This window comes from Kogia breviceps, chromosome 14 (genome assembly GCF_026419965.1).
Source record: "Kogia breviceps isolate mKogBre1 chromosome 14, mKogBre1 haplotype 1, whole genome shotgun sequence".
Classification (NCBI taxonomy): Eukaryota; Metazoa; Chordata; class Mammalia; order Artiodactyla; family Physeteridae; genus Kogia; species Kogia breviceps.
Genome location: NC_081323.1, coordinates 84,323,494 through 84,452,222, shown reverse-complemented (window position 1 = coordinate 84,452,222; position 128,729 = coordinate 84,323,494). Strand labels below are relative to the sequence as shown.

General features: G+C 44.9%; 5 protein-coding genes across 13 annotated transcripts; 3 read left to right on the top strand and 2 right to left on the bottom strand.

Moving 5' to 3' along the window:
* Positions 1-10,761: 10,761 nt before the first annotated feature.
* PVRIG (PVR related immunoglobulin domain containing) lies at positions 10,762-12,453 on the top strand. The gene is made up of 5 exons (XM_059036874.2): positions 10,762-10,939; positions 11,028-11,378; positions 11,470-11,593; positions 11,680-11,740; positions 11,834-12,453. The coding sequence occupies exons 1-5, from the start codon at positions 10,879-10,881 to the stop codon at positions 12,128-12,130; spliced, it is 894 nt and encodes a 297-aa protein (XP_058892857.1). The 5' UTR covers positions 10,762-10,878; the 3' UTR covers positions 12,131-12,453.
* A 41,640-nt stretch (positions 12,454-54,093) lies between these two features.
* ZCWPW1 (zinc finger CW-type and PWWP domain containing 1) lies at positions 54,094-111,775 on the bottom strand. Of its 8 annotated transcripts, XM_067012549.1 has the most exons (18): positions 111,597-111,775; positions 108,467-108,573; positions 104,745-104,804; positions 103,696-103,949; positions 103,137-103,215; positions 101,910-102,000; positions 101,455-101,612; positions 101,122-101,244; positions 94,348-94,464; positions 93,494-93,614; positions 92,794-92,869; positions 92,285-92,389; positions 91,273-91,356; positions 90,607-90,673; positions 90,097-90,194; positions 81,785-81,845; positions 81,226-81,360; positions 80,157-80,666 (listed from the first exon to the last, which is right to left on the bottom strand). In XM_067012549.1, exons 3-18 carry the CDS (start codon positions 104,770-104,772, stop codon positions 80,347-80,349), a joined length of 1,917 nt encoding a protein of 638 aa, XP_066868650.1. In that variant the 5' UTR covers positions 104,773-104,804; positions 108,467-108,573; positions 111,597-111,775; the 3' UTR covers positions 80,157-80,346. The 8 variants fall into 8 exon arrangements, with proteins under 8 accessions (XP_066868652.1, XP_066868650.1, XP_058893377.1 ...); XM_067012551.1 differs by lacking the exons at positions 80,157-80,666; positions 111,597-111,775 and adding an exon at positions 54,094-54,150 and having other exon boundaries at positions 81,226-81,378; XM_059037394.2 differs by lacking the exon at positions 111,597-111,775 and having other exon boundaries at positions 81,226-81,378.
* LOC131740620 (paired immunoglobulin-like type 2 receptor alpha) lies at positions 60,883-79,628 on the top strand. The gene is made up of 7 exons (XM_059036622.2): positions 60,883-61,098; positions 61,374-61,763; positions 75,045-75,242; positions 77,754-77,784; positions 78,819-78,868; positions 79,097-79,128; positions 79,299-79,628. Exons 1-7 carry the CDS (start codon positions 61,044-61,046, stop codon positions 79,419-79,421), a joined length of 879 nt encoding a protein of 292 aa, XP_058892605.1. The 5' UTR covers positions 60,883-61,043; the 3' UTR covers positions 79,422-79,628.
* Positions 111,776-112,894: 1,119 nt separating the features above from the next.
* On the top strand, positions 112,895-117,695 carry MEPCE (methylphosphate capping enzyme). 2 transcript variants are annotated; one of them, XM_059037389.2, is made up of 4 exons: positions 112,895-115,238; positions 116,455-116,673; positions 116,851-116,977; positions 117,096-117,695. In XM_059037389.2, the coding sequence occupies exons 1-4, from the start codon at positions 113,562-113,564 to the stop codon at positions 117,146-117,148; spliced, it is 2,076 nt and encodes a 691-aa protein (XP_058893372.1). In that variant the 5' UTR covers positions 112,895-113,561; the 3' UTR covers positions 117,149-117,695. The 2 variants fall into 2 exon arrangements, with proteins under 2 accessions (XP_058893372.1, XP_066868613.1); XM_067012512.1 differs by having other exon boundaries at positions 112,990-115,238; positions 117,252-117,695.
* Positions 117,696-118,186: 491 nt separating this feature from the next.
* Positions 118,187-119,411, bottom strand: PPP1R35 (protein phosphatase 1 regulatory subunit 35). Its single transcript, XM_059037399.2, has 4 exons — positions 119,058-119,411; positions 118,764-118,977; positions 118,547-118,683; positions 118,187-118,435 (listed from the first exon to the last, which is right to left on the bottom strand). Exons 1-4 carry the CDS (start codon positions 119,298-119,300, stop codon positions 118,262-118,264), a joined length of 768 nt encoding a protein of 255 aa, XP_058893382.1. The 5' UTR covers positions 119,301-119,411; the 3' UTR covers positions 118,187-118,261.
* Between the last annotated feature and the right edge of the window lie 9,318 nt (positions 119,412-128,729).

The following is a 128,729-nucleotide window of genomic DNA, read 5'->3' as shown; positions in this document are numbered from 1 at the left end:
TGGGAGAAGCAGCTCAGCATGGTTGTTAATAGTGTGGGTTCCGGAGCTACAATTTTTGTTCACCTGTGTACTGCTAACCTTGTGATGCTGGACAAAGTGTTTCCTCTTAAGGTGACTGTTGTGAGTGATTCACATATATTAGCTTCATAGTTACAAATTTAGCATGTAGTGTATACTCAGACATTATCTTTTATTTATATTGTTTTGATGCAGGAATTCAAGTGGCCTATTACACACATTTAAAATAGATGTAAAAATAAATGAGTTGAATGCTACAAACTCAAATGAGGAATGTCTCATATAAAAGAATGGTCACCAGGATTCACTGAGAGAGGGCTTGAGCCAGCCATGAGCAGAGTGCTGCACCTATGCTAAAATCCCCTCAGTTACATTCAAGCAGAGTGTGGTCCCCTGTTGGGCTATTCCTGCTTTACCTAATCTTGAAGAGCTGTGAAATTCTGGCACCAGTTCAGACCCTCAAGGGCCTAATTATAGAGACTGACCACAAGGGCTATTCTCTCTGCAGCAGGATTTGGGCTGTGGCTGCAGGGATTTCACCAAGAAATGTTAGAGCAGGAGGTGGCCATTAACCAGACCTGTGTTGTCTAACCTGTACCTCCAGGCAAAAGAGGAAAGAGAGGCCAACAGTGATGAATACAGGGCTCATGTAGTTAGAGTTAATGACCTTTTGTGTCTCCAGAGCTCAACATTCTGGATACTGTTCAGGAATAGCCAAGAAAATTCTGAGAAATGATTAGTACCTTCAATACCAAAACATACAAGCATTCTACTTAGGACCATTTGATAGTGACGCAGGAATAATCAAATAAATCAATGGGTAGATTAGGAAGGAGAATCCAGAAGTAGACCCATTTGTGAAAATTTATGATTAAGACACCAAGAGACTGAGGGAATTTGACCAAGATGGAGTAGGAAGACGCTGACTTCACCTCCTCTCATGGGCACACCAACATTACAACTATTTACAGAACAATTGTTGGTGAAAAGGACTGGAATCTACCAGAAAAGGTCTTCTACAACTAAAGATATTAAAAAGGAACCACAAGATGGGTAAGAGGGGCAGAGTTGGGGTATAGTCAAGACCCGTACCGCCGGAGCAGGCAACCCTCAAACACGAAAGTAATTACAGTTGCAGAGGTTGTCCCCAAGGAGCAAGGGCTCAGAGGCCCACATCAGGCTCCCCAGCCATTGGGAAAATGAGCCCCCCAGAATGGCTTGGAAGGCTGGTGGGGCTTACTCTGGGGAGAGCCAGAGGGCTGTGGAAAAGAGAGACTCCACTCTTAAGGGGTACACCCAAAATCCACACGCTCAGGGACTCAGGGCAGAAGCAGTAATTTGAAAGGAGCCTGAGCCAGAGCCATCTGCGATCTTGGAGAGTCTCCCGGAGAGGCAGGGGGCAGCGCAACTGGAGTTCACCCTGGGGACAAAGACAGTGGCAGCAGCCATTTTGGGGAGCTTGCTCTGCCACAAGGATGCTGGTGTTGGTAAGTACCATTTTGGAATCCTCCCTCCAGTTTGTTAGCCTTGGGACCTAGCCCCACCACTGCTTCTCACACCCAACAGCCTATAGGGACCAGTTCGGGGATGTCTCAGGCCAAGCAACTAGCCAGGGCTCAGGGGGTCCAGGGGCTGGTACCCGTCTGCTGCTGGTATGTTGGCTGGTTCCTGACATAGCAAACTGCTGGGCTGCGGTGGTCCTGGGGTTGGTGTCTGCCCACTGGTGGGCCGAATTGGGGTCCAGGGCAGCCCCACCCACCAGCAGGCAGGCTGCCTTAAGACCCTCTGAGCTCACAGCCAGTGTTTGCTGGAGGGCACGGGACCTGACTTCACCTCACACACTAAACCCAGGACTCAGCTCCATCCACCAGTTGGCAAGCACCAGTCCCAAGACACCCTGGGCCCTGGGTCCCCATACTAGTGAGCTGGCACTAGGCTGAGGACCAACCTCACACCAGTGAGCAGGCACTAGCCCCACCCACCAGCAGGTAGATATTAGCCGCAGACCACAGCATGCCATGGCAGGACCTAGGCCACCCATCAGCAGGCAAGTAGGCACCAGCCCTAGCATCCCCCAGGCCCTGGCCCTGCCCACAAGCAGGTCAACTTCAGCTCTGGGACACCTTGGGCCTCTTAACCAGAGAACCCAGGATCTAGCACCACCCAGCTAGCCGGCTGACACCAACATCAGGATTCCTGGGGCCCCCTGGGGTTCTGCAATGAGCTGCCTGTGACCCGGCCCCAACTAGTTGATGGTGGGCTCTGCACAAGGCAGGGTCTAGAAGCCAACTGGACTGGGGGCCAGCTCTGCCTACCAGACTGCTCATGGTAATTAGCTAGCCACAACAGCCCACATAGGGGGCACCCCTAGAGCACATAGCCCTGGTGACCAGAGAGGAGTGCACTGCTGGGATGTATAGGACGTCTCCTACAAAACGCCACTTTTCCAAGGTCAGGAAATGTAACCAATCTAGCAGTTACATAGAAATAAAAACAGCAAATCAGGCAGAATGAGGTGACAGAGGAACATGTCTTAAATGAAGGAAAAAGATGAAGCCCCAGAAGAAGAACTAAGTGAAGTGGAGGTGACAGGCAATTTGTTCAATAAAAAGTTGAAGGTAACAACTGTAAAGATGATCAAAGAAATTCAGAGAAGAATGGATGAACAGAGTGAGGAGTTCGAAGTTTTTAAGAAAGAGTATACAAAGAGGAAGGAAATAGAAATGAAGAATTTAGGGCTTCCCTGGTGGCGCAGTGGTTGAGAGTCCACCTGCCGATGCAGGGGACACGGGTTTGTGCCCTGGTCTAGGAAGATCCCACATGCTGTGGAGCAGCTGGGCCCGTGAGCCATGGCCGCTGAGCCCGTGCATCTGGAGCCTGTGCTCCGCAACGGGAGAGGCCACAACAGTGAGAGGCCCGTGTACCGCAAAAAGAAAAAAAAGATGAAGGATTTAATAACTGAAATGAAAAATACACCAGAAAGAACAATAGATTAAAGTGATACAGAGGAATGGATCAGTGAGCTGGAAGACAGTAGTGGCAATTGCTGCAGAATAAAAAGAAGTGAGGACAGTACAACTGGAGCACACTAACACTCACAGTATAGAGGTCCCAGAACAGAAGGAGAAGAAAGAGAGAAAGGGGCAGGAAACATATTTGAAAAGATAATGGTGGAAAACTTGCATAATCTGGGAAAGAAAACAGACATTCAGGTCCAGAAAGCACAGAGTCCCAAACAGGATCAACCCAAAGAGGATTACACCAAGACACATTGTAATTAAAATGGCAAAACAGAGAATGTTAAAAGCAGTAAGGGAAAAGGAACAAGGTACATACAAGGGAACTCCCATAAGGCTATCAGCTGACTTTTCAGCAGAAACTGCAGGCCAGAAGGGAGTGGCATGATATGGTGATGAAAGGAAAAAACCTACAACCAAGAATACCCGGCAAGGTTTGCATTCAGATTTGATGGAGAGATCAGAAGTTTTATACACAAGCAAAAGCTGAAAGAGTTCAGCACCACTAAACCAACATTACAAGAAATGTTAAAGGGACTTGCCTAAGCAAAAAAAAAAAAAAAAAAAAAAAAAAAGACCACTATTAGAGACATGAAAATTACAAAAAGAAAAAGCTCATTGGTAAAGGCAAATACACAGGAAAGGTAGTAAGTTAACCACATATAAGCTATTAGGAAGGTTAAAAGGCAAAAGTAGTACAATCATCTATGCTCACAATAAATAGTTAAAGGGTACACAACAGAAAGATATTAAAATGCATTTGAAATCGAGATCAGCAACTTAACATATATAGATTGCTATATGTAAACCTCATGGTAATAAACCAAAAATCTGTAATAGATACACAAAAAAATAGAAAGGAGTTCAAATGTAACACTAAAGATAGTCATCAATTCACAAAGGAATAGGACAAAAGAAGAAGAAAGGAACAAAAGAACTACAAAAACAACCAGAAAACGATTAAGAAAGTGGAAATAATTGCATACCTATAAGTACTTTAAATGGACTAAATGCTCTAATCAAAAGACAGACAGTGGCTGAATGGATACAAAAATAATACCCGTATATATGCTGCCTATAAGAGACTCACTTCAGATCTAAAGACACACAAGTGAGGGAATGGAAAAAAGTATTCCATGCAAATGAAAATCAGAAGAAAGCTGGGGTAGCAATACTTGTATCAGACAAAACAGGCTTTACAACAAAGGCTGAACAAGAGACAAGAACATTACATAATGATCAAGGGATCAATCCAAGAACAATGAATAAAAATATATATGCACACAACATAGAACATCTAAATCCATAAAGCAAATATTAACAGACATAAAGGAGAAAATTGACAGTAACAGTAGTAGTATGGGACTTTAACACTCCACTTATATCAATGGACAGACCATCTAGAGAGAAAATCAAAGAATCACTGAACCAAATGGACTTTATATATATATATTACATTCCATCCAAAAGCAGGAGAATACACATTCTTTTCAAGTGCACATGGAACATTCACCTGGTTAGATCACATGCTAGGCCACAAGACAAGTCTCAGCAAATTTTTGAAATCTGAAGTCATATCAAGTATTTTTTCCAACCACAATGCTGTGAGACTAGAAATCAACTATAGGAAAAAAAACCTGGAAAAAGCACAAACACATGGAGGCTAAACAAATGCTACTAAATAACCAATAGGTCAATGAAAAAAAAATCAAAGAGAAAATTTAAAAGTACCTGGAGACAAATGGAAATGAAAACACAACAATCCAAAATCTATGGGACATGGCAAAAGCAGTTCTTAGTGGGAAGTTTATAGTGATGTAAGCCTATCTCAGGAAACAAATATCAAACAACCTGACCTAACACCTAAAACTACAAAAAGAAGAATAAACAAAACCCAAAGTTGGTAGAAGGAAAGAAATCATAAAGAGCAGAAATAAATGAAATAGAGATTTAAAAAGCAATAGAAAAGATCAGTGAAGTTAAAACCTGGTTCTTTGAAAAGATAAAATTGATAAACCTTTAGCCTGACTCATCAAGGAAAAAAGAGGGCTCAAATCAAAATCAGAAACAAAAATGGAAAAGTTACAACCAATACCACAGAAGTACAAAGGATTATAAAAAGTTACTAGACAGCTATATGCCAGTAAAATGTACAACCTAGAAGAAATGGACAAGTTCCTAGAAATGTACAATCTCTGAAGACTGAACCAGGAAGAAATAGAACATATGAACAGACCAATGATCACTAATGAAATTGAATCAGTAATTTAAAAAACTCCCAACAAACAAATGACCAGGACCAGGTGACTTCACAGGTGACTTCTACCAAACATTTAGAGAAGATGTAACACCTGTCCTTCTCAAACTATTCCCAAAAAAACTGCAGAGAAAGCAATGCTTCTGAACTCATTCTATGAAGCCAGCATCACCCTGATACCAAAAGCAAAGATATCACAAAAAAGAAAGAAAATTATAGGCCAGTATCACTGATGAACATAGATGCAAAGATCCTCAACAAAATACTAGCAAATCAAATCCAACAATACATTAAAAGGATTATACACCATGATCAAATGGGGTTTATCCCAGGGATGCAAGGATGGGTCAGTATCTACAAATCAATGTGTTACACCACATTAACAAATTGAAGCATAAAAATCATATAATCATCTTAATAGATGCAGAAAAAGCTTCTGACAAAATTCAACATCCATTTATGATAAAAACTCTCCACAGTGGGTATAAGAATATACTTTGATATAATGCCATATATGGTAAGCCCACAAATAACATCATAGTCAACAGTGAAAAGCTGAAAGCACTTCCTCTAAGATCAGAAACAAGACAAGGATGCCCACTGTCACCACTCTTATTCAACAATAGTATTGGAAGTCCTTGCCACAATAATCAGAAAAGAAAAATAAATAAAAACACCAAAATTGGAAAGGAAGAAGTAAAACTGTCACTGTTTGAAGATGGCATGATAAATGATTTTCTATATGTAGAAAATCCTACAGATACCACCAAAAAACTACTAGAACTCGTCAATAAATTCAGTAAAGTTGCAGGATACAAAATTAAAATAGAGAAATCTGCATTTCTCTACACTAACAACAAACAGAAAGAGAAATTAAGGAAATAATCCCATTTGTAATCATATCAAAAGAATAAAATTCCTAGGAATAAACCTACCTAAGGAGATAAAAAAACCTGTACTTAGAAAACTAAGACAGTGCTGAAAGAAATTGAAGACAACACAAACAGATGGAAAGATATACCATGTTCATGGGTTGGAAGAATACTGTTAAAATGATCATACTACCCAAGGCAATCTATAAGGTCAGTGCAATCCCAATCAAAATACTAATGGCATTTTTTTTCACAGAACTAGAACTAATAATCTAAAATCTGTGTGGAAACACAAAGACCCCAAATAGCCAAAACAATCTTGAGAAAGAAGAACAAAGCTGGATGTATCACGCTCTGTGACTTCAGACTCTACTACAAAGCTACAGTAATCAAAACAGTATGGTACTGGCACAAAACCAGACACATTGATCAATAGAAAAGAAGAGAGAGCTCAGAAATAGACCCATGCATTTACAGTCAATTAATCGATGACAAAGGAAGCAAGAATATACAGTGGGGAAAAAACAGTCTCTTCAATAAGTGGTTCTGGTAAAACTGGACAGCTATATGTAAAAGAATGAAATTAGACCACTTTCTCACACTGTACAAAAATAAACTCAAAATGGATTAAAGATCTAAACATAAGATCGGAAACCATAAAGCTCCTAGAAGGAAACATAGAACACTCTTTGATTTAAATCATAGCAATGTATTTTTTAAATCTTTTGCCAAGGGCCAAGGAAGTAAAAGTAAAAATAAACAAGTTGGACTTATTTAAATTTAAAAGCTTTTGCACAGCAAAAAATACCACTGACAAAACAGAAAAACAACTCACTGAATGGGAGAAAATATTTGCAAATGATATGATTGATAAGGGGTTAATATCCAAAATTTATAAACAGCTTGTATAACTCAATACTTTTTTAAAAATTTATTTATTTATTTGGCTAGGCCAGGTCTCAGTTGCAGCACATGGGATCTTCATTGCCATGTACAAGATCTTCGTTGTGGCATGCAGAATCTTTCAGTTGGAGCATCCGGGATCTAGTTCCCTAACCAGGAATCGAACCCAGACCCCCTGCATTGGGAGCATGGAGTCTTAACCACTGGACCACTAGGGAAGTCCCATAACTCAATATCTTTAAAAAAAAAAACCATTAAAAAATGAGAAGACAGGGCTTCCCTGGTGGCGCAGTGGTTGAGAGTCCGCCTGCCGATGCAGGGGATGCAGGTTCGTGCCCCGGTCCGGGAAGATCCCACATGACGCGGAGCGGCTGGGCCCGTGAGCCATGGCCACTGAGCCTACGCGTCCGGAGCCTGTACTCTGCAACGGGAGAGGCCACAACAGTGAGAGGCCCGCGTACAGCAAAAAAAAAAAAAAAGAGAAGACCTGAATAGACATTTTTCCAAAGAAGACAAATATTGGCCAACAGGCACATGAAGAGATGCTCAACGTCACTAATCATCAGAGAAATTTAAATAAAAACCACGATGAGTTATCACCTCACACTTTTCAGAATGGCTAGCATCAAGAAGACCACAAATAACAAATGTTGGTGAGGAGGTGGAGAAAAGGGAACCATTGTACACTGTTGTTGGGAAAGTAAATTAGTGCAGCCAATTGGTGGAAACAGTGTGGAGGTTCCTCAAAAAACTGAAAATAAAACCACCATATGATCCATAGATTGCACTCCTGGGCATATATCCAAAGAAAATGAAACACTAATTTGAAAAGACACAAGCGCCCCAATGTTCATAGCAGCATTATTTACAATAGCCAAGATATGGAAGCAACCTAAGTGTCCATCAACAGATGAATGGATAAAGAAGTGTGGTGTACATATATACAATGGAAAACTACTCAGCCATAAAAAAGAATGAAATTTTGCCATTTGCAACAGCGTGGATGGACCTGGAGGGTATTATGTTTAGTGAAATAAGTCAGACGGACTTCTCTGCTGGCACAGTGGTTAAGAATCCGCGTGCCAGTGCAGGGGACATGGGTTCAAGCCCTGGTCCGGGAAGATCCCAGATGCTGTGGAGCAACTAAGCCCATGCGCCACAACTACTAAGCCGGCACTTTGGACCCCGTGAGCCACAACTACTGAGCCCACACACCACAACTACTGAAGCCCTCGCGCCTAGAGCCTGTGCTCCCAACAAGAGAAGCCACCGCAATGAGAAACCCGCAAACCCCAACGAAGAGTAGCCCCTGCTCGCTGCAACTAGAAAAAGCCCGTGCACAGCAACGAAGACCCAACACAGCCAAAAATAAACAAAGAGAAAGACAAATACTCTGTTATTACTTATATGTGGAGTCTAAAAAATACAACTAGTGAATATAATAGAAAAGAAGCACTCACAGATACAGAGAACAAACTAGTGGTTCCAAGTGGGAGAGGGAAGTGTGGAGGGGCAAGATAGGGGTGGGGGATTAAGAGGTACAAAGTACTATGTATAAAATAAATAAGCCACAACAATCTAGTATGTAATACAGGGAATATAGCCAATATTTTATAATAATTATAAAAGGAATATAACCTGTAAAATTGTGAATCACTGTGTTGTACATCTGAAACTTGTATAATTTTGTACCTTAATTATACCTCAGTTTAAAAAAAGAATAAGCCTACCAGGATTGTACAGTACAGGGAATATAGCCAATATTTTATAATTTTAAGTGGAGTATAATCTACTTAAAAACTTGAATCACTATGTTGTACACCTGAAACTAGTAACTCAACTATACATAAATAATAAATTAAAAAGATGGCAAGTGACTATTCAACAAGTGGTTTGAAGGCATCTGGCTGTCCACCTAAATTGTAAAATAACGCCACCTCCAAATTAAAATTATTCATGGGCTAAAAATAAACCCTTATAAGAGTTAAGCATAAAAAGAAAACTATAAAGTTATTTTTATAATTGGCCCTCCTAAGCAATACACAAAATCTAGAAACAATGAAAGATTGATAGTTTTAGCCTTATTGAAAATTAAAATGGGGAGGGAAAAGGGAATGGGCAGGCTGGTGAAGACAGTAATGTTTTCTACTCAGTGTTTTTTGAATCTTATACAATGAGAACTTACTGGGGACAACGTGGCTTACAAGACTGAAAAAAATGGAAAATTTTGTGAGTAGTTAACTTCGTGCCATGGCTTTTCATTCATCCATTGATCACCCAGTACTGAGCTCCTGTACGCGTACTTGGACCGTGTGGAGGTTAATAAAAGAGCCACCACCTAGGGCCCGCTATCTGTGCAATGGTTGCCCAAGAAGGAAAAGCTCACTCAGTTCAGCTTCCTGGAGTGGGTGGGATTTGATCTGGCCCTTGCAAACTGGGGAGAAGATAAGGGTCTTCCAGGCTAGGGAGACCGAGGTCGGCAGCCCTGCGTGCCCAGCTGCTCGGCACCCACGCTGGGCTGGGCCTCCCTGAAGTGGCTGAGTTTTGCACAGGCCTCCCCTGTGTCGGGAACAGTAGTGGAGGAAGTGGTGAGAGTGGGTCAGAGTCAGGTTTGGAGATTGGCACACCGAGCCTGAGAGAAGTTCAAAGGGTTGAGAGAATGAATGCTACCTGGGCTGGGAGCAGTGAAGTGACTGGCCTGGAGGCCCTGCTTATCCAGCCTCTCAGGTGTGGATGGGGTGGTGGAGTTTACGTACGAGGCTGACTGGCTAACACCACGGGATTAGAAGAGATGCTGAGTCAGGGGCATGTGTGCAGGGCAGGCCTCAGGGGACCACAGCCCTGAGGTGGGGCCACCGCTCAGTTCTCACCACGCCCTGGACAGGAGCCCCCAGCACAAAGCCAGCCGTGGCTCCAAGCTGGAGCTCACCAAGCTACTCTCACTCCAGATGCAAGCTCAGCACAGGGTAAGACAGGACACAAAGCCTGCTGATCACTTGCCGCTGCTTACAGCGGCCTGCTGGCCCATTTTCATTCTGTAAACGAGCATACGCAGGAAAGCAATTTACCGCGACAGTCTGTGGGGAAAGACGGCTTGTGTCCGAGAGGTGGGGGTGGTAAGAAGAGGTCAGGTGGCCGGGATGGGAAGCCTTCAGAATTTCCTGATGGGCTGGAGATGCGTGAAGAGTCACAGGTGACTATACGCGTTTGGCCTTCGCGGCTGGAAACCAGTTGCCCGCAGCTGTGGGGAGGAAGGCTGCAGATGGGGCAGAGTTCTGCAGGCAAAGCCACCGGCCAAGCTCTGCCTGCCTCTTAGGTAGCTGCCCTGCTGGTTCTCCTGCTTACAGGTCTTCCTCTTCCCAAGTTCCACCACTACCCTACCCCTTAGCTGGGGTGAGGGGGGTGTCAGAGCCTTCTTTCTAAGGAGAACCCGGGGGGGGCCTCCCTCCCACGGGAAGGACATCTCAGGTCCCCCTGTGCCGTCTCTTCCTTTCCCCAGAGCCTGCCCAGGGTTGGTACCCACAGGCAGGGCTGGGAAGGGAACCTGAGCCACCGGCCTGCTCACACTCAAGCACAGCCCGGGGACCGGGAAAGCCTTGTCACTGTCACTTTAAGTCTCCCGAGGGAGGGGGTCCTCGACCCTGGACTCGCCACCCTGAGAAGACAGAGAAGGAAGTGGGGCAGGTTTGCGGACAGCGCCAAGCGGCGCTCCTAGGGCCCGCTCACACGTAAAAACTTCCTGTGATGAGACCGGAAACACAGGTGCTGTCCCCACCACGGCAGCCCCCAGAGCCTGGGCCAGAGGGGAGCCATGAATGGGCCCCGGGCCCTGGGCCTGCTCTTGGCGCTGCTGACTCTCTGCATCACTGCTGGTGAGTGGGGACCAGAGAGATGCAGAGGCCACGGGGACGGGGCAGAGAGCCAGGCCCGGGCCCTAGCTCCTGTGCCTGTATCCCACAGGGACTCCCGAGGTGTGGGTGCAGGTTCAGATGGAGGCCACCGAGACCCCGTCCTTCACTGTCCGCTGTGGATTCCTGGGGTCTGGTTCTATCTCCCTGGTGACTGTGAGCCACGGGGGCCCCGATGGTGCTGGAGGGACCACACTGGCTGTGTTGCACCCAAAGTTCGGCACCCAGCACTGGAACCCTGCCTGCCGGGCCCACTGGGAAACCAGAACCAGCATCTCCCTCACCTTGGAAGGGTCCGAGGGGAGAAGCTCCAGTCCCAACACCACCTTCTGCTGCAAGTTTACCTCCTTCCCTGAGGGCTCCCAGGAGGCCTGTGGGAACGTCTCCCTCAGCCCAGACCAAGGTGGGGCTGCTGAGGAGAGGGGGCCCCGGGAGGACAGGGAGGGACTCGGGGGTGCCAGGCACCTAGCCCGTATGTCTCTCTCTGTGCACAGGGCTCCCTGCTCCTACTCCAGCCACCATGCTGCGAGCTGACCTGGCTGGGATCTTGGGGTTCTCAGGGGTCCTTCTCTTTGGCTGCGTCTACCTCCTCTACCTCCTGCGTCGGCAAAGGCACTGGTGAGACCCAGCCCCTGCTGATCCAAATCCCCACGGCGCTGGGCCAGCCACGTGCTTTGCCTCTGACCCTCCTAACTCTCTCCCAGGTCTGTCATGAAGCTTCAGCCACCCAGACACAGCAGCCCCCAGACACAGAGGAGAGCAAGTGTGAGGATCGGGGGGTGGCTTTGTGGAGGGGAATGGAGGGGGCTGGAGGTGGGGGGCCACGAGGTTGAGCCTCCTTCCCCGTCTCCCCTGCAGGCAGCTGGCCAAGCCTCCCTGACCTCTCTCCACATCCCCTATGCCACCATCAACACCAGCTACTTCAACCCGGCAACTCTGCACCGGGTCCTCCCACCCCAGCCCCTGTCCAGGTGGGCACCGCTCCCCAGCCAGAGTCCTGTCCCCTGGGCACCCCTGCCGGCCTCCGCTCGCAGCAGCTTCATCTCTGTCGAGAACCGGCTCTACGCTCAAGCAGAGAAGGGGCCTCTCCACGCCGGCACCGACCTCACCCCGTTCCCGGACTGTCTGGGGCGCAGAGCCATGGAGGGACGTTAGGAGTTCGATGAGAGGGACCCCAAGTCCACTCTGCCTTTCTCCTCTCCTGGGCCCCTGGAACCCCCTTCTGTTGGGTGTGTGTCCTGGTGGCCCACTGTCTTTGCACAGCTTGTTTTATTCTCAGGCTTCCAGTAAGTGTCTCCACACATACCCCTCCAGGGCCCACTTGCTGTGGATGCGGTCAGCACGTGTGCCTGTGTGGGCGCACGTGTATGTATGTGAAGTGACAAAACCCCATCCCAGGTCGTTTCCTGTTTTCAAGTCCCCAACCCTCCCAGATGAGGTTGATAGCTAAACCAACAAGAATGGTTTCTCTGACCTGGGCTTTGGCTGGGCCTTTTCTTCTTTGGTGGGGGGGTTAAGATGTTAGAGGGGTTTCAACCCCCTGGGAGGCAGGGGCCAGGTTCGACCCGGAGGGGGAGGGGGCCTCAGCGTGGGGATATCTCCTCTGCCTGGCAGGGGACAGGGGGGTTCCTGGCCCTGCAGACCTTGCTGAGGGATGCCAGGTGGGAAGACAGGATTGGGGGGTCTGGTGGCCTCCAGACAGGATGGCCCATATTCAGATCCCACTATGTCCTAGGACAGCAGCGAGGGCTTCTGGAGCTTCAACCCAGAAAAGTCCCTGGGACAGGGGCTCCCTGAGATGGGCTGGGGGTGGGGCCCTGACGCCCTCCCTCCACAGAGTGGACATTCAGAGGCAGGGGACCCACCTCAGATCTGCCCACAGTGGCTTCCTCGGGCTCCTCTCCTGTTACTAGGGCACCAGGACTACTCCCCACCGGCCAGTCGGGGAGGCAGGGGCCCGCGCAGCCCCGGGGACTGAGCCCCCGCCCCCCGCCCCCTCACCTGCCCATCCGGAGCAGCCCTCCTTCTGCAAACAGGGCCAGCAGCCTGGGCCTCGGCGCACATTTGCCACATGAGACAACGTGGTGAGAGAGCTCTGTAAGCTGTAAGGCTCCACAGAACGTGATGGGTTCCGGTGACAGGGGGAAGCCTGGGCCTGGAACCAGGCTAAGGCAGCACCCAACCAGGGTGAATGCTGGGGGGTGGGGGGTGTCGCGGGAGACAGCTGTCGCTCAGCCCCTTCCTTGGTCCTGCATGCGGAAAGTCCCAGGCAGTGCCACCTGCTATCCCAGGAACCATTCCTTCTGCCTGGCTCAGGGAGGGCCTGCCCAGAGGCTATGTTCAACCACAGAATCTTCCAGAAACCCAGCTTACTATTGCAGGCATTGTTCAGACACGGTGCTCCCAGAACCCATCCCCATCAAGCCACCAGCTCTACACCACGCAGGGGAGAGGAGGGTGAGCCAGACAGGGCGAGGGGGTGGCTAAGGGTCATCAGGCCTGCCTTCCTCAGCCCGTGGGCATCGTCATCTTCTGAGGAGCCCTCAGCACTGGCCTGGGCAGCTCCGTGGTCCCTGCAGGGCTAGGGGTTCAAGGGAGAGAGGCGGGGCTGCTGCGGAAGTGCCCGAGGAAGGTAGAGAGATGTAAGGGAGGGGGTAGCTCAGGACCACATCAAGACCAAGCACAGGGGTGTGTGGGCAACGGGGCTCAGGGGAGGCCTTGGAGGAAGCCTCACTTCCCTAGAAAGAGACTATTCGTGTTCCGGGGGTGGGGGGGCGGCTCTAGGGCTCCCAGGCCCTCAGCCTGGCCACTTGCCCATCAGAGCATCAGGGGAGAGGCCCCACTCCATCCTCCCCCAGCCCCGGCCTGAGCCCACCTTCCACAAGCTCAGGAGGCCACAGCCCAGCCTGGTCCTGCACTGCATGAAACCAAAATCCTCGGGACCCGGGAAGTCTCCGCAGCTGGCCTGTCCCCCACTGCCCAGTCCCGAGTGCCAGACCCAGCAGCAGTGAAGGGACCGGCTGAGAGAGCCGAGTTGTGGCCCCGCACCTGGAGGTGTGGCTGCCCACGGCCCCCAAGAGCAGCATCCGGGCCCCACCTCAGGACCCAGTCATGGAGGTCACGCTCTGCTAGTCCTTCACAACACATGGGGAAACCGAGGCCCAAGGGGACAGGACTGAACCAGCCCCAGCACCTCCACCAGGCATCCAGGACACGCCCTCAGCCAGCATCCCTCAAAAGCCTTGTGCTCTGAGCTGACCGGCTTGGCATCCCAGGGGCCACTCCCCGGCTGTGGGACCCGCGTGGTTTACTGAGTCTCTAAGAGGCTCACTTCGCTCTTCAAGTAGGGAGGGGTTAGGCCTGAGGGGAGTGTGGAGATTGTAAACCAGGACCAGGTACTAAGCAGCTTGGCGCGAAGTATCTTATTTACTACTTTGAAAACACCTACCACTTCGGCGTGTTATAAGCCCGTTTAGCAGAGCCCAAGGTCACGCAGCTGGGAGGCAGAGATGTTTTTAGTGGGGAGGAGGGGAGGCGTGGCGCCACCAACCCGCCCCCCCCACCCCCTCTAAAGGGTCCCACCGCAGCTGGCCCAGGAGCCCAGCCCGGAGCCCGGGACCCGAGCTCAACGCTCCCCAGACCACCCTCAGGCCCCTCCCTCCCCGTGACTAGACCCCAGTCCCGCTCAGCTGCTCCTCCCCCTCCCCACCCCACCGCGGGTCGGCAGCGGGTCCCTGGGAACGCGCCCATCCCAGTCTTCTGCCCCCCTGCGGCCCCGGAGCCCTCCTCCTTCTGCAGTCCAGCCCGCACCCACCCTCGGGCGCGCCCCCTGGCCCCACCCTGGCACAGTCCCCACGCCCAGCCCGCCGGAGCCCCCCGCCCCACCCGGGTCCCGCCGCCTGTGAAGCTCCCCATCTGCGCCCCCGCCGGGCCTCCGCAGACCAGCGCCTGCTCCCACGGTAGCCCGCGACGGTCGGCTTTTCTACGCTTAGGCCTCTCGGCTGCCACTGCCCAGCCGTGAGGCGCGCCCACACGGAGTGCGGGGCCCTGGGCATCACGACCACCCGCCGCCTGTGCGTCCGGGGCGCCTCACCCCCTTGCTGCGTTGGCTGCAGAGGCGGGGCAACGTCACGGCCTCGCCCCCGGTCGGGGCGCCCGCCAGCTGGGGCTGACCTTAACGGTGAACCGAGGCGCCTGGGGCCTAGGGAGAAGAAATCGGTCCCAGGGGTGTCTGAGGGCTCCGCCGGCGGGACGCAGAAGGAAGGGCTGGGCGGGATGAGCTGGGGGCTGGAAGGGGCCAGAGTTGAGGAGCCAGGAGAGCCTCTTGCCTCCCTTCCCAACACAGGGACGCAAAAAGCCCAGGACGCTACGTCTGTCGGCCCAGCCATGGGCAGGAGCTCTCGCCCTCAGGTTCCACTCAAACCCTGGTGGGGCTGGGGGAGCAGTGACACCTCGAATTTCCATAACTGGGCCCTCAAACAGCTTCATTTCAGCAGCCATGAAGTGGGTCAGAAAGCTATTTGGATAAAAGTAAATAAACAGGCATTACAGACTCTAAAAGATCAGGGCGCTCTGAGGAGTAGTAGGCCTCTGTGAGATGACCTTTTTTTCCCCAATTTTTTTTTTTACTGTGGCAAAATACACATAAAAATGGTTAAGGTGGTAAATTTTAAGGGACAAAAATTGAAATACAGTTGAACAATATTATGGTAATTCCAGGTGTACTGCATAGTGATGTGACATTTGCGTACATTATGAAATGACCACCATGATTAAGTCTAGTAACCATCCGTCTCCAAAGTTCTTACGTATTATTGACCCTATTCCTTATGCTGTGTATTACATTCCAAGACTTATTTTATAACTGGAGGTTTGTACCTCTTAATCCCCTTCACCTATTTTGCCCCCACCTTCCCCTTCTGGTAATCACCCATTTGTTCTCTATCTATGAATCTGTTTTCTTTCTTTTTTAAGATTCCCCATATAAAGGGGATCATACAGTATTTGACTTTTTCTGACTTATTTCACTTAGCATAATACCATCTAGATCCACCCGTTTGTCACAAATAGAAAATTTTCATTTTTTTGAAATGGCTGAGTAATATTCCATTGTGTGTGTATATATATATATATATATATATATATATCATATCTTCCTTATCCATTCATTTATTGATGAGCATTTAGGTTGCTTCCAGATCTTGGCTACTGTAAATAATGCTACAGTGAACATTGGGGTGGGTATATTTTTTCAAATTAATGTTTTTACTTTCTTTGGGTAAATACGAAGAAGGAAAAAATTTCCTGTATCATATGGCAGTTATAGTTTTATGCTTTTGAGGAACCTCCATAATGTTTCCACAGTGGCTGCACCGATTTACATGTCTACCAACAGTGCACAAGTGTTCCCTTTTCCCCACATCTTTAACAATACTTGTTACTTGTCTTTTTGGTGACAGTCATTTGGACAGGCGTAAGGTGGTATCTCATCGTGGTTTTGATTTGCTAGATGACAGTTAAAATAAAACCTGAACACAAGTGGGAGTTCTCTAGGCAAAGATTGTGGGAAGACCATTCCAGACAGGAAAAGATATGTACAAAGCCCCCAACGTTAAAAAGAGCTTGGTGGGGCTTCCCTGGTGGCACAGTGGTTGAGAGTCCGCCTGCCGATGCAGGGGACACAGGTTCGTGCCCCGGTCTGGGAAGATCCCACGTGCCGCGGAGCGGCTGGGCCCGTGAGCCGTGGCCGCCGAGCCTGCGCGTCCGGAGCCTGTGCTCCGCAACGGGAGAGGCCACAGCAGTGAGAGGCCCGCGTACAGCAAAAAAAAATAATAAAATAAAGAGCTTGGTGTTGGCAAGGCCCGAGGAAGGTCATGAAACAAGGTGAGTGAGAGCAGTAGGCAAAGCCCATAAAAAGGGACTGGGGTTTATGGTAAGGGTCGCAGTCACCCTTGTTGGGTTTTAAGCAGAGCAGTAAGATGATCGGATTTACATTATAAAACCATCAGTCTGGTTCTGGGTAGAGAACACTTGCATGAGAGGGAGGGAGTAAGAGTAGAAGTAAGAACAATTAGGGAGCTACTGCCTAATCCAGGAGGGAGATGGGGTGTCTGAGTCAAGAATGGTAAAATGTAGATGGAAAGAAGCAGATGGACTGAAAATGTGTTCTGGAGGCAGAGTTGTTTCTGGCTGTGGGGAGATGGGATCAGGATGGTGTCAGTGGCGAAGCCCAGTTCTCCAGCTTGAACAACTAAGTAGGGGGATATGCCATTCACTGAGATGGAAGATTGACAGCAGCATGTTCCAAGGAAAGGGTGACAAGGGCCAATAAAAGCTTAAGTTGAGGGCTTCCCTGGTGGCGCAGCGGTTGAGAATCCGCCTGCCGATGCAGGGGACACGGGTTCGTGCCCCGGTCCGGGAGGATCCCGCGTGCTGCAGAGCGGCTGGGCCCGTGAGCCATGGCCGCTGAGCCTGCGCGTCCGGAGCCTGTGCTCCGCAGCGGGAGAGGCCACAACAGTGAGAGGCCCGCGTACCACACACACAAAAAAGCTTAAGTTGAGATGCCTGAGAACAAACGAGGTTCAGGCATGTCAGTGCCTCCTTAGAGCCCAGGCAGCACCTTAGAAAGGGACAGGAACTATATGCAAAACATCGAAAAGAGAAATCAAAGTTCTAAGTAAATGGAGAGATATACTATGTTTATAGATCAGAAAGCTCATTGTTGAGAGAGTAATTCTACCAAATGGATCAAAAGAATCAAAGCATTCTTAACTGATATGCCAGCAGGCTGCATTGTAGAAACTGCCCAGCTGATTTTAAGACTTATATGGAAAAACAAAAGTACTTGGAAAAGCCAAAACAATTTTGAAAAAGAACAAAGTTGGAGACTTATACTACTGAATTCAGAACTTATATAAAGCTAAAGTAATCAAGCCAGTGAGGTATAGGGGTGAAGAATAGATGTAGATCAATGGAAAACAATAGAGCCCCACACATGTGTGTGTGTACACACCCACACACACACACACACACACACACAAACATACAGCCGGCCCTCTGCATCTGCAGATTCAACTAACCGTGAATCAAAGATACTTGGAAAAAAATTTTCAGAAAATTCCAAAAAGCAAAAGTTGAATTAGCTACATGCCGGCAACTATTTATATAGCTTTTACATTGTATGAGGTATTATAAGTAATCTAGAGATGATTTAAAGTACACAGGGGGGTTTGTTATTGCTGGTCTTTTCCTTCTCTTCTGTTTCCCGCCTAGAGAAGTTCCTTTAGCATTTGTTGTAAAGCTGGTTTGGTGGTGCTGAATTCTCTTAGCTTTTGCTGGTCTCTAAAGGTTTTAATTTCTCCATTGAATCTGAATGAGATCCTTGCTGGGTAAAGTAATCTTGGTTGTAGATTTTTCCCTTTCATCACTTTAAATATGTCCTGCCACTCCCTTCTGGCTTGCAGAGTTTCTGCTGAAAGATCAGCTGTTAACCTTATGGTGATTCCTTTGTATGTTATTTGTTATTTTTCCCTTGCTGCTTTTAATATTTTTTCTTTGTATTTAATTTTTGATAGCTTGATTAATATGTGTCTTGGCGTGTTTCTCCTTGGATTTATCCTGTATGGGATTCCCTGCGCTTCCTGGACTTGATTAACAATTTCCTTTCTCATATTAGGGAAGTTTTCGACTATGACCTCTTCAAATATTTTCTCAGTCCCTTTCTTTTTCTCTTCTTCTTCTGGGACCCCTATAATTAGAATGTTGGTGCATTTAATGTTGTTCCTTAAAAAACTAAAAATAGAACTACCATATGACCCAGCAATCCCACTACTGGGCATATACTCTGAGGAAACCATAATTCAAAAAGAGTCATGTACCACAATGTTCATTGCAGCTCTATTTACGATAGCCAGGACATGGAAGCAACCTAAGTGTCCATCGACAGATGAATGGATAAAGAAGATGTGGCACATACATACAATGGAATATTACTCAGCCATAAAAGGAAATGAAACTGAGTTATTTGTAGTGAGGTGGATGGACCTAGAGTTTGTCATACACAGTGAAGTAAGTCAGAAAGAGAAAAACAAATACCATATGCTAACACATATATACGGAATCTGAAAAAAAAATGTCATGAAGAACCTAGGGGCAGGACGGGAATAAAGACACAGACCTACTAGAGCATGGACTTGAGGACACGGTGAGGGGGAAGGGTAAGCTGTGACGAAGTGAGAGAGTGGCATGGACATATATACACTACCAAACGTAAAACCGATAGCTAGTGGGAAGCAGCCGCATAGCACAGGGAGATCAGCTCGGTGCTTTGTGACCACCTAGAGGGGTGGGATAGGGAGGGTGGGAGGGAGGGAGATGCAAGAGGGAAGAGATATGGGGCTATATGTATATGTATAGCTGATTCACTTTGTTATAAAGCAGAAACTAACACACCACTGTAAAGCAATTATACTCCAAAAAAGATGTTAAAAAAATGTATATGCGGGGAGGTGGCCAAGACAGTGGAGAAGGAAGACCCTGAACTCACCTCTTCCCACAAATACACCGACATTAAAGGTACCTACCGAGCCACTATCTACGAGAACGACCTGAAGGCTAGCAGAAAAGATTTCCCACAACTAAAGACAAAGAAGGAACCACATGGGATGGAGGGGCAGACACGCAGTAAAGTCGGGACCCACTCCCCCAGGTTGGCAACCCACAACCAGGAGGAATATCACAAGCCTAGATCCACAATTCTCTCCAAGGAGTAAGAGGTCCAAGCCCCACATCAAGCTTCCCAATCCCAGAGGTCCTGCACTGGGAAGACCAGAGCCCAGAACATCTGGCTTTGAAAACCAGTGGGGCTTCTGTTCAGCAGAGCAAGAGGGCTAGAGGAAACAGGCTCCACTATTAGAGGGCAAATGCAAAGCCTCACACACCCTGAGTCCCATCAGAGAGGCAGCAGCTTGAGAGGAACCTGGGTCGGTCTCACTTGCTGATACTGGAGAGCAGCCTGCAGAGGCAGAAGGCAACTGGGACTGCCCCTGGGGACAGAGATGCTGGCAACAGCCATTTGTGGAGCTCATCCTGCCATGATAACACCTGCGCTGGCAAGCACCCTTTGGGAATCCTCCCTCTGGCCGAGCAGCACTGGGAACAAGGCCCTGCCCGCCAACAGGAATAGGCCAGCAGCAGCCTCATGCCCCACCCCAGGCCGCACAGCCAACCAGAGTGGAAGTCTACCCCACCTTCCCGTGGGCCCACAGCCACCACACAGGACATGGCCTTGTAGCCAACTGGGCCAGGGGCCAACCCCACCTACCAGCACACCCACAGTAGGCAGTCCTGCTGTAGTGGCAGTGCCCACGCAGCACACGCATACGGCTCTGGTGACCAGAGGGGAGCACGCTGCTCGGCCCCACAGAACATCTCCCACATAGGGCCACTTCTCCAAGATTGGGAAAGGTAACTGACTTACCTAATACACAGAAATAAACACAGAGAATTGGGCAAAATGAGGAGATAAAGTGTTACAAATGAAGGAACAAGACTTAACCTCAGAAGAAGAACTAAATGAAGTGGAGATAAGCAATCCACCTGAAAGCATTCCTGGTAATGATCATAAAGATGTTTACCGAACTTGGGAGAAGAATGGATGAACACCATGAGAATTTCAACAAGAGCTAGAAAATATAAAGAACCAAACGGGGCTTCCCTGGTGGCCTAGTGGTTAAGAATCCGCCTGCCAATGTGGGGGACATGGGTTCGATCCCTGGTCTGGGAAGATCCCACATGCCGCGGAGCAACTAAGCCCATGCACCACAGCTACTGAGCCTGAGCTCTAGAGCCCGCGAGCCACAACTACTGAGCCTGTAAGCCACAACTACTGAAGCCCCAGTGCCTAGAGCCCATGCTCCGCAACAAGAGAAGCCACCACAATGAAAACCCCACGCATCACAAGGGAGAGTAGCCCCCACTCGCCACAACTAGAGAAAACCCGCACGCAACATGAAGACCCAATGCAGCCAAAAATAAAATAAAATATATTTTTTAAAAAAAAAGAACCGAACAGAGCTGAAGAATACAATAACTGAAATATAGAATACACTAGAAGGAATCAATAGATTTGATGATACAGAGGAATGAGTCAGCAATCTAGAAGACAGAGTAGTGGAAATCACCCAAGATGAACAAAAAAGACAAGGAAGAAAATCTCTCTCTCTCTCTGTCTCTCTCTCTCTGCAGTGGAAGTGTGGAATTCTAACACTGGATTGCCAGGGAATTCCCAGAAAAAAACGTTTTAAATGAAGACAGTTTAAGAGACCTCTAGGACAATGTCAAGTACACTACCATTCCCATTACAGGGGGTCCCAGGAGAAGAGAGAGATATCAGGGCAGAGAACATGGCGCAGTGGTTAAGAATCCGCCTGCCAGTGCAGGGGACATGGGTCCAAGCCCTGGTCTCGGAAGATCCCACGTGCCACGGAGCAACTAAGCCTGTGCACCACAACTACTGAGCCTGTGCTCTGGAGCCCGCGAGCCACAACTGCTGAAGGCCGCGCACCTAGAGCCCATGCTCTGCAACAAGAGAAGCCACCACAATGAGAAGCCCACACACCACAATGAAGAGTAGCCCCTGCTCGCCGCAACTAGAGAAAGCCCGCATGCAGGAATGAAGACCCAAGCAGCCAAAAATAAGTAAGTAAAATAAATAAATTTATTTTAAAAAAAAAAGAATGGCAAGAGAAAAGCAGCTAGTAACATACAAAGGAACTCTCATAAGGCTATCAGCTGACTTTTCAGCAGAAACTTTGCAGGCCAGAAGGGAGTGACATGATACATTCAAAAGGATGAAAGGAAAAAATCTACAACCAAGAATACTCTACCCAGCAAGGTTATCATTCAGATTTGAAGGAGAGATAAGAGTCTTACAGACAAGCAAAAGCTATTGATAAAAGAGTTCAGCACCATGAAACCAACTTTACCAATGTTAAAAGGGACTTCTCTAAGCAAAAAAAGAAAGAGAAAAAAAGAAAAAAAGAAAAAAATCACAATTAGAAAGATGAAAATTATAATATCTTACTGGTAAAAGCAAACATACAGTAAAGGAGGTAGGTAAACCACTTACAAAGCTACAAGGAAGGTTAAAAACAGAAGTAGTAAAATCATTTATATCCACAGTAAGTAGTTAAGGGATATACAAAAAGTGTAAGATATGATGTCAACAATATTAAACATTGAGGGAGGGAGTAAAAAAATGCAGGATTGTTAGAATACACTCAAACTTAAGAGATCAACTTAAAATAAATCATACATACATATGTTGTTATATATGAACCTCAAGATAACCACAAACCAAAAATAAATAATAGATAACACACACAAAAAGATAACGGAATCCAAACATAAACACTAGAGAGAGTCATAAAATCACAAGGGAAGAGAGCAAAAGAAGAAAGGAACAAAAAACTATAAAAATATCCAGAAAACAATTTAAAAATGGCAATAAGTGCATACCTATCAATATTTACTTTAAATGTCAATGTACTAAATGCTCTAATCAAGAGTGGCTGAGGGCTTCCCTGGTGGCGCAGTGGTTGAGAGTCCGCCTGCCGATGCAGGGGACACGAGTTCGTGCCCCGGTCCAGGAGGATCCCGCGTGCCGCGGAGCGGCTGGGCCCGTGAAAAAAAAAAAGAGTGGCTGAATGGATAAAAGCCAAGACCCCTATATATGTCACCTACAAGAGACGCACTTCAGATCTAAAGACACAAACAGATTGAAAGTAAGGGGATGGAAAAAGGTATTCCATGCCAATGGAAACAAAAAGAAAGCTAGGGTAGCAATACTTGTACCAGGCAAAATAAACTTTAAAACAAAAACTGTAACAAGAGATAATATTACATCATGATAAAGGGATCAATCCAACAAGAATATATAACAGTTGTACATACATATACACCCAACACAGAAGCATCTAAATACATAAAGCAAACATCAGGAAACATAAAAGGGAAGACTAGGATCGAGATGGTGGAGTAGGATGCAGAACTCACCTTCCACATTCACGTCAAAACTACATCTGTGTGGGGAGAAATTCTCACCGAAAACTAACTGGAGAGTGGCAGAAAGACTCTTATCTCACCAAAGCTGTGAGAAGCATCCACACAGAATTGGGTAGGAAGGGAAGAGAAGCTATCAGGTCGGAACCTGTGTCCCTGGGAGCGGACACAAAACAGGAGGGGGATCCACGCAGGGGAGTGAATGGTTCAAGCCTCATTTTGGGCACCCCAGCCCTGGGGACCCACACTGGGAAGGCAGGTCCTCTTAGCTACTTAGAAAATCCGTGTGACTACAGGAGGGCTGTGGGAAACTTAGACCCCCCTTGTGAAGAATGCATACACACTTGCTTGCTCCCAAAACAAGGCCGAGGAAGCACACTGAGACTATCAACACATGGGACTCTAGCCAGTCTCCCACGGCCACCCCAGAGTGGGCTCCAGCCTGCGGTGGATGTCTGCACCAGTCCTGCTCGCTACATGGCACAGCTCCACACTAGAGTGAAGGCTGCAGTGGCCGAGGGGACTGCTCAGTGGTGAGAGGCAGAGCCAAGCCAGAACCGGGACAGCATCTGAACGGGTCAAGGGCAGCCATTACTGGGGCTTACAGAAGCAGCACATCAGAATCAGTCTGGGACTGTGACTGGGGCCAGGGTTGCCACAGCCCATGCCCAGCTCCATTCTGAGCACCTGCTCTGGGCCCTCTCGTTCCAGTACTGCCACGCTCTGGGCAAGGGTGCTAGTGCCGGGAGGAGAGAGAGCACACACTTAGAGGGAACAGGGCCAGCTCGTACCAACCCTCAGGGCTCCTGCTCCTAATAGGGTGGTGTTGGACAATGAGCAGAAAAGAAGCCCTGGCTCACATCTGGATCAGGCTCTAACCCCTCTATCTTCAGCCCCACTTTCTACCAAGGTGATAGTTGCAAGCACACCCTGGTGAAAATGTGACTCATGCTCGTGTCAGATGCAGCTCTCCCACCAAAGCCACGGGGTACACGCAGACCGTATAGGAATATTCCAACACAAGGACACTCCTTCAAGATTGCAATGGATAACCGTTTCAAGCAAGTTCATAGAGACAGAGAAAGTTAAGCAAAATAAGACAGAGGAATTTGTTTCAATTAAAAAAGAGAGAGAGGGCTTCCCTGGTGGCACAGCGGTTGAGAGTCTGCCTGCCGATGCAGGGGACGCGGGTTCGTACCCCGGTCCAGGAAGATCCCACATGCCGTGGAGCAGCTGGGCCTGTAAGCCATGGTCACTGAGCCTGCACATCCAGAGCCTGTGCTCCGCAGCGGGAGAGGCCACAACAGTGAGAGGCCCCATGTACAGCAAAAAAAAAAAAAAAAAAAAAAAAAAAAAAAAAAAAAAAAAAAAAAAAAAAAGAGAGAGAGAGAGAGAGAGAAAAACCCTGAAAAGACAACTAATGAAACACTTTACCAGATAGAGTTCAAAGCATTATTAATAAGAATGCTAACTGAATTAGGGAAAAGAATAGATGAAAACAGTAAGAATTTTAACAAGGAACTACAAAATATAAAAAAGAACCAGTCACAATTGAGGAATAATTGAAATGAAAAACACACTAGAAGGAATTAACACATATTAGGTGATACAGAAGAACACATAAGTGACCTGGAAGATAGAATAATGGAAACCACCCAATCAGAACAGCAAAAAGGAAAACAAAATAAAAAAATGAGAACAGTTAAAGGACCTATGGGGACAACAACAAGTGTACCAACATTCACATTATAGGGCTCCCAGAAGAAGAGAGAAAGAGGTCAAAAATATATTTGATGAAATTATGGCTGAAAACTTCCCAAATTTGAAGAAGGAAATAGAGAACAAGGTACAGGAAGAACAAACGGTCCCAAACAAGATGAACCCAAACAGACCCATACCAAGATATATCATAATTAAAATGGCAAAATTAAAGAGAGAACTCTAAAGGCAGCAAGAGGAAAAACAAAGAATAAAATACAAGGAATCCCCATAAGGCTATCCGCTGATTTTTCTGCAGACATTTTGCAGGCTAGAAGGAAGTAGCATGATATGTTTAAAGTGCTGAAAGGAAAAAACCTGCTAACTAGGATACTCTATACAGAGAGATTATCATTTAGAATTGAAGGAGAGATTTTAGAAAATGTCTCAGACAGCAAAAAACTAAGAGTTCATTGATAGTAAACCTACCGTAAAAGAAATGTTAAAGGATCTTCTCTAAGTGGAAAAGAAAAGGCTATAACAAGAAGTATCTATAGAAACGGAAAAATCTAGCTAGTAAAGGCTGAGGATCAATCACTTACATAAGCTAGTACAAAGATTAAAGGAAAAAACATTGTAAAATCAACTATAAGTACAATGAACAGTAAAGGGTTAAACATGAAGATATAAAATATGACACCAAAAACAAAATGCAGGTGGGAGGATTTTTTAAATGTAGATCTTTTAGAATTCATTTGAATTTAAATGACTACCAGTTTAAAACAAGTAAATATAGTTATAGGTCAACATATATGAACCCTGCAGTAACCACAAGTCAAAAATCTACAATTGATCTATAAAACTAGAGAGAAAGTAACACAACTACACCACTAAAGAAAACCAAACCAAAGGGGGAAGAAACGAAAAGAAGAACAGAGAAGAACTACGAAAACAACCAGAAAACAAGTAACAAATGGCAATAAGTACATACATATCAAAAATCACTTTAAATATCAATGGACTAAATGCTCCAATCAAAAGACAGAGTGGCTGATTAGATTTAAAAAGACTCATCGGGCTTCCCTGGTGGCGCAGTGGTTGAGAGTCCGCCTGCCGATGCAGGGTACGTGGGTTCGTGTCCCGGTCTGGGAGGATCCCGCATGCCACGGAGCGGCTGGGACCATGGGCCATGGCCGCTGGGCCTGCGCGTCCGGACCCCGTGCTCCGCAATGGGAGGGGCCGCAACAGTGAGAGGCCCGCGTACCACAAAAAAAAATTTAAATTTAAATTAAAAAAAAAAAGACTCATCTATATGCTCTTTACAAGAGACACACTTCAAAGCTGAAAACACACAGACTGAGAGTGAGGAAATGGAAAAAGTATATTTCAAGCAAATGGAAATGACATGAAGGTAGGGTAGCAATACTCATATCAGACAAAATAAATTTTAAAATAAAATCTCTAACAAAAGACAAGGGAATTATATAGTGATAAAGGGATCAATACAAGAGACTATAACATTCATTAACATATATCCACATAATACAAGAGCACCTAATTATATAATACAAATATTAACAAACATAAGGGGAGAAATTGTAAATACAATAATAGTAGGAGACTTTAACACCTCACATCAATGGACATTCTGTCCAAACAGAAAAATCAATAAGGAAACAATGGTCTTAAATGACACCTTACACCAGTTAGACTTCATAAATATCTATAGGACATTCCATCCCCAAACAGCAGAATACACATTCTTTTCAAGGGCACATGAAACATTCTCCAGGGTAGATCACACTCTAGGCCACATAAAAGTGTCAACAAATTTAGGAGGATAGAAATAACATCAAGCATTTTTTCCAACCACAAAGGTATGAAACTAGAAAACAACTACAGGAAGAAAAATAGAAATAGCAAAACACATGGAGACTAACCAACATGCCACAAAACAAAACAAACAAAAAAAATGGGTTGATGAAGAAATCAAAGGGGAAATCAGAAAATACCTTCAGACAAATGAAAAGGGAAACACAACTTTCCATAATCTATGGGTTGCAGAAAAAGCAGTTCTAAAAGGGAAGTTTATAGCTCTGCAGGCCTACCTCAAGAAACAAGCAAACTCTCAAACAACCTAACTTACCATCCAAAGGAATTATAATAAGAACAAACATAGCTCAAAGTCAGCAGAAAGAAGGAAATAAAGACCAGAGAGGAAATAGAGACCAGAAAAAAAAAAGATGGAACCAAGAGCTGTTATTTTTGAAAGACAAACAAAATTGATAAGCCTTTACCCAGGCTCATCAAGAAAAAGAGAGGACCTAATAAACAAAATAAGAAATGAAAGAGGAGAAATAACAACCAATATCACAGAGATACAAAAAAAACTGTAAGTGAATACTATGAACAGTTATATGCCCACAAATTGGACAATCTAGAAGAAATGGACAAATTTCTAGAAACATACAACCTCCCAAGACTGAATCAGGAAGAAATAGACAATCTGAACAGAACAATCACTAGTAATGAAATTGAGTTTGTAGTGAAATTGAGTTTGTAATTTTTAAAAAATCCCATCAAACAAAAGTCCAGGACCAGATGGCTTCACAGGGAAATTCTACCAGACATATAAAGAAGAGGTAATTCTTATCCTTCTCAAACTATTCTCAAAAACTGAAGAGGAGGGAACACTCCCAAATTCATTCTATGCGGCCACTATTTCCCTGATACCAAAATCAGAAAAAGACACTACAAAAGAAAATTACAGGACAATATCTCGATTGATATAGGTGCAAAATCATCAACAAAATATTAGCAAACCGAATTCAACAATATATAAAAAGGATACACCATGATCAAGTGGGATTTATGCCAGGGATGCAAGGGTGGCTCAATACCCACAAAAACTCAATGTGATACATTACATTATTTAAAGAAAATAAAAGGGAAGGATAAAAATTACATGATCATCTTCATCTCAATAGATGATGAAAAAAATTTTCACAAAATTCAACATCCATGCATATAAAAGCTCTCAAAGTTGGTATAGAGGGAACATATCTCAACATGATAAAGGCCATTTATGAGAAAACTACAGCTAACATCCTACTCAGTGGTAAAAAACTAAAAGCTTTTCTTTTGAAATTAAGAAAAGAGGACGATGCTCACACTTGCCACTTATATTTAACATAATGTTGGAAATCCTAGCCATAGTAATCAGACAACAAAAAGAAAAGGCATCCACAACTAGAGATTATCATACTAAGTGAAGTAAATCAGAAAGAGAAAGACAAATACCATATGATATCACTTATATGTGGAATCTAAAATATGACACAAATGAACCTATTTATGAAACAGAAATAGAATCAGGGACATAGAGAATAGACTGGTAGTTGCCAAGGGGTAGGAAAGGGTTGGATTGGCAGTTTGGAATTAGCAGATGCAAACTGGTATATATAGAATGGGTAAACAAGGTCCTACTGTATAGCACAGGGAACTATATTCACTATCCTCTGATAAACCATAATGGAAAAAACATGAAAAAGAATGTATATATATATGTGTATATATATATATATATATATATATATATATAACTGAGTCACTTTGCTATACAGCAGTAATTAACACAACACTGAAATTCAACTATACTTCAATTAAAAAAATTTTTTAAGGCATCCAAATTGCAAGGGAAGAAATAAAACTGTCACTTATTTGCATATGACATGATACTAAATATAGAAAACCCCAAAGTCTCCAAAAAACTATTAGAACTAATAAATAAATTCAATAAGGTTGTGGAACACAAAATTAATATTCAGAAATCTGTTGCTTTCCTATACACTGATAATGAACTATCAGAAAGAGAAAGCAAGAAAACAAGTCTGTTTAAAATTACATCAAAAAGAATAGGTGGAATAAAATTAACTAAGGAGGTGAAAGACTTATACTCTGAAAACTATAAAACACTGATAAAGGATATAGAAGGTGATACAAAGAAATGGGAAGATATCCCATGTTCACATACTGGAAGAATATTGTTAATATGTCCATACTAGCAAGGTAATCTACAGATTTAATGCAATCCCTATCAAAATACCCATGACATTTTCCACAGAACTAGAAAAAAAAATCCTAAAATTTTTATGGAACCACAAAAGACCCCAAATTGCTAAAGCAATCTTGAAAAGAAGAAAGCTGGATGTATCACACCCTCTGACTTCAGACTATACTTCAAAGCTAAAGTAGTCAAAACAGCATGGTACTGGCCCAAAAACATATACATTGATCAGTGGAACAGAATAGAGAGCCCATAAGTAAACCCATGCAATTATGGTCAAATAATCTATGACAAAGGAGGCAAGAATATACAATGGAGAAAAGACAGTCTGTTCAATAAGTTGTACTGGGAAAACTGGACAACTGCACACAAAAGAATAAAACTAGAACAATTTATCATACCATTTACAAAAGTAAACTCAAAATGGACTAGAGACCTATATGTAAGACCTGAAACTATAAAACTCCTAGAAGAAAACATAGGTAGGACACTTTTTGACATAAATTGTAGCAATATTTTTTGGATCAGTCTCCTGAGGCAAAGGAAATAAAAACAAAAATAAACAAATGGGACTAATTAAATTTAAAAGCTTTTGCATACTAAAGGAAACCACCATCAACAAAAAAAGACAGCTTACTGAATGGGAGAAAATATTTGCAAATGGCATGACTGATAAGGGGTTAATATCTAAAATATATCAACAGCTCATACAACTCAGTATCAAAAAAACAAGCAACCTGGCCAGAAGGTTGTTTGCTAAATAATGGGCAGAAGACCTGAACAGACATATTTCCAAAGAAGACATACACTGGCCAATAGGAATATGAAAAGATGCTCAACGTAGCTAATCAGAGAAATGCAATAAAAACCACAATGAGATATCACCTCACGGCTATCATCAAAACGTCTATCATCAAAAAGTCTACATATAACAAACATTGGCGAGGATGTGGAGAAAAGAAAACCCTCCTACACTGGTAGTGGGAATGTAAATTGGTGTGGCCACTATGGAAAACAGTATGGAGATTCCTCAAAAAACAAAAACAGAACTGTCATATGATCCAGCAATTCCACCCCTGGGTATATATCCAAAGAAAATGAAAACACTAGTTTGAAGAGATATATGTATCCCAATGTTGATAGCAGCATTATTAACAACAGCCAAGATATTGAAGCAACTTAAGTGTCCATTAACTGATGAATGAATAAAGATGTGGTGTATATATATATACCACAGAATATTACTCATCCATAAAAAAGAATGAAATTCTGCCATTTGCAACAACGTGGATGGAAATAGAGGGTATTATGCTTAGTGAAATAAGTCAGACAGAGAAAGACAAATACTGTATGTTAGCATTTATATGAGGAATCTAAAAAAATAAAACAAATAAATATAACAAAACAGAAATAGGCTCACAGATATAGAGAACAAACTAGTGGTTACCAGTGGGGAGGGGGAAGGGGAATGCAAGATAGGACTAAGGGATTAAAAGATACAAACTACTATGTATAAAATAAATGAGCAAAAAGGATATTATACAGTACAGGGAAGTATAACCATTATTTTGTAATAACCTTAAATGGAGTATAATCTATAAAATACTGAATCACTGTTATATGACTGAAGCTAATATAACTTTATAAATCAACTTCAATTTAAAAGCTTTAATAAAAATATAAACAAACATATGGTACTTCCATGGTGGTCCAGTGGTTAAGACTCCACGCTTCCACTGCAGGGGGCACAGGTTCGATACCTGGTGGGGGAACTAAGATCCCACATGCTGCATGGTGCAGCCAAAAGATTAAAAAATAAAAAAACAAAAAAATTTCTATATAAACAAACATAAAGGGAGAAACTGACAGTAACATAAAAATAGTAGGGGACTTTAACATTACACTTACATCAATGGACTGATCATCCAGACAGAAAATCAAGAAGCCAACACTGGCCTTAAAGGACACAGATTTTAGATGGAATTAATTCATACAGAACATTTCATCCAAAGCAGCAGAATACACATTTTTTTAAAGTGCACATGGAACATTCTCCAGGATATATAGGCCACAAAAGAAGTCTCAATAAATTTAAGAAGATTGAAATCATATCAAGCATCTTTCCTGAACACAAGGGTATGAAACTAGAAATCAACTATAAGAAAAAAACTAGAAAACAAATACATGGAGGGTAAACAATAGGTTACAAAAGAGTAGGTCACTGATGATATCAAAGAGTAATCACAAAATACCTGGAGACCAATAAAAATGGAAACACAGCAATCCAAAATACACAGGACACAGCAAAAGCACTTCTAAGAGGGAAGTTTATAGCAATACAAGCCTACCTCAGAAAACAAGAAAAAGCTCAAATAAACAATTTAACCTTACATCTAAAGAAACTAAAAAAAGAAGAACATCAAAACTCAAAGTTAGTAGAATAAAAGAAATGAAGATCAGAGCAGAAGTAAATGAAATTGAGACTTTAAAAAAACGAAAAGGAACCAAAAAGAGCTAATTTTTTGAAAACATAAAAAGTAGATAAGCCATTAGCCAGCCTCATTACGGAAAAAAGAGGGCCCAAATAAATAAAATCATAAATAAAAGAGAAGTTACAACTGACACCATAAAAGAGATTACTATGAACAAATTATGTCAATAAAATGGACTACCTAGAGGAAATGGATACAATCCTAGAAAGTAAATCAGGAAGAAATAGAAAACACGAATAGATTACCAGTAATGAAATTGAATAAGTAATAAAAGCAAAAACACCCTCCCAACAAACACAAGTTCAGGACTAGATGGCTTCATAAGTGGATTCTGCCAAACATTTAGGAAGAGTTAAACCTATCTTTCTCAAATTATTCCCAAAAATTGAAGAGGAAGAAATGCTTCTGAACTCATTCTAGAAGCCCAGCATCACCCTGATACCAAAACCAGACAAATGAACCACAAAAAAGAAAATTCTAGAGCAATATCCCTGATGAACATAGATGCAAAGTCCTCAAAATATTAGCAAACCAAACACAATGATACATTAAAAGGATCATACACAAAAATCAAGTGGGATTTATTCCAGAGATGTAAGGATGATTCAATATCAGCAAATTAATGTGTAATACCACATTAACAAATTGAAGAATAAAAATCATATGCTCACCTCAATAGATGCAGGAAAATCTTGACAAAATTCAACACTCATGTATGATAAAAAGTCTCCAGAGTGAGTTATAGAGGGAATATACCTCAACATAATAAAGGCCATATATGACAAACCCACAGCCAATTTTTTCACTCAGTGGTGAAAAGCTAAAAGCATTTCCTCTAAGATCAGAAATGACAAGTATGCCCACTCTTACCACTTTTTTTCAACATAGTATTGGGTTGGCCAAAAAGTTCGTTCAGAATTTTCCATTAGATGTTATAAAAACCTGAGCGGACTTTTTGGCCAACCCAATATATTGGAAATCCTGGCCACAGGAGCCAGTAGAGAAAAACAAAAAATCCAAATTGGAAAGAAAATAGTAAAACAGTCACTGTTTTCAGATTATATGATACTATATAAAGAAAATCCCAAAGATGATAGCAAAAAAACCTACTAGAATAAATGAATTCAGTGAAGTGCAGTATACCAAATTAATATAAAGAAATATAGCATTTCTATATACTAAAAATGAACTAACAGAAAAATACATTAAAACAATCCCATTTACAATTGCATTAAAAAGAATAACGTACCTAGGAATAAATTTAACTAAAGAGGTAAAAGACTTGTACTCTGAAAACTCTAAGACACTGATGAAAGAAATTTAAGATGACACAAATATAAAGATATGCTGTGCTCATGGAATGGAAGAATTAATACTGTTAAAATGACCATACTACCCAAGGCAATCTACAGATTCAGTGCAATCCCTATCAAAATACCCAGGACACTTTTCACAGAACTAGAACAAATAACTTTAAAATTTGTATGGAAACACAACACCCCTCGAATAGCCAAAGCAATCTTGAGTAAGAACAAAGCTGGAGGTATCACACTTCCTGATTTCAAACTGTAATACAAAGCACAGTAACCAAAACAGTATGGTACTGGCACAAAAGCAGATACCTAGATCAGCAGAAGAGAATAGAGATCAAAATGAACCCACACTTATATGGGCAATAAATCTATAACAAAGGAGGCAAGACTATATAATGGGGAAAAGACAGCCTTTTCAATAAATGGTAATGGGAAAACTGGTCAGCAGCATGCTAAAGAATCAAACTGGACTACTTCCTCACACCATATACAAAAATAAACACAAAGCGGATTACAGACTTAAATGAAAGACCTGAAACCATAAAACTTCTAGAAAAAAACATGGACATTAGACTCTTTGACATCAGTCTTAGCAATATTTTTTTGTTTTTTGGATCTGTCTCCTCAGGCAAAAGAAACAAAAGCAAAAATAAACAAATGGGACTACATTGAACTAAAAAGCTTTTTCACAGTGAAGGAAACTATCAATAAAACAAAAAGATCTACTGAATGGGGAGAAGATAATTGCAAATGATACATCTGATAAGGGGTTAATATCCAAATACACAAAGAACTCATGCAACTCAACATAAAAAAAAATCAAGGGCTTCCCTGGTGGCGCAGTGGTTGAGAGTCCGCCTGCCGATGCAGGGGACACGGGTTCGTGCCCCGGTCCGGGAGGATCCCACATGCCGCGGAGCGCCTGGGCCCGTGAGCCATGGCCGCTGAGCCTGCGCATCCGGAGCCTGTGCTCCGCAACGGGAGAGGTCACAACAGTGAGAGGCCCGCGTACCACAAAAAAAAAAAAAAAAAAAAAAATCAAACAACCCAATTAAAAAATATATTTTAATGGGCAGGAGACCTGAATAAACATTTTTCCAAAAAAGACCTATAGATGGCCACCAGACACATGAAAAACTGCTTAGCATCACTAATAATCAGGGAAATGCAAGTCAAAACCACAATGAAATAACACGTAACATCTGCCAGAATGGCTGTCATCAAGAAGACAAAAAAAAAAAGTGTTGGGGAGGACATGGAGAAAAGGGAACTCTTGTGCACTGTTGGTGAGAATGTAAACTGGTGCAGCCACTGTGAAAAACAGTGTGAAGGTTCCTCAAAATATTAAAAATAGAACTGGATATGATACAGCAATTTCACTTCTGGGTATTTATCTGAGGAAAACAAAAACACGAATTGGAAACAATATCTGCACCCCCATATCCTCTGCAGCATTATTTATAGTAGCCAAGATACGGAAGCAACCTAAGTGCCCATCAATAGATGAATGAATAAAGAAGATGTGGTATATTTAAACAATGGAATGTTACTCTGCCATAACAAAATGAAACCTTGCCCTTTTTGGCAATATGGATGTATGAAGAGGGTATTATGCTAAGTGAAATATGTCAGACAGAGAAAGACTAATACCATATGAACTCACTTGTATGTGGAATCTAAAAAACAACAAAATGAAAGACTCATCGATACAAAAAACAAATTGGTGGTTACCAGAGAAGAGAAGGTTGGGAGTGGGGGCAAAATAGGTGAAGGGGATTAAGAGGTACAAACCTCCACTTATAAAATAAATAAGTCATGGGCATGTAATATACAGCATAAGGAATATGTCAATAATATTGTAATAATTTTGCATGGAGATAAATGGTTACTAGACGTATGGTGATCATTTCATAATGTCTGCAAATGTCAAACCATTATGCAGTACACCTGAAACTAATATTGTATGTCAGTTATGTTTCAATAAAAGATAAATAGTTAAAAATTAAATTGTATAAGAAGGTTGTGTAGCTTATATGCAAATACTATGCCATTTTATATAAGGGACTTGAGCATCCTGGGATTTCTGTATTCACAGCGGGTCCTGGAACCAATCCCCTTCACAGACACCAAGGGACTGTATATTCAGTTGATTTTCCACAAAGGAGCCAAGGTAACTAAATAAGTTAAGAATAATCTTTTTAACAAGTGGTGCTAAAACAATTGGGTATCCATGTGCAAAAACGTAAAAATGAACCTTGACCCATAGTTTCCATTATATATTTTAAAAACTTAAGATAGATTATACACAATGTAAAAACTTAAGACTATTAAACTTTTAGAGGGAAAAATAGAAAATCTTTGTGCCCTTCAGTTAGGCAAAGATTTCTTAGATTCAACATCAAAACTATGATCCATAAAAGAAAAACAATGACAAACTGGACTTTATCAAAATTAACTTCTGCTTCTCAAAAGGAATTATTAAGAAAATAAAAAGATCACCTACAGACTGGAGAAAACACTTGTAAAACACACATCCGATAAAGAACTTGCAACGCAACATGTAAAGACTTCTCAATACTCAATAGCAAAAATCCCAAGTTTTAAAAATCGGAAAAAGATTTGAACAGATATTTCATCAAAGAAGAGACACAGATGACAAAGAATCACATGAAACGAAGTTCAAAATTATTAGTCATTAGGAAAATGCAGATTAAAACCACAGTGAGATGCCACTACAATACCAAGAATTCGTGAGGATGCAGAGGAAGTAAACCTCTCACACTTCACTGATGGGGATGAAAAATGGCATAACCAGTTTGAAAAACATTTTGAAAATTTCTTATAAATGTAAATACATATGTACCATATGACCCAACAATCCCACGGCTAGGTATTTACCCCAGGAAATGAAAACATGTTCTCACGCATATCTGTACACCAGTGTTCATAGCAACTTTATTCATAATCATCCAAAACGGAGGGAAGAAACTGTCCATCATCTAATCAACTGGTGAGCGGGTCAAGTCATGGTACATCCATACAATGAATACGACTCAGCAGTAAAAAGGAATCAACTACCAATACACATAATGATGTGGACAAACCTCAAAAATATCTTGCTAAGTGAAAGAAGCCAAACTAAGGCTACATACTGTATGATTCCATTTATAAGACGTTCTGGAAAAAGCAGAAGTATAGGGACAGAATTCAGAGCAGTGATTGCCAAAGGCTAGAAATGAGAGGAAAGGATTGACTATAAAGGGACATGAAGGAACTCGGGGTAGTGGAATACTGTGTCTTGATTGTGATGGTGGCTACAGAACCTTATACCTTTTAAAAACTCGTTGAGCTGTAATACCTAAAAAAAGATAAATTCTGCTGTATGTAAATCATACCGCAATAGACCTGAATTAATTAAAGTACAATTATCTAACAAAACAAGCAATATGCTAATAGGGAATAAATGAATAAATCTAACAAAAGATATGTAAGACCTTGAAAAATTTGTATAACTTTTGAAATTTATTTAATTTTACACCATGGTCATGGATAGAGACTTAATATCATAAATATGTCAATTCTCCTCAAAATAGTCCATGAATGCATACCGTTCCAATAAAAATCCCAACAGGTTTTGTCATGGAAATGGGCAAGCAGATTCTAAAATGCAAATGGAGGAGAAAAACACCTAGACTGAATGAGATTTTGGAGAACCAAAATTAGATGAGGGTTTCACATACCAGGTCTCTCACATACTGATACTAATTTAAAAGTTACTGAAATTAAGAAAATGTGGCTTTGGCACAAATAGAGCAATGAGAAGAGAGCCTAGGAATGGAAACTTTATATATTAAGAGAGATGGCATTATAATTCAGTGGGGAAGGATGGCAAGGACAAGTGGCTATCCATCCGGAAAAAGTTAAATTCCAACTTTACACCTTACACAAAAACCAGTTCTAACTGGATGAAAAACTTAAATATGAAAAGCAAACTTTTAGTTTTTAACATAAAATACAGGAGGCTGTCTTTATGACCTTAAGAGTAGGACAGGGGCTTCCCTGGTGGCGCAGTGGTTAGGAATCCGCCTGCCAATGCAGGGGACGGGTTCAAGCCCTTGTCCGGGAAGATCCCACATGCCGCAGAGCAACTAAACCCGTGCGCCGCAACTACTGAGCCTGCGCTCTAGAGCCCGCGAGCCACAACTACGGAAGCCCGCGCACCTAGAGCCCGTGCTCCGCAACAAGAGAAGCCACCCCAATGAGAAGCCCTCGCACCGCAACAAAGAGTAGCCCCCGCTCGCCGCAACTAGAGAAAGCCCGCGCGCAGCAATGACGACCCAACGCAGCCAAAAATAATAAATAAATTAAATAAATAAATATATTTTTTAAAAGAGTAGGACAGGATTTCTTAAAAAAACACAAAGTTTGATGAATCTGAGATCAGATTTAAATTTCTATAGTTCAAAAATAAAGGGAAATAAACCACTGACAGAAAGAGGACGTTTGTAACATATATGATTTACAAAGAATTCGAATTTCAAATATCGAATGAATGGCAAACCAATTTAGAAATAGGAAACTATGTTACCAAACCTGGTTCATTCGCTGGACAGGCAACAGGCCAAACACTGAGACGCCGAAGTATGCAGCAGAGAAAAACTGTTTTCACGAGCCGGCCAAGCCAGGAGACGGGAGAATGGATCTCAAATCTGTCTCCTGGGGGCTTCCCTGGTGGCGCAGTGGTTGAGAGTCCGCCTGCCGATGCAGGGGACGCGGGTTTGTACCCCGGTCCGAGAGGGTCCCACACGCCGCGGAGCAGCTGGGCCTGTGAGCCATGGCTGCTGCGCCTGCGCGTCCGGAGCCTGTGCTCCGCAACGCGAGAGGCCGCAGCAGTGAGAAGCCCGCGTGCCGGAAAAAAAAAAACAAAAAAACACAAAACTGTCTCCCGGAAGGGGAGGGGCACAGGATATCGATGGGATAAAGCTGAGGCATGGAGGGCACGGGGAAAAGTGACAAGGTGATCGGAGAAAACTAAAAGTGAGGCAATTGTCCTTCTGCACAGGTGCAACTAAGCTGTGGCTTATTCATGGGACACATGTTCAGAAAATGATGGTGTTACCATGCTCTGATGGTGGAGTTTTGGGCCCTCTGGCATCTAAAGGTCCCTGAGTGGGTGGACACTCACACATGCCCTGTTGGAGGGTCAGTAGTCTTAGTCTCATCTGGCTCAAGCTCGAACTGGACACAGCTGACTTCAAGTTACTAAAAAAACAACTTGGGCAAATATCTTTATTATTTAGGCTGCATGAAGCTTGGAAGACATGCAAACCTTCTGCAGCAACAGTTAAAGCGAGCTTGATCAGTGAGCGCAGGTTACAGGTGTAATGGATCTAACTAATGATTACCCGTGGTTTCCAACAGTCACAAGATAAATACAAAGAGGCAGTTCACAGAAGAGAAAGCCAAAATGGGCGAAACATGAGACATGCTCTTCTCTCTAGCAATCAAGGACACGTCCATGAAAATAGTCATTTTCACACACATCAGATTGGTAAAAATGTAAATGCTGGAGGCAAAGTGAACAGTGGCGGGAGCGTGTCTCGGTACTGCTTGGAGAACAATTAAATATAGTCTCCACAATTTCAAAGTGCACATAATCTGTGATCCAGAAATTCCACTTTTAGGTATATACTCTAGAGAAACTCTTGCACACGTACCCAAAGAAACATGGGGGAAAATGTTTATTACAGCATTATTTACAATACTCAAAGACTGAGAATAACGCAAATGTCCATCAATAGGAGAATGAATAAGTGGATCGTGGTAAACATTCACACTGAAATATTTAACAGCACTTAAAAATGAATGAACTCCAGGTCATCTATCAACACTGGATAAACCTCTCAAAATCATGGTGTAAAGTTAAAAACGGTTCTGACCCCAGGTCCAATGAGTGTGATTGATGTGAGGGTTTTCCCCACACACCAAGCAATGCTCAGACACCAGCTGAGAATAACTCAATTCTGACACGATCTACTTCGAGACAGGGTCAGGTTCCACAGGGTAAGCACTCAGTTCTGCAAGACTACGCCTCCCGCCATACCACCACTTCAGACGCCAATCACAAGTTCAGGTTGTCACCTGGGCTCCTGACCCATCAGCTATAGATCAGAGGCGCCAATATCCTCAGGTTTGATTAATTTGCTAGATCGGCTCACAGAACTCAGAGAAACATTTTGCTTCCTAGATCACCAGTTTATTACAGAAGGATATATAACTCAGGAATGGCCAGATGGAGAAGATGCTAGGGCAAGGTAGGGGAAAGGGCAGGTATCTCCCATGCTCTCTTGGTGCACTCTCCCATCCACCTCCACCTGTTCACCAACCCAGAAGCCCTACAAACCCCATCCTTTGGGGGTTTTATGGAGCATTCGTTACATAGGTATGATTGATCAAATTTTGGTTATTGGTGATTAATTCAACCTCCAACCCCTCTGCTCGCCACAGAAATCAGGGGGTGAGGTCATGGTTCATTCCCCATGGCAACCAGCCCCCATCCTGTGGTGCTTTCTAAAAGTCACCTCATTAATAGAAACTCAGCTGTGGTGAAAAGGGGCTTGTTATGAATAACAAGATGCCCATTTCACCTTCATGGCTCTGAAGCAATTTCAAGAACTGAGGATAAGAGACCAAATATTATAACAAAAGGTGCTCCTATTGCCCTTATGGCTCAGGAATTTCCAAGCGTTTTGGGAGCTGCGAGTCAGGAACTGTGGAGGAAAACCACATATATATGAGAAATATGTTCTGGTCATCCGAATCACCAAATATATATATATTTCCTATCAATCACAATATCGCAAGAATAAGAGGCAAGTTGCAAATGAATGTATCCTGGAAGATACCTTGCATCAATCATCCAGTCCCCAGGGGCCCAAAGGTAAAGCCTGGGCTTTAGCCAGCCTCCAAATCTCTGGTGACAAGAGACAAAGCCTGGGCCAGAGCAGGATGGAGATCAGACGAGACCTCCGCATAAAGCCAGGACCCCTAAGTCACTGACCCTCAGAAAGTGAGCCAGAAGAAAAAGAACTGCCATGAAGGGGGAGGTAGTGGAGATTGATTCTTCAGCCATAGCTTTAGAGAAAAGCATGAAAAATATCTTCCAGAGCGTCCCTAACCTTCACGCACACTCTCAAGGGTTTAGGCCAGAATTCACAATGCCTGTGAGCCTTAAAAAATACACAGCTGAAATTTTCATTTAAAGTGACCCTCGATAGGTAGTATACCTGCACCCAGCAGATGTAAACACAGATCCCCTCTGGAGGAAGGCACTTACACCTAGGCCTCAAAGAATTCCCACAGATTAAGTTCCAAGTAAGATGAAATATCAATTTTAAAACCATCAAACACAACAAAACAAGTGATCGGGAGCAAAAGAACTACAGAAACAACTGCAAAGTTAGGTCTTCAAAGACTGCTGATATCAGTATTAGATGGCATCGTTCATAAATCAATAGGTTTAAAGAAATAAAAGAAGATATTGCAAGTATGATGAAACAAGAGAACGTAAAACTGACCAGGCAGATTTGGGGGAAAAAAACACAAATAGAAACTCTACAAATGTAAAATATAAAAATTGAAATAAAAGAGTAAATGGGTACATTAAACAGCAAATTAAATACAGCTGGAGATAAAATTTGTGGGTTGGCTTAAGATAGGTCCAAAGACATTGTCAGAATGCAGCATGGATGCACAGGGAGGGAAAATATGAAGGAAAAAAAGTCAAACATAAAAGAGTAAAAAAATTTGATATGTCTAACTACTGTAGAGCACAGGGAACACTATTCAATACTCTGTCATGGCCTATACGGGAAAAGAATCTAAAGAAGAGTGGATATATGTATATGTATAACTGACTCACTTTCCTGTACACCTGAAACTAACACATTGTAAATCAACTATACTCCAATAAAATTTTTTTCAAATTCTGCTGTGTCTAATACTATGACTTCAGAAAGAGAGATTAGAGAAAATAGGAAATAAGCACTATTTGACAAGACAGTGAATTTTCAGGAAGCCAAATAAATTCACCAAGCAAGCATAATAAATAAAAAGAAGTCCACAACTATAAACATTCTAGTCTAACTGTAAAATACCAAAGACAAAGAGGAGATGTTAATAGCAGGCAAAATGAAAAATCAGTATCTACGGAATGAGCCAGCTCCCTCCTCACTGGAACCCAAAAGACAGTGCAGTGTCATCTCTAAACTGTTAAGGAAAAAAAGTCAACCTAGAATTATTTACACAGATAAATTATTTTCAAGAACACTAGCAAAATAAACATTTCCAGACAAAATAAAAGTAACAGAAAGAAGTAAGGTCTGAGGTGCAAAAGGAAATGGTGAGGGCTTCCCTGGTGGCGCAGTGGTTGTGAGTCGGCCTGCGGATGCAGGGGACACGGGTTCGTGCCCCGGTCCGGGAAGATCCCACATGCCGCAGAGCAACTAAACCCGTGCGCCGCAACTACTGAGCCTGCGCTCTAGAGCCCGCGAGCCACAACTACGGAAGCCCGCGCACCTAGAGCCCGTGCTCCGCAACAAGAGAAGCCACCGCAATGAGAAGCCCTCGCACCGCAACAAAGAGTAGCCCCCGCTCGCCGCAACTAGAGAAAGCCCGCGTGCAGCAATGACGACCCAACGCAGCCAAAAGTAATAAATAAATTAAATAAATAAATATATTTTTTAAAAGAGTAGGACAGGATTTCTTAAAAAAACACAAAGTTTGATGAATCTGAGATCAGATTTAAATTTCTATAGTTCAAAAGTAAAGGGAAATAAACCACTGACAGAAAGAGGACGTTTGTAACATATATGATTTACAAAGAATTCGAATTTCAAATATCGAATGAATGGCAAACCAATTTAGAAATAGGAAACTATGTTACCAAACCTGGTTCATTCGCTGGACAGGCAACAGGCCAAACACGGAGACGCCGAAGTATGCAGCAGAGAAAAACTGTTTTCACGAGGCGCCCAAGCCAGGAGAGGGGAGAATGGATCTCAAATCTGTCTCCCGGGGGCTTCCCTGGTGGCGCAGTGGTTGAGAGTCCGCCTGCCGATGCAGGGGACGCGGGTTTGTACCCCGGTCCGGGAGGGTCCCACACGCCGCGGAGCAGCTGGGCCCGTGAGCCATGGCCGCTGCGCCTGCGCGTCCGGAGCCTGTGCTCCGCAACGCGAGAGGCCGCAGCAGTGAGAAGCCCGCGTACCGGGAAAAAAAAAAAAAAAAAAAAAAACACAAAACACTGTCTCCCGGAAGGGGAGGGGCACAGGATATTGATGGGATAAAGCTGAGGCATGGAGGGCACGGGGAAAGGTGATAAGGTGATCGGAGAAAACTAAAAGTGAGGCAATTGTCCTTCTGCACAGGTGCAACTAAGCTGTGGCTTCTTCATGGGACACATGTTCAGAAAATGATGGTGTTACCATGCTCTGATGGTGGAGTTTTGGGCCCTCTGGCATCTAAAGGTCCCTGAGTGGACACTCACGCATGCCCTGTTGGAGGGTCAGTAGTCTTAGTCTCATCTGGCTCAAGCTCGAACTGGACACAGCTGACTTCAAGTTACTAAAAAAACAACTTGGGCAAATATCTTTATTATTTAGGCTGCATGAAGCTTGGAAGACATGCAAACCTTCTGCAGCAACAGTTAAAGCGAGCTTGATCAGTGAGCGCAGGTTACAGGTGTAATGGATCTAACTAATGATTACCCGTGGTTTCCAACAGTCACAAGATAAATACAAAGAGGCAGTTCACAGAAGAGAAAGCCTAAATGGGCGAGACATGGTCTTCCCTCTAGCAATCAAGGACACGTCCATGAAAATAGTCATTTTCACACACATCAGATTGGTAAAAATGTAAATGCTGGAGGCAAAGTGAACAGTGGCGGGAGCGTGTCTCGGTACTGCTTGGAGAACAATTAAATATAGTCTCCACAATTTCAAAGTGCACATAATCTGTGATCCAGAAATTCCACTTTTCGGTATATACTCTAGAGAAACTCTTGCACACGTACCCAAAGAAACATGGGGGAAAATGTTTATTACAGCATTATTTACAACACTCAAAGACTGAGAATAACGCAAATGTCCATCAATAGGAGAATGAATAAGTGGATCGTGGTAAATATTCACACTGAAATATTTAACAGCACTTAAAAATGAATGAACTCCAGTTCATCTATCAACACTGGATAAACCTCTCAAAATCATGGTGTAAAGTTAAAAACGGTTCTGACCCCAGTTCCAATGAGTGTGATTGATGTGAGGGTTTTCCCCACACACCAAGCAATGCTCAGACACCAGCTGAGAATAACTCAATTCTGACACGATCTACTTCGAGACAGGGTCAGGTTCCACAGGGTAAGCCCTCAGTCCTGCAAGACTACTCCTCCCGCCATACCACCACTTCAGACGCCAATCACAAGTTCAGGTTGTCACCTGGGCTCCTGACCCATCAGCTATAGATCAGAGGCGCCAATATCCTCAGGTTTGATTAATTTGCTAGATCGGCTCACAGGACTCAGAGAAACATTTTGCTTCCTAGATCACCAGTTTATTACAGAAGGATATATAACTCAGGAATGGCCAGATGGAGAAGATGCTAGGGCAAGGTAGGGGAAAGGGCAGGTATCTCCCATGCTCTCTTGGTGCACTCTCCCATCCACCTCCACCTGTTCACCAACCCAGACGCCCTACAAACCCCATCCTTTGGGGGTCTTATGGAGCATTCATTACATAGGTATGATTGATCAAATTTTGGTTATTGGTGATTAATTCAACCTCCAACCCCTCTGCTCGCCACAGAAATCAGGGGGTGAGGTCATGGTTCGTTCCCCATGGCAACCAGCCCCCATCCTGTGGTGCTTTCTAAAAGTCACCTCATTAATAGAAACCCAGCTGTGGTGAAAAGGGGCTTGTTATGAATAACAAGATGCCTATTTCACCTTCATGGCTCTGAAGCAATTTCAAGAACTGAGGATAAGAGACCAAATATTATAACAAAAGGTGCTCCTATTGCCCTTATGGCTCAGGAATTTCCAAGCGTTTTGGGAGCTGCGAGTCAGGAACTGTGGAGGAAAACCACATATATATGAGAAATATGTTCTGGTCATCCGAATCGCCAAATATATATATATTTCTTATCAATCACAATATCGCAAGAATAAGAGGCAAGTTGCAAATGAATGTATCCTGGAAGATACCTTGCATCAATCATCCAGTCCCCAGGGGCCCAAAGGTAAAGCCTGGGCTTTAGCCAGCCTCCAAATCTCTGGTGACAAGAGACAAAGCCCGGGCCAGAGCAGGATGGAGATCAGACGAGACCTCCGCATAAAGCCAGGACCCCTAAATCACTGACCCTCAGAAAGTGAGCCAGAAGAAAAAGAACTGCCATGAAGGGGGAGGTAGTGGAGATCGATTCTTCAGCCATAGCTTTAGAGAAAAGCATGAAAAATATCTTCCAGAGCGTCCCTAACCTTCACGCACACTCTCAAGGGTTTAGGCCAGAATTCACAATGCCTGTGAGCCTTAAAAAATACACAGCTGAAATTTTCATTTAAAGTGACCCTCGATAGGTAGTATAGCTGCACCCAGCAGATGTAAACACAGATCCCCTCTGGAGGAAGGCACTTACACCTAGGCCTCAAAGAATTCCCACAGATTAAGTTCCAAGTAAGATGAAATATCAATTTTAAAACCATCAAACACAACAAAACAAGTGATCGGGAGCAAAAGAACTACAGAAACAACTGCAAAGTTAGGTCTTCAAAGACTGCTGATATCAGTATTAGATGGCATCGTTCATAAATCAACAGGTTTAAAGAAATAAAAGAAGATATTGCAAGTATGATGAAACAAGAGAACGTAAAACTGACCAGGCAGATTTGGAGGGAAAAAACACAAATAGAAACTCTACAAACGTAAAATATAAAAATTGAAATAAAAGAGTAAATGGGTACATTAAACAGCAAATTAAATACAGCTGGAGATAAAATTTGTGGGTTGGCTTAAGATAGGTCCAAAGACATTGTCAGAATGCAGCATGGATGCACAGGGAGGGAAAATATGAAGGAAAAAAAGTCAAACATAAAAGAGTAAAAAAATTTGATATGTCTAACTACTGTAGAGCACAGGGAACACTATTCAATACTCTGTCATGGCCTATACGGGAAAAGAATCTAAAGAAGAGTGGATATATGTATATGTATAACTGACTCACTTTCCTGTACACCTGAAACTAACACATTGTAAATCAACTATACTCCAATAAAATTTTTTTCAAATTCTGCTGTGTCTAATACTATGACTTCAGAAAGAGAGATTAGAGAAAATAGGAAATAAGCACTATTTGACAAGACAGTGAATTTTCAGGAAGCCAAATAAATTCACCAAGCAAGCATAATAAATAAAAAGAAGTCCACAACTATAAACATTCTAGTCTAACTGTAAAATACCAAAGACAAAGAGGAGATGTTAATAGCAGGCAAAATGAAAAATCAGTATCTACGGAATGAGCCAGCTCCCTCCTCACTGGAACCCAAAAGACAGTGCAGTGTCATCTCTAAACTGTTAAGGAAAAAAAGTCAACCTAGAATTATTTACACAGATAAATTATTTTCAAGAACACTAGCAAAATAAACATTTCCAGACAAAATAAAAGTAACAGAAAGAAGTAAGGTCTGAGGTGCAAAAGGAAATGGTGAGGGCTTCCCTGGTGGCGCAGTGGTTGAGAATCCGCCTGCGGATGCAGGGGACACGGGTTCGTGCCCCGGTCCGGGAGGATCCCACGTGCCGCGGAGCGGCTGGGCCCGTGAGCCGTGGCCGCTGAGCCTGCGCGTCCGGAGTCTGTGCTCCGCAACGGGAGAGGCCACAACAGTGAGAGGCCCGTGTACCACGAAAAAAAAAAAAAAAAGAGAGGGAATGGTGAGAAAAAAGAAGCAAGGATGTAGGTAAATCAGAAGTAATACAGAGCTTCGGAGAAATGTCTATTTAGGTCTTCTGCCCATTTTTTGATTGGGTTGTTTGTTTTTTTAATATTGAGCTGCATGAGCTGTTTATATATTTTGGAGATTAATCCTTTTTCTGTTGATTCATTTGCAAATATTTTCTCCCATTCTGAGGGTTGTCTTTTGGTCTTGTTTATAGTTTCCTTTGCTGTGCAAAACCTTTTACGTTTCATTAGGTCCCATTTGTTTATTTTCGTTTTTATTTCTATTACTCTAGGAGGTGGGTCAAAAAAGATCTTGCTGTGATTTATGTCAAAGAGTGTTCTTCCTATGTTTTCCTCTAAGAGTTTTATAGTGTCCGGTCTTACACTTAGGTCTCTAATCCATTTTGAGTTTATTTCTGTGTGGTGTTAGGGAGTGTTCTAATTTCATTCTTTTACATGCAGCTGTCCAGTTTTCCCAGCACCACTTATTGAAGAGACTGTCTTTTCTCCCTTGTATATCCTTTGCCTCCTTTGTCATAGATTAATTGACCATAGGTACGTGGGTTTATCTCTGGGCTTTCTATCCTGTTCCATTGATAGCCAAGAGGCACATGAAGAGCTGCTCAACATCACTAATTATTAGAGAAATGCAAATCAAAACTACAGTGAGGTATCACATCACACCAGTTAGAATGGGCATCATCAGAAAATCTACAAACAACAAATGCTGGAGAGGGTGTGGAGAAAAGGGAACCCTCTTGCACTGTTGGTGGGAATGTAAATAGATACAGCCACTATGGAGAACAGTATGGAGGTTCCTTAAAGAACTAAAAATAGAATTACCATATGAGCCAGCAATCCCAATACTGAGCATATAACCAGACAAAACCATAATTCAAAAAGACACATGCACTCCAATGTTCATTGCAGCACTATTTACAATAGCCAGGTCATGGAAGCAACCTAAATGCCCATCGACAGAAGAATGGATAAAGAAGATGTGGTACATATATACAATGGAATATTACTCGGCCATAAAAAGGAACGAAATTGGGTCATTTGTAGAGACGTGGATGGACCTAGAGACTGTCATACAGAGTGAAGTAAGTCAGAAAGGGAAAAACAAATATCGTACATTAATTCATATATGTGGAATCTAGAAAAATGGTACAGATGAACTGGTTTGCAAGGCAGAAATAGATACACAGATGTAGAGAACAAATGTACGGACACCAAGGGGGGGAAATGGTTGGGGGTGGGGAGTGGTGGTGGTATAAAAAAATTAAATTAAATTAAAAAAATAAAATTCAAAAAAAGTAATACTGAGCTTATAAAACAGTAACAACAATGTCTAATTTGTGGGATTGAAAATATCAAGGTAGTAAAGCAATTATACTCCAATAAAGATGTTAAAAAAAAAAAAAAAGAGGGCTTCCCTGGTGGCGCAGTGGTTGAGAATCCGCCTGCCGATGCGGGGGACACGGGTTCGTGCCCCGGTCCGGGAGGATCCCACATGACGCGGAGCGGCCGGGCCCGTGAGCCATGGCCGCTGAGCCTGCGCGTCCGGAGCCCGTGCTCCGCAATGGGAGAGGCCACAGCAGTGAGATGCCCGCGTACCGCAAAAAAAAAAAGAAAGAAAATATCAAGGTAGGAGTCCCAGGTCTGGTTAAGATGAGTAAATACACTCCACCCTATATTTCCCCCACTGATTACAACTAAAATCCTGGACAAATACATGAATCAATAATTGGAGGACCCTGAAAAGTAAGGAATAGCGGACAGATTGGAGAGAGAAAACAAAACTCATGGAAGGGTGTGGCAGTGAGTTTATGGTTCGGTTTGGTTTGGTTTCCTCCCATATCTCTCAGCTCAGACTCAGACCATCCTGAATCCCAGAACTGCACAGCAGGCACAGGAAGAAAAAGCTCCAACAAAAACCCTCCTTCTCCCATCAGAGGACGACTACAGAGAGAGTAGGAGGAGAACGCTAGTTTTATTTTGTAATCCTACCCAGCTCTGCCGTGAGGTAAGACCCAAAGAGGCACTCTCATGGCAGTGGTGGCAACCCAGCTGCAGCGGCAGCCATGCTCCCCCTGACAGAGACTAAGAGAGAGAAAACAATCCTTCTCCCTGATCACAGAAACTAGGAAAGAGAGCCCTTGTTGTTGAAAGAACCTGGGAGGCACCCCCCTTGCTTTTCTCTCTCCCCTCCCTCTCACTGCTTCCCCTAAAGGCAGATGCAGTTACAGGAAGTGCATGCAAGTGTTGAGGAAGATAAAACCTCAGCTTTCTATCTTTAAGAGGAGGAAGCTTGAAAGAGGAATTCCATCAGCTACATATGGAGCCTATGTCCAAGATACACATACATGGAACGGATCCTAAAAACATACTAAAGGCTTCGAGAACTAAACTGTGCTGTAGATCCCCACTCAGTCCCAGGGTGGCCCATGGGCAGTGGAGGAGCAGGGGGAGGAGAGGAAGGGGGTGGGGTACACACACAGGACAGATCCAAACTCCACAGCCAAGTTTTTGAAAATGGAAATGGCTTTGGAATCACATGCCCACAGAAGGCATGTTGGGACTTTGGGCTGAAGTTAGTCAGCTCAACTTGCTGCCAAAGCAGAGAAATCAACACTCTCCGAAGATTGTAACAGGACCCAGCATGTCATAGAGCAATAGTTAATATGTCCAGGATGTAATCCAAAATTACTTGAGATAGAAAGAAACAGGAAAATCTCAACAACCCACAAGGCAAAAGACGCACACCTCGAGATGACATAAATGTTGGAATTGTTAGACAAAGGCTTTAACACAGCGATGACGACCTTTCTCCACGAAATAAAGGTGAACAGTCTTGAAATGGATGGAAAGACAAGCATCTTAGCAGAAAATATAGCCCATAAGAAAGAGCCAAATGAAAACTTTAAAGCTGACAAACATGATCTTGCTGAAACAGAAAGCTAATTGGAAGAGTTCAGTAGCAGAATTGAGAAGACAGAGGAAAAGAGTCAGTAAACGTAAAAACAGATCAAAAGAAACTATCCAACTTGAACAGCCAGGAAAAATAAGATTTATAAAAATGAAAAGTGAGGGCTTCCCTGGTGGCGCAGTGATTGGGAGTCCGCCTGCCGATGCAGGGGACACGGGTTCGTGCCCCGGTCCGGGAAGATCCCACATGCCGCAGAGCGGCTGGGCCCGTGAGCCATGGCCGCTGGGCCTGCGCGTCCGGAGCCTGTGCTCCGCAACGGGAGAGGCCACAACAGTGAGAGGCCCGCATACCGCAAAAAAACAAAAAAAAAAAGTGATTAAAATCATGGCATAATTGATCATTTAGACCATGAAATAAAACCATTTTGTAGTATTTTCTGCAATAATAACTTCTGATATGTGACCACACTGCATCACGTGCACATGTCGCATAAAATGTGTGACATTTCCCAATCTAAGTGCTCCTTTAAGAAAAGGATTGATGATTCTAGTTGGGGCTGCCACAACAGAGAGAAGTTTCTCCAAACCGAAATGAATAAAACAAAACCACCTCCGAGCTATGATTCCAGAAATGTTGTCTAATCTGGCATTACTGTCAATGGAAAACAAATTATGTGAAGTATTGATTGTAACAACATACTTAGTGATTTTACTGGGAGAAAGAAAAAAAATAAATTTCACAAAATAAATATGTAATAATTTAAGAATTCTGTATGTCTTTAAAAGTCTCGCAAATATCACCAACGCATTAACAGAAACTGCAGGCTCATGCAATAATAATTAAATACAGTTGTTTCTGTTTTGCTAACTTTCACTGGTACAAAGACATATTTCTCAGTTTTGTATTAAGATGATCTACTTCGAAAGGCAGAGATAGAGCGCATGTCTCACTAAGCAGATTATGAGCAGACTCAAATATTTTGACATAAGGCATGTGGGCCTCTGGTTGTGCTCGGGCCGGGGACCCATGACTGGCAGGGACAAGCCTACGGTCCACAAGGAAGGTGACCAGCCCGCAGTGAACCTGACCACACCAGGGGGGCCACAGCCAGGAGGGACCAGGAGACACCCCCTCGACGACCTCTCTGTCCTCCCTCCCTCTGATCAGGACCCTACTGCTGCTCCCATGGTCTGAGCACCACGGGGCAATAGCCCATCAACCCCCGGGTAAGGGCAGGGGTGACAAGCACACAGGGTAGGCGCGGGAGGGAAAAGGGGAGACGTCCGGCACATTGCGGCAGCCCTATCATCAGAGGCCCAACAGGAGGACTTTACCCTGTTAGGCTACAGGAAGCACAGCTGAGTAATGCCTCGAGGTTTGGTACCTTCTCCACCACTTTTTTTTTTTTTTGGCCGCGTTGGGTCTTTCGTTGCTGCGCGCAAGCTTTTCTCTAGTTGCAGCGAGCGGGGGCTACTCTTCGTTGTGGTGCACAGGTTTCTCGTTGCGGTGGCTTCTCTTGTTGCGGAGCACTGGCTCTAGGTGTGTGGGCTTCAGTAGTTGCGGCACGTGGGCTCACTAGTTGTGGCGCACGGGCTTAGTTGCTCCGCGACATGTGGGATCTTCCCGGACCAGGGATCAAACCCGTGTCCCCTGTATTGGCAGGCGGATTCTTAACCGCTGTGCCACCAGGGAAGTCCCACCTTCTTCACCTTTAGAAACAAAATACACCAATTTGTACTGAGGAACATTGCTTTTTGTTTGTACCTAATTAATTTTCTACAGAGATCACAGTTCAATTAAGTCCCATGACAGGTTGGGTCCCAGGGACAGGCACTGGAGGTGTGGTCCACTCCCAATTTTCAGATATCATCCCTGGATTTTGGAGATGCCTTTCTCTCCTTTGGTCCTTGGGGTGGCCACCCTCACTCACTCGTCTCTGCAGATACAAACTCCCTCCCTGCTCCCCTGGGGTCTCATCCGCCCCCACATGCTTGTGTTCATTTCAGTGTTAACTCTTTTCATCACAATTTTGCTTTGTCCTTCAGTGGATCACTCTAGAGCCATTGGTCCGGTTGTAATGAAGCCCAATAGTAACACTAAAAGACAGAGGAGGTAGAGATTGAAGCGATGCGTCTACAAGCCGAGGAATGCTGAGGATTGCCAGGAGCACCAGCAGCTAGAAGAGGCAGGGCAGCATCCTCTCTGAGAGGCTTCAGAGGGCATATGACCCTGATGACATCGTGACAGAATTGTGACAGAATAAATTTCTGTTGTCTTAAACCAAAGATAAATACCAGGGACCAGTGACATGCAATGATGTGAAGTTTTGTGGGCTGTGATGAACTGCATCCAGTGTTCAGGACCTTAAGTGAGATCCATTTGCCAAGTCAGGACTTGCAAGCAAATTATCAGCCTTTCAGAGTGAGAGATTACTAAAAAGATATTACAAAGAGAGAGAGAGAGAGAGAGAGGGAGGGAGGGAGGGAGGGAAGAAGGGGAGGGAGTGAGGGGAAAGAGAAAGAAAAAGGAGGATTTATATATCAATCATAATTCATCATAAATTTGAATTCTGTGAAATACACATTTAATAAGATAATTTCATGGCTTTTTATCCTAAATTTGCCAAGCAACCTGAGGGTCGCTGGGGAGACCCCACAGACAGGGAGGTGCTGGAGCTGATTGTTAAATTGGGGGGAATGTTGCAAGCCCGTTGTTAAACACAGCCATTATTAAAAATTAAATAATACGCGTACAACAGTGTGAGTGTACTTAATGCCAGTGAACTGTACACTTAAATGGTTAAAATGGTAAATTTTATGTTATGTATATTTTACACAACAAAAAATATTAATCAAGAAAAAATAATATAAACTTACAATTAAATAAATTATACTAAAAATGAGGGAAGCTCATCATTTCCTACTTATTTCACCATATTTCACTACTACGTATGCTCTCGAGGTTACTGTGCTATTGTATCCTCATGGTGGGAAGGCTGTACAATAACACATGCTGTACATTTCCTCCTGACTCACATTCAGTGATTTCACATTGGTAGTTGTATTATCTGCTCAGGCTGCCAGAGCAAAATAGCACAGACAGGGGGGCTAAAAAACAGAAATTTATTTCTCACAGTTCTGGAGGGTGGGAAGCCCAAGATCCAGGGGCTGACAAGGTAGGTTTCACTGTGAGGCCTCTTCTCCTTGGCTTGTAGGCGGCCGCCTTCTTGCCCTGTGCTCACAATGGCCTCTGAGTGCAGACTCGTGGAGGACGCAGAGGGGGCACTCTGGGGTCACTTCTCATGAGGACATTACTCCTATTGGGCCAGGGCCCCCTCCTCATGACCTCATTCAACCTTAAGCACTTCCTTAGGGGGCGCATCTCCAAATACAGCCACACTGGGGGTTAGGGCTTCAACATACGGATTTGGGGTGAGGGGGGCACAGTCAGTCAGTCCATACAATAGTTAACTTGACACATGGAAACTGGAAAAGCCTACAAATCAGGACTCCTTTCCTGGAGATGGTTTGGTGACCACTAACCAGCACACTGCTCTGAGGGGAAGTGCAGACAATGATCTCCTGGTCCCATTCTTCTGAGTACCCTTCACTTCTCCCAGCCTGGGAGCTCAGCAAGCTCGGGGGTCAGCTTTGATCCCCAGTTCTCAGCCCTCTACTCTCATCTCCTAGAAGCCCAATCAGCATTTGTCAGATTGACCAGGAGCTGAAATGCATCCTGGTGGCACGAAAAGGAGGCTGACAAGAGAGGAAGTCTCGGTCCCACAAAGATGAACCTTGTGAATATGACAGAAGCAGGAACTACAGACGCAGCCTCTGGAGTTGACTGTGGGACGGATGACTCCCCTTCCCCGAGCCTCGGGTTCCTCACCTGGAAAGTGGGGGTAGTAACAGTACCGCCCTTGGAGGGTCCCAGTGAGGACGGGATGAGGTAACACAGAGGCCCCTGCACACGGCCTGGAAAGCTACATGGATCATCACACAGACACCCATCCTTGAAAGATCTCTCCTTCTTCCATAAAACGTCCAGTCAGCACTGACTGCCCCACTCACCGTGCCACGTGACAAGGACCCAAAGCCCCCTGAGCCAGTGTCCCAGTCAGTCCTCAAGCTTCTCCCTGTGTAGCAGGAAGACAACACAGAAAAGGGAAGCGTTGCTTGTTAACAGGGCCAGAGGGCTGTTGACCTTCATCACTGCGTGGGGAAGTGGTAGGGAGCTCGGGCTCTGGGCTCAGACCCAATGCTGCAGAGGACATTTACATGTGATGTGACCTCAGTTAAATCTCATAATCTCACTTGGGACCTGAGTTTCTTCCTGCATAAAAATAAGGATCAAACTAAACCCTGCCTACCTCCTGGGGTTGTTGGGAGAGTTAAGAGCTATTTTTAAACATAACCTGGATTTGTTTTAATCAGGTATGGTAAGACGCACATGCAAATGGCTGTTAAGAAGGAAGCAGTTTATATTCACAAAACCATAAAAACAAGATGCGCAGCACTCCCCGCAGGGCCATGCGGGGAGGCACCAGGGTCAGCCAGGAGGCAGAGGGAGGGAGGGGGAAACATGGGCAGGAGCCTTTGCTGTAGGTTCTGTGAGAAAGACAAGGCAAGGGAGAGCAGGCAGGTTTAGGATCAGCCGGTATGAGTAATGTCTGCGGGCTCTGGGGATTAGGGGCTCTCCCTAGTTGCCTGGTACCTGGCCCTGGGAGGAATACGGCAGAAGAACATGGGCCTCCTGGAGCATAAGAGCCAGACGGAGGAGGTGGTGGGGAGTGTGGGCTCTGGACTGGTTGGTTTGCCTATGACAGGCGAGCTCCTGGGCACGTCCATTGCTCTTCTAAGAACTGGCAGCCCTGGGAGGGACAGTCTCTCCCTGGTCAGTGAGGCCCCAGATGTCAGAGCATCAAGAATACAGCAAATAAGAAAACACAGCCAAGTCGAGTGCAAAGCACCCGACACACGGGGAGTGGGAGATGTCATCCCTGCCTGTTTCAACTTTGTGGGGCCTGGGTCTCCCTCTACTTGCTTCACGTAGTGAAGCAAGCTGACAGTCTTCGCTTCCCAGCTGGACTCTAGTTCCTGGAGGGCTCACTGCACGCCTGAACCCAACCAGGGCAGGAGAAGCCTCCTCTGGGCCCCTCCCTGCCTGGAAAACAAGAGGAAGTAAACAGAGCGCCGATGTCAGCAGAGGCCCGCGCGCGCGCGACAGGGACAGCCCATGGGAAAGAGCAGAGACCAAGACCTTGCCCTTCGTCCCTCCCCCTTCCCCGTGCTCTTTCTTTGCCTCCTGTGTCCTGCCTCGCCTCAGGGGCCACACTCACATTCCGCCTGCCTTTGTTTCCCCAGACCCTGGGAAGTGGCCAGCTGAATGAAGCACGATGAATGACCCCGCCCCCACGGATGGGCTGTGGAAGGAAGGGGAAGTGAGGGAGGTTAACGGGGGTGGTTGGTGGGGGAGGGGCAACCTCGGGTAAGCGCCAAGCTCACGAGGCAGACAGACCTGAGTGCGGTCCAAATCCAGACCTGGAGGGAACCAGAGTCAGTGAGGTCAGCTCTCTGAGCCTCAGTGTCTTCCTCTGTCAGATGGGAATCAAATTCCTTCATCTCGCAGGATTGCTGTGAAAGGTAAAAGTAACGCACAAAGCAGGTTCCCAGCATCAGTCCGTGCCCCAGGGCAGTGGTTCCCAAGCTTCATCAGGTCAGGCTGGGGCCTGAGAATTGGCATTTCCCACAATCCCAGGTTGATGCTGCTGGTCAACACTGTGATACCTGTGAATGGTATGACTATGTCAAATGGTAGATGTATGTTCGACTTTTTCAGGAATGGGCAAAGTAGTTGTACCATTTCACATTCCCGCCTGCTGTGTATGAGAGCTCTGTTTGCCCCACGTCCTTGCCAACACTTAGTATGGTTGGTCTATTAATTTTAGCCATTTAATAGATGTATGGTGGTATCTCATTGTGGTTTTCATTTGCATTTCCCTAATGACTTATGATGTTACACATCTTTTCATGTGCTTATTTGTTACCGATGTAATTTCTTTGATGAAGTATCTATTCACATCTGTAGCTCATGTTTTTTTAAAAAATAAATTTATTTATTTTTATTTTTGGCTGTGTTGCGTCTTCATTGCTGCGCGCAGGCTTTCTCTAGTTGCGGCAAGTGGGGCTACTCTTCGTTGCGGTGTGCGGGCTTCTCATTGCAGTGGCTTCTCTTGTTGCAGAGCACAGGCTTTAGGCACGTGGGCTTCAGTAGTTGTGGCACGCAGGCTCAGCAGTTGTGGCTCACGGGCTCTAGAGCTCAGGCTCAGTAGTTGTGGCACACAAGCTTAGTTGCTCCGTGGCATGTGGGATCTTCCCGGACCAGGGCTTGAACCCATGTCCCCTGTATTGGCAGGCAGATTCTTAACCCTGCACCACCAGGGAAGCCCTAGCTCATGTTTTTAATTGGAATTTTGTTTTCTTATTAATCTTTGAGAGTTCGTTATATATTCTGGATACAAGTCCGTTGTTAGTTACATGATTTGCAAATATTTTCTCCCTATCTATATCTTGTCTTTCACTTCCTTGACAGTTTCTTTTGAAGAACAGAAGTTGTTAATTTTGATGAACTCCAATTTTTCAATATTTTCTTTTATGGGTCAGGCTTTTGGTGCTGAATCTAAGAAATCTTTGCCTAACCCAAGGTCACAAAGATTCTCTCCTATGTTTTTTTCTTCAGTTATATAATTTTAGGACTTATATTTAGGCCTACAATTTATTTTGAGTTCTTTTTTCTTTTTTTTTTTTTGCAGTACACAGGCCTCTCACTGCTGCGGCCTCTCGGCACGAACCCGTGTCCCCTGCATCAGCAGACGGACTCCCAACCACTGCTCCACCAGGGAAGCCCATTGAGTTCATTTCTGAATATAATGTAAGTTCTGTTGTTTTTTTTGGTTGTTTTTTAAATTTAATTTTATTTATTTTGGTTGCACCAGGTCTTATTTGCGGCTTGAAGGCTCCTTAGTTGCAGCACATGTGCTCCTTAGTTGTGGCCGGTGGGGTCCTTAGTTGTGGCTTGCATGTGGGATCTAGTTCCCTGACCAGGGATCGAACCTACATCCCCTGCATTGGAAGGCAGATTCTTCACCACTGCACCACCAGGGAAGCCCCAGTTCTATTGGGTTTTGTGTTGGTTTTTCTTTTTGTATATAAATATCAAATTGTTCCAGTACAATTTGTCTAAAAGACTATCATTTCTTCACTGAGTTGCCTTTGCATCTTTGTTGGAAATTAATTGATCATAAATGTGTGGGTCTATTTATGTACCCTCTGTTCTGTTCCAGTAATCTATTTGTCTTCCTTGATGCCAATACATCTTGATTACAGTAGCTTTGTAATAATTAGTCTTGAAGTCAGGTAGCATAAATCCTCCAAATTTGTTCTTCAATTGCAAAGTTTTTTTGGCTGTTCTAGGTAGTTAATTTTCTATAGGAATTTTAGAATTGGCTTGTCAATTTCTACAAAAAAAAAAAACCCAAACCTACTGGGATTTTGACTGAGATTGTGTTAAATCTACATATTACCCGGGGAGAATTGACGTATAACAGTATTTAGTCCTCTCATGTGTGAAATCTCCATTTATTTGTCTTCTTTAATTTCTCTCAGCAATACTTTGTAGTGTTCACTGTTCAGATTTTGCACATCTTCCATCATATTTATTCCTAAATATCTGGCATTGTTAATAATATTGTATACAGCATCGTTTTCATCTCAATTTCCAATTCTTTGTTGTTAGTGTATATAAATAAAATTGATTTCCACATATTGATCTTGTAAACCCGCTTAACTCACTAATGGTTCTGGTAGTTTCTTTGTAGATTCCATTGGACCTTCTACATAAATAACCAAGTCATCTGTGAATAAAGACAGTTTTACTTCTTCCTTTTCAATCTGGATGGCTTTTATCTCAATTACTATACCTGCAAGATTTTAATTTATAGAGGTGACTGACTGACAACTCAGAGAGGTCATTGAAAGCAGATTTTTTTTTTTTTTTTTTTTTTTTTTTTTGCGGTCTCTCCCGTTGCGGAGCACAGGCTCTGGACGCGCAGGTCCAGTGGCCATGGCTCACGGGCCCAGCCGCTCCGCAGCACGTGGGATCCTCCCGGACCGGGGCACGAACCCGTGTCCTCTGCATCAGCAGGCGAACTCTCAACGACTGCGCCACCAGGGAAGCCCGAAGATATTTTTTTAAAGACTTTTTATTTATTTATTTATTTTATTTATTTATTTTTGGTTGCATTGGCTCTTAGTTGCAGCATGCAGGATCTTTACTGAGGCATGTGGGATCTTTCATTGCAGCATGCGGGCTTCTCTCTAGTTGTGGCATGCGGGTTTTCTCTCTCTAGTTGTGGCGCACAGGCTCCAGGGTGCATGGGCTCTGTACTTTGCGGCACGCAGGCTCTCTAGATGAGGTGCAGGAGCTAGTAGTTGTGGCGTGTGGGCTTCGTTGCCCTGCGGCATGTGGGATCTTATTTCCCTGACCAGGGATCGAACCCTCATCCCATGCTTTGTAAGGTGGATTCTTTACCACTGGACCCCCAGGGAAGTTCCGGAAGAAGATTTTTATTACTTATATTTCCCAAGGGAAGGGTGTACACCACCCCTTATAGGTGGGGAAGCACCAGAGTCATTCAGGAGGCAGAAACAAGAATGAGGATAGGGACCTCCCTGGTGATGCAGTGGTTAAGACTCTGTGCTCCCAATGCAGGGGGCCTGGGTTCGGTCCCCGGTCCGGGAACTAGATCCCATCCATATGCATGCCGCAACTAAGAGTTCGAATGCCCAAAGTAAGGAGCCCACCTGCAGCAATTAAGACCCACTGCAACCAAATAAATAAATATTTTTTTAAAAAAGAATGAGGATAAAGAAAACAGTTTTTCACAGACCTACTAGAGCATGGACTTGAGGATATGGGGAGGGGGAAGGGTAAGCTGTGACGATGTGAGAGAGTGGCAGGGACATATACACACTACCAAATGTAAATTAGATAGCTAGTGGGAAGCTGCCGCATAGCACAGGGAGTTCACCTCTGTGCTTTGTGACCACCTAGAGGGGTGGGGTAGGGAGGGTGGGAGGGAGGGTGACGCAAGAGGGAAGAGATATGGGAACATATGTATATGTATAACTGATTCACTTTGTTGTAAAGGAGAAACTAACACTATTGTAAAACAGTTATACTCAAATAAAGATGTTTAAAAATAATAATAATAAAAAAAGAAAACAGTTTTTATTATGTTTTCTGCAGGAAAAAAAAGGCAGGACAAAAAAAAGTTTAAGATTGGCTAGTTTGAATAATTCTGGTGGGTGTTGGGCTATAGATGCTTTCCTTAGTTGTCTGGCACCTGGCCCTGGGTTGATTTAGGGCAGGGGAAATATTGGGTTGCTGTGTGAGAGTTAGATAAAGGAGGTGGTTTAGAGTATGGGGCCAGGAGTGGATAGTTTGTATATGAAAGGCGTGTTCCCAAGAAAGCCCTTTGCTATCTATCTCTAAGAATTAGCAGTAACTCCTGGTCTCCCAGATGTCAGAGCATCAAGAATACAGAAAGTAGGGGGCTTCCCTGGTGGCACAGTGGTTGAGAGTCCGCCTGCCGATGCGGGGGACGCGGGTTCGTGCTCCGGTCCGGGAGGATCCCGCGTGCCGCGGAGTGGCTGGGCCCGTGGGGCATGGCGGCTGAGCCTGCGGGTCCGGAGCCTGTGCTCTGCAGCGGGAGAGGCCACAGCAGGGAGAGGCCCACATACCGCAAAAAAAAAAAAAAAAAAAAAAAAAAAAGAATACAGAAAGTAAGAAAACAGAGTTAGTACAATTGGCCCAGTGATAAATGGATACCAAACAGATAAATACAGAATCTAAGAAAATACAGCTAGAAAAATTTTATTTCGTTTCTTGCCTTATTATATGGCCTAGAACCTTCCAGCACAACGAATGGAGATAGTGAGGACGCACATCTTTGCTTTATCACTAATCTTCGGGGGAAAGCAGTAGGGTGAGGTGTCATGGAAGGGGAAGAGGCCGGGGCAGTAATGGACACGGCCAATGAGGAAGGGAGGATGGAAACTTGGGAGAAAGTGGGGCAGATCAAAGGCAGTGGTTCTCTCTCCCATGTGGTCCATGGCTCATAGCCCTCACCTGTCCCTGCTGCTGATCACAGTTTCTGACCTCTCCCTCATGCCTACCTGGACTAAAGGGCAGCACTTAGGCTCTGCCCATCTTTAAATCACAAAACTCCAGGCCCTCCTCCCACAAGCCTCCTCTTTGAGTAGAGCCACAGCACCAGGCTGAATCCCAGGCCCTCCCACGCCTACTGGGGAAGGGGAGATGAACAAACCTAGAGACCATGTGCCATCCCTGAGCAGAAACCACACCTCACAAATCCTACCCTCGTGGGGCTCCAACTGGGTCCAGGGGCCTGAACATCATGTGAAATGTGCAACTTGCATCTAGGGAGAACTTCTGTGGAAGCAGCGGGGCCTGGGGGCACCTGGACAGTAGGTGCTTGCAAAGGTTACCCAGAGCCTGTTTTGTAAAAGTTCTGTGCTGCCTAAGAGAATGGGCAATGGCGCCCCCTGGCGGGGTCCAGCCCCCTCCTCCGGAGGTCAGGCAAGGAGGAGACATTCCAGGTCCCAAGCTAGTGGGGTGAGGCGTGAATAGAACCCAGATGTCTCCCCACACACAGGGCAGGTACCCTCTGAAGGCACTGCCAAAAAGCCAGTGGGTCCCTTTTCGTCTCTTCTGCCCCCCTTTCCAGCTGTTAACAATTCAGCCGAAGCATCTTTCACAGCCCAGAGGACTCCATGCTATTAAGACTCTGCCTCATTTTCCCTTTGGGTAAAATGGAGATAAGACTACATTCATCACAGAATGTTGTAAAGCTGAAAAAGAGAAAATGGTTGTTCAAGGCCTGACTCAGATAAGAGGGTTCCATGAAAATGCAGAAACACTCTTCTCGAGCCTGGGAAGAGGGGTAAGAAAAATAGATGCAAAGGGAGGGTGGAGGCTGCTTGGCTGGTTATGGGAAAATTATGGAAAAAAACTATTAGAATTGGGGGGAAATTAAGAAAAGGACAAAGGAAGCTGCTCTGTTTTTTTTCCATCTCCAGAGAACTAAGGCCACTTCCCAATGAAATCATGTCTTCCCCTGCCCTCTTTCTACCCAGTACCAACGTCAACATCATTCTGGAGAGTGGGTGAGCAGAGCCTCCATCCCAGCCAGCCCTGGGGGGCCACCAAAGTTCCCAGCCCCCAATCTCTCACCCCGCCCACCACCAGTCACAGGCAGGCAGGGCCTCCATCAGAGAGGGTCCCGGGGACTGTCACCAGGATGGCTCCTGACTGCTCTGACCTTCATCCCCTGTGTCCAGGGAAGGCTCTGGATGAGCCAGGGTCGCACAGCTGCAGATGGAACCCCCTGAGAGGTGTTATTCAGTACAGCCTCCGGGCTTACCCGCTAGAGCTCTGCACTCAGACGGTGAGACCCAGAGATTCTGTGGTGCAGCCAGGAGGAAGCATCCAGAAGGGGCAGAGGGCTCTGTGGGCTCAGCAAGACTGGAGCTCAAGTCCTGGACCCGCCACCTCAGAGTCCTGGACGTGGGGCAGGGCGTGTCTGAGCCCCGGTGTCCTCCTTGCAGAGTGTGAGGACACAGGGCCCTGCAGACCCAGTCCTGCCTCTCCGGGTGGAGGTGTGGCCTCCAGAAGGCCCACCCTCGGGGTAGGTGGGAACCTGCGCTCACCCTCACCTCCTCACCTCAGGGAGGGCGTGAGGCTGCACACAGGGAGCAGAGCAGCGCGGGAGGGGCCTGGTGGGCCTTGGTTCTGCCTGGGGACTGAAGGGGGCACTGCCGTGTCGCCTACCTGGAGAGAGAGAGACCACTAGCATGCTGGGTGCCCCTGGTGCCTGGGCTGCGGGCGGAGGCTTGACCACCGGCAGCTCCCTCCTCCTCCTCCTCTCTAAGGGGCTGCAGCTGGGCAGGGACTCAGGGCCGTGGACCTCTCCCTGAAGGAGCCTGAACTGGTCCTGCTGTCGCCCCTTTCCCTGGGAGGAGAGAGACACTCAGAGAAGCAGAGAAAAGGAGAGAGAGACACACAGAGACTGACTCCTAAGGAGATGCCAAGGGGGTGGCAGAGGCAGGGAGCCGAGGGAGAGAGGAGAGGCCCCAGCTGGCCCAGGTCAGGACCAGCCCCTCAGTGTGCAGAGGGGGGCAGGGAGCCCTAGATCATGGTTCCCTTTGCACTGACCACAGAGAGGCCCTGTTGCAATACAGGAAAAGAAGCCAGATTGATAAAGGAAGTGCCAGTCATGGCAGGGGTGGGCGGGTTTGGGGAAGGCCCCTACCCTCCTCAGTCCTCTGAGGGAGCCTGGTCCTCGCTCTCCTGGTGCTGAGATTCCCCGCAGGCGGCCCCTCCACAGGCCTCCCCTCCGGCCTTGAAGGCTCTGCTTGTCTTCTCATCCCGGGAGGAGGGCAAGGCCATGGGTCTGGCCCTGCTGCTGCCCCTGCTGCTGCCCCTGGCATCTCCGCAGGCAGGTGAGAGGCCGGGACAGTCCCGCTCTGCCCAGGGCCGCAGGGACCACCCCCCCGGGGAGGGGCTACGGCTGGGTGTCTGTAGAAGTGTCCCCTGGGGTAGCCGGCCAGGCCTCCCACCCCCAACCCCGCACCCTCCTCCCCGCCCCAAGCCTGGAGAGGGCCTCACCCAGGCCAGAGGGCCAGTCCTACCACCTGTCACACATCCCCCTGTAGGTGAGGGTGGCTGACGGTCTGGGGTCACCTTCAAAGTCTCTCCCTCTCCCTCCCTCCTCTAGGTCACTGGGCAGAACCCAGTCCAAACACTGACTATGGGATCAACCAACCGAAGGAACTCTCAGCCTCCATCGGTGGTTCCGTCCACATCCCCTTCTCCTTCTATTACCCCTGGCAATTAGCCAAGGTTCCCAACGTGAGAATATTCTGGAGATGGAAACAATTCCATGGGGAGTACATCTACAACACGACCCCACTGTTCATCCATAAGGATTTCAAGGACCGGCTCCTCCTGCACTGGACACAGGGCGGGAAGAACGGCTCCCTCCAGATCTCGAAACTGCGGAAGGAGGATGAGGCTACGTACTTCTGCCGGGTGGCGCTGGACACTCTGAGAAGCGGCAAGAAGATGTGGCAGTCCATCCCCGGAACCACACTCACCATCATCCCCAGTGAGTCCAGCTGTCCTGCCTGAGGCTCCTGGAGGCCACTGGGGTCTTACCTCCCAGGCCTGGCCCAGGCCCCCGCTTCCTCTCTTCTCTCAAACTCCTGCCCCTGCCCCCTCCACTCCTCCCAGGCCTCTAGCAACCCCTCTCACCTTCACCTTCCCAGCCCTGGCTGGCCTCCCTGGCCCATCCTCCTCTCTGCCCTCCAGACCCAGCCCCTCCCTCATCCTCAGGCCTCCGCCCTCGGGGCTCCCAGCTATTCTCCTTCCTCGCTCCAAGCTGGGGCTGCACCCTCCCCTGCCCTCACCCCGTCCTCCAGGTGACTTGACGTCTTTGGGATGTGGCTGCCTCCCCTCTGTCGCGTGTCCGCGTGTGGAGGCTCAGCCACCCCATGTCTGTCTCCCCACGGCCATGAGCTCAGCCCCCACACACAGTAGGTGTGCGGTGGCCACCCACGGTGGCCCGAGGCGTCCCGTGTCCCCCTCACCTGTTTCGCATCTCCTCTTCCCCCGCGTCCATCCCCTTTACCTCCTTGCCTCCCCCCCACCTCTCCCTGCGTGGTTCTGGTCACACTGTCCCCGTTGTCCACCCCCATCTTGCTCCTCTGTCCTGGTCATGACGAGGCAGCAGCAGCGGTAACGGCGGCTCCCGCTGACTGTGCCCTGCGTCCTGGCTGGACACCTTGGCAGCATCACCCCAGCTGAACCCCGGCTAACCTTCCCCACGACCCCGGTAACAGTCGGCCCTGCTGCCATCCTCCTGTCACAGGAAGGGAGACCGAGGCTCGCACAGCAAACACCTGCCCGAAGTCACTCCTGGTGCAGGTGGGGTTTGACCCCAGTTTAACCCCAGAGCCTCCCTTCTTAACCATGAGCTGCTCGGCCTCACCTACTGACCTCATCATCTTGGTGTCGTGACCTCTTTTTTTTTTTTTTTTTTTGTGGTATGCGGGCCTCTCACTGTCGTGGCCTCTCCCGTTGCGGAGCACAGGCTCTGGACACGCAGGCTCAGCGGCCATGGCTCACGGGCCCAGCCGCTCCGCGGCACGTGGTATCTTCCCGGACCGGGGCACGAACCCGTGACCCCTGCATTGGCAGGCGGATTCCCAACCTCTGTGCCACCAGGGAAGCCCATGACCTCTTTTTAACCTAATAATGGACACGCTGCATTAACAGATCTCTGTCTGTCACTCAGTGGGGCGTCGGAACTTGCACCTCAGTGTATCTGACTCCAGAGCAGGGGGGAGGGGTTCTCTCTGACAGGCAATGGCAGTAAGGGTGTTGTTGTCTGTAATTGTTTAGAAAACTAATAATTGACTAAGACAGTTTGCTCTTTATAATCACTTGTGCTGGCAGTTCTAAACAATGTCCATGATGGATTACTGCTCTTGGCCGGAAAGACACTCTCCCTGTCTCCCCTCTTGGAAAGTCACTGCCCCTTCTTGACCACTATGCTCGTTTAGGAGCATACAGATAGTGACTCACAATCCGAATTAAGCAAGACAGCCTTGGATTACTATTTCCTGCACCTCCTCCATATTCCCTTAAATGGCCTTTTTTGAGGGACTTCGTCTCTCCTTAAATCCCTCTTCTTCTTTTCCTAATTCTTCCTTCTTTTTCTCATTTCTGTGTTTCAGTCACACTTACTCTGAGTTTTTTCATCAATAAGTTAATTTTTTTTTCAATTAATTCAATTAATTGGATGTCATGCTCATTACTTTTTAAAAGATACAAGAAAGTAATAAAAAGAAATGTTTTTAATCCCAGTGAAGTACCACCATGCAAAAACATCACACCAAAGGAATATCTGCAGCAAACATAACTCATAAGCTTGAGGTTGGCTTATTAATTTTTTTTTTTTACAAACGGTTTACTTTTGTAGCCAAATCTAATTATATTCTCATTTGTAGTTTTTCTCTTTTATTTCTAAGCCGAAAACCCCACATCCCACTAGGGGTGAAGATATTTTTTCCTAATTTTTGTAAGATTTGATTACTTTTCACAATAAAATTCTTCAACATAGTGAGAATTTATTTTGGTATATGGTGTGAGATAAAGAACTAAGTTGATCATTATACCAAGAAATAAGTCAGTTGTCCTTACTTCATTTATTGAATATTTTTTCTTTTTTCCATTGATTCATAGGCCTAGCTTTTAAGTTCTTTTGTAGAATAGCATCCAAATCTGGTCTGTCTATTCTGTTTCACTAGTCTGTGTTTTCTTATATTAGTACGACACTGTTTTCGTTATTATAACTTTATCATGTTTCAATGACTGTTACGACTTTTTCCAACCACATATTTCTTCCTCGAAAACTTTATTATTGTTGCCCTCCTATTCTTCCACATAAATGTTAGAATAAGTTTGCCAAGTACCTAGAAAAATGCTTATGTTGATTTTTTAAATAAGAATTGCATTCAACCTATAAAGCAATTGACAGAAACTGAACTCAGTATGATTTGCAATCTTCTCACTGAGGAACGGGTCCTATTTTACATCCCTCAGTAAACCTTTGTAATGTTCTTCCAAAGATCATGTAAATGCCTCGCAAGACTTTTTCCTATTCTCTTTTATTATTAATGTGCAACATTTTTTAAAATGTATACTTGTTATAATTTTCATTTTTATAGTAATGCATAAATTCTGGCCAAGATGCTGGATTATATGCACATGTTTACCTCCACTCCCTCCCAAAATCTACTAAAATGACAGCAAAGGAAATTTTTTAAGACAAAAACCCACAAGGACAAAGTATCTGCAATCCAGGTGAACAAAAACAAAATTTGGGACGCTGGAAACATAGACTAATGTAACTGGCTCAGGAGACCAGAGGAGTTAAACCCTAAGCCTCCGGCAGGGACACCCAGAAGGAAGGCAATTTACACTGCAAAACCCTTTAAAGGGTCAGGAATGGCACCTCCTAGTACTCGTGAAACTGGGGGTGGAAGGGGGTCTGAAAACTAGAGGACTAGTTGAAATGTATTTAAGAAGCAGAGACACCTCCATACCCCCACCCACCACCCCAGCCAAAGAGTGGATATTTGCTTTCTAGAAACGATAATCCACAAGGAGCCTGGGGGGAGGTACCCTGGGGCCTAACTGGTGACAAGGATTTAGTTCTTAAATCTGGAGATTTGGTGAACTGATGAGACCTTAAACAACTTGACCCCTGTGGGAGCCTCCCAGGATGCAGGTAGCCAGGCTGGTACCCACAACCCACCCACCAAGGGCAGAATATTAGGAGACTCTTCTCTGGGATATCTATCTGATGGGCCTGAAAAGATCTAGAAATCTAACAGATCACTCGACAGCCCACTAACTGACATGCCTTTTCTGTTATAACACACACAGCTTCCTGCAAGCTGGGAGCCAAGGGGGTAAGGTGATTGGGGTCTCAGTCTTACACCAAATCCCTTGCACTAAGGATTGTACCCTCACCTCAGCTGTGCCCAGGTTGCTTGAGGCTACAGATGCTGTTTTTAAAATGACTGAACTAAACATTTAAAGAATGCTTTTCCCATGAAATGCAGAGAACAGAACAATCTGGGGGAAAGGGCATCTGGAAGAATCCAAAATAATGAAAGGAGATTAAAATTTTCAAATAACTATCATCCTCAGAAAGTTAAGGAATTTCATGTATATAATACAAAAGGGTGCTTTACAAAGGAGCTTCTGAAACAGAAAAAAGAGGTCTTGGAAATTAGAGGTATACTAGCAAAGATGGAAAACTCAATAAATGATTGAAAGATGAAGTTTGTGGAAATATCTCAGAAGGTAGAAAAAAATCCAAAGATTTGGATATTGTAGTGGGTTGAACAGCAGCCCCCCCAAAGGTCATGTCCACGTCCTAACCCCCAGAACTTTATACTGAATAATGTGAATAATGCCTTATACTGTTGGAGATGTGATTCAGTTGAGGAATTTGAGATGAGAGTATCTGGGATTATCTGAGTGGGCTCTAAATACTAATAAAAGTGTCCTTATAAGAGAGGGGCAGTGGGAGATTTGACACAGACGGAAGAGAAGGCAGTGTGACCACAGAGGCAGAGACTGTAATGAAGCAGCCACCAGAAGCTAGAAGAAGCAAGGAACACATTCCCCTTCAGAGCCCCCTGAGTGAATGCAGCGTGGCTGACACCTTGATTTCTGACTTCTGGCCTCCAGATCTGTGAGAGTAAACTTCTGTTGCTTAGAGTCACCCAGTTTGTGGCAATTTGTCATAGCAGCCATAGAAATAGAATATAGGAATTATAAGGAAGGATAAGAAAAATTGAGAATTGGTCCAAGAGTTCCAACCCCTGAATAATAGGAGTTTTTAAAACAGAGAAAAAAGAAGCCTATGGGGAAGAAATTATCAACGAAATTACTCTAGAAATTTTCCAGGATGAAAGAACCCAGCAACATGGATAAAAATAAAGAGACCAAGCCTGGGGCATGGCAACATGAAATTTCAAAACACCAGGGATAGAGGAAGATCCAATACATTTCCAAGGAGGAAATAAACTGGCCACATAAAGAGATTCAGGAATCAGAGTGGCTTGACTCTCTCAATAGCAATAGAGGAAGCTGGAAGACAGTGGTTGAATGTTGTGAAATTCCAAGGGAAAATTATTTCATTTATTTATCTAACAAATGAAATAACAAGTACTGACTGAGTGCCTATTATATGTCAGGTCCTAATCTGGGCACTGGGATAAAGCAGTTAAGACAACACAAAATGAAAATGTCCTTAACAATGGAACTTATGCTTGAGAATACAACAAAAAAAGCAAACAAATTAATTCTGTGTGTCAGGTGGTGGTAAGAAGAGAAAAGCAGGAAAATGGAGCAGATTCTGTGGATAGAGGGGCTGGGGGTGCTGCTTTATTCAGATGGAACAGGGAAGGCCACGGGGACATTAGTCAGAGTCCCGGCAGGAGGCAGCTGCTCAAACAGGGTAACTGAGGAGAGTTTTAAGGGGGGCACAGGGTAGGGAACCAGTCAGGGACAGTGAGACACCTGGGACCAGCCACAAGCCTAAGAAGCAGGGGAGGAAGTAGGTACTGAGACCCTGAGAGGAGCTGTGGCCTCTGGGGAGAGAGAGTCCACATGCCCATGATGGTTGGTTCTGTATCCACTTGACTGGATACCTGCTAAGACATTATTCCTGAGTGTGTCTGTGAGGATGTTTCCAGAGGATCTTAGCAGTGGGTGGGCACCAGACAATCCCTTGAGGGCCTGAGTAGAACAAAAAAGTAGGGGAAGGACCAACTTGCTCTCCACTTGAGCTGGGACATCCATCTTCTGCACCCAGACATCAGAATTCGTGGTCTCGGGCTTTTGGATTCAGACTGGGACTTACACCATTGCCCCTGTAGTCTCAGGCTTTTGGGTTTGGACTGGAATGACACCACCAGCTTTCTGAATTTTCCCCCTTGCAGCTGGCAGAGCGTGGGACTTCTCAGCCATCATAATTGAAGAGGCAATCCCTCATATTAAAATTATTTCTCTCTGTATATCCTACTGGTTCCTGTTTCTCTGGAGAACACTGACTAATACAATGCCCGTCAGGGAGGGACCCAAGGGCTATGCCCTGACTCACTCCCCTCCCCCTGAGCCCATGGCTGGAGTCCACTAAGACCAGCCTCCAAAGGCACCAAGCAGGGTGGAGAAGAGCTGGGGAGGGATCTGGAGAAATGAGCAAAAAAATCCAGCCTAGGCACAGATGTGCAGGAAGTGAGGGAGAGGTCTGGAGAAGAAGGTTCCAGTCAAGAGGGAGCAGCAAGGGCGAAGGCCGTGAGGTGGGACAAGTGTGTCTGCAGCAGAGGAAGAGGTTGAGGGTGGCAGGAGGTGAGGGCAGAACAGGCAGGTCTCGTGTGGCTTTGAAAGGCAAGGAGAGAGCTTTGACTCCAAGAGTGATGGGAGCAGGTGAGGGTTTCCTGCAAAGGAGCACTGTGATTGGATTTACATTGTAGAAGTGTCCCTCCAGCTGCTGTGTGGAGACTGCACAGATGACCAAGGTCAAAGCAGGGAGACTGGTGAGAGATGGTGAGGCTTGATTAGGGTGACAGCCATGGCGGGTGAGAAGTTGCCAGATGCTGGTTATATTCTGAAGACAGAGCAGACAGGATTTGTAGATGATGGGAGAAGAGAAAGAAAGAAGCAAGGATGACTCTATGACCTTTGGCCTGAGCATCTTGAAGGATGGGGTTCCATTTACTGAGAGGGAGAGTTGAGGGAAGAACAGATTTGAGAACAAATGAAGAGTTCTGTTTTGAACATCTTAAATTTGAGATGTTACCAGGCAAACAAGAGGAGGTGTGAGGAGAAAGTGAGATATATATGACTCCAAGTGCAGGGGGAGAGATGGCTGGCTGTGTAAGTTCAGGAGTTTTCTGTGTATGGCTGGTGGTTAATGCCATAGAGCAGGATGAGATTATCTGGGAAGTGAGTGTAGAGAGAGGAGGTCCCAGCACTGAACCCTGATGGTTACAGGTGGGAAGACAGGGAGGAATCAACAAAGAAAACTGAGACAGAGCTGCTAGTGAGGCAGGAGAACAAAGAGAGATGGTGTCCCAGATGCCACGTGAAAAACATGTTTCATGAAAGGGAGAATATCAAACGCTGAGATGTTGAGTAAGATGAAGAAAAGGGGGTGTAAGAGATCTAAATCCTGGATTTCAATAGTAGAAGGACTAGATACTACCTAAAACAACAAGATCAAACAATAGCAGTAAAAGCCAGTGACTTAGAAATTTGAGGTTAATGCCAAAAAAATAGCTGAAGTTGCTGAACATAGTTCTATCTGGGGAGTGGGAAAGGAGTGAGGAGGTTTATGCATGGGGCTTCTCTGTTGTGGTCTCTCCCGTTGTGGAGCACAGGCTCTGGACGTGCAGGCTCAGCAGCCATGGCTCACGGGCCCAGCTGCTCCGCGGCATGTGGCATCTTCCTGGACCGGGGCATGAACCCATGTACCCTGCATCGGCAGGCGGACTCTCAACCACTGTGCCACCAGGGAAGCCCATCCCATAGGTTTTGGGTCGTCGTGTTGTCATTGTCATTTGTGTCTAAGTATTTTTTGATTTCTTCTTTGATTTCTTCAGTGATCTCTTGGTTATTTAGTAGTGTATTGTTTCGCCTCCATGTGTTTGTATTTTCAACAGATTTTTTCCTGTAATTGATATCTAGTCTTATAGCATTGTAGTCAAAGATACTTAATACGATTTCAATTTTCTTAAATTTACCAAGGCTTGATTTGTGACCCAAGAGATGATCTATCCTGGAGAACGTTCCATGAGCACTTGAGAAGAAAGTGTAATCTGCTGTTTTTGGATGGAATGTCCTATAAATATCAATTAAGTCCATCTTGTTTAATGTATCATTTAAAGCTTGTGTTTCCTTATTTATTTTCATTTTTGGATGATCTGTCCATTGATGAAAGTGTGGTGTTAAAGTCCCCTACTATTATTGTGTTGCTGTCAATTTCCCCTTTTATGGCTGTTAGCATTTGCCTTATGTACTGAGGTGCTCCTATGTTGGGTGCATAAATATTTACAATTGTTGTATCTTCTTCTTGGATTGATCCCTTGATCATTATGTAGTGTCCCTGTCTCTTGTAATGGTCTTTATTTTAAAGTCTATTTTGTCTGATATGAGAATTGCTACTCCAGCTTTCTTTTGATTTCCATTTGCATAGAATATCTTTTTCCATCCCCTCACTTTCAGTCTGTATGTGTTCCTAGGTCTGAAGTGGGTCTCTTGTAGACAGCATATGTATGGGTTTTGTTTTTGTATCCATTCAGCCAGTCTATGCCTTTTGGTTGGAGCATTTAATCCATTTACATTTAAGACAGTTATCAATATTTATGTTCCTATTAACATTTTCTTAATTGTTTTGGGTTTGTTATTGTAAGTCTTTTCCTTCTCTTGTGTTTCCTGACTAGAGAAGTTCCTTTAACATTTGTTGTAGAGCTGGTTTGGTGGTGCTGAATTCTTTTAGCTTTTGCTTGTCTGTAAAGGTTTTAATTTCTCTGTTGAATCTGAATGAGATCCTTGCTGGGTAATCTTGGTTGTAGGCTTTTCCCTTTCATCACTTTAAATATGTCCTGCCACTCCTTTCTGTCTTGCAGAGTTTCTGCTGAAAGATCACCTATTAAACTTATGGGAATTCCTTTGTATGTTAATTGTTGCTTTTCCCTTGCTGCTTTTAACATTTTTTCTTTGTATTTAATTTTTGATAGTTTGATTAATATGTGCCTTGGCGTGTTTCTCCTTGGATTTATCCTGTATGGGACTCTCTGTGCTTCCTGGACTTGATTATTTCTTTTCCCATATTAGGGAAGTTTTCAACTATAATCTGTTCAAATATTTTCTCAGTCCCCTTTTTTTTCTCTTCTTCTTCTGGGACCCCTATAATTCGAATGTTGGTGGATTTTATGTTGTCCCAGAGGTCTCTGAGATTGTCCTCAATTCTTCTCATTCTTTTTTCTTTATTCTGCTCTGCAGTAGTTATCTCCACTATTTTATCCTCCAGGTCACTTATCCGTTCTTCTGCCTCAGTTATTCTGCTATTGATCCCTTCTAGAGAATTTTTAATTTCATTTGTTGTGTTGTTCTTCATTGTTTGTTTGCTCTTTAGTTCTTCTAGGTCCTTGTTAAACGTTTCTTGTATTTTCTCCATTCTATTTCCAAGATTTTGGATCATCTTTACTGTCATTACTCTGAATTCTTTTTCAGGTAGATTGCCTATTTCCTCTTCATTTATTTGGTCTGGTGGGTTTTTACCTTGCTCCTTCATCTGCTGTGTATTTCTCTGTCTTCTCATTTTGCTTAACTTACTGTGTTTGGGGTCTCCATTTTGCAGGCTGCATGCAGGTTCATAGTTCCCATTGTTTTTGCTGTCTGCTCTCAGTGGGCAAAGTTGGTTCAGTGGGTTGTGTAGGCTTCCCGGTGGAGGGGACTGGTGCCTGTGTTCTGGTGGATGAGGCTGGATCTTGTCTTTCTGGTGGGCAGGACCATGTCTGGTGGTGTGTTTTGGGATGTCTGTGAAGTTATTATGATTTTAGGCAGCCTCTCTGCTAATGAGTGCATTTGTGTTCCTGTCTTGCTAGTTTTTTGGCATATGGTGTCCAGCACTGTAGGTTGCTGGTCGTTGAGTGGAGCTGGGTCTTAGCGTTGAGATGGAAATCTCTGGGAGAGCTTTCACCATTTCATATTACATGGGGCCAGGAGGTCTCTGGTGGACCAATATCCTGAACTCAGCTCTCCCACCTCAGAGACTCAGGCCTGACACCCAGCCAGACCACCAAGACAGTGTCAACCACATGGCTCAGAAGAAAAGGGAGAAAAGGAAGGAAGGAAGGAAGGAAGAAAGAAAGAAAGAAAGAGAGAGAGAGAAAGAGAGGAAGAAGGAAGGAAGGAATGAAGAAAAAAATAAAGTTATTAAAATAGAAAATAATTATTAAAAATTAAAAAGTAATTTTAAAAAGAGAAAGAAAGAAGAGAGCAACCAAACCAAAAAACAAATCCACCAATGATAAAAGTGCTCAACACTATACTAAAAAAAAAAACAACAAACCTCACACACAAAATGGACAGTCAGAACCCTAGGACAAATGACAAAAGCAAAGCTATACAGACAAAATCACACAAAGAAGCATACACATACACACTCACAAAAAGAGAAAAAGGAAAAAATATTTATATATATATAAAATAAAAACAGAGAGCAACCAAAGCAATAAACAAATCTACCAATGATAATAAGTTCTAAATACTAAACTAAGATAAACATAAAACCAGAAACAAATTAGATGCAGCAAGCAAATACCAAGTCTACAGTTGCTCCCAAAGTCTACCACCTCAATTTTGGGATGATTCGTTGTCTATTCAGGTATTCCACAGATACAGGGTACATCAAGTTGATTGTGGAGATTTAATCTGCTGCTTCTGAGGCTGCTGGGAGAAAATTCCCTTTCTCTTCTTTGTTCACACAGCTCCTGGGTTCAGCTTTGGGTTTGGCTCTGTCTCTGTGTGTAGGTCGCCTGAGGGCATCTGTCCCCCACCCAGACAGGACAGGGTTAAAGGAGCGGCTGATTAGGGGGCTCTGGCTCACTCAGGCCAGGGGGGAGGGAGGGGTACAGAATGTGGGGTGAGCCTGCGGTAGCAGAGGCTAGCATGACATTGCAACAGCCTGAGGTGCACCATGTGTTCTCCCCGGGAAGCTATCCCTGGATCACGCGACCCTGGCACTGGCGGGCTGCACAGGCTCTCAGGAGGTGTGGATAGTGACCTGTGCCTGCATGCAGGCTTCTTGGTGGCTGCAGCAGCAGCCTCAGCATTTCATGCCTGTCTCTGGGTCTGCGCTGATAGCCGTGGCTGGCACCCATCTCTGGAGCTCATTTAGGCGGTGCTCTGAATCCCCTCTCCTTGAGCACCCCAAAAAATGGTCTCTTGCCTCTTAGGCAGGTCCAAACTTTTTCCCAGGCTCCCTCCCGGCTAGCTGTGGAACACTAGCCACCTTCAGGCTGTGTTCATGCAGCCAACCCCAGTCCTCTCCCTGGGATCTGACCTCTGAGGCCCGAGCCTCAGCTCCCAGCCCCCACCTGTCCTGGAGGGTGAGCAGACAAGCTTCTTAGGCTGGTGAGTGCTGGTCGTCACCAACCCTCTGTGCGGGAATCTCTCCACTTTGCCCTCTGCACCCCTGTTGCTGTGCTCTCCTCCATGGCTCCAAAGCTTCCCCCCGCCACCCCCCCACCCCCGTCTCCACCAGTGAAGGGGCTTCCTAGTACGTGGAAACTTTTCCTCCTTCATAGCTCCCTCCCAGAGGTGCAGGTCCTGTCCCTATTCTTTTGTCTCTGTTCCTCCTTTTTTCTTTTGCCCTACCCAGGTACGTGGGGAGTTTCTTGCCTTTTGGGAAGACTGAGGTGTTCTGCCAGCATTCAGTAGGTGTTCTGTAGTTGTTCCACATGTAGATGTAGTTTTGATGTATTTGTGGGGAGAAAGGTGATCTCCACATCTTACTTCTCCGTCATCTTGAGGGCACCCCCTACACCTAACTTTTTAAATGGCTGCATGGTCTCCCACTGTAGCAATGGATAACTTATTTAATCACTCTCATATTTAAAGACATTTAGGCTGTTGTCATATCACATACAAAGTTGCAGAGAATACCCTTAAACACAGGCCTTTGAACACTTGTACCAGCATTTCCATAGGATAATCTCCTAGCACAGAAATCACTGGGTCTAAGGGCATGCACACACATTTTACATTTTGATAGATATTCCGAAACGCATTCCCAAAGGTTGTGCCTTTGTGTCATTTGTGTCCCATTGTGTCAATACTGGGTATTTTCCCCAACTCAGGTCAGTTAAAAGCAAAAACAAAAACAGCCTTTTATTCTTTTAATCTACATTTGTAAAAATTATGAATGGATATTAGCATCAGGGTTATCTTATCATTTTATGAAATGAATTAAATTGCATAGTTTTCCATATTTTTCTGTTCTAGGAATCATCTATCTGGGAATTATCTGTTCCTTAAACTTTCACAAGAATTTTCCCATTAAACCTCCTGAGCTTGAAATCTTTATGAAAGGTAGTTCTTTAATAGTTTCTCAATTTCTTCTTTGTCTACCCATAAGTTAAAGTTTACTATTTCTTAAACCCATTTTTTAAATAAATTTTTAAAATTTTATTTATTTATTTATTTTGGGCTGTGTTGGGTCTTTGTTGCTGTGTGCGGGCTTTTTCTCTAGTTGCGGTGAGCGGGGGCTACTCTTCGTTTCAGTGTGCAGGCTTCTCATTGTGGTGGCTTCTCTTGTGGAGCATGTGTTCTAGGCATGCAGGCTTCAGTAGTTGTGGTGCACAGGCTTAGTTGCTCCATGGCCTGTGGGATCTTCCCAGACCAGGACTTGAGCCCGTGTCCCCTACATTGGCAGGTGGATTCTTAACCACTGTGCAACCAGGGAAGTCCCTCTTAAATCCATTTTTTAAAATTATTATTTGTCTCAGAAAATCATCAATTTCACAGAAATTTTTTAGAATTATCAACCTATGATTGAGCACACAATCACTCAGGATTTCAACAGACTCGTTGTGGTTGTTAGATTTGCAGGAGTCTTGTCTTCTTGTTTTTTCTCTAACAACTTCCTGTATTTGTTATTCCTTCTGCTGTTCTGTTTCATAAAAACATTTATTCCAACATAGGTTTTCATTATTTTCAAACTATGAGTTTCCTTAAAGCTGGCTCCTCTCTGCTTCGTAATTTTTTTCTTTGGAAATTGACTTTTCATTCATTTTAAAAATTTTTTCCCATTTTAAATAATTATAGCATTTAATACTATGAATTTAGCTTAGAGTGTGGCTTAGTCACATTCCAGGAGTTTTAAAAAAATACATCTTGCTCTTGTTTTTATTTTCTAAATAGCATGTCATCATATATATTTCTTTGACTAAGAACTTAAAATTTTTTAATCTAAACTGAGTGATGGGATTCACACTTTTATTATTAATTTCTACAAGCGGACAGAAAATTCAGTCCACACTAACCTGAAGATTTTATTGGAGTTGGATTTTCTGTATGTGGCTTAGTATTATGTCAATTTTTTAATGGTGCCTTAAACATCTACAAAGATACAATCTGTGTGTAGGAACTAAAGTTCAATACATATTAACCGTAATAATATATTTCCAATATACAATAGGTGCTTTACAGATGTTTTCTCACTTATTAAGACAATCATGTAAAATGACAAATACTGTTTGAATCCACTTCTATGAGGTACCTAGAGTAGTCAAAATGCTTAGGGTCAGAAAGTAGAATGGTGAGTGCCAGGGGCTGGGGAAAGGGGGAATGGGGAGTTGGTGTTTAATGGGGACAGAGTTTAAGTTTGGAAAGATGAAAAATTTCGGAAGATGGATGGTGGTGGTGGTTGCATGATAATGTGAGTGCACTTGATGTCACTGAACTATACACTTAAATATGGTTAAAATGGTAAATCTGTGTTACATATATTTTACCACAATAATTTTTTTTGATCCTGTGACTTAGTTGTCCCTATTTGTAGGTGCTGAAATGAGGTTCTGAGATCACAGCACTGATCAGTGGTAGGGTCAGGATTTAAACAGAGTGATGAGGATTCAGAGCTTCCAGCATCTGCCCTTGTTACTCCCCTCCCTGTGGGAGAGCTTCAGAGACTTGCTCCCCCCTCCAACATTCCCCAAACTAGGGAACAAGATGTGACAGCTTCACCCAGATACCCCCAGCCCTTTAGTGAAGAATTTGCATATTTCTCATGTCTTCCCAGCCACCAACACAACCATTCAAAGCCCCACCACCACCATCACCACAACCACAGCTGGCCTCAGGGTCCCAGAGGACAAAAGGAGTTCATGGTCTTGGCCCTTGAGTACTGAAGCTACAGTCGGGTTGGCACTGGCCAGCGCTGTGCTCATAACTGCAATTGTGGGACTGATTGTGTACCTCAGGTGGAAAAGAAGCAAAGGTAAGTGGTCTGGGACCCCCAATCTCTCCCAAAGATTCCCAGCTGGGTGTTTCTCAGAACCCTCCTGCATCTGAATGCAGATCCCTGCTGGGCTTGAGATCTGAGCTTGGGAATCTGCATTTTTAATGGTCTCCCCAGGTGGTATTTGTGTGTCAAGTTTGGGAACCACCGCTCAAGACCAATCCCTCTCCACAAATCTTATTGTTTCCAGTTCTTTTCATTTGACTTAATCATTTCTCATTTGTCCTCACCTTTTGGTGCAAGGGTAGGGAGGGTCTGCCCTGGGAAATGTAAGGAGAGAACAGAAGGGACAGGAAGGTGGCTCCACTCAGCAAGCACTGGTTGGACACCCATTTTCCAGGGTCTGGGTTATAATTGGAGATGCAAAAGTAAATAAAGCACAGGCCCTGCTTTCAAGGAACTGGGGGATAGGAGGATATGGGGAAGATAGTTGCTTCAAGGGCTAATGGCCCCATCTGCAAAGAGCTATGGTAGATTGGGAGGAAGGAGGGGTAATCAAGGAGGACTTCCCAGAGGAAGTGACACCTGCAAAAAGTCTCAAAGAATAAAAAAGAATTAGCCAGGTGGTGAGGGTGCTGTAGAGGTCACTGTCCTTCCAGTGGAAGGAAACCATGCTGGGAACTCTAAGTAGCTCACAGCTGTGGAGGAGGTAGGAGATGAGAGAAGAAGACCTTGGAAATCACACCCCAGAGCCTCTGATTCCAGCGGCAACGTGATAAAGCAAAGTGGCAACCTCAGCTTGGCCTTGCAGATACAGTCTGCAGTGGAAGGGCCAGAGGTGGGCCAGGCTGAGGTCACTCTAAAACTGTTATTTTAGCTCTGCAGAGCAAAAACCACAGTGGTTGTGTCCTGAGAGTGAGGATGAAGGTTCAAGATGCAGAGAAAATGTGACATAGTCACTGAGGAAATGCAAGACAGTATTTGAGGATCAACTCAGATGAGAAGCCATAAATCTGTACAAGCATCACTGCACATGACTATGTTTTTTTTCAGCAGTATTCAACCATGCAGGTTTAGAAACCTTTAGGAATTGCTGATTAAAAGTTGTGTTCAGGGAATTCCCTGGCGGTCCAGTGGTTGGACCCTGTACTTTCACTGCCAAGGGCCTGGGTTTGATCCCCGCTTGGGGAACTAAGATCCCGCAAGCCGTGCCACGGCCAAAAAAAAAGTCGTGTTCAGCTACTAGCATCAGAGAACAGAAGTAACAGTGGGTTAAGTAACACAGAGGTTTTTTTTTTTTCCTCATCTAAAAGGATGTGGAGCCAGAAAGCAGAGGACACCGTCCTTAGGCACTCAGGCTCCTACCTTTCTGCTCACTGTCCTGGATACTGACTTCTATCCTGAAGGCTGTTTTATGCTGCAAGATGGCTGCTACGACTCCAGGTGTTATTTGTGAATCTAAACAGGAAACAGGATGTAGGAGGAAAGGACAAAAAGACTATGACCCAGCTCTCCGTCCTCCTTTTAAAGAGCCTTCCTGAAAGTCCTACCTACAACTTCCCCTTATATCTCACTGGCTATACTTAGTCATAGGTCCCACATCTACCTGTAGGGGGGCATGCTGCCATTCCAAATAAAACCAAGGTTCTGGGCTTCCCTGGTGGCACAGTGGTTGAGAATCCGCCTGCCGATGCAGGAGACACGGGTTCGTGCCCTGGTCCGGGAAGATCCCACATGCCGCGGAGCAACTAAGCCCGTGAGCCATGGCCGCTGAGCCTGTGCGTCCGGAGCCTGTGCTCCGCAACGGGAGAGGCCACAACAGTGAGAGGCCCGCATACCGCAAAAAAAAAAAAAAAAAAAACCAAGGTTCTGTAACTGAATAAGAAGCAAATGGATATTGGGGTAAGCAAATAGCATTCCCTGCCTTAGGACACATCCAGGATTGAAGATGTGTCAGAAAGTGTGGCAGAAGGACAGGGGAACACAGGAGGTCAAGGAGCCAGTGAGAGGGCACAGATGGAGAGTAGAGGACTCAGCAGGGAGCCTGGATAACCTGAAGGAAAGTGGATCTTCAAGAGACAAGAGTTAATGAGGTTAAGCACAGGTACAGAGGGATGATAACAAGAGAGCTGGAAGGAAAGACCGTAGCAGCATAAAAATGATACTAGCATTTACTAGGTCAGAGGTCTCAGCTCGAGTAATTAAAAAAAAAAAAAAAGGCCCAGGGTGTGGCTGAGTGGAGCAGAGGTCACTGGAGTTGGGGGAAGTGGGCAAGTCCAATGTATTCAGAAGGTGAAGGGGCGCAGGGTGCAGGGAAGAGCCGCTCTCCTGATGGGTGTTGAGGACAAGGCAGGACAGGCGTGGGCAGCCTCAGGGTGCCTGCTGGGTGCAGGCTCAGAGTCCCAGGCCCTTCCCAGGCGGGTTTCAGCCGAGCTGCTTCGCTGCTCTGGTCTCTCCAAGGATGAGCTCAGAGTGGGACGGGCCAGAGAAGGCAGACAGGAGACAGGCCTCCATGGATGACATACTGACACACTGTTGGTCCCCCTACAGGTCTGCAGACTAAAGCCAGAACCCCAGCCAGGTGAGCGCTTCTCCTCCAAGGGCGGGGAGAGGGGTGCTGTTCTGTGAAGCAGGAAGTTTCCTTCTGAGAACAGCACTAGGGAGCCTTTCACAGCCCCTCCCCTCCTGGACTCTCCATCCACACCCTCCCAAGTCCCCTAACAGGCCAGGCTCTCCACTTCCGGAGGCTCCAGCTCTTTAAAAAATCGAGAGCAGTGGACCAGCACTTTCTCTGACTCTTTCCCGGAACATCTCCCTCTTTCTTTCTCTGGCTCCCCTATCCTCCTTCATCCCCAGTTCTCGGCCTTTTCCTCTGTTCATCCTGGTTTCTCTCCACCTCATCCTTCCTGAACACACCTACCACCTCCACATTCTGTCCTCTTTCTTGCCCCTCATCCAGTCTGTCCTTTTGCCTGTGACAGGGGACCTCCAGCTGCTCCGCCCTCTGTCTTTCCGCAGAGCAACTTCCCGCCTGGCTTCCAGCCTGGCTCCCTCTCCTCGGGCCCCAGCTCCTCTTCCTTTCCTGAGCTCTTACCCTCCTCATGGCCCACCTCTTTCCTTTCTCCATCTTTCCTTCCACTTCCAGGCTTTTCCTTCTCTCAGCCCCTCCCTCTTTTCTCTCCCTCCTGACTCTTGACAGCTGCCCTCCTCGGACCCCTCCCCATGGCGATGGCGTCTCCTCTAGGGACCAAGGCCTGAGCACCGCCCAGGGGACCTGAGATGAGCTTCCTGGTCCTCATGCTCCAGTTGTAACTGAGGCGCTGCGGCAGAGAGAACAGAAGCTCCCCCTCCTGCTTCTCCTCCCTGTGCCCCTGCAGTAAAGCCGCTTCTCCGGAACAAGCCACCTCAGTCAGCACTCAGGGACAGGGCTGCACCGCAAAAGAGCCCTCACCCCGTCCAGGTGGCCTCCTGCTGAGAGCCTCCAACCTCTGCCTGCATCTTTCGAGTGTGTCCAGGCAGGTCACAGAGTTGCCACCGAGAGAACCAGCCCGATGCAGGTGGTAACTCTTTTCTGCCCAGCCTCTGACACATCGCCCCCCTCCTGTTCCCACACAGGGGATCCTTCCAAAACCCGGAGGAGAAATACGAGAACGTTGGGAATAAAGGTAGGTCCTGCAGCCATCATCCCCGCTCTCCACCTGGGCCGTCCTTCCCCACATACACCCCCTCCCTACACACGTGCCCTCAGCATCCTCCTCTCTCCCCCGCCTCCCCCACCCTCCCCCAGACCCTGTTCCTGACCTAAAGATGACCTCACTACTGGAGCCCCCTGCCCACTTCTCTACCCTTGCTGCCAGGCCACCTAACCCTGGCACATCTTGATTTTTTTCTAGGACAACATACAGGCCCCAAGCTGGACACCAAGGTAAGCAGCTCAGATTAGGGCCTGAAAGAATTAAAGGGATGTTTGGAGAAGGTGGGGTGGAAGAACAGAGGGACTGTGGTTTGGGCAGGGCATCAGCTGTGGGGCTGTGGCGCTGAGATGGCACAGCTCCCCCTCTGCTGCCTGACCCCCCCCCCTCCATTCTCCCCCAGGATGACGGCATCGTCTATGCCTCCCTCGCCCTCTCCGGCTTGACCTCACCAGCAGCGCCTCCCCACCCGCCTCCCCAACAGGGCCCCCAGGAAGAGACCCTATACACTGTCTTAAAGACCTAAGGAGTGGGACTGAGTGAGGACCTGCTTAGAGTCAGCTGCACACAGGGATCTCAGTTTCTCATAATCACCCTGGACAGACACAGACGACTCAGAAGCCAGCAGGTGTTGAAGGCCACCAAGGACCTGAGAGACACACAGCCACCTGCTCCAGTTCCGTCTTCAACCTCCTAGCCCTTGACCACAAAAATAAAAGTTCCTGTAAAATTTGCCTGAATGCATCTAAGGAGAAAGCTGACATCACCTTCAACTTCTGTCCTTCTTGCCATAAATTAACCATAATAGATAGCTCACACCCAAGATCCCTCCCCTAGTACTTTTGGTCAGTGACTGCCTCAGGCCAGGGACCAATAAATCCCCAAACACAGGGAAGTCAGTCCGGAAGCGAACTTTAACCATTCTACTTTGCTTAGGAAGATAACTAGCATGTATCGTGTTAGTGCCTTACGTGCATCACCTAATTCCAGCATCATCAACCACCCTATATGGCACTGGAGGTACCATCTGACGCAGGATTAACAAGACCCAGAATGGTTACAATGCTTTTCCCAAGGCCATGTAGCTAATAGGAGGCTGAGGCAAGATTTGAACGGAGACCTGCCCTTCTCGATGTCCTTCTCCCAGGACTCTGGTGTCGTCACCTTCCCAGTTCCCCATACTGACAGGCCTCCCACCAGAAAGCACCATGGGCCACAGTGACACGGAGGAGGAGGGAGAGAAGAAAAAGCAAGCAAGTGCTTGAGAGGAACCAAACCAACTAAACCGGTAACCTGGTTTATTAACATAAACTGCACGACTCAGACCTTAGCCAACAACCTCACAGCCCATGAGCAACCCAGTGTTGATCAGCTTCTCGGGGGCGCTCTGAGAGGCTCTGCCTCCTGCCCCCACAGAAGGGATGAGAGGGCAGGGAGCAGGCGCGGCCCAGCTACTCCTCGCAGGCGGCCGCGGCGAGCCCCCCTGCACCGTCGCTGCGCCGTGGCGCCTCCCTCTGCCCCAGCTCTGCTCCAACGTCCTCCACGAGTTGCTCCAGGCCCAGCTCACTGGAGGCTCCATCGTCACAGAGGACACTTCCAGCCTCCTGAGGCCGTGGCTCCTGGGGTGCAGGCCCTTCTTTCCCCACCATGGGACAGGCCCCGGGAGGAGCTGGTGGGCTCAGGACCTCTGGCACTAATCTAGCTTCTTTTTCCTCAGATGAGCTGCTTACTGGGGCCTTGCTTTGGGGAGCTTTAAATTTTTTCTTAGGGCCTAAATGAAAAAGTGATAAAACTGAGAGCCTTATTGGGTCATCTGTCCTCACCTTTTACAAGTCAAACTCCTAAATTTCTACTACCAAACCAATCTCTGGAAAAGATGACCTTTCTTAAAAGAAAGAAAATGGGGTTTGGAGTCAGAAAGACTTGGATCAACAGGCTAGACATGGGTCTTGAGAAAACTTTAAACCCTTTAAACCTCAGTCTCCTTATCTGTAAAATGGCAAATATCCAGTCATAGAGATACTGAAAGGATTAAAGGGAACAAGTACAGAAGTATCTATCTAGCCGGCCCACGGAAATATCAATAAATGTTAATTCCCACCTCCTTACCATTCTCCTACCCCTGAATGTCCCTGAATCAAATTGAATAATAACCACCAAATGTTTCTACAGTGTCTGCTGTGTTCTACAATTTGGATGACACCCTTTTGGCCAAACTTTTTTTTTTTAAGTAATGAAAAGCTGTGAAATTGTTAAAAAATGATCAAAGGAGGGAAAATGCAGACATGAACCTCATTTCCCCACAGTTTTCCCCAAGTCTTGAGCCTTACCTAGCTGCTCAGGTTCTGAATTCCCATGCCCTTTTTTCCTTCCCATTATGGGTAAAGGTGGAGCTGCAGATTCATTTCCCAGAGATCTCTTCATTGTCTTCCTTTGCGGGGTCCCGTCTCGTCCACGTGCTCCACCTGCATCACCCCCAACCCCTAACCGTGAAGGACATTGGTTTTATTTCTCACTGAGTGACAGCATGGCTAGGGTCCATAGACTCCCCACATTTGGTCTCCGCCTTGCATCTTCTGCTCATTTTTTTTTCCCCTGCGTCGTCTTCTCTTTATAGTTCACCTCAGAACCCGCCTCCTCCAAGTAGTCACCCTTCTTGGCTAAGAATTTAAAACATTCATTCCACCTTTAACCTAAGATTTTCTAATTCAACTCACAAAAGTAAGAAGGCTACAGCTTCCCTGACGACATTAGCATGAGTCTTGCTCATTTTCTCAGGTTCTGGAGCTGAGACATCAGTAAGGCCCAGCCACATACAGACCCTCCCACTCTCTGCTTCTGCCTTGCCTTAAGTGTAGCACATGTCTCATTTCCAGCTGACTTGCTTACCTCTTGCCTTGGGTTTTTTTGTCTGAATTTTGGCTGGCTTGGGACCAGGCAAAGTTGGATCCTGAGAAAAATAAGGAGAGAAAAATAAGAAAATATAAATGAAGTCACATAATTGTGGTTTAATAGAGTGGGATGCTACAGAAATGATGAGTGCACTAAAGGGAGTTCAAATTAGTTTCTGTGAGTCTGATACAATTTAAATCAATGACAGCACTTCCCTGGTGGTGCAGCGGTTAAGAATCCACCTGCCAATGCACGGGACATGGGTTCAAGCCCTGGTCCAGGAAGATCCCAGATGCTGCAGAGCAGTTAAGCCCATGTGCCACAACTACTGAGCCTGTGCTCTAAAACCCACATGCCACAACTACTGAAACCCACGTGCCTAGAGCCCGTGCTCCGAAACAAGAGAAGCCACTGCAATGAGAAGCCCATGCACCTCAATGAAGAGTAGCCCCCCTCACTGCAACTAGAGAAGCCCCCACGCAGCAACGAAGACCCAACACAGCCAAAAATAAATAAATAAATAATTTTTAAATGTTTAAAAACAAATAAATAAATGACAACAAAGATAAAAATGTTCATCCTTCCCATTCTATTTGTTATTAGTCAATGCAAGGCTTTATGCACAAGAGAAGGAAATAAAGTTAGGCCACAAACATGATAAAAACTGCTAAATTAAATATTAAAAGAGAAAGTGAAAAATCTACATTTCAGAGCTTCTAATTTCCAGATCTACACACAAGGAGCTTGGAAGCTGTAACTGTGTTCTAACAACAACTAAAAAGCTGAACAGACTGGAATACTAATAATTATTCTTAGATCCATAAGAATGGTGAGGACACAGGGAAAACCTCTGCCCTCAAAACTGAAGATACACAGGCAAATACAGAGGGTCATGCTTATCAGAACGTACACTCACAAGCAGAAACCACCAAGAGAACTAGTGTCAGGATAGGAAAACCTCAACAGTAATAAAGGAATTGCTCAGTGTGGACAAGTCTGAGAGTTAAAAACTCCAGGGATACCCAGTCATGGGGCACTTCCAGACTTTTTGTGAGTTTTACTTTCAGGAGCTCAATCAGATTCTCACAGAAAATATCAGAGAAAAACTCCTTCATGCTTCCAGCAAGGAGAGAGGGAAAGAACCATTTTGAAATATACCAGAGCATTCTGTTCTTCTTAACAAAACCTACCCTCAGGAGAAACCAGTTAACCAAAGCCTAACCTACTACGTGTTAACAGAGCCTAACTGTCCTGGGGGTAGGGAAACACCCAACTTCAGCCCACTCTAATCACCCTGTCCCACCTAAGTGGGTGGGAAAAAACTAAGAAACACTGTGAAGTTTACAGTCCAGAGGCATAAGTTCATTAACAGACTTAGACCCAATCACAGGATATAGAACACTTCCCCTCCCCTGACACCTTACCACCTCATTACTAAAGGTATATTTACAACACTACTTTTTACCTGGTACATCATGTCTGGCAATCAAGAAAAAAACTACAAGGCATATCAAATGGCAAAAACACAACCTGAAGAGACAGAGCAAGTATCAAAACCAGGGACTTCCCTGGTGGCACAGTGGTTAAGAATCTGCCTGCCAATGCAGGGGACACAGGTTCGAACCCTGGTCTGGGAAGATTTCACATGCTACGGAGCAACTAAGCCTGTGAGCCACAACTACTGAGCCTGCGCTCTAGAGCCCATGAGCCACAACTACTGAGCCCACGAGCCACAACTACTGAGCCCACATGCCACAACTACTGAAGCCCGTGCGCCTAGAGCCCATGATACGCAACAAGAAGCCACTTCAATGAGAAGTCTGCACACTGCAAGAGCAGCCCCCACTCCCTGAAACTAGAGAAAGCCCACATGCAGCAATGAAGACTCAATGCAGCCAAAAATAAATAAATAAATTTTTTAAAAAAGTATCAAAACCAAACATGCTAGAGAATTATCAGATTGGAAATTTAAAGCAAATATGATTAATATGCAAAGGCCTCTAAAGGATAAAGTAGACACCATTCAAGAACAGATGAGCAATGTCAGCCAAGAGATGGAAATCCTAAGAAAGAATCAAAAGGAAATGCTGGGGATCAAAAACACTAACTAAAATGAAGAATGCCTTTGATGGGCTTATTGGTAGACTGGTCACAGCTGAGGAAACAATCTCTGAACTTGAGGACATCTCAAAAGAAACCTTCAAAACTGAAAATCAGGGCTTCCCTGGTGGCGCAGTGGTTGACAGTCCGCCTGCCGATGCAGGGGACACGGGTTCGTGGCCCCGTCTGGGAAGATCCCACATGCCGCGGGGCGGCTGGGCCCGTGAGCCATGGCCGCTGAGCCTGCGCGTCCAGAGCCTGTGCTCCGCAACGGGAGAGGTCACAGCGGTGAGAGGCCCGCAAACCGCAAAAAAAAAAAAAAAAAAAAACTGAAAATCAAAGAGAACAAAGACTGGAAAAAAGAATGCAATATCCAAAGATTGTAGGATGACTACAGAATGTATAGATATGTGTAATGGGAATACCAGAAGGATAAGAAAAAGAGAAATATTGAAAACAATAATGACTGAGAATTTCCCAAATTAATGTCAGACACCAAACGACAGATCCAGGAAGCTCAGAGAACACCAAGAAGGATAAATGCCAAGCAGCCACACCAAAGCATATTATTTTCAAACTACAGAAAATTAAAGTCCTGAAAGCAGCCAAAGGAAAAAAAAATCTTACCTGATATGCTAAGGAAGGGGAGAAAATGGAATCATATAAAAGCTCAATCAAAACCACAAAAGGCAGGAAAAGAATGGAAGACAAAAGTAGGAAGAAAGAACAAGGGCAACAAATAGAAAACAGTAACAACTATTGTAGATAATAATCCAACTGTATTAATAATTACTTTGAACATCAACAGTCTAAATGACTGTCTAAAATGACCAATTAAAAGACACAGATTGTCTGAATGGATCAAAAAACAAGACCCAACTATATATTGCCTACAAGAACCCCACTTTAAATATAAAGACACATATAGATTGTAAAAGTAAATGGATGCAGGAAAATATACCATGCTAACACTAATCAAAAGAAAGCAGGAGTAGCTATATGTTAATTTCAGACAGAGCAGACTTCAAAGCAAGTAAAGTTATCAGGGACAAAAAAGGGCATTACATAATGATAAAGGGGTTAATTCTCCAAGAACACATAACAATCCTTAAAGTGTATGCACCTAACAAGAGAACACCAAACTACATGAGGCAAAAACTGACAGAACTGCAAAGAGAAATAGTTGATTCCACTATCATAGCTGGAAATTTCAACAACCCTCTATCATAAATGGACTGGTCCAGCAGGCAGAAAATCAGTGAGGACACAGTTGAACTCAACAACACCATCAATCAACTAGATATAACTGGCATCTATAGACTACTTTATCCAACAACAGCAGAATACACATTCTTCTCAAGCTCACATGGAGCACTCACCAAGACTGACCACTGGGCCATAAAATACAAATTAACAACTTTAAAAGAGTAGAAATCAGGGGCTTCCCTGGTGATGCAGTGGTTAAGAACCCGCCTGCCAATGCAGGGGATACGGGTTTGAGCCCTGGTCCGGGAAGATCCCACATGCCGCAGAGCAACTAAGCCCGTGCGCCACAACTACTGCACCTGCGCTCTAGAGCCCACTCACCACAACTACTGATGCCTGTGTGCCTACAGCTTGTGCTCTGCAATAAGAGAAGCCACCGCAATAAGAAGCCTGCACACCGCAATGATGAGTAGCCTCTACTTGCCACAACTAGAGAAAGCCCATGCACAGCAATGAAGACCCAAAGCCACCAAAAAAAAAAAAAAAAAAAAAAAGAATAGAAATCATACTATGTCTGCTCTTAGACCACAATGGAATTAACAGAAAGATAACTGGAAAAATCCCCAAACACATGGATATTAAACAACACACTTCTAAATAACACATAGGTCAAAGAAGAAATCTTAAGAGAAATTTTTTAATATATTGAACTAAATGAAATGAAAATACAACTTATCAAAATTTGTGGGATGCAGTAAAGGCAGTGCTTAGTGGGAAATTTATAGCACTGAATGATATATTAGAAAAAAAAAAGGAAGATCTAAAATCAATGATGTAGGTTTCAACCTTAGGAAACCAGAAAAACTAGAAAAAGAGCAAGTTAAATCCAAAGCAAGCAGAAGAAAAAATATAATTAGAGCATAAATCAATGAAATTGAAAACAGGAAATCCATAGGAAAAAAATCAACAAAACTAAAAGTTGGTTCTTTGAAAAGATCAATAAAATTGATAAGCCTCTAGGTAGGCTAACTAAGAAAAAAGAGAGAGGAAACAAATTAATATCAGAAATTAAAGAGGCGACATCACTATAGATCCCAAGGATATTAAAAGACTAATAAAGGAATACTACAAAGAATGTTATGCCCACAAACTTGATAACCAAGATGAAATGGACCACTTCCTTAAAAGACACAATCTGCCAAAACTCACACAAGAAGAAATAGACAACTTGAATAGGCCTATATCTAATAAATAAATTGAATCAGTAATTAATATCCTTCTAAAACAGAAAGCATCAGGCCCAGATGGGTTCACAGTGAATTTTACTAAACATTTAGTGAACAGATTTTACCAATTCTCTATAATCTCTTTCAGAGGATAGAAGCAGAGAGTATTTCCTAACTGATTCTATGAGGCCAGCATTACCCTAATACCGAAACCAGACAAAGACATTACAAGAAAAGAAAACTATAGATCAATATGTCTGATGAAGAGATGTAAAAATCCTCAACAACATATAAGGCAAATCAAATCCAACAATGTATAAGAAGAATTATACACCATGAACAAGTGAGATTTATCCAAGGCATGCAAGGCTGGTTCAACATTCGAAAATCAATTCATGTAATCCATCACATCAACAGCTAAGAAAGAAAAATCATGTGATCCTATCAATAGATGCAGAAAAAGCATTTGACAAAATCCAATACCCATTCGTAATAAAAACTCTCAGGAAATAAGGAATAGAAAGGAACTTCCTCAACTTCATAAAGAATATATACACAAAACCTACAACTAACATCATACTTAATGGTGAGAAACCAGAAGCTTTCCCACTAAGATCAAGAATAAGGCAAGGATGTCCCCTCTCACCACTCCTTTTCAACATCAGAGTGGAAGTTCCAGCTAATGCAATAAGACAAAGGAAATAAAAGGTATAGAGACTGAGAAGGAAGAAATGAAATTGTGTTTGCAAGTGACATGATTATCTATGTAGAAAATCCAAAAGTATCAACTAAAAACTCTAGAAACTAATAAGTGACTATAGCAAGGTTGTAGGACACAAGGTTAATATACAAAAGTTCAGCACTTTTCTACATACCAGCAATATACAAATGGAATTTGATATTTAAAAACACATTTATATACCATTTATATTAGCAACAAAAAATTAAATAATTAGGTATAAATCTAGCAAAATATACACAAGATCTATATGAGGAAAACTACAAAACTCCAGTGAATGAAATCAAAGAAGAACTAAGTAAATGGAGAAATAGTCCATGTTTGTAGATAAGAAGACTCAATACTCTCAAGATGTTTGTTTTTCCCAGCTTGATCTATAGAATCAATGTAACGTCAATCAAAATCCCAGCAAGTTATTCTGTGGATATCAACAAACTGATTCTAAAGTTATATGGAAAAACAATAGATCTAGAATAGCCAATACAGTATTGAAAGAGAAGGACAAAGTTGGGGGACTGACTCCATCTAACTTCAAGACTTAGTGTAAAGCTACCGAAATCAAGACAGTGTGGTACTGGTAAAAAAAAAACAGACAAATAGGTCAATGGAACAGACTAGAGAGCCCAGAAATAGACCCAGATAAATATAGTCAGATGATCTTTGACAACAAAGCAAAGGCAATACAATGGAGCAAAGATAGTCTTTTCAACAAATAGTGGTGGAACTACAAAAAAATTAATCTAGGCACAGACCTTATACCCCTCACAAAAATTAACTCAAAATGTATTATAGATCTCAGTGTAAAATGTAAAGCTATAAAACTGCTAGAAGATAACACAGGAGAAAATCTGGATAACCTTGGGTATGGCAATGAGTTTTTATGTACAACACTGAAGGCACAATCCATAAAAGAAATAATTGATAGGCTGGACTCCATTAAAATTAAAAACTTCTGCTCTGTGACACTGTCCTTAACAATGTCAAGGGAGTGAGAAGACAAGCCACAGACGGAGAGAAAAAAGACTCATGATAAAGAACTATTATCTAAAATAAACAAAGACAATTGAACTTATTTACAGAACAGAAACAGACCCACAGATATAGAAAACAAACTTATGGTTACCAAAGGGGAAAGGGGGAAGGAATAAATTAGGAGGTTGAGATTAACATATATAGAATACTGGGCTTCCCTGGTGGCGCAGTGGTTGAGAGTCCGCCTGCCAACGCAGGGGGCACGGGTTCGTGCCCCGGTCTGGGAAGATCCCACATGCCGCAGAGCAGCTGGGCCTGTGAGCTGTGGCTGCTGAGCCTGCGCGTCCGGAGCCTTTTCTCCGCAACGGGAGAGGCCACAACAGTGAGAGGCCCGTGTACCACAAAAAACAAAACAAAACAAAAAAACCCATATATACACTACTATATATAAAATAGATAACAAGGACCTACTATATATCACAATATTTTGTAAATAACCTATAAGGGAAAAGAATCTGAAAAAGAATATATATATATATGGCACTGAATCACTGTGCTATACATATGAAACTAACATTATAAATCAACTATACTTCAATAAAATAAAAAATAAAATAAAACATACAAAGAACTCATAAAACTCAACAATAAGAAAATAAACAACTCAATTTAAAAATGGGCCACACACCTTAATGGATATCTCACCAAAGGAGATATACAAATGGCCAATAAGAATATAAAAAGATGCTCCACATCATATATCAGGAAAATGCAAATTAAAACAACAAGATACCACTACACACCTATTAAAATGGCCAAAATCCAGAACACTGACAATACCAAATGCCGGCAAGGATGTGGAGCAATAGGAACTCTCATTCATTGTTGGTGGGAATGCAAAATGGTACAGCCACTTTGGAAGACAGTTCGATGGTTTCTTACAAAACAAAACATACTCTTACCATACAATCCAGCAATTAAGCTCCCTGATATTACTCCAAAGGAGTTAAAAACTTATGTTCCCACAAAACCATAGTTATAGTGGCTTTATCCATAATTGCTCAAACTTGGAAGCAACCAAGATGTCCTTCTGTAGGTGAATGTATAAATAAACTGTGGTATATCCAGAAAAATACAATATTATCCAGTCAAAAAAAAATTAATAAATGAGCTATCAAGCCATGAAAATACATGGAGGAATCGTAAATGCATAGTTGTAGGCGAAAGAAGCTAGTCTGAAAAGGTTACACATACTGTATGATTCCCACTATATGGTATTTCAGAGAAGGCAAAACTATGGAGACAGTAAAAAAAAAAATCAGTAGTTGTCAGTGGTTGAGGGGTATGGGAGGAAAGGATGAGTAAATGTAACACAAAAAATTTTTAGGGCAGTAAAAATACTCTGTATGATACCATAATGATGGGTGTGTCATTATACATTTGTCCAGGCCCACAGAATGTACAACACCAAGAGTGAGTCCTAATGTAAACTATGGACTTTGTGTGATTATGATGTGTCAATGTAGGTTCATCAACTGTAAACAAATGCACCACTCTGGTGGGATGTTGATAACAGAGGGGGCTGTACATGTGTGGGGGCAGGAGGTACATAGGGACTCGATCTGTACCTTCTTCTCAGTTTTCCTGTGAACATAAAACTGCTCTTAAAAAGTCTTTAAATATGAAAAATATATGCATTTCATATGCCTGAAAACAGACTAAGGAAATAAAACAGTGAATATCCTAAGTGTTCACACAGGGAAGAAAGGAGAGTGAAGAGAGGCAACCTGCTATTCTCTGAAATTGCTCCAGTAGGAACCGAAGAACTACAGTAGGAACTGAGATTATAATAAAAAAATAAGTTCCTAGAGATATGAGATATTAGAGAGAATAACTGAGGAAAGAGGAGACTCTCCTTCCCTGAAGACCCACTAAGAGATAAAACCAGCCAGCCAGTCAGGGCTACTGTGACGCAGGGACAGGATGGTTCCTTAGAAAATATAAATCCATGCTAACCAGATGCCCTACAGCAATCTCCTAAAAGGAATCCCCAAGATCAAACTTACTTTTTTCTGTTGCTCTTCCTCCTCTTCCTCCAACTCTGACTCTTCCTCTTCTTTCTCCAAGCAGGAATCTAAGCTGTTAGCCCCAGAGAGCATTACGTCTAGAACAGGAATAGGAAGGAAAGGCTAAGTAATTTATCCGATAAATTAGGTGATGAGTTAGTGGAGCTGATCCCGGAGAATCAGTCTTCTAATTCTGCCTTTCAGGTCCAAGTCACATTTTCTCCACGAAATCTGATCCTAGATTATCATGGTTCCACCCTTTTCAAAGTCCTGTCACTATTCAACATGCACCCTCCCCCCCTACTCCCTTTTTTTCTCCATTCCTCTCTCTACCCATCTGTGCATCCATCCATCCTGGACACTTGGTCAGTGGCATTCATGGAGAGCCTCCTATTATAGAATTCAGAACTAGGTTGATGATATTGGGTATAAAATAAAAGCTTCAGTTGCTGCCCTCATGAAGGAATCCCTTCCCTCTCTCTCTAGTCTTTAACCTCCTACTTATCCTACCGTTTCCTTCCCCACTGTTGTCAGATCCACTGTATCGGCTCCAGAAACCAAACAGGTTAACCCGCTCCTGAGGGAACCAAGAAACAAAAGCATCATCTACTACTCTCCCAGGGGCTATTTTTGTCCTCTGTCTTCAAGGATTTTAGTTATAGAATTTGTATTCATATTCCATACCATTTTCACTTGAAATTTCATACTTTCTATGTAGACTTTTATAGCGCTTAACTATTATAATATGTTATAATATTATAATATACAATATTATTATAACTTTTTTCCAGTTTGTTTATAATTCAGTTAATAACTGGGAAGGGGAAATTCACTGTCATTCTCTACCCCACCCAAAAGCAGAATTTGAGGGTAAAAACTGACTCCAGAGAAGATAAGGTACATACACCTGAGACTCGAAGTTAAATAGGTTAGTGGGATTCCCCCTACCAAACAGTCCCTGTGTGGACTGAGAAAAGATCCCATTTGTCCAAGGGTAGGGAAAAGAATGGATGATTTAAGGCATCAAGGGAAGCTGGCCTGGGAAGAAAAGACTAGTTCTAGGACTAAGACTGTGTAATGCAGAAGGACAGCCGGTTTTCTACAGTAGGAAATGCATAACTTGCTCTGTGTCCCAAGTCCCAAAGAGAAGCAGGTATGTGATCTAAACTTTCCCACCTGAATACTGATCTGCTCTGCCTCTTGAGCCATCATCAGGGCTGCCCCCAGTTTCTGGCTGCAGTCCTTATTCCTGCACTTTTTCTGAAATGAAAGAAGATTTCAGAAAAGTGACTCCAACAAACTGCTACTCACCAGACATTATCTTTACATTTATTTCCAGTTTCTGGTATTGATATGATACTCCTATTCTTAATCTTTTGAGCTCAGAGACACAATCCCGTCTTATACCCAAACAAACATTTCATCAATTTCTAGCAAAATTTTCAACCAACATTTTGGTGCCCTCTCCAAAGAAAAGCCCATGGAAATTTGTAAAGGCAAAATTAAAGGAGTTCAGATGACTGTACTTCTAAGCTTCTCACAAGTTTCTTTAGATCCAGCTGCTTGATTTAGTACTCACTGCCTGATTTTCTAAGGTCCCTGAGCTCCTAAACCTCTGCTCATTTGCAAGGCTCATCAAGCCCAAAGTGAGTATAGGGAAGAAATATTATTTAGTTAATTCAGTGGTTCTCAACCAGGGGAGATTTTCCCCCCCAGATTATATCTGGCAATGTCTAGAGACAATTTTTTGGTTGTCACAGCTAGGGTTAGGGGTCCTACTGGCTAGATGCCAGTAGGATGCCAAGGATGCTGCTAAACCTCCTACAATGCCTAGGAATACCCTGACAACAAAAAATTATCTGGCCCAAAATGTCAAGTGTCGAGACTGAGAAACCCTAAGTTAATCTGCCTTCATTTCTAACACACCAGCTTTGGCTAAACTGTAGAAAACCATGGTCTTTAGGAAGGCCCTCTATCTGCAGATAGGGAAGAGACTAAGAAAAATCATGATCCTGCTGCAATACTAGTAGAAAGAAGTGTACCTCATGAATAACCTCACCCTTGCATACTTGGTCAGATATGTACTTTCTCCTGACACAGCTTCCCCTGGGAGAAATCAGGTTTAATAAAGGGGAGATTTAGTTTTTCAAGTTCCCTATATCACAACTGACCCCCGAGGGTTGCTCACCACTCCAGCTAACTCCAGGGATAGCTCTTGGAAGTTCTTTAGCATGTTGACTGGGATCCAAGCACGAGAGACTGTTTCTCCAAAAAATGTCACATGGTACTTGGACTGTAATAAAAGATGGTTCTGTTATAGCCTCTTGTCCTTCTTCTTGCTTTGGCCCTCTAGCCAGAAAAGGCAGGAGAACTGAGGATTCACAAGAAAGGAGGGGCTGGGCCTTGTCTGTTTCTTTAAACCTGACCCACATATCCCACCTCATTCCATTGTTCTTCCATCCTGACCTCAGGAGTCCTAACCAAAGCATATTTATCAAAACATAAATGTTCTAGTAATGAATAAATTTTAATTAGATACAAATTTGTTTCTATATCTTTTTGTTACTCTAGCTAAGAATCTGTTTCCGCTTGTGTCTGCTGGCTATGTCTATATTTCTAACTCTGTACATCTGTTAGGATGGATTTGTTCATTACTTTCACCCGAGCACCTACCCACCCTGAATCAGGAGAACTCACCGGCAGGGAATCAAGATGAGATGCAAAAAGAAAATATTCCCCCAGGTCAGGATCAGATTCTACCATGCCTGGCCACCTGGAGAAGACAGATGGGTGAAGGGGATGGAAGAGAAGGGGTTAGGTGAACAGAACACAAACTCATCAATATACATGTAAATAAAAGGGCAATATGTTTCACAAATAAGGAACCCCCAAAATAGACCCCTCTGTCAACCCTCCACAGTGGTCACTAACAAATGATTGAAGTGACTTCCATCAATGTACAAAGAAGCTCAGAATCTTCCTAGTAAAAATATCTTATCCTTCTAGGCCTTCTGGCAACCCTGAGAACAAAATCTTCTGACTAGGGACATCTCCAAAAAAGAAGCTATTCCACCCTTCCTTGTTCTCTTTACTTTGTATATCTCTCATTTCCCAATGTCTAAAAAAATATCTTAGAGCCACTCTTCTCTTTCTACCCGTCCAGGGTAGAACTGTCCAACTCTTTTTTCCGGGGAGATACCACCTCCATTGTGAAATCTCTAGAAAACAGGTTCTCTCAAAGCCTCCAAGCTTAGCACTTTACATTCTCCCTCACCCATGCGCTTTCTAAGGCAGGTACCATTTCCATTATAAATCCCTTCCATTTCCTTCCCTCCCTGCTTGAATCTACCACTCCCAAGTTCATGAGGGACGCTCTGACTCTGCCATAGCGCCCTACCAGGGGTAACCGTATTGCTTGGCCCAGATGATGGATCCTGGGATGTAGGAGGCATAGGCCACTTCACTCTCATGCCCTGTCCAGGTCTCCTCAGGGATATCACAGTGATTATACTCCAAATCTGCCAAAAGAGAGGAGGAATGAAGGGACGGAAAGAGCCTCATAAGGTGAAAATCTGGATGAGGGCAAAGGAGAGGACAAGAAGAAATTGGTATATGCAGCAGGTAGGACCAAAAGGACACCTGGGAAACCCATGAAGGAAATGCAGCCAGAGCCTGGAGAAGTAGGAGCATTGCCTCGTTATGCTCTGTAGAAAGAGACTCCAAACTTCTACCTACATCCCTCGTGTCTGACCCTGCTTCCATCAGTGTAACATCATGAAGGTAACTTCTCTGATATTCTGTTTTCTCATCTGTAAAACAGTTGGGCTAGACTAGAACTTCATAATCTCTTTCAAGTAGTTTCAAACATTCTAGAATTCTAAGCCACTGAATCTTTCTCACTGGCTTTCCCCATACATCCCAAATCCCTTCCTATCTGCCAACCCAATACCAACAATCTAATCAGATTGACAGGCTCAAACCAATGCTGAAGAAGATGGAATTCACTCAGAACATACGTTGAGATTCCAGGACTCTCCTCACAGCATAGCTCTTCAGAGTGTCTTCCTCTACCCTTTATGCCAGATTCATCTTGACATGACAGCAAAATCCCTCCCTCTCCCCAAACACTAACTACAGGGACCCCTGGAGTCCGAACTATACTTTTGTCATATTTAATCTAAAGGATGAAAGCAGGGAAAGAAAGGGACGAACAATAAAAACTGGAAAAAAAAAATTTCCACTCCATTCTACCTGTATTCTGGTCACAGGACCAGTTATCTGGGAGGACTGAGGGGTCAATGTTCCCACGTAGCCGCCTCCATTTCTCACAGTTTGGGGAGGAACACTGGACCCAGACTAGACATTGACCTGTCACAGGAAAAAAACCTGACATAAGAGACTCAAAAATATGTTCTTCCTTCTTCAATTTAATTAAAATCAATATACTCCCTGCCACCACCACCACCTCTGCCAGAATCACAAAGCCTTAGAGATCAACTCATCCAATCCCTAACTTATAAATGGTAAAACCAAAAGCTCAGAGGAGATAACTGACTGTTAAAGATCAGTCTAAATTGGTGGCAAAGCTGAACTTAGAGCCCAGGTGTGACTCACATCTCAATCTTTCTCCTATACCACGCTATCATCTCTCCTCCCCCAAGGCAGAAAGGAGTGTTTCCTGTATCGACAGTTCTTTGTTTTTTTGGTTTTTTGGTGGTTTTTTTTTGCGGTATGCGGGCCTCTCACTGCTGTGGCCTCTCCCGTTGCGGAACACAGGCTCCGGACGCGCAGGCTCAGTGGCCATGGCTCACGGGCCCAGCCGCTCTGCGGCATGTGGGATCTTCCTGGACCGGGGCACGAACCCGTGTCCCCTGCATCGGCAGGCGGACTCTCAACCACTGCGCCACCAGGGAAGCCCTCGACAGTTCTTAAAAAGGTTGTCTGGCATATTTCTGGCTAGTGCCTCATTTCTCTGAGGGCATGTCACTACTAAAAAGTTCTTCTGAAGGACTAACCAGCACCTCTTTTGTGCACAGCATCCAGAGTTCCTGTTTCAACCTCAACAAATTAACCTGACACCAAATCACCAAGTTGCAGCCTTTGGGACCAACAGCCCTGAGTTCACCCCTCTCCAAAAGACAGGTTTAAGCCTATTGTTTCTCAAACTATTTACTTCAGGCTGTGTTCAATGGCCAAACACTCCTTTTATCCATTACCTTCCAAACTCTCATCCCCACCTTTCTCTACCCCCACATCTTCTAAGTTGACCCAATGTCCCACACAGCCTCTCCTCTCTCCCTCCCAAACTCTTCCACTATCGTCTTTGGGATTCCAAACAAAAGCAACAAAAGTCCACATGTCTTCAATCTCTTCTCTGAAATTCTGCCTCTGAAATCTGTTGACGTGCTAATGACACTGCCCCAACCCAACCCCACCCCACCGCTGAAGCCCTCTAAGAAGAGCCTGTCCTTCTCACATACCCCACACCAGAAAGTGGGGTCAGCACCGTCCTTACTCCCCATTGACACTTGCAGACCATTACTATCCTCCCTCCTATAAAACCCTGCTTGCCTCAAGGTCTATGCCATGGGACTACACTGCCCTCTCATCACCCTTGTCACGATGCTGGCATCTGGTTCAGTCTTCTCCTCTCCATCTCCTGCCCTCGTAGATGACCACTACAGCCACAGGGGTAACTCACAAGGTACCCCGTATGTTCTCCTCCATGCCACCTCGGTCACCCCCTCACCTCAGGAACCCATTCCCACCCTGCATGCCACACCCAGTCATCTGCAGGGACCGCCCACTCCCCTGAACCACTTATCTAAACCCCTCTCTGATAAAAATGCCCCATCCTTCCACCTTACTTGATCCAAGACCCCTGTGGCAACTTTCACGTTATCTAGATCGCCAATCCACTGGCCCCTACCTTTCTCTCAATCTAGTAGCAATTAAGATTAATTGTTTTCCTTCACTCTGTACTTACGCAGGTTTGATTTCCTTAGATTCTCTTGCAGACATCAACAACTCCCTTTCCCTCTGTCCTTCCTCCCACCCAGCTAGCAAACACAATTCTGAACGAACCCACTCTCCTTTTTCTGTGCCTATACTCATTTGACTGAGCATTGCTAGAGAAAAATCACTGACCGGCTGGTATACTATATATTCACAGCTAACAATATCAACCAATATGCTTCTCTAGTAAGTTCACTCTCCCACCGTCAAATTTTACCTTGAATGCCGAAACCTAAGGGATGCCCTCCATCCCACCAAAATCATCCCTCAGAAAAGCGTTGGCTTATATTTGGGTCCCTTCACAATATCTCATATTATGGATCACCTTCTCAATTACTTTATTTTGAAGAATAAAGTACTGGTTTGAGAATGATATATTAGTCTGAAAAGACAGTTTCCAATGATAGTTTTGGATGTTTACAGAGGTGACCTGGCAAGACTAGAAAAAAAAGAGTGGGGGGAAAGGGTCAGGGACCATAAAAGTGAACAGAGATCAATCAAATAAATGGTGGTTATAAAAATAATGAATATTAATGAGGAAATGAGTGGGGGAAAATCATCCTAATGCTATAAAACTAGATATTTATGGTTTAGGATGAACTTTCCAATGACAGTGTTTAAAGACATACAGTTCCTTCAAGTTTCCTTTCAAGCAACTTAGAAAGAAGAGAAGAGGTGTTTGAAAACAGTGTTTGAAGTTCACGATGTGGCTCTGTGATAATAAAGGCTGATGTCATAGACACAGGTCAAGAGCATTTCAGTTGACCGCTCATTCTTTTTTTTTTTTTTTTTTTTTGCGGTACGCGGGCATCTCACTGTTGTGGCCTCTCCCGTTGCGGAGCAAAGGCTCCGGAAGCGCAGGCTCAGCGACCATGGCTCACGGGCCTACCCGCTCCTCGGCACGTGGGATCTTCCCGGACCGGGGCACGAGCCCGCGTCCCCTGCATCGGCAGGCGGACTCTCAACCACTGCGCCACCAGGGAAGCCCAACCGCTCATTCTTGAAACACTAGCTTCCTTGGGTTCTGTGATCCTTCATTCTCCCATTTCCCCATCCCATCTTTCTGGTAACTCCCTCCTCAGTCTCCTTTACTGAGTTCTCCTCGCTCTCTGTCCAATCTCTAAATCTCTGAGTTGGAGTTCCAAAGCCTAATCATGGGTCTTCACTCCCCATGCTGCACTTTCTCCTGAGGCTCATCCATTCCCTCAGCTTTGAAATCCATTTTCACACCTGACAACACACAGAAGTACGCTAACAGCCTCTGTTCTGAGCTCCCGGTTCCTATAGCCATCTTGCTCTTTGATATCTCTATCTGGATGTCTCACAACGATCTCAAACCTAACGGGCCCAAACCCAAATGCTTGATCTTATCCTACAGAACTGTTTTTCCCACTTCCTTTCACATAACTGCTCAAGCCAGAAGCCGATCATCTTTGACAAACCCTCTCCTCTCTCTCACCTCTCCATATCCAGCTCATTACCAAGTTCTGATAATTTTACCTCTAAAACATATCTTAAAACCATTCACTTCTTGTCTCCTTCATCATCCTAATCCAAGCCACCAAAACATCGAATCCTAGCACTAACTTCCTAGCTGGTCTACTCTTGTCTCCCCATACTCCATTCTCCAATTAATCACCAAAGGGATCCTTTTAAAACATCAATTTGATGATGTCACTTCCCTGGTTAAAACCCACCAAGGGCTTCCCACTACACTTAAGATAAAATTCTCACTTTGTAACATGGTCTTTGATCTAGCCACTGCCTACCTCCTTACATTTATCCAGAGCCACTTTCCAGCCTTGCTTCCCTTGTTCTCTGAATCCCAATTATTCCAGCTTTCTTTTAGTACCTGGAGTAAGACAATCTTCACCTTACCTAAAACTTTCTCCTATGCTTCACTTGGCTAACTTCTAGCCTTGCTCCACGTTTCAGCTTAAATGTTATTTCCTTACAAATACTTTCTCTAGCTGACCCAATCTTAATTAGGTCTCCACCATTTCCTCTCATGACATTCTTTTCCTTCCCTTCACAGAACTTAATGCAAATTTTATTTACTGGATACTCCCTTTCTACTTCCTGCTCCAGGAGCACCCACCTCTCCTTGGCAACTGTGAAAAACAGGAAGAGTGGTTGATTAATAGGAAGAGGCTTACAGTCACTACAACCACAATTCAACTCACAAGCACTGCCAAAGGAGTGAACTTCCATCTCCCAGTCTAAAATCTATCCCTCGCCTTAATACTGAGAGTTACAGGAGATGGAACACTACTACCCAGACCACCCGACTGCCCAAATGAGACTTATACCTCCAGCTCTTTATACTGATTGCCATGTCATTACAACACGAGTAGTGGTTTACTGCCCTAGACTATCTTGTTTCGTACCTGCATAGTCTTCCTAGAGTTTTCTTTCAAGTATGTACAAACCATATTATTCTTCTATAATCCAAATTATGTATATATACGCATGCCTATTAGATACCAGCTGACTGTTTAGTCCACTGTTCCTTAATCTTCAGGTTCTGGTTTTTGTTTTTTTTTCTTTTTTGGTGCAAGCCTGTTTTCCCCCAGATTAAGTCTACTTATTTTCAAAATTTTAAACGTATTAATATATTGTATGATCTATTTTATTAATCATACTAAAATTTCCCAATATAATAATAACCAAGGTTATTTCACACAATGTATTTGTTTGTTATCTATCTAGCACACTAAAACTGTAAATTCTATGACAGCAAGGATTATCTATTTTGTTCACTAATATATTTCTAGTACTCAGCACAATGCCTGGCATATAAGGCATTAAAAACTATTGTTAAAAGAATAAACAAATCTATATGCATCCTTATTTCCCTCCATCCAATCTGAAAGGCTGTGTCCTTTCTGACTCAAAATAAATCCTCTGGTTCTCTTCTCATTCTCTTCTTTAATCTCTCCCTCTCTATAAACAATTTTCCCTCACCATATAAATATGCTGACAATAAAGAGGTCAAGTGTCTTTCTTTTAAAAGAAAGCTAAAAAAAAAGAAAGAAAAATCTTCCATCTACTTTATACCCACTCCCCTTTATTTACTATTTTTTCCCCTCCTAGTTTTCACATCTAAACTAACTGAAAAAAGTACCTATTCTTCAACCAACAATAACCTGCCATTCACCCTCACCAACCGCTATGGTTGCTCTAATCAACCCTAATGATTTCCTAATTGTGATATCTGTTGATTTTCAAATCTTTACTCTTTTTGTTATCTCTGTAGTAGCATTTAACATGGCTAAACACTCCCTCTTTCTTGACATTCTCTCCTCCCCTGGAATCTGTGATACCACACTCTCCTAGTTTTCCTCTTACCTTTCTGAGCTTTCTCTTAGTTCTTCTTAGCTTTCTCCCTGGGTAGCTCTTCCTCTGCTCAACCCTAAACATTATGTTCCCCCAGGGTTTTTATCCAATGTTCCCTTTTCACTCAACACTCTCTTCTTGGAAAATTTCATCTATTCCCATTGATGCATATGACTCCGGAATCTGCATCTCCGAGAGCCCAGACCCCTTTCTTGAGCTCTAAATCTCATCACAGACCCCCTAACTCAAGCAAAGCTCAATCTATCTTCTTCAACTTGCTCTTTCTTCTATATTTTCCACTTCAGATCATGATTCTTCATCCACTCAGTCACTCACACCGGAAAACAGGACCATCCTAGAGGCCACACTCTTCCTCAGCTCTCATATCCAGCAGCAATCATATCATATTGATCTTGCATCCTAAAGATCTCAATTTTATCTCTTCCTCTTCACTGCTATTGTCTGTCTTCCTTGCCTGGATAATTATTTCTACGGGTCTAGTCTTTCTCCTGCCAATCCATCTTCCATGTTAGTGCCAGAGCAAGCTTTCTAAAATGCAAATCTTATCAAGTTTTGCCTATTTAATGTCAATGGTTCCTCTTTACTTTTAAAATAAAATCCAACTTCCTTAGCCTGACTTGTAAGGTCCTTTAAGATCTGGCGCTTACTTGCCTCTAGCCTTATCTCCCCCATCCCTATAACCTCCTACCCCCCCAAAATACCCAAAAGCTGCAAACATTAGCCCTCCTCCATTACTCTGCCAATAATTATCACTCTGACCCCATTCCCACCTTAGTTCGTCTGACTAAATTATACTTCAAGATCTGGCTCAAGTGATATCTTTTTCTTGGAAACTTTTCCAGGACTACTCTCAATTTGTAGCTTTCTTTTTTTTTTTTTTAACATCTTTATTGGAGTATAACTGTTTTACAATGGTGTGTTAGTTTCTGCTTTACAAAAAAGTGAATCAGTTATACATATATATATGTCCCCATATCTCTTCCCTCTTGCATCTCCCTCCCTCCCACCCTCCCTATCCCACCCCTCTGGGTGGTCACAAAGCACCGATCTGATCTCGCTGTGCTATGCAGCCGCTTCCCACTAGCTATCTATTTTACATTTGGTAGTGTATATATGTCCATGCCACACTCTCACTTCATCACAGCTTACCCTTCCCCCTCCCCATAGCCTCAAGTCCATGCTCTAGTAGGTCTGTGTTTTATTCCCGTCCTAGCCCTAGTCTCTTCATGACATTTTTTTTTCTTAGATTCCATATATATGTGTTAGCATATGGTATTTGTTTTTCTCCTTCTGACTTACTTCACTCTGTATGACAGACTCCAGGTCTATCCACCTCATTAGCTTTCTTGTTGGCCTTCCTCACAAGCTTCTCTCTCACACGACAGGCTTATATTTGTTTCCTCTGCATTTACTCAGTACCTCCTAAAATGCCTAGAACTTAGCAAGCACCAAACACCTGTGGATTATATGACTGAATAACTGAATGAATGAAATAGTTCTCTCTCTTCCTCAGCACCATATCCTCTAACAAGCAGCTGTGAGGGATAAATTATAGTCTTTGAAGAATTTCCTCTAACATCCCAACCCTTTCCTCTCTCCTCCACCTCCAATTTTCAAGCCCAAGTAGGTTTTTCAAACCATGGCTGAACTCACCAAAACCACTTCCCTCTCCTTTTTGTTGGTCCCTGATCTGAGAATGATCCTGAACTGTTTTCTTCAGTTGGTCTTTCTGCCTGTGCTCATGTCCATTTTGGGCTTTCTCCATTTTCTCATCTTCTGGGAAGATAAAAGAAAACATTGTAGGGTAGGGAGATGAAGAAGAGAATCTTTGTAGATAGTAAAGGCCAGTTAAAGAAGGAAGAAGAATCATAGCTCAATAGTTTCAAGTCTTGGGCTGAAAATTATCAGTATGCCCACTGTCCAATTCCCTAATTTCATGGAGTAAGTACTTGAGCCAGGTGTCAAAGTGTATCTGGCTATACTTACGAGCGGCTTTCTTTCTTTTGCTTAAGAAGAGTTTACTGAATTTCTTCTCAGAGCGTGCAGGATCTGGCTGGCCTGGCTTAGATGTCTTTATCTCAGGGATTACTCCACCTTCCTGAGAGGCTGAAATCTCTAGAATATGCGGTACCACTATCCTCTCTCTGCAAATAAGATTTTTAATTAAAAGGTATAAAGGGGCAATGTGTAGTACCCCTCTTTTGAAAAAACCCAAGGATAAAAGTTAGGAGGACAGAAGAATTTTAAGCTCTCTATGGCCTCCTGAGGTCATTTTATCCATCTACTGGCCTATTTTCCCCAACTCAACTCAAGTATCTTTCCTGAAGATGAGAGAAAGCTATAGAGATATGAAAAATGACTAGATAGAGAGATAGATGGATAACCATTTATCAATACTGAGTCTACCCTGTGATCAATTCGCCTCACTGGGATAAACTTACCCATCAGCATTATTATTATCAGTAGTAGAAGAAGCAATTCCTGGTTCCTTGTCTAAATGGGTACATCTTGTAGGCTGGGCACAGGAAGTCTCTGCAAAATCAAGGCTAGATTCCATCCCTCCCAAAACAAAATACTATAAGCAGAGAAGCAATTAAAGAAAACAACTACTCCATTATTTCCAAACTGTAAACTTTCATTAAAATATCTCCCATCAGTTGCCTGGAAGAGCTTACCTTTGGACTTTTACCACACCATAGCACTTTCAAGTTTGTTTTTTCTTTTTAATATTTATTTATTTATTTGGTTGTGCCAGGTCTCAGTTACGGCAGGCAGGGTCCTCAGCTGTGGCTCACAGTCTACTTAGTTGCAGCTCACCAGCTCCTTAGTTGTGGCATATGGGATCCTTAGTTGCAGCATGCGAACTCTTAGTTGCGGCATGCATGTGGGATCTAGTTCTCCAACCAGGGATGGAACCCCAGCCCCCTACATTGGGAGCGTGAAGTCTCAACCACTGTGCTACCAGGGCAGTTCCAACTTTCAAGTTTTTTAATTCTCAGGAAAAACTACAAATCTATATCCTTCTGCAAGCCTTTCCAGATTGATATGCCTATTATAGGATAGCCAGGTAATGTTACTTTTATTTTGTGTACATAACAGAAATTTTATGTACCATGTTTTACATCATTTGTTCCTCAAACTTTCTCTATGAATGGAAGTATACCTAAGAATAGCTGCAAATGTCAAACCACTGTCCTTAGCCTCATCACCTTATGGAGAAGGCCTCACGACCTATGCTACAGAGTTCCTTATTCTAAAATCAAATTCCTGAGCATATGTTAAAGCAGTATTAGAAACAGAAATATACAAGGGTAGATGGAGACTAAGTTCTTCAAATCTGGGAAAAATAATTTATCTTTTCTATGAAGATTGTAAACATAGAAATAAATTTAAATTACATTTTAAAAATCTAGATGAGACTATTTTTATATTCTGAAGTCAATGTAATCTACTTTTCTAAAAGTCTGTACCCTCTGTCTAAGGTGGTTTAGCTATAGTCCTGTTGATAGAAGATGAAGTATTTTAAAATATTTCATTTCAAAGTCTCATCTAATATTTCCTTACTTAGAAAGATGGAGGGAAGGAGAGAAGCTATCGACTTACTCTACCCCTCAGATAACAATTTCTTTGCCAAACTGAAACTCTTTTTCTCTCACTATAAGCCATACCCAAGCACTCCTGGAGGGACTTCTGTAGCACAATCTGGACAATCTCCTCAAATTCTGCATTGGTAAGAGTTGATTTTCCCTGCAGAGAGAAGGGTAGGGGAGAAAAACTGCTCATCTTTCCCCAGTCCTCCTCTGTGACTAGTCAAGGAAGCCTCCTTTAGATGAGGCAGTCAGTTCACAAGACTGAGAGCATAAAGTCAACCTAAGGATCCCACAAACTCTATCCCAGATCTCCTGGGAGTAAAGGAGTCAAAGAAAAGGAAAAAGTTTATAAAATTTGTCTACTTCTACTCTCACTTCCATCCCACCTCAGCCCCTCCCTGCCCAGTATGCCCTGCTAAACACTTTCATCAAAACACTTTTTACCTCTTAGCAAAGAAAATAGAAACCCCAAAAAGAAATCAAAAACTGAAACTACAGGATGAATTTTCCCTGTGGGATTTACCACATTCAAATTTATGTTATATTTAAATGTCTTCTGAAATGAGAAGATCCTGTTTGCCCAGGCTGGGTGACTAGGAGAAACTGTCCCACTAGAGCCCATCATTGTGATTTTTACCTTTCCTTTCTTCTCTGCTTTCTTGCTGTCTTGAGCCTTTCCTTTCATCTCCTGGCCACTGCCTGTACCATTCTCTTTGGTTGTTTTCTCCTTCTTATTCTCTAACCTGGCCTTTAGCAGGCTTGGCCTGGTCTCTGCCTCTGGGGAACTGATCCCTAGGATCTCCTCCTTCGATGAGTTAAGGTTATAGGGCATCAGGCTATGCAGTTTTTGTGCAGGTGGGGCAAAGGTTTTCTTTGGTCCCTTCCTGCATTCTGAAAGAAATTTGATCATCAAATGGAATTTATGAAATATAGAATCTAACACAGAAATTACCAAATACTGCCATTGATTGACCATATCAGAATTATCTGGATATGAAACATTAATAATATTATTATTATATTATATTATGAATATTATCATATGAAAAAATAAATTATTATTTAACAAATTTAGATTCCTAGGCCTTCCTTCCCCAACCCTCCTATCCCCCCACCCTCTCATCCCTGCCCTAAGATTCTGATGAAGTAGTTTGAAGTGAGGCCCAAGAATCTGTAATTTTACAAGGCTATCTAGATGATTCTGATGCACTACCAGGTTTAAGAACCACTGAGTAAGTCAAAGGTGATAAATATAAGTATGCAGGAAACGGAATTATTCAAATGTGAAATTTTTTAAAAATTTGTTTGTTTTAACTTTGCACAAAATTTTAGTGGAAATTAGAGAAATTTTTTAAAACCTAGTCAAAATCTACCAACGATGCAATGAAAATTGTACTGATCCTCCCAGGTATAAGTAATGTATCTTTCTTCTGAGCTTCCATAATACTTTGTACCTGTCCTGTGGCATTTACCACATTCAAATTTATGTTTTAAATATCTAAATGTCTCTTCTCTCCCTACGAGTTCATACATTTCTTGAATAAGACTGCTTCTAATTCAAATATATTTCACTCAAAGTATCTAGAAAAGTAGTAAATTTAACAAAGTGGACATGAAATACATGTGAATCGAGGTGTCCAGATGGCCAAGGGCTGAGAAAGAAGAGGAGAGTAACTCTTGACTCACCTTCTTTACTCTGCAAGGTTGTCATCATTCAGCTCAGAAGCTACACTTTTCTTTATGCCTCTGTTAGAAAAAAGAAATGAACTGCTATGACTCTGAACATGATTTTTTAAATTTTATTGAAGCCTAGTTGATTTACAATGTTCTGTTAATTTCTGCTGCACAGCAAAGTGATTCAGTTAAACTTATATATATTCTTTTTCATATTCTTTACCATTATGGTTTATCACAGGATACTGAATATAGTTCCCTGTGCTATACAGTGCTGATCCAACATGATTTTAAACTTTCTCCTCTCTCTGTCTTCTTGGGTTCAGGGTCTCTTTGCCTGGGACACTTGAACTACATTTTCTGCCTTCTTGACTACAATTCTACTCCTCAACAGTGCCAATTACATGCCGGAGGATAATAAAAGTTGCTGTTTTAAAGATCAACAACAATCCTTGGTGTTTTAAGTGCCTAGAACCATGTGCAACATGAGGTAGGCACTTGTAAGTAGGTAGAAATGATAGTGGTAGTGATTTGGTAAAAAACAAAATTCAGGGGCTTCCCTGGTGGCACAGTGGTTAAGAACCCACCTGCTAATGCAGGGGACACGGGTTCGAGCCCTGGTGAGGGAAGATCCCACATGCCACGGAGCAACTAAGCCCGTGCACCACAACTACTGAGCCTGTGCTCTAGAGCCTGCATGCCACAACTACTGAGCCCACACGCCTACAGCCTGTGCTCGGCAACAAGAGAAGCCACCACAGTGAGAAGCCCGCGCACCGCAACAAAGAGTAGCCTCTGCGTGCAGCGACAAAGACCCAATGCAACCAAAAAAAAAAAATTAAAAAAAAAATTCAACTGAGTAAATTTTGAGGATCTTATTGGCTTTATTCAACAATTCACGAATTGGGCAGTATCCAATCTACCAGATAGACAGGAGCTCCAAGGAGCTATACAAAATTAAAGACTTTTACAGGCAGAAGGGAGCAGGAACAAGGAAGTAATACTAGGCCAAAAAAGAAGGTTGGTCATACAAGGTTACTTTCCTTTAAGGGACTACTGGAGTCTATCAGGCAGATTACCCAACTAGTGCTGATCAGGCAATTCCTGATTAACTGGTTTAAGATTCCATTTCTGGGAGACCTAACATTGTAATTAAGTTGTCTTGGTTTAGTGACTTGGGGCTTAGCATAAGCAACCCCATTTGGTGCCTCTTATTAAAACAAGACATGTTTTTAACAGCCAGAAGTATAAATAGTAGCAGAGTAGTGGTAGTAGGGTGTGGACAGTCCTGGGAGTTAAACAGTGAGAGTATTCTTCGGAGGGATAACCTCATTTCACAAGGTTCTCCTAAATACTTAAAACACAAGTAACCTATAAATTCTCCCACCTAATTCAGACATCCCTATGCATAGAGAACCCCCTTTATTAACATCATTATAATGTATATCTTCCCTTTACCTAGATCTTCCAGTCTAATAAATTTCCGAACGTGCTGGATTCTCGCAATTTCTACTCATGGCTCAGAGATATTTAGTAATCAGCAGAGGTCCCCAGAGAAGCTAGTAATAAGAATCTAGCATATTCACTCTATATCCATAGTTTATCTGTAGCTATCTACTCACAAATGTTCTACACAATATCAGCTTGCTTCATTATTTCTACCAAAATTGTGACTAATAATAATGAATAACACTTATTGAGCACTCACTATAATCTTTGAATATGTCATCTCATTTAATTCTCCCAATAAATCTATGAGATTGATACCATTTTACATCTGGGGAAATTGAGGCTTAGAGAGATTTAGAGACATTAAGTAATGGATAAAGTGGTAAAAATCAGGATTAGAACCTGTATGATTTATAAGTTTGTGTTATGAACTGTGCTACACTACATCCCAATTGTCTAGTTCAGTAGTTCAGTGCTTCACAATAATTTTAATATCACAGCACACATGTAAAGCATACATTGAAAGTACACATTGAAACACACAGAAAATATTTCTAGGTACTCTAGGGTAAAAGGACCAGGCTGCCCACATCCATATACACTGAGGGATGGGAGTGGGGGGCCTCCAGCCACACTAAAGGCTGAAGAGGTTAACATCTCTACACAGCTATAAGTCATTTGTAACCCAGCACAGCGCCAACACTCCTCTTGTGATGTTCCAAGAACTTGTACATTTTTCCAGTTTTCACTTTCCACCATTAATATTATTTCTACCCAGCTGTGGTTTGCCCAAAACCTCAGTGTTAATACATGGTAGAGTCAAGATGAACCCAGGTTTTGGCTTCTAAATTCTAATAACATGTCTGTTCTTCTCAGTGATCTTATTTCTGGCAGTTGGTTTTGAGTACTTTGAAGGCCCTGGACCTGAAACTCAATCTTCCAACTCTGCCATCTCCCACTATAAAGAGATCCAAAAGCAGCATAAAATGGATTTTTGGGTTCATACAGTCTTCCCTCTAAAGGGGCTGACAATTTTACGACCCTCAAATGGCCAAGCTAAACACTCAGTTGTTCAGGGTGTAGAATTCCTCCCTCCAGATCCCAAGATGAATTCAAAAGGTACTGGAGACTTGACTTAGTGTGGCCACAGCATGGCTGAATATAAAGTATTTTTAATTTTGGGGGGGGGTATTTTTCTGTTCCTTTTCTTCATTCCATAAATGTGAATAATTGATATGTGCTATTCTGCAGTAACTACTTTTCCTATATATTAAGGAGCACGTTTTATCATTGTTTCCATCTTAACTTTTCACCACCAACTCCCAAACTTATTTGCCACTGGAAAAAAAGCAAGTGGGACACTGGGGGAGAATCACTGCAGCAAACCGGTCCCTTTTTTTTTTTTTTTTTTTTTGCGGTACGCGGGCCTCTCACCGCTGTGGCCTCTCCCTTTGCGGAGCACACGCTCCAGACGCGCAGGCCCAGCGGCCATGGCTCACGGTCCCAGCCGCTCCGCGGCATGTGGGACCCTCCCAGACCGGGGCACGAACCCGTGTCCCCTGCATCGGCAGGCGGACTCTCAACCACTGCGCCACCAGGGAAGCCCCGGTCCCTTCTTTATGATAATCCTAAATAGAAGCTAGAAACTGGATAAAATTAGGCTGCAAAAGGAATAATAATAATAAATGACAAACATATCTTCTCCCAGACTCTAGAATTCCAAAAATGATCCTGAGAAGTCCCTATGAAGACAATCAGAATTATAAAACTATACTAAATGAGAGAAACAAAATGAAAATTAGTGTACCTGAGATGACAAAATTTGATTTTTTAAAATGTTCATCTATATAGATACTTGGTATGGGTTAACTATCTCTGGAAGAATACACAAGAAACTGACAAAAGTGTCTCAGCAGAGTGGAAACGGGTGGCTGGGCGTGGAAATGAGCTCTCTACTGTACCCTCTTGTGTAACTCTAGCATTTTATACATATACCACCATTTCAAAGTGATTTTTTAAACTCTATTTTTAAAATAAAAAGAGTATTTTAATCAACCTAAAAAGGCAAAATTTTTCCAATATTTAGGTTCAAATCATTATCTAAACCTATACTGACCTCTCTAGGCAAAAGTGTGTTACTGGAGTCCCAACCAACTAGATAAAATTGTGGATCATTGTTGAGTTAATAAGATGTAGTAAATATACAAGCAGCAATGAATACTGGTTTTCCTTAACCTACAGTGAGGGTGTGATGAAGAACATTACTTTTAAATAAAATCTCTAACCTGATCAATAGAGAAGGGAAAGTCTGGAAGTCACTGTCTGACAAGTCAAGTCTCTGCTCCTCTGTTTCAGACAAAGTATTTTCTTCCACAATAACGAATGTTGAAATCTACTTCGGAGAGAAAAACAATTTTAAGGAAGTTATTAAATTACAAAATACCACCAACTTTCACCTGGCCAGCTATGAAATGACTGGGGACTCTAGACCCAGGAATAACATTTGAGTTTTGTGTTGTTTTTTTTTTTTTTTTGCTGTACGCGGGACTCGCACTGCTGTGGCCTATCGCTTTGCGGAGCACAGGCTCCGGACGCACAGGCTCAGTGGCCATGGCTCACGGGCCCAGTCGCTCCGTGGCATGTGGGATCTTCCCGAACCCGGGCACAAACCCCGTGTCCCCTGCATCGGCAGGCGGACTCTCAACCACTGGGCCACCAGGGAAGCCCAACATTTGAGGTTTTAATTTCTTTTTTCTGACCTTAGATGAAAAAAGAGAGACAAAAAAATCCAATAAAGCTTTAAGTGTGAAACTAACAGAAAGTTCCATAACCAGATCCTAACTACTGAACTGACATAAGAAAGAAGGATGAATAAGGAGGGGAAATAACTTAGAAATAATAAAGGGAACCAAGGGAAGGTGAATGAGCTGTTCCAAAAAATAGTTTTCTTTAATTTAGAACACTAAAAATCATGACACTGGGCTTCCCTGGCGGCACAGCGGTTGAGAATCCGCCTGCCGATGCAGGGGACACGGGTTCGTGCCCCGGGCCGGGAAGATCCCACGTGCCGCGGAGCGACTGGGCCCGTGAGCTATGGCTGCTGAGCCTGCGCGTCTGGAGCCTGTGCTCCGCAACGGGAGAGGCCACAACAGTGAGAGGCCCGCGTACAGCAAAAAAAAAAAAAAAAAAAAAATCATGACACTGATTATAGAATGAAATCACCTAGCTCAGCAGATCTCAAAGTGTGATCCAAAGACCCCTGAGGGCCCCCTCCCTTTTTCAACTATTTATCTGTGTTAGGCTGAGTTTTCTCATACTCTTCAACCAAAACAAGATATCATAACAGATTGAATTCAGAAACAGATGAAAATCCAGCTGTTTTCTATTAAGCCAGACATGAAAGAGATTTGCAGAAATGTAAAACAACACCATTCTTCATGCTAAATTTTCTTTCATTTAGGAAAATGTATTTTTCATTAAAATATTATCTACGTTAACATTATATAATGGGTTTATTATCGTTATTTTAAAATTAATAAATGTTTAATTTTTTTCTCAGTTTAATTTCTAATATACTAGTATCAATAGATCCATAAATAGATATAAACCAATCTTTGGAATCCTTCATAATTTTTAAGAGTATAAAAGTATTCTGAGACCAAAATGTTTGAGAATTGATCTAGTTAAATAAATTCAGTCTTGTCAATATCTTTCAAAAAGCATTAATCCTCCTCCCCCTTCCCATTTAGAATATATTCACAAATTTCTCCCCTCTTAAGTATCCAATTATTCCCTCTTTATATTGTCCCTGGAATCCTTGGTCTAAAAGAACAAAAGAAACCCTTTAGAATTGTCCTCTAACACAGACTCTGTGAGCCTCAAAAAACTGTATTTAAAGACTATATTTTTTTTAAAAAAAGACTATATTTTGAGCAGAGAACAAGAAAGACCGAGTTTCTGTTCTCACTGAGCTGACAGTCTAGTGGGAGGAGTTAGACACAAACAAAAATAAGTAAATATATAGTAAAATAAATAAATAAAGACTGTATTTTGGGAGCAGTTTTCTCAGGGTTACTTGAGATGCTGCCTCCCAGGCTTGAAGTCCTCAGTATGGCCACCAGATAAGACATAACTCTTAAATAAATAAAGACTATATTTTAAATCTCCTTTAAGCTGGAGTTTGATTTCTTTTTGTCTTAATGTCTAACGGTATGTAGATCCCTGCTCATTATCATTCCTCCGTCAGTAAGTTTTTTTTCTCTCTCTCTTCCCTCCTGTCTCTCTCTTTCTTCCTTCTTTCTTTCTCTCATGTGCACTCAGCAAGCATGATTTAAAACTTTTAACAAGACAGAAGGAAAAAATGATCCCCGCTACGCTTACTGCCCATAGCAGACTACCTAACAAGACATTTACTGTCATAACTACCTGAACTAAACCTTTTACATAATCTTATAAATAATTTGCGGTACGCGAGCCTCTCACTGTTGCGGCCTCTCCCCGTTGCGGAGCACAGGCTCCGGACGCGCAGGCGCAGCGGCCATGGCTCACGGGCTCAGCCGCTCCGCGGCGTGTGGGATCTTCCCGGACCGGGGCACGAACCCGCGTGCCCTGCATCGACAGGCGGACTCCCAACCACTGCGCCACCAAGGAAACCCTACATAATCTTATAAATAAATTAATGGTGACTAAAGCTTCTAGGTTCAGAGAGTGCAAGAAAGCACAGAGATACGGGCACTTATCACCAAAACAGACTCTTTCCTTAGGACCCTGATTCTGGTTCAGACCCTTGCTATCTAACTCCAGAAAAGCTTCCATACTTGCCCCAAACTATTGCTGACCTCAAACTAGCCTTTTTGTGTTGTCTTCGCTTAAAGGGGTCATGCCCATGGACTCCCAGACTCCGGCAGCATTTTGCCTCACAGAGCACCAAGGTGACGTTTGGAACAATAAAAGGCCTGATTCCACCTTATAAACCAGAGGGAAGAACTTTGACGGACCCACATTTTTCCCTCTCTCTTCCCTCACCAATTCTGTCTTAAGCACAGCATTTAAGACCGGAGGTACCACAGAGCCAAAAGTCCTTGACTCTCCTCAAAGGGTAAAACAGGGGCTTTCTAGCCTCTCTTCCCCATCAACAACTCCCCCACCATGAGAGAATTTCCCCTCAGCTCCGCCTCCCCACCCCCAACCCGCGGAGGCGCCAGGATCCGCAAGCAGTCTCGCTCAGGTCCGTCGTCGCCCGCCGTGATGTTGAGTTACTTTTGTTTGTTTGTTGGGAGTAAGTTTGCAGTTAGAGATTCTGAAGACAGGGGTCAAGAGTTGGACGGCACCCTGAAGAGAAAACTTCTCAGGCGACAGGTGCCAGGATTGGCCACGCCTAGAACCTTCAGCTGCAAGCGGAGAAGCACCAGCTACCTTCTGGTGAGATGAGAACCTAAGGGCGAGGAGCAGAGTGGGCTAATGCAGAGATTCTCCAAGCCCCTCGAACCTCGAGCCAGTTTTCCCGCCACCAGGGAAAGGCGCGAGGCCACGCACAAGCTCCACCTCCTCCCCCACCGGCGGCCTGCTCGCAGGGAGAAGGCGCATGCGCAACTGGAATCGGCTTCTGCGTCTGCGCAGCTGAGTTATTTCCGCCATCTTCCACCAGAACGCCCTGTAAAACTACAAACCCCATAATCCTCGTTGGCCTCACTTTTTTATAGGTGGCAGCAATAGCGCCTGATCGTTCAAGATGCACATCTTCCTTTTACTAACTTTTCTCTGTGCCCCAAGCTGCCTTTTCCTTCCTCTGGGAAACGTGCCCTGATTCCCATTCTTCCTCTTAGTCTCCTTCATGCCCTTATTTTGATATTTTGAGATTACCCTTAACCCCATTCTCGCCTCTTCCTCCCTCTTCTCAGCCACAGGACCCGCACCCCAAGCGCTGTTGGCAAGGAGAACGAGCCACCAAGCACCCTCTGGAAAGGCCGTCGAGTAGCTTCTTCCCCATTGACTGAGGCAGGGGGTCCCCAAAGCAGGCCAAAGCCTCTTCTCCGTCCACACTCGTTTTTATATAAGGCGGCGCGAAGCCGCAACGTGTGCTAGGGAAGGCCTGCGTACGAGGGGGCGGTGGTGGTGGGTGTACTGCTATTGGTGGCTGTGGTGGGCGTCGGAGTCGCTCTCCGCGGGCTGGGGGGCTCTTGCGCAGACGTCGGGTGGTGGGTGGAGGCGTTGGTGTCCGGGCGGTGGGTGGGGCAGCGGAGAGGAGGGCGTAGTGTCCCCAGGTGATTGCGATTGGGGGAAGGCGGAGGAACGAGAGAACTACTCGGCCATTTCGGGGGAAGAGGAAGTTGGACAACATTGCCTATTTTAGTTTTTTTTTTTTTCCAGTTCAGCAGAGAGTATTTTCCACGGGGTGAGTTAAAATGACCTGTCGTATTATACTGAGAACAGTTCGTAGGAAGACGGGCAGTACGCTCCGCTCCTTCCCCTCCCCTACTTCTAGGTTCACCCTTCCGCTCCCTCGGAAGCCCTTCTAAATAGGTGGACACAGGGGGCAACCAGGTCATGAATAATTCATGAAGGCCGCCCCGTCCCTTAGCCACGCCCCCCCCGAGTCGTGCTGACGCATGATGCGTGTACCAAACCTGAGGAAGCAACGTAACAGTCCCCGCCCCTAGGACGGAGGGCGGGGCGTCATCTCCAGCACGTGCAGCATCTACCCGCGCAAGCCCAAAAGGGTGTGCGCAGGCGCTGCCCACTAGGGGGAGGAAGGAGGCGGGGTAGGGAGGTTGCTGGGTTTAGAGCCGGGCGGAGACCGCTGAGACTCATTCCTCAGGAACAAGGGTCGGGTGTCAAGGAGACCTTTTCACACCAGCTCCCCGTCCCCCGCCTACGGTGGGTGGGATCGCGCGGCAGAGACAAAGGATATCAGTAGGGACGGACATAGCTGCGAAGGGAAGTAGGGTGTCAGTTTGGGGTGGTGGGCTTTTTGGGGGGGCTGAGAGGGGCTATATTTAAACTCCCGGAGCCGTTAAGTTGGTTCGTACTCCGATGCGCGCGCAACCAGGGTGGTGGCGGAGTGCGCATGCGTGATTCCAGGGAGAGAGGAACGCGCCCCAGCAGTGCGCGCTCGCGGCGAAGTGGTAGTGGTAGTGGAGAAAGGGGTCGGCGCACGCGCGGTTGATTCCTCGAGTTGTTCGGGTCTCGCGGGCATCTTGTTTTGGTCTCGCGGGCGAGTAGGGCGCGCTTCGGGGGAGGCGCTTGGGCGCGAGACTAGGGGAGAAGAGCAGAACTGCGCGCGCACTCGCGAAAGGGGGGGAAGCGAGCGGGGTCTAGGAAGGGGGGTTAAGCCCCCGGTCCCCCCGGTTGCCCTCGACTGGGACGGAATAAGGGGAGGAAATGATCGAGATGGCGGCGGAGAAGGAGCCGTTTCTGGTGCCGGCCCCGCCGCCGCCGCTCAAAGATGAGTCGGGCGGAGGGGGCGGCCCCACTGTGCAACCGCACCGAGAGGCAGCCTCCGGGGAGCTCCGCGGCGGAACACAGCGTGGGCCGGGCCCGCGCGCACACTCGGCGGGATCCCCGGCTTCTCGGGCCGGCAAGGAGAGCCCCGGGGCTGCATCCACCCCTCGGGGCGGTCAGTCGCAGCAGCAACGAGGGGGCGGCCCCCAGGCGCAGTCGCACGGGGAGGCCCGCTTGTCGGATCCCCCCGGGCGAGCCGCTCCCCCGGACGTGGGGGAGGAGCGACGGGGAGGGGGCGGAACAGAACTGGGCCCCCCTGCTCCTCCTCGACCCCGTAATGGCTATCAGTCCCACCGGCCCCCTGGGGGAGGTGGGGGCAAGAGGAGAAATAGCTGTAATGTAGGGGGAGGTGGTGGAGGCTTCAAACATCCGGCCTTCAAGAGGCGCAGGCGGGTCAATTCGGACTGTGACTCTGTCTTACCCTCCAACTTCCTCCTGGGGGGCAATATCTTTGATCCATTGAACCTGAATAGTCTCCTGGATGAGGAAGTGAGCCGCGCACTCAATGCGGAGACCCCTAAGTCATCCCCACTTCCGGCCAAGGGGCGAGATCCAGTGGAGATCCTCATCCCCAAAGATATTACAGACCCTCTCAGTCTCAATACTTGCACTGATGAGGCCCAAGTAGTCCTTGCTTCGCCACTCAAGACTGGTCGGAAGCGGCATAGACACCGGGGACAGCACCACCAGCAGCAGCAGCAGCAGCAGGCAGCTGGAGGGAATGATAGCCACTCCGTGCTGCCCACAGCCCCCCTCACTTCCTCACTCCATGGGGAGGGCACCCCGCAGCAGCAGCAGCAGCATAGAGGCCAGAACCGGGACGCCCCCGAACCCTATGAACTCAACACAGCCATCAACTGCAGGGATGAGGTCGTGTCTCCCCTTCCATCTGCCCTACAGGGTCCCTCAGGCTCCCTTTCAGCCCCTCCAGCTGCCTCAGTTACCTCTGCACCCCCGTCTTCCTCCTCACGACACCGCAAACGTCGCAGGACTTCCAGCAAGTCAGAGGCAGGGGCTAGGGGTGGAGGCCAGGGTCCCAAGGAAAAGGGCCGAGGGAGTGGGGGAGGCCGCCACCACCTCCACCCACTACCTGCTGCGGGCTTCAAAAAGCAACAGTGCAAGTTCCAGTATGGGAATTTTTCCAAGTACTATGGGTACCGCAATCCTTCCTGTGAGGACGGGCGCCTTCGGGTATTGAAGCCTGAGTGGTTTCGGGGTCGGGACGTCCTAGATCTGGGCTGCAATGTGGGCCATTTGACCCTGAGCATTGCCTGTAAGTGGGGCCCGTCCCGCATGGTGGGCCTGGATATTGATGCCCAGCTCATCCACTCGGCCCGCCAAAACATCCGACACTACCTGTCCGAAGAGCTGCGTCTGCCACCCCAGACTTCTGACGGGGCCCCAGGAGCAGAGAGTGAGGAAGGGACCACAACCGTCCGAAAGAGAAGCTACTTCCCAGCCTCACTGACAGCCAGCCGGGGTCCCATTGCTGCACCCCAAGTGCCCTTGGATGGAGCAGACACATCCGTCTTCCCCAACAATGTTGTCTTCGTCACGGTAAGAGGGTTCACAGGCTCTTGGGACAGGGGCCAGGAATGAAGATGAGATTAAATGGGAACATGGCAGGGAAAGGTTATGGCCCAGAGGGTGTCTGTGCATGCACCCCTCCCTAGGAAAAGCAGCTCCTCCAGAGAAGGGTCTGAATCTGCGATTGATTCCACTGGGTGTGTTTCTCCCCCTATAAATTGGGTCGGGGGGGGGGGCGGGGACGGGGGCTCTACTTGGAGTCCTTTCTCATGACTGCAAGCCCCACAATTGGGGCAGATTCCTCTTGCCCTGCTCTTGGCCAGTACTGTAATCCAGACCTGTCTACCTTCCCCGTTAGAGGATGTGGTCCAGATGAAAACTTGTCCTCCAACCTGCTGAAGGTGCATGAAGGGATGGGTTTCAGACATAGAATGTCTTGGGATGGGGGTGGGGGGGGATTAGGGTAGTGGCTGACTAATTAGTTTCTGTCCCTTGATAGGGACCTTGTTTGCATTAGATGCAGAATTGATTGTCAGTGGCCAGGAACCTTAGCGGCTTGGCCTTAGGTCATCTCCACACTGACCCTAGATGATGGGATGGGGAAGCAGAAGAGAGTACCATGTCTTCAGTGTCTGCCCCGTGACTGCAGGTGGATTCCCATAAAATGCTCCAGTTAGGCCAGCTACAGGAATAGCTGGCAGTGAGTGTGTTGGGTTACAACCTAGAAGAATGGACTTTGCAGAGGGTGGTAATGAGCTTATCATCTAGAAAAGGTTTCCTGAGGGATGGGGTTCTTCATTTCTCTGGGAGAAAAAGAATAGGCCTGAAACTTTGCCAGTCCCAACTACAGGGAAGGAACCCACAGTTCTCCCTTTCAGACCTGGGTTGGGGCCCTTTGCATAACGTTGAATCTCTCAGCTTAATGACTGTGGGGTGGGAATAAGTAGTGGACAGGGTCTTGGGAGAACCCTACCATTCTTCCTCTGCAATTTGACCCCAGCTTTGGTGATCTTGTGGATAATTTGCTCAATTTAAAGTTACCCAAGTTCCCTTTTTATGTTTGATTGGCTTACCACCAATAGAAAGCAAGAAAATGAGACTCAAACAGGGCACCATTGGGGAGTTATTTTGAGGAGTGTCAAAGAAGATGGTGGCCAAGGACTAAAGTGAGGCTGCAGAGTGGGTTGTGAGGGGGCAGTGGTTCTTTTATGCCTCTGTTGACCTCACCCCTAATTCTTGCTCTCAGGGTAACTATGTGCTGGATCGAGATGAGCTGGTGGAGGCCCAAAAACCCGAGTATGATGTGGTGCTCTGCCTCAGCCTCACCAAGTGGGTGCATCTCAACTGGGGAGACGAGGGGCTGAAGCGCATGTTTCGCCGAATCTACCGGCACCTACATCCTGGGGGCATCCTGGTCCTGGAGCCCCAGCCTTGGTCATCCTACGGCAGGAGAAAGACTCTCACGGTGAGTTGGGGTGTCTGTGGAAGTTGGGCCTATCCTTCCGTTAGTTGAGGCAAGGAGGGCCTCAAAGCAGCGCAAAGAGGGCTTTCTGAGCAAGGTGAAAAGGCCCCCTGGGTGGACATCTTCCTCCACCAGCAGAGAAAGCAACGAGCTAAAGTGATCCCTGGCCCTCCTCCCTAGGAAACAATCTACAAGAACTACTATCGAATTCAGCTGAAGCCAGAGCAGTTCAGTTCCTACCTGACATCCCCAGAAGTGGGCTTCTCCAGCTATGAGCTTGTGGCCACACCCCACAACACCTCCAGAGGTAAGGCTGGCTTATTTTGTTGGGGGAGGAAGGGAGGCCAGTCCTGGTGCAGGGTGCAGACCCTGTGGAGCCTTAAGGTCCTGCCAAAACCCCTCCTGATTGCGAACTCTTCCCTCAGGCTTCCAGCGTCCTGTGTACCTGTTCCACAAGGCCCATTCCCCCAGCCACTAAGTGGCCCCCTGAACAGAAAGTGTGAAGCTGCCCGCTGCTCCAGAGGACCTGGGGGGGGAGAGGAAAGTATCCCAAGGTCTTTTCTTTCTGCCTCCAAAAATAGTTTCCTCTCCTGGATCTGCTGAGAAAGCTTTTCCTGTGTTGCTGCCCCAGCCTCTTCCCTACACCTCTGGCACCTAAGCAGCAAGCCCAGCTGTGCTGGAGTCACCATCATCTTCCTCTCCCCTAGCCCACTGGGCTGGATGGCATGGACTGTTTGCTGCCCTCTGTTCTCCGAGGGCATGGGAGGTGGGGGGTATCGAGTTCTCTAGCCTCTTCCTCCTGTTCTCCCAAGGAGAGGTTCCCATTTCTCCTCGGCCCTTGTCCCTAGCTGCGTTTCAGTGGACCACGGATAGATGGACTGAGGGTTAAGAGGGGGACGTTGCTGGGGAGGCATGCAGGTACTGTGAAAATCCTTCCCTCTGCTGTCCCTCACTGGGAGAGGGGGTTGGGTTTGGAATGTGAGAACAGCACAATAAACTTGATGTTTAGGGCAGTGGCCCACACACCTGTGTCTGGCACATTCTAGTTTGAGGGGGGGACAGGGGAGGGTGGTGGTGGGTTGGGACGGTGCCTCCTGGTAGAACCTGTGCTTCCTCTCTGCCCAAACTATAGTCTTAAGGAAGAGGGCAGGTTTTTCAGTGGTTGGGAAGACTGCTGAATTCAGCTAACTAGACCCACACACAAGTGTACAGAACCCTAGGCCAGGAAAAAGGGGTATGTGAACTTTGATGTGAAACTTGAAGAATCCATCTATCCTCCCCACAAAAAACACTGACAAAATGTTTTTACGTAAGCTTTGGGCACAAGGCTAACTTTGGAAGAGTTAACCATGGAGTCGAAGTGGAACTAGAAAAAGGCACTTTTAGGACCAGACCACCTGCCTGCTCTATTTCTCATCACTACCAAGTTCCTTTAAAGGAGGGCCAAAACCTTGACTTTCTGGCAGCTTCCAACCTGAGGCTTGACCCCGTCTCAAGGCTCCCAAGAAGAGTCCCATTTGTTAACAAAACCACTTTATTCTCGGTTTAAAAACAAAAAAATATGAACTAGCAATCCAGGGAGCCCCCAAGTCTACGCTTCCCATCGCCTCAGTGTCCGATGCATAAGGAAGGTATCCTCTGAAGGGCGGGGCCGGAGTTGAAGCCGGAGAGGGGGCAGACCTTCCAGGGTCAGGTGTGGAGATTCATAAAATAATGTTTCTGGATCACACAAAATGGTCATGTCTGGCCCTGGCCCAGGTGGCTCCTGTTGGAGTTGGAGCACAAAGCAAGGTTACCCTCGGGGAGGGGACAGAAACCCTGGCAGTTGGGGAGGAGGGAGGACGGGGTAGGGGAGACTCAAGCCCAGGTCCCTCACCTTTGGAGGCGGGGCTCGGGCCTGCGGCGGCAGGAGCGCCAGTTTCTCCCTCAGTGCGGCGTTCAGAACCTGTTCCTCGGGCACCTGCAGGCTCACCAGGTCTCGGAAGAGCCGCTTAGAGCGCGGCACGTTCAGCCCTGAGACCGCAGGAGGAGCGGAAGTGAGCGGCGCCTCGCACCCCCGCTCCCGCGCCCGGCCGGCCGCCTGCCCCCCTCACCCTCGGCCACGCTCTCTTCCAGGCTGCAGCGGGTCTGGAACGACTTTCTCAGCTGTTCTTCCACGGCCTTCGCGGCATCGAACTGGCCCCCGGCTGCGGCCCGCGCGGCCTGCAGCTCGAAGCTCAGGGCCAGGCTGCTCTGCTGCGCGGGCATCCCCAGGTCCTGCGGCGGCTCGGACCGTACCGGGGAGGGCGGCGCCAGGCGGAAGCGGACCTGGAAGCAGAGAGCGGGGCGGTGAAGAGGTAGGCGCGGGGTCGTCGGCGGGCTGGCGGCCAGGCCTTCCCCCAGCTCACCTGCCGCCCCTTGCGGGCCCCGCCCCGCCGGTCCGCCCGCCCCTTCCGCCGTCCCGGGCTGCAGTTGGACCGCCCACGCCCGGGGCTCTCGGATAGAGGACTCAGGCTCAGGCTCAGGTCCAGGCCGGGCTCCGGCACTGGGGCTCCGGGCTCGGGAGCTCGGGGTTCTGGGGGTGGCCCCGGGTCAGCCACGGCCTCTCCCCCTTCCACCGACTCCAGCTCTGACTCCTCACAGCCCATCATCTTGAGATGTCTGCAGGGGTGCGAGGGTCGCTGAGGGCCAAGGGTCACGGGACACGGACTCGCCACCGCCACCTCCTCTCCCCCGCCCCTCTAAAACGGCGCTACCGAAAACCGTTAGCGCCCGCCCCGCCCTACTGGTGCGCCTAAGCGTCATTTCCGTTGCCCCGCTCCCCGCCTCCCGGCAGGCTTCCGCCCACATAGCCTCGCCCCGCCCCCAGGCCGGGGTTTTAGAGCTGAAGCCCTTGGAAGCTCTATGGGTCCTCATTAGGACCAGTTTCATTTAGAAACTTGCGCTACAGCGTCGTTGCCCTATCCAATCGTCACCACCTGGTCTTCTCTGGGATCCAGAGTGTGTCAGTCCTCCCTATTAACGGTCCAGCGTCCCCATAGTGGACCTCCCTACTCCGTGCCTCCACAGCATCTCCGGGTGTTCCGTCGCCCCCGAACTCGGACCGGAGCTTCCCAGTTTGAGTAAGGGCGTGGCCCGCTGACTCCAGCCCCGGACTCCCTCCTAGGCGACCGTGGTTGCCTGGGCGACAGCAGCCTCATTCAGCCTTGCGGCCTTTTGTGACTTTTTACCCTTCGAAGATCCACTACAATATTCATCTATATAAAAAATAAATATCTGCATGTAAGTACAGTTTAAAAAAAATAATAATAAGGCTCCGTGGATTTATCCCGGACTGCAGGGCAGGAAACGGGAGCTCTCGCCTCATTCCCTAAATGTTCCTTGGGGTAGGCCCTCTCAGTTCTGTGCGCCTCTGTTTCTTCTTCTGTTTTATGTACTAAGTTGGGTTCAAGACTTTTGAGGCTCTCCCAAAATGCGTTAACAGTCAACAGGCATGTTTCTGTGTCACTTTTCAGTTTGTTTTCACATACTTTCCCTTCCAAGAAATGCTGTGGAAGATCAGATAGAATGGATGGTGTTACCCATATTTTACAAAAAAAGTTTTCGAGAATCTCAATGGTGAAACTAGAGGCTTTCCTACTAAAGTCAGGAATAAGTATGCCCATTCCCTCTACTGCAGATCTTCCTCCACTTATGATGGGGTTATGTTGAGAGAAATATATCGTTAAGTCGAAAATGCATTTAACACACCTAACCTATTCACCATCATAGCTTAGCCTAGCCTACCTTAAATGTGCTCAGAACACTTAATTTAGCATATAGTTGGACAGAATCATGTAACACAAAGCCTATTTTATAATAAAGTGTTGAATATCTCATGTAATGTATTGAATACTGTGCTGAAAGTGGGTACAGAATGGTTTTAAGTGTATCACGTTGTTTACCCTCATGACCACGAGGTTGACTGGAAGCTGCAACTCACTGCCTCTGCCCAGCATCACAAGACACTATGGTACCATAGTACACTATGGTTCCATACATTGCAAGCCCGGGAAAAATATCAAAATTCAAAATTTGAAGTACGGTTTCTACTGAATGCTTATTGCTTTCACACCATCATAAAATTGAAAAATCGTAAATCAAACCATCACAGGTCAGGGACCATCTGTATACTTTGTTTTGTATATTTGACTTCGGAAACGTACATGTTTTACATGATTATATGATACAAATTAATTTTTAAAAATCAGTCCCTAAGGGCTTCCCTGGTGGCGCAGTGGTTGAGAATCCGCCTGCCGATGCAGGAGACACGGGTTCGTGCCCTGGTCCGGGAAGATCCCACATGCCGCGGAGCAACTAAGCCCGTGAGCCATGGCCGCTAGGCCTGCGCCGGAGCCTGTGCTCTGCAACGGGAGAGGCCACAGCAGTGAGAGGCCCGCATACCGCAAAAAAAAAAAAAAAAAAAAAAAAAAAAAAAAAAAAAATCAGTCCCTAAAAGTTGAAAGTAAGATGAAACAAATGAACCTAAATGTATATTTACTACACAGATGGAAACTAACTAACTACACAGATGGGAACTCTTCTGAATGACTTGAAAAACACAGTAATTTAGCTATACATCCAAAAAAATCAACCCTAAAGACAAACTTAACTGCTGTTCAAAAAAATTTTAAACTGCCATAAAATCTTAAATTATATTCAGTAGTCATATTGTTGGGAATAAGTGAAAATGGGTAGGATAGAACATAATTATGTTGATGTTATCAGAAATGGAATTTTGGCATAGGAGAAAAGACATACAAATATAAAATCAATGATGTTATGCAAATTCCCCTTCCTCTTGAATTTAGGAAGTATCTTATGAACCCATGGAATATTTTAGTTTACATTGAAAAGCATATACTAATTCTGTCTACTGAAAAGCCCTTAGAAGCAATGATGGACCCAGTAAGCACCCCTGGCCCCCAGAATGTGGTAACTAATTTCATATCCCTGGGCATTTTAAAACCTACATGCCAATGTTGATAGCAGCTTTATTCATAATAGACAAAAACTGAAAACAACTCAGTGTCCTCCAACAGGTAAAGACTTAAACTATGATTCACTTAATGCCATAGAATACTAATCAGCAGTCAGAAGGTGCATACTACTGATAACATGCAACAACTTGGATAAATTGCCAGGTTATTATGCTGAGCAAAAAAAGTCAACTCAAAAAAATTAGGTGCTATATGGTTCCATTTATATAACATTTTGGAAATTACAAAAATTTAGAAATGGAAGACAGATTCTGTGGCTGCCAAGTGTTAGGGACGAAGTGGAAGAGATGCAGGTGGTGGGAAGGAGGTGGGTGTGGTCATAAAAGGTGTAACCCCAGAGTTTTTCTTTGCTTTTGGAACTGTTCATTTCCTTTACTGTGGTGGTAGATACAGGAACCTACACAGGTGATAAAACTACACAGAACTTCAACGAAAGATCTGAAACAGAAATTAAGGAGACAAGCCCATTTACCATCACATCAAAAAGAATAACATACCTAGGAATAAACCTACCTAAGGAGGCAAAAGACCTGTAATCTGAAAACTATAAGACGCTGATGAAAGAAATCAAAGATGACACAAACAGATGGAAAGATATACCATGTTCTTGGATTGGAAGAATCAATATTGTCAAAATGACTATACTACCCAAGGCAACCACAGATTCAATGCAATCCCTATCAAATTACCAATGGCATTTTTCACAGAACTAGAACAAAAAAAAATTTAATTTGTATAGAAACAAAAAAGACCCTGAATAGCCAAAGCAATCCTGAGAAAGAAAAATGGAGCTGGAGGAATCAGGCTCCCTGACTTCAAAATATACTATATACTACAGTAATCAAAACAGTATGGTACTGGCACAAGAACAGAAATATAGATCAATGGAACAGGATAGAATTAATCTATGACAAAGGAGGCAATAATATACAATGGAGAAAAGACAGTTTCTTCAATAAAGGGTCCTGGGAAAACTGTGCAGCTACATGTAAAAGCATGAAATTAGAACATTCTATAACACCATACAAAAAAATAAACTCAAAATGGATTAAAGACCTAAATGTAAGACCAGATACTATAAAACGCTTAGAGGAAAACATAGGCAAAACACTCTTTGACATAAATCACAGCAATATCTTTTTGGATCCACCTCCTAGAGTAATGAAAATAAAAACAAAAATAAACAAATGGGACCTAATTAAACTTAAAAGCTTTTGCACAGCAAAGGAAAACATAAACAAAATGAAAAGACAACGCACAGAATGGGAGAAAATATTTGCAAACGATGCTACCGATAAGGGATTAATCTCCAAAATATACAAACAGCTTGTGCAGCTCAATATCAAAAAAAATAACCCAATCAAAAAAAGGGCAGAAGATCTAAATAGACATTTATCCAAGGAAGACATACAGTGCTCCAAAAAGCACATGAAAAGATGTTCAACATCGCTAATTATTAGAGAAATTCAAATCAAAACTACAATGAGGTATCACCTCACACTACTCAGAACGGCCATCATCAAAAAGTTTACAAACAATAAACGCTGGAGAGGGTGTGGAGAAAAGGGAACTCTCCTACACTCTTGATGAGAATGAAAATTGGTACAACTATGGAGAACAGTATGGAGGCTCCTTAAAAAAATAAAAATAGAACTACCATATAATCCAGCAATCCCACCCCTGGGCATATATCTGGAGAAAACCATAGTTTGAAAATATACATGCACCCCAATGTTCATAGCAGCACTATTTTCAATAGCCAAGACATGAAAGCAACCTAAATGTCCATCGACAGAGGAATGGATAAAGAAGAGGTGGTACATATATACAATGGGATACTACTCAGCCATAAAAAAAAAGGAAATAATGCCATTGGCGGCAACATGGATGGACCTAGAGATTATCACGTTAAGTGAACTCAGTCAGACAGAGAAAGACGTATCATATGATGTCACTTATAATGTGGAATCTAAAAAGATAATAAAAATGGACTTATTTACAAAACAGAAACAGACTCACAGACTTCAAAAACAAACTTATGGTTGTCAAAGGGGAAAGGTGGTGGTGGGGATAAATTAGGAGCCTGGGATTAACATATACACACTACCTTATATAAGATAGATAACCAACAAGGACCTACTGCATACCACAGGGAACTCTACTCAATACTCTGTAATAATCTATATGGGAAAAGAATCTGAAAAAGAATGTGTATATGTATATGTATAACTGAACCACTTTTCTGTACACCTGAAACTAAGACAACATTGTAATCAACTATACCCCAGTATAAAAAAAGTTAAATTAAAAAAAATTTTTAAACTATATAGAACTTAATACATACACATACACACGAGTACAAAACTGGGAAATGTTAATGACATTGGCGGATTATGTGAACGGCAACATCCTGGTTGTCACAGTATAGTATAGTTTTGCAAAATGTTACTGCTTTAGTTGGTTCATGCTGCTATTAACAGAATACCACAGACTGGGTGGCTATAAACAACAGGAATTGATTTCTCACAGTTCTGGAGGCTGGGAAGTCCAAGATCAAGGTCCTGGCAGAGTCCATGTCTGGTGAGGAACCACTTCTTGGTTCATGGGTGGCTATCTTCTCATTGTGCCCTCACATGGTGAGAGGGGTAAGGGAGCTCTCTGGGGTCTCTTTAGTAAGGGCACTAATCACCTCCCAAAGACCCCACCTCCAAATACCAACACTTTGGGGATTAGGTTTCATTATAGGAACTTTCAGGGGACACAAATATTCAGTCTATAGCAGTTACCATGGGGGGAAACTGTGGAAAGTGTACGAGGGATGTTTCTGTATTATTTCTTACAACTGCGTGTGAATCTACAGTGATCTCAATAAAAATTTTAATTAAAAGTAATACTGGGGCTTCCCTGGTGGCGCAGTGATTAAGAGTCCGCCTGCCCATGCAGGGGACACGGGTTCGTGCCCCGGTCCGGGAGGATCCCACGTGCCGCGGAGCGGATAGGCCCGTGAGCCATGGCCGCTGAGCCTGCGCGTCCGGAGCCTGTGCTCTGCAACGGGAGAGGCCACAACAGAGAGAGGCCCGCGTACCGCAAAAAATAATAATAATAATAATAGTGCTGGGGCTGCGAAGAAGGGCAGTGTGTGAGGGTGGGTGTATAGAGGAAACAAGATTAGCCAAATGTGGGTGATTGTTGAAGCTGGGTGATGGGTACATGGGGGTTTATCATAATATTTTTCTTTACTTTTGTATATATTAGAACATTTCTATGATTTAGAAAAAAAAAAAAACCTTTGGGTTTTTGGTGTTTTTTTTTTCAAAGTTGGCTGAGATAGCTTTGGCACCCAGGAAGTGTTGGAGCTGAAACTTGAAACTGTACCCTATCCCCCAGCCCTCAGGCCTGGGCTGTGATGATGGATATAAATGCCCTATAGGAACCCTAGCCATGAATTCAGTAAACTCAATTCCTCAGTCTTAAAATCTAGCCACTTCACCTCACATCAATCAGAATGGCCATCATCAAAAAGTCTATAAACAGGGCTTCCCTTGTGGCGCAGTGGTAGAAAGTCTGCCTGCTGATGCAGGGGACACCGGTTCGTGCCCTGGTCCGGGAGGATCCCACATGCCGCAGAGCGGCTGGAGCTGTGAGCCATGGCCACTGAGCCTGCGCATCTGGAGCCTGTGCTCTGCAACAGGAGAGGCCACAACAGTGAGAGGCCCACGTACCGCAAAAAAAAAAAAAAAAAAAGTCTACAAACAGTAAATGCTGGAGAGGGTGTGGAGTAAAAGGAACCCTCCTACACTGTTGGTGGGAATGTAAATTGATACAGCCACTATGGAGAACAGTATGGAGGTTCCTTAAAAAAATAAAAATAGAACTACTGTATAATCCAGCAATCCCACTCCTGGGCATGTACCTGGAGAAAACCATAATTCGGAAAGATTCATGCACCCCAATGTTCATAGCAGTAATATTTACAACAGCCAAGACGTGGAAACAACCTAAGTGTCCATCAACAGATGAATGGATAAAGAAGATGTGGTATACACACACACACACACACACACACACACACACACACACACACACACAGGAATATTACTCAGCCATAAAAAAGAATGAAATAATGCCATCTGCAGCAACATGGATGGACCTAGAGATTATCATACTAAGTGAAATAAGCTAGACAGAGAAAGACAAATATCATATGATATCCCTTACATGTGGAATCTAAAAAAATGATACAAATAAACTTATTTACAAAACAGAAATAGATGCACAGACACAGAAAACAAACTTATGGTTACCAAAGGGGAAAGGGAGGTGGATAAATTAAGAGTTTGGGATTAAAATATACACACTACTATGTATAAAATAGGTAACCAATAAGGACCTACTGTATAGCCTATATAGCACAGGGAACTATACTCAGTATCTTATAATAACCTATAACTGAAGAGGATGTAAAGAGAATGAATGTACATATAACTGAATCACTTTTCTGTATACCTGAAACTAACACAACATTGTAAATCAACTGTATTTCGTTAAAAATAATTAATTAAATAATTGATTTTTAAGCAAAAAGAATAACTATAAAACATTTTTTTAAAATCTGGCCGCTAGGGCTTTGCTGGTGGCACAGCGGTTGAGAGTCCGCCTGCCGATGCAGGGGACGCGGGTTCGTGCCCCGGTCCGGGAAGATCCCACATGCAGCGGAGCGGCTGGGCATGTGAGCCACGGCCGCTGAACCTGCACGTCCGGAGCCTGTGCTCCGCGGCGGGAGGGGCCACAACGGTGAAGGGCCTGCGTACCACAAAAAAAAAAAAAAAAGAAGAAGCAATACGAATAAGTCCAACCTCCACTCTGCCTAGGATTTATTTTGGCTGGAATTGCTCGTGCTCTTTTTTTTTAAAATTATCATGTACATATTTATGTTAATACAATTTGATGTTGCTCTTCCTTTCTAAAAAAATAAGCCCTCCCTTTAAGACGGAACTGATAAGCAAGGAAGATTCCTTCTGTATCCTGAACTTCAGAGTCCCCTCATGGCGGCATGTTCTAGAACTGTATCCTCTCCTGCAAAGATGGATTCCAGTTACACACCACACCAAACCAAGCCCTGACTGGGGGCAGTAGAAAGTGTGAAGGGGGAACCCAGGAGGAGGGAGTGAGGAGAGATATTGTAAATGTGGTCCAGGAACTGACCCCTCCCCCACCACCACCTACTCAAAACAAAGGAGAGGAGAAACAGAGGAGCTTCCCCGAACGCCGCCGCCGTTAACTGAGATTGCCAAGTGAGGGGGCCCTGCCCAAGCCCTCATCAACTAGCCCCTCCCTCCACTCTCCAGGCTGGGGAGGTCCCACCTCTGCATCACTTCCCATCGTGGGAAGGGTGGGAGAGGAGAGAAGAAACAATGCTGAAGGAAGAGGGAAAGGAGCACAAAAGACCCCCAGGAAGAGGTCATGCTTCGGGCTGCTGGGTTTTGTCTTGATGGGTTAGACTCACCAGGTCTAACCTTTTGTCATCTAGGACATCTTTTTGTCATCTAGGACAGGCGATCGCAGACACGGATCCTGGCTTGGGAAAGACAAGGCTAGGTGCTGGAAGGGGTCATTCGGGGTCATCCCTGAGGTTCTGCCGGGCCAGACACTATAGGTGGGCTAAGGTGGGACAGCAGACAGGACAGGGTCAGAGGTCCTTCAAGGGACCATGCTGTTGCGTAGCACCAGCATGCATGCGGCACCGTGGTGTGACTGGGACCATGGCAGTAGGCAGCTAGGAAGACCCGCCCCAGCTGAGAAGGCAGGGCAAGAGCCAAGGTTCCATCCAGGAAAGTGCCCTCCAATAGGGCCCAGACCCGTCAAAGAGATGAGGCAGCAACCCTCCACCACCACCCTCTGCAAACCCCATGTGCAGGGACCCCTCACCTCCCGTCTCCCACTTCCAAACTGGCTGCTGCCGAGGGGTCAACCCAGAGACACCTCCACACTGTGTCCCTGTCACACAGGGGGTGCCGGAGGATGGGAGTGGCTGACATTGCACTTCAACACCTGTAACCCATCCCCCAGCCACACGCACATCCAGGCTCCCAGCCCCAGTGTACTTTCCCATCCTACCTAATCTCAGGGGTTGGTGGGGTAAACCACCCCCCAGCAGAGGGCCTGAGCCCTCCACTCCTTTCTCCCAACCCAGAAGGGACAGACCGACATCTGGAGGCGAGGGCACAGATCTGGCTGCCCGCCAACGCACTCACTCTGAGCCCCTCAGCCTGGCCCCCTCCAGAAGCAGGGAAAGGAAAGGGAGGGTCAGGATGACACCCCTTATGTCTGAGTCTCCAGGGATATGCGATGAGACCACCTTCTGGGATGTAGGACAGTTGAGGGTAGGGAATAATGTCTCATTCGGAAGAAGCTGTCCACAGCCTGGGTGGGGTAGAGAATGAAGAAGGGGAAATTGGATGAAACTAGGAAAACAGAGAGAAACAGATTTTTAGGGTTGGAAGTATGGAGAATTCAGTGGAGCTGGGCTTGGCAAAGGGGAGAGTATTGGATTGCGAGCCTGGGCTTGCTGGAGAGGGGATGTCCTTGATGTCAACACAGGGAACAGAAGTTGATGCCCATTGGTTAGGGCCTAAAAGAGCCTGGGGAGAGGCTGGTCAAAAACCACTGGAGCTACAAGAAAGGGGATAGAGGCCATAAGCAAGGTGGGTGGCCTTAGAGCCACAAAACATATGGCCATAAACCAGGAAGATGGGGCCATGGGTAGGGGAAATTTATGCAGAGGGACACATGGTAAACTGCTGGCCTTACCCTGGGATACAGGTCCTAACAGATCTCTGCCTGGCTGAGAGCCGGCACCTCAACAAAATGGGATGGGGGCAGTCTGCTACTCAATGAGGGTGAGCACACAGGATATGCTGGGGGATCCCTGGGGTGAAGGGTGATTCCGCAGAAACCTCTAGGTCAAACAGGGAGATGCTGGTGTGAGGTCTTTGCACAGCCCGAGGCTGGCTGGTGGAAGAGAAGGATCAGAGTGCCTCT

Excerpts from the sequence above, each read along its gene's own strand:
- MEPCE (XM_067012512.1), top strand. The coding sequence starts at position 113,562 with ATGATCGAGATGGCGGCGGAGAAGGAGCCGTTTCTGGTGCCGGCCCCG. Across the intron at positions 115,239-116,454 it reads ACAATGTTGTCTTCGTCACG|GGTAACTATGTGCTGGATCG; the intron begins GTAAGAGGGTTC and ends TCTTGCTCTCAG. Across the intron at positions 116,978-117,251 it reads ACCCCACAACACCTCCAGAG|TTTCCTCTCCTGGATCTGCT; the intron begins GTAAGGCTGGCT and ends CTCCAAAAATAG.
- PVRIG (XM_059036874.2), top strand. The coding sequence starts at position 10,879 with ATGAATGGGCCCCGGGCCCTGGGCCTGCTCTTGGCGCTGCTGACTCTC. Across the intron at positions 11,379-11,469 it reads CTCCCTCAGCCCAGACCAAG|GGCTCCCTGCTCCTACTCCA; the intron begins GTGGGGCTGCTG and ends CTCTGTGCACAG. Across the intron at positions 11,741-11,833 it reads AGACACAGAGGAGAGCAAGT|GCAGCTGGCCAAGCCTCCCT; the intron begins GTGAGGATCGGG and ends TCTCCCCTGCAG.
- ZCWPW1 (XM_059037394.2), bottom strand. The coding sequence starts at position 104,772 with ATGATGACAACCTTGCAGAGTAAAGAAG. Across the intron at positions 101,613-101,909 it reads GATAATAATAATGCTGATGG|AGAGAGGATAGTGGTACCGC; the intron begins GTAAGTTTATCC and ends TCTTATTTGCAG. Across the intron at positions 81,846-90,096 it reads AGGAAGAGCAACAGAAAAAA|GATCCAACTTTGCCTGGTCC; the intron begins GTAAGTTTGATC and ends TATTTTTCTCAG.
- LOC131740620 (XM_059036622.2), top strand. The coding sequence starts at position 61,044 with ATGGGTCTGGCCCTGCTGCTGCCCCTGCTGCTGCCCCTGGCATCTCCG. Across the intron at positions 61,099-61,373 it reads CCTGGCATCTCCGCAGGCAG|GTCACTGGGCAGAACCCAGT; the intron begins GTGAGAGGCCGG and ends TCCCTCCTCTAG. Across the intron at positions 78,869-79,096 it reads CGAGAACGTTGGGAATAAAG|GACAACATACAGGCCCCAAG; the intron begins GTAGGTCCTGCA and ends ATTTTTTTCTAG.
- PPP1R35 (XM_059037399.2), bottom strand. The coding sequence starts at position 119,300 with ATGATGGGCTGTGAGGAGTCAGAGCTGGAGTCGGTGGAAGGGGGAGAG. Across the intron at positions 118,978-119,057 it reads GGGCCCGCAAGGGGCGGCAG|GTCCGCTTCCGCCTGGCGCC; the intron begins GTGAGCTGGGGG and ends CTCTGCTTCCAG. Across the intron at positions 118,436-118,546 it reads CCCGAGCCCCGCCTCCAAAG|GAGCCACCTGGGCCAGGGCC; the intron begins GTGAGGGACCTG and ends CAACTCCAACAG.